General features: G+C 45.4%; 1 protein-coding gene and 2 long non-coding RNA genes across 6 annotated transcripts; 2 read left to right on the plus strand and 1 right to left on the minus strand.

The window, feature by feature from the left end:
- The first annotated feature begins 17,073 nt into the window (after positions 1-17,073).
- LOC309542772 lies at positions 17,074-65,163 on the plus strand. 2 transcript variants are annotated; one of them, XR_014224417.1, is made up of 4 exons: positions 17,074-17,742; positions 40,560-40,784; positions 48,716-49,315; positions 49,875-50,401. It is a non-coding gene; the product is annotated as an uncharacterized lncRNA (long non-coding RNA). The 2 variants fall into 2 exon arrangements; XR_014224416.1 differs by lacking the exons at positions 48,716-49,315; positions 49,875-50,401 and adding an exon at positions 63,470-65,163.
- A 2,404-nt stretch (positions 65,164-67,567) lies between these two features.
- KLF9 (KLF transcription factor 9) lies at positions 67,568-99,985 on the plus strand. Of its 3 annotated transcripts, XR_014224392.1 has the most exons (6): positions 67,568-67,693; positions 73,628-73,693; positions 75,143-76,692; positions 80,239-80,315; positions 80,407-83,192; positions 95,069-95,174. XR_014224392.1 is itself a non-coding variant. In XM_082241666.1 (2 exons), exons 1-2 carry the CDS (start codon positions 68,335-68,337, stop codon positions 95,296-95,298), a joined length of 753 nt encoding a protein of 250 aa, XP_082097792.1. In that variant the 5' UTR covers positions 67,902-68,334; the 3' UTR covers positions 95,299-99,985. The 3 variants fall into 3 exon arrangements, 2 of the variants coding, with proteins under 2 accessions (XP_082097792.1, XP_082097793.1); XM_082241666.1 differs by lacking the exons at positions 67,568-67,693; positions 73,628-73,693; positions 75,143-76,692; positions 80,239-80,315; positions 80,407-83,192 and adding an exon at positions 67,902-68,857 and having other exon boundaries at positions 95,069-99,985; XM_082241667.1 differs by lacking the exons at positions 67,568-67,693; positions 73,628-73,693; positions 75,143-76,692; ... (1 more) ...; positions 80,407-83,192; positions 95,069-95,174 and adding exons at positions 67,902-68,857; positions 70,663-71,632.
- Positions 98,356-102,271, minus strand: LOC309542788. Its single transcript, XR_014224434.1, has 2 exons — positions 102,159-102,271; positions 98,356-101,895 (listed from the first exon to the last, which is right to left on the minus strand). It is a non-coding gene; the product is annotated as an uncharacterized lncRNA (long non-coding RNA).
- Positions 102,272-108,198: the final 5,927 nt, after the last annotated feature.

Genomic DNA, 108,198 nt, shown 5'->3' on the forward strand with positions numbered 1-108,198 from the left:
GGATTGTTTCAGGAGGTGGCAGAGGGATGTTTCTAGAGTTGTTTGGCAGGGCAGGAAGCCTTGAGTAAAACTTAAGATATTGATGGATGCCAAAGAAGGAGGTGGACCTGCCCTGCCAGACCTTTAAATTTTGTTGTGAACCATCTGCTTTTTGCTGGTTGAGAGAATGGCTGCTTCTTGAAAGCACTGAAGTGTTGGACAATGGCAGGCGAAGTTGATGGACTATATGGAATTGGCGGAAATGACTGGCAAGATCCAAGACCAGGGAGAAGAGTCGGTGGAAGAAGATTGGAAAAAGTTTAAAGACTATTTATAGAAATATTGTAAAATTAAGGAATGTTAGAAAAATGTTGGAATGAAGTTATATGGCTTTAGTAGAAATGTTATAAGGAATTAAGTATAAATAGATTAATAGAAAATTAAAGGAAAAATAAGGCAAGAATGTGTTAAGATAATTATAGGATAGAAAACAGAGTAAGATGGAAAGTAATTGCTGAAATAATTAATAGAAGTGGAATACAAAAAGGGAGGTGTGAGGAAGTCGCCGGAAATAAGTGAATGAAATATAATATAATGAAAATGTTTGAGGTGTTTTTAAATTGTTTTTGTTTGTTTTTGCTTTGTTTTGTTAGTCCATGTAGCGTTTTTGTATTGTATTTGTATTGTGTTTTCTCTTTTCTTTTGTAGTGTTGTGTTGAAAAATGTTGAAAAAGTAATAAATATCATTAAAAAAATTTTTTTGGGGGGAAACGATATACAATGAATTGAAGAAAGTGTTCCATTTAACACTTGTTAAAAAACCCGAGGCATTTTTGTTGGGGATTGTAGGGAAAGACCTGCCAAAAAAATTGAAAAACATTTTTTTCCCTTCTCCAATCCAACTTTCCTTCTCCAATCCCGCTTGGATTGGAGAAGGAAAGTTGGATAGATCCCCCTATGCAGGTTTGGGACCTGGATTTGGGTCAAGGGGAGATTGGAGTTGTGGGGGCCTTTAGCTTTGGAGGGACTTTGAAACATGTTCTGAAATATTTTTTGGACTTTAGGAGACTTCTGGGTCAGTGCCATTGGTGAATGGCGGAGTTCGTCCGACCGGAGGAACTAGCTCCGTGAAAACTGGGTCTACCCGCCGCGGCGAAGGTGGGGACCCGCTAGAAATCCCAGGTGGAGGAAGCCTGGGAACATGGGGTTCGGCAGGGCACCAGAAGCGCCCCCCCCTACTCACCGGGAACCCTTTTGGGGCGCCGGATTGAAGCGGGGTGAGCGGCGCGGTGCTGCGAACTGATTGCTACTTTCACGGAGTGAAGCCGCACAGCCATTGCCGGAGAGCGCTGACTTTTTCCTGTGGACAATTAGATTTAAAACAAGTACCCATGAGTAGAAACGGAAAATTGGATCAAGAATTATCTTTATTTGGCATTGAAGTGGGAAGGTTCAAAACAGGAAGTCCGCCTTCCGCTTTTTGTATATAGACTAAAGCAAAAACTTCGTAAGCTAAAGCCTGGAAAGCTGTCAAAAAAGTCTAAATTTCCTTCATTCAGAACTACTGAAACCCCCTTGGAAGCAGGAGAAAAGGGGGGGGGATTTTGTTTCACCCCTGCAGGAGAGGGAGTGAGAAGAATGAGTTTCCACCGTCTCTAACCTGGGAACGGGGTGTCAGAGACAGAAATTGTAGGTTCATTGACCGTGAATGGAACATTTTGACAGATAAAGAAGAGAAACAAGCTGACTCCAATGTTGCCTTTTGCATCTTAAAGAAACAAAATATCCGGAAAATATCTGAAAAACAAAAGTAATTTTCCTTTGTTGGACTTGCCTTAAAAAAAATAATGGATACAAATAGAAATTGTCTCCTCTAGAGGGAGCTTGTTAAATTGTTGCAGCGGTATACTTGAGGACTCAACAGCTGTGAGATTAAGACCGTGGGAACAGTCTTTTCTGACCTTGCCTAAAAATGAGCTGGGAGGAAGATTGGGTGCTTGCCTTATGCAAGACAAGTGCCCTGTTGGAACAGATGCATGAGAAGATGGACTTGATGAATGAAAAAATGGATTTGACTGTTGTGGTTAATAACTGTGGACAAACAGGGAACATTGATACAGAAATTATTCAGGGACCAACTCATGAATCAGTACTGACTGGGCAAGAACAGAAGATAATGGAGGAGGATGCGGTTGCACCTCAAATAATACAAATGGAGAGACCCAAGGCCCTACAGGAGCATAAGCCGCTGTCATTGAAGATTGAAGTTGGAATGGGCCAGGGGGAATCTGGTGTTGAGGAGGTTCCTAACTTTGGAGAGACCTTGAAATATGTTTTTAAATATTTTTTGGATTTTATCGAGGACTGTGGGGAGTGGGACTTTGGGGAATGGGTGGATGGAGACAATTCTGGGTTGGAACCCCCCAGAGAACTACTCCTCAATGAGAAAGGAAAGGAATTAAGAAAGAGACCAACAAAAGACAAGGAAAAGGGCAAGTATAAACAACAACAAGAAGAAATGCAGAAGGGACATGGAAGAGACTTAAGGGCCTCGGACATAAGGCTTCCAGGTTGATGGACTAGATGGATTGGACAGTAAGGACTGACACGATCAGAGACCAGGAAGATGAGACGTTGGATGAAGATTGGAAGAAAATTTATAAAGGAAACTTTTTATTTAGGGAATTGGCTAAAAATTAATGAATATTAGGGGAAATGTTGGAATGAAACTATATGACTCTAGCAGAAATGATATCAGGAGTTATGTATATTTGAAAACTAAGATTTAAGCTTTAAGGTATTTTAGGGTAAGATAAGGTTAAAAAAATTAAGGCAATTTGAATAACAGAATATGGGGAAAGATGGTAAGGATTTGCTGAGCTAATTATTAAGTTAAACTGTCAAGATAAATTTTTTAACAAAAATTGAGAAAGATGGAAAGAATTTGCTGAAATAATTAATTAAACTAGAATACAAAAAGGGAGGTGTGAGGAGGTCAATGAAACAAGCAAATGGAAGTTATAGATATGTAATTTGGGATCTATGTTGTTTTCTTTTTTCTTTTGTTTTCCATTTTTCTTTTTATTTTTTGTTGTATTGTTGTTTCTTTTTTCTTTCTTTCTTTCTATGTATTACAGTATTGTTTTTAATTTTTCTTTTTTCTTTATAACTTTGAAACTACTAAGAAATATTATTTTTAAAAAAATGAAATATTTTTTGGACTTTAGTTCTGACTATGGAGAATGGGCTGACCTGTCAAGAAGGAATAAAGACATTGTTAGGTTGGAGTTTCCCCGAGATCTACTCCTCAGTGCCAAAGGAAGGAAATTAAGAACAAGATCAGCAGAAGACAAAGTAAAGCACATTGTCAGAGCTGCTCCCAGATCCTAGCTCACAGAGGATCACGCTAGCCAGCGATCATTAAGTAAAAGTCTTTATTGAGTTACAGTTTCCAATCTCAAGCTGCTGCGTGCAACTCTACGTCTTATGCGTTAGATCGGCGAAGCTCCGTCTGAGTCTCCGCCTCCTGTACACCAACTTAATATCCTAGCCCTGCTCCACCTTTTCCGCCTGACTGTTCTCCTCTGGGTCCCTCTGCCCCCCGGGGTCTCTTCCTTCCGGGATTCTTCTGACGCCGACCCCCCGGACCCTCCTGTCTCCTTGCGCCGGGCTTTAGGACCTGGCTCCCTTTCCGGGCTGCCTACTGCGTCTCTTTCCTGTGCATTTGAACTTGGCGCGCGCGCCCAACCTTCCACTTTCCGTCTGACCGTTTCTTCGCTCCCCGATGGAGGTGTGGCCACTCCTGACTCGTGCCCTCCCCCCTGTTGTGAGCCGCCAGCGCTTGATCCCTGGCGCCCTTCCTCTTCCCTGCTCTCTGGCGGTGACGCTGGTCCCGATTTCCAACTGGTCCCCTCTGGCTCTATCTTCCTGGGGTGTCCCCCTAGGCTCCCCCCTTGCCCTGGCCACTGGTGCTCCTTTCTGTGAATCTTCTGATTCACTGGAAAGACTCGGAGATCTCGGGTCGTCGTCATCACTCATCTTTTCTTCTGCCTCCTCCCCCTCGCTCTCTGTTTCCTCCCTTGCCCTTGCCTCTGCTCCTGAACCCCTGACACACATGTATAATAAATATGAAGAAGATCTGCAGAAGGGACATGGAAAAGAGTTAAGAGCCTCGGATAGAAGGTCACCAGGTTGATGGACCATATGGAATTGATAGAAAGGACTGAGAGAACCCGAGACCAGGGAGAAGAGACGGTGGAAGAAGATTGGAAAAAAGTTTTAAAAATTTATTTAGAGAAATATTGTAAAATTAATGAGTTTTAGAAAAATTGTTGGAATGAAATTATACGGCTTTAGTAGAAATGTTATAAGGAGTTAAGTAAATATAAGTTTTAGGATTTTAATGGTAAGATGAGGTTAAAATAAATTAAGACAATTAAATGACAGAAAACAGGGAAAGATGAAAAGGATTTGCTGAAATAATTAATAACTAGAATACAAAAAAGGGAGGTGTGAGGAGGTCGATGAAACAAGTTAATGAAAGATAAAGATATGGAAATATTGGATGTGTTTTTAATTGTTTTTGCTTTTGTTTTTGTTCTGATGTATTGTGTCTTTTGTTTTTTTCCTTTTTTCTATACGTACTGTAATGTATTGATTTGTATTGTTTATTTTTCCTTTTTCTTTTTTTTACGTTTTGTAATTTTTAAACTTTTAATAAATATTATTTTTAAAAAATAATAATTGAAAAACATTTTCATGTATGCTATGCGACAACAGCCGCGAGAGTTCTGGTAGCATAAGGATGGAAGACTGAAGAAACCCCAACTAAAGAATCATGGCAAGAAAAATTGATGGACTATGCAGAACTGGCAAAACTGACATATAAGCTACGGGACAAGGATAACTGTGACTTTAAAGATGAATGGGAACCCTTTACAAAGTATCTGAAGACGCAACAAAGCGAACTGGACTCCTTGGCAGGTTTTGAATAAACATTCACAATTTTTTTACTGATAATAATCAGTTAAACTGTTTGAGGATCTATACAACTTTGTAACATGCAGAAAACAGCATTATTAGAGAAACCAAAGACTGGAACTGAGGGAAGTCGGGGGGTGGGGGTGGGGTCTGTGGGGAGGAGGGGGAGAGAGGAAAAATGGGGGGGAATAATGATATGTTTTTGGATAATATGTCTTGTTATAACTTTGAATAAAAAAAATTTTAAAAAGGAAATACAACAAGTGAATACAAGTGACGCTGACACAACCCCCCCCACTAAGTAGAAGAATAGAAGTATTACCACCTGACCCCACTCCACTCACCATTCCCCTCCCCCTCTTCCTCGTCCCTTTTCTTCTTCCTCCTAATTGCTTAAACCAATTCATGAACCAAGAACTTATACACTGACCACTAATAATGAAACAAATTTTGTAGATATTTTTTCACATTTATTATGCTATTTTTGTAATATACAAATGACATGAGATAACTTGGTGGGCCACTAGGGGGCGCATTGGAAGATGGCTGACAATAACATCTCTCCGACCCACACGAGGTAATTTGGAGGCTATGATGGGGGTAATTAGCCTCCTTAACCTCCCCAGGATTGTGGGGGGGACGGCCCTTGCCTGCTGTGCCCTATACCACCCCCGAATTTGTGGGGTTGGGGGCACTAGGCACAAAGCCCTCCTGTGGGATTTCGGCACTCCTGAACGCCGTCCCTGATTCGCGCCACTAGATGCAGAACTTCAAAGGAAACAATTTGGATGAAAGGAAAGCACATATTTCAAGAAAGAAGGGGGAGTAAAGACTGCTAACAGAAGAGATCTCTGACAAAACAAGATAAGAATAAAACATGAGAAGATACGCCAAGACAAGGTACGGCAAATGACTGATGGGGGAGGGGAAAAAACTCTTCCTTCTTTCCCTATGTGATTAAACAAGAATCCCCTTCCCTCATGAGTCAGAAATGTTGTTTTAAGGACTTAAGCTGTGGATTTAAGGCTGTGTGGAGATAAACTTTCGACCCAAAGCACGTTTTAAGAAGAGCGTGGAATGTGTAAGAGCTTGGGAATGACGCAGTTAAAAATGCCGTCGCCATATTGGGAAGTTCTGTCGGAGGTCTTGAGTCTGGGAGGAGAAAGAGAGAAATAGAGCTGTTTATATATTGTGGTTGAACTCCTCAGTGGGACTTAAGAGCGACAGTTTTACGAGACTATGATGGAAAGAGTGATGTTATCTATGAAGGAGACGATATATGGAAACCATCTCGATTTGAGGATTGGAAGAACGGAAAATTCACACAGGACTATTATTACTATTGGTGTTTATCGGCTTAAGGAGACTATCAGAAGAGATCATAAAGAAAAAAGAGAAAATATATGAACAAGATGTGATGTGGAAACAGCAAGATAAGATGGGATAGAACTATGAACTTTGTTTGGACTGATTTGGTCTGATTTGGACATTAATGCAGTAGCAAGAAGATGATCAGAATCCCCCTTCGGATCTTGAAATATGGGTCCCCCCAACAAAATTTAAAATTCGGCTTTGCAATTCGGAATTTATGTGATATGATTTAATTTGATGTGATTGGCCAGTTAATAAAAATTATTTTTTTAAAAAAAAAAAAGAGATAACTTGGTTTACTTATTTGTATAACGTTATTCTTGTTAATAAAACCCAATATAAATAAATAAATAAATAAATAAGAAAAGGAAAAAAAAGGTAGGGTATGTCCAACATGACTACCTGACATTTATTGCATTAATTTGTCTAATCCCCTCAAATGTCATTTAGAAGCTGAGGCACTCAACTTCACAAACAATACATAGTTCATTTTATTGTGGTTAGTGCTTCTAGTGAGCTGCCAGTGGTAAAATGAGTAACGTAATGCAAAACAATTGTTTAACTGAGTTTGTACAATGGAATCTATTGTAATGCATCTGCATGATGAGTTTATTCCTTTTCTTTTCAGATTAGCTCTGAATTTCATTTCTATGTAATACAATTATTGTTTGTAACAGTCAGCACAAATTTTCTTGGGCTTCATGCTTCAAGAGCTGTCTGCTGTGGACTCCAGAAGATGAACTCAGTTATTCTTACTGAAAATTATCCTCTTGTCATAAATTTGAAATTTACTTTTTTCAAGACTGGAAGAATCCTACCAAGTTAAGTGACAAATGGCCAGGCCAGCAAACTCAAAGGTGCTTCTTTATCAGAAGTCCTTGCACAAGGCACATCAAGTCAATCCCATTCTGTTTATTTAATTCCAGCCACAGAATATAATGAGACTTGAGTACTTTACTTGGTGGAAACCATATATCCTGCCACCCTCAACATTCCCACACCGGCAGCTCCTGCAGCCCAGCTGGTGCCCAGTGCCTTGCTCTGCTTTCCTTTGGACCACCTCAGGGAGGCTGAGAGGGGGGTCTTGGCACCTGGGCAGCCCAGGAGCTCCAGGCTTGTGTCCCAGGAAGGCCGCTTCAGTGCTGCTAAGGGAGCAGTGTGACTTCACCCCCAGAGGGACACTCCATTGTCTCCCAAGAGAGGGGTCTTGCTGTCTGGGCAGCCCAGGAGCTCCAGACACGCGGCCCAGGAAGGCCACTTCAGGGCTGCTAAGGCAAGCAGATGCCCTCCCCAGAAAGGCTTGGCAGGCACATGCAATGAGATGGATACCTTTTTATTTCCTCCATTTTAATGCTTTCTAAGTTATTTGCACTTTTTTACTGTTGCAAGTTTTATTCTGATGCTGTTTAAAATGTTTTAAGGTTTTATGTCTGTGTTCTATTTTTATACTTCATGATTTTAGTTTTTATTTCAGCTTTGATCTCTGAATCTTCCAGATATGCTTTTGTTAATGGTTAGTGAAGAGATACTGTAAATGTGTTTAGGTTAGATCTGGTTCAAATTCCCTTGAAAAGCTCCTTTCTATATCCAGAGTCAATCTATAAATCTCACCACAGGGTGTCACTCTTTCCTCTGTGAAATTCAGCAGCAGACCTGTTTACCTGCTTGAGGTCCTCGCTCCCTCCCGTGTGCCGCCTCCTAGTTGGGCGTGGAGGAGACATCCTTCCCTGACAGTCAGAGACTCTGGTCTGGCAGCAGTAGGAATGCAGAGCCCTTTTCTCCAACCCTCCAGCCTCTTCACTGCCCAACTTCAGCAAGGCAGTAGTGGCCGGAAGGCTAGCGCTGGCCAGAGAGCTGGCAGTTCCAAGGGCGGGGGGGTTGGGGGGAGAATGCAAGTGCACAGAACTCTTGATGAAGCGGGAGGAGGTGCAGACAGTGGGTAAAAGATGTGCCTGGAGGCAGCCTCTGTCTTCTTCCAGCTGGGATCTTTCCTTCAACATCCCTCAGGCTGAGCCTCCCTCCTGCCTGGAACACCACAAGCGACAAGCTTATCAAGTAAGCCTCAGGTCCAGCTGCTTCAGCTGCGCTCTCAAGATAAACCCCTTTGTCCCAGTCAGGCTGCAATCTCCAGGCCTTGAAGAGAGGACAACATTTCCTCCACAGGATAGTCCCCCCCACACACACACACACCTCTCTCTCCTTATATGGTAATCCACTCGTGCCAATGAGACACCCAGCCCAAGGGGCAAAGAGCTAATTTACAAATTCTATTCCCCCTCCTTCTCCCGGGCTCAAGAGGTGCAGGTGGGATTCCAAAGCAGCCTCCCTGATGGCCCCAGAGCTGTGACAACAGCAGAAAACCAGTGGCCCTTCCCAGCGAGGGCTGTGGTTCCCTGGCAGAACATCTGCTAACATGCAGAAGGACTCCAGACAGAACTGGGATAGTCCTGCCTAAAACCCTGTGGAGTCCATGCAGATTAGTACTGTGCTAAATGGACTCGGCCAGTATGAGGCAGCTCTTTTCCCATGTGAAATTTTATTTTATTCCTCAAATTGCTAACATTTGCATCTTAGGCAAAAGACAAGCAAGGGTCCCACCAAATAGGTCACACCAAAGAAATGGTAAATGCAGGCAAGGAATACAAGAGATAAAGATGTGAACAGTCTTAAATGTCAGGGGAATTCCAGCACATTTATAAACTGCAGAGTCCGAATATTGCTTCTGCCACACCAGTTATTGTGGCTGATGTCGGACAGCTGGCAGAAGTGGGGGGGGGCAGGCAAGAGGGTGCTTGGGGTTTATTTTTGTCATGACCACATACCAAAATGTTCCTGCACGCCTCTATTATGGCACCCAACCCTCCTGCCTCCCCAGAGTTTGCCTCTGCTCCAGCAGTGAAAAATCTCTTGCTGCACCCAGAGGCGGATTTAGGGCAGCACGATCCGTTCTGCTGCACTGGGTGCCAAGCCCAGGAGCATTGCAACTGTGACATAGGGAACTGAGCAGAACAGAAGGCGAGGGGCGAGGCCCCAAATGTTGGCCTCACCCCGGGTACTGCTGAAATGTGAAAGACCCAAGTCCACCCCGATACGCTCCTCCTTAACTCCAGCAAAGGATACTGCACCCTGTGCCTTTAGTCCATGCCCTGGGAACTCATACAGAAATGAAAGCAAGCCCAAGGCTACGTAGATAACACCTCAGTGTCCATCTGTATATAGTAGATATAATCCATATATAATGTAGTGTCCTTTGATTCCCAGCATTTTTAAGGAGGAGTTTCACTAGGATGGCAGAACCAGGACAGTATCGATTCCTGGGCTTGCACATGCAACCTTTTGGAGACTGTAAGCATAAAATAGTACCGGGGCTGCATGTTCCTCAGAGCCCCTTCAAAAGAAATCTGGGGTTTGCAGTAGAACGAGCCTGTTCATACCCATATGAAAAAAGGCAGTAAGAGCCTACTTAGCATCATAGAATACAGAAATTGTCCATGGTTTTCTTTTGCAAAGGGAGTGGGGGGAAATGAGCCAGAACCAAACTTATGGTAAAGTATAATTTATTTCCCACATTTCCGCTCCCCCAGAGAACTCACACTTTAATGTGAAATTCAGTGGAGTTCTGCTACAGAATGTGCCTCAGCCACTGCAGGAAGCAGGTCTCCTGACCTGTAGAGCAGAACTTACACTTCACTTTCTAGTAGTTTGCAAGGAAATTAAATTCCCTAATCCAGTCCTACATCAATGAATAAACACACTCCAAACTAGGTGGGACAGGACTAGAGGGAAGAACTGTGAACAGATTTTCCAATTTAAAAATAAATAAATGATAAATGCAGGCACTACCATCATTCAGAACAGGGTTATGATACTGTTATGTACTGAGAACAATAGGATCCAAATTGCAGCAGTCTGATTAGTCCTAGAACAATAGGATTCAGAATGCAGCAGTCTGATTGGTCCTAGAACAATGCAGCAGTATGATTGGTTGGCAGGAACCACCCAATCCTGCTCCAGATTGAAGTGAATCCACAACCTGATTGGCTTACAGTAGAATTCCGGAATTAGCCAATCATGTGCAACCCATTGTGTAAATAATGTATATAAAGCAGATACTGTGAGGGGACATTCATTCATTCCTCCTCACCACTATGAGCTGAATAAAGAGCATGAAATCACTTTGCGACTCTGAGTATATTTCACTGGCGACGAAGGTGGGATCCCGCTGAGCTGACTGCCACACACAGCACCGCAGCACCGCCACCTGCCGCACCGCTGCCTCGCACCGTGTATCCAGGCTTCAGCTCCGGGACACCAGGAACTCAGAATGGCAGCCAACAGCAGCTTCTCGCCATTCAACCCAGCATCTGGAGACTGGGAAGCATACGCCTCCCGTTTCACCTTCCTCCTAGAAGCCAAAGGGGTCACCGACGAAGAAGACGCCAAGAAGAGGGCGATATTCTTCAGCGTCTGCGGAGAGGAGACGTTTGAAATCGCCCGGGCTCTCCTTGCGCCTGAAGATGTTGCTACTGTTCCATACAAAACAATAATGGAACAGCTGAAGGGGCACTTTTCGCCGCAGCCCTCAGTGGTGGCTCGTCGAAATGCCTTCTACGCAAAGCGACAAGCCCCTGGGGAAACCATAACTGGGTTTGTGACCTCTCTCCGCCAAGCCGCCCGGTTCTGCAACTTCTCAGAGCTGGAGAACATGCTTCGTGACCGCCTCGTCGGTGGCCTGAAGGATGAGAAGCTGCAACGACGCCTCTACACTAAGAAGGACCTAACGTTCCAGGTCGCTCTGGAGGAGGCCCTGGCAACGGAAGCTGCCGAGAGGTCGACGCAAGAGGCACGGCCGAGCCTGCCATCCCAACCGAGGGTCCACCACGAAGACCTCACTGACGACTCAGGATCCGACAGGGAGGAGGTGCACCGAGTACAGCAGCGCACTCAAGCAGCGCACAGACCACAGCTGCCTCAGCGAGAAGGAGGAAACTGCGCAAGCTGCGGGGAGAGTCACGAGAGGAGGACCTGCCGTTTCCGCAACGCAGAGTGCAGGCAGTGCAGAAAATCGGGACACATCGCCCGGGTGTGTCGGGCTCGGCCCACCCGACACCAGGCATCAGATGACCAACCCAAGAGCCCCAGGTCCCGGGGCCCAACGCACCAAGGCAACTCGACGGAGCTCACGGACTGCCAGGTATACCAGTTGCCCCACCCCAACGTAGAGAAAATTTATGTAGAGGTACAGATAGAGGGGGCCCCATGCCGCATGGAGCTTGACACGGGTTCAACTCTATCCATAATCTCGGCAAAGACCTTAAGGGGACTGTGTCCTACTGGGGGTCCCAAACTCAGGCCGGCCCCATTCACCCTACGGGACTTCCAGAAACGTAAGGTCCCCACAATGGGGGTGGGGACCTTCAGGGTGCAATACCGAGGGCGGACGCGGCAACTGGACTTGCTTGTGGTCAAGGGCCCCTACATTAGCTTACTGGGATTGGCATGGTTTGGACCACTGGGGCTAGCTGTCACCGGGGTGAACCACACTAGCTTACAAGTGGACGTGGACGCCATATGCAAGGAATTTCCAGGCGTTTTCGATGGGAAATTGGGACAGTATACGGGGCCCCCCATTGCGCTACAGCTTGACCCCGCAGTACGACCGGTCAGGCTCAAGGCCCGCCGGGTCCCGTTCGCCTTGAAACCCCGTATAGACGAGGAATTGGACCGACTCGTGGAGCAAGGAGTGCTGGAGCCGGTGCCTAATGCCCCCTGGGAAACTCCAATCGTTACACCCGTCAAGCCTAATGGTTCGGTCCGCATCTGCGCAGACTACAAATGTACCATAAACAAGGCCCTCACGGCCCACGCATACCCAGTGCCAGTGGTCAGCCATGTCCTTGCCACCCTGGCTGGGTCGAAAATTTTTGGCAAGCTGGACTTGGCCCAAGCATATCAACAGCTGCCAGTAGATGAGGCCACAGCAGAGGCACAGACGATTGTGACGCACAGAGGAGCGTTCAGGGTAAAGCGGCTGCAATTCGGGGTCAGCGTGGCACCAGGCATATTCCAGAATCTAATGGACTCTCTCCTTAAAGGGATTCCTGGTGTCACCCCCTTCTTCGATGATGTGTTGATTGCTGGGCCCACACCAGAGGAGTTTGAGGACCGCCTCCGCACTGTTCTACACCGTTTCCAGACGGCGGGTCTCAAGGTGAAGCGGGAAAAATGTCTACTAGGAGTGCCTCAGGTGGACTTTCTGGGATTTATGGTGGACGCAGAAGGGGTCCACCCGACTGGGGACAAGGTACGGGCTATTTGTGATGCCCCAGCGCCCAAGAGCAAGACTGAACTTCAGGCCTTCTTAGGACTATTGAACTTTTACCATTCCTTCCTTCCCCACAAGGCGGCGGTAGCGGAGCCCCTACACAGACTCCTAGACAAGCGGGCCCCTTGGGTGTGGGGCCAGCGCCAGGAGGCCGCATTCCAGGCAGTCAAGGACTTGCTTGTCTCAAACTCTGTCTTGGCACACTTCGACGAGAGGCTGCCGGTGGTGCTAGCATGCGACGCCTCACCCTATGGCATTGGCGCTGTCCTGGGGCACCAACTCCCGGATGGAAGAGAGGTGCCGGTGGCGTACTTTTCCCAGACACTCAACGCAACCGAGCGGAACTACTCGCAAATTGACAAGGAGGGTCTGGCAATCGTGAAGGGAGTAAAAAAATTCCATGATTTCTTGTACGGGCGGCCCTTCACCGTGGTGACTGACCACAAGCCGTTGCTTGGCTTGTTTGCCCCCGAAAAGCAGACCCCCCAAGTGCTGTCTCCTCGCGTCCTCAGGTGGTCAATTTTCCTTGCCAGCTACCAGTATGCACTGATTCACTGCCCTGGGAAGGTGATGGGCCATGCGGACGCCCTCAGCAGGCTACCACTACCAGAAACTGGCCCCGACCCAGCACCCGTGCAAGAGGTTATGAGCCTGGAGCTGCTTCCCGACCGCCCCATTCAGGCACAAGAAGTTGCACACCATTCCAAGAAGGATAGGGTCATCTCCCGGGTCCTGGACTGGGTGTGGAGGGGATGGCCCAGCAGCAGCCCCGGGCCAGAATTCGCCGGCTACACAACCCGCAAACATGAACTGTCGGCGCACAAGGGGTGCCTGTTATGGGGAAGCAGAGTCGTTGTTCCCCAGCCCCTCCGCAAAAGGGTCCTCACAGCCCTACATGAGACACACCCAGGGGTAGTAAGAATGAAGGCCCTTGCCAGGAGTATGTGTGGTGGCCAGGGATCGACGGAGAGATAGAGGCCTGGGTCAAACACTGCCAGGCCTGCCAAGAATCCCGCCCAGATCCCCCAAGGGCCCCAGTCCAGACCTGGGAGTCCGCCCGAGCACCATGGTCACGCCTGCATGTGGATTTCGCTGGCCCCTTTCAGGGGAAAACATTCTTCATAGTGGTGGACTCCTACACCAAATGGCTGGAAGTCGCACTGGTACCGTCCACTTCCACGTCCGCAGCCATCCGGGTACTACGCAGGCTGTTTGCAACCCACGGGCTCCCTGACACTCTCGTCTCAGACAACGGGACTGCATTTACGTCAGGAGAATTCCAAACCTTCACAGCACAGAACGCCATCCGCCACATCCGTTCGGCGCCATTCCACCCTGCCACCAATGGCCAAGCAGAACGCATGGTGCGGACCACCAAGGACACCCTTCGCCGCATGACACAAGGGGACTGGGAGTACCGCCTTGCCACATTCCTGCTAGCACAGCACAGCACCCCCAGCTCAACGACTGGCCGGAGCCCCGCTGAACTACTAATGGGTCGGCGCCTTGCAATCAGATTGGACCGCCTTCACCCCGATAGAGCTCAGGATGAGGTAGTGGTGGGGGAAGGCAGGAACCCCCGGACCTTCGAAGCCCAGGACCCAGTGTATGCAAAGAATTTTGGGGCAGGCCCAGCATGGGTACCCGCCACGGTCACCAGGGTCACTGGCCCAGTGTCGTACGAGGTGCTAACGGATGGGGGGCAATGCTGGCGCCGCCACTGCGACCAGATACGGCGACGATTCCCGGGAGAAACCCAGGAGGAGGACAGGTCAGAGGAGTCCCAAGGGAACAGCGGGGCAGTGAGGCCCATAGAGCAGGAGGGGCCAGCAGGAGAGGCAGAATCAGTAAATACAGAGAGGACCCGTGAGGCCGAAAGGACACCAGAACCAGAACCACGACTGAGCGAGCCTGTTGCGCCAGACCAAACAACCCCATCACAGCCAGCATCCTTGGAACACGAGCCAGAACCTGGAGCCCGGACCAGGGAACACCCTAGGCCGCAACGCACACGTAGGCCGCCGGCATACCTCGAGGACTATGAATGCGACCTCCCGGGCAGGACTGGAACTTAGAGGGGAGGGGTGTTATGTACTGAGAACAATAGGATCCAAATTGCAGCAGTCTGATTAGTCCTAGAACAATAGGATTCAGAATGCAGCAGTCTGATTGGTCCTAGAACAATGCAGCAGTATGATTGGTTGGCAGGAACCACCCAATCCTGCTCCAGATTGAAGTGAATCCACAACCTGATTGGCTTACAGTAGAATTCCGGAATTAGCCAATCATGTGCAACCCATTGTGTAAATAATGTATATAAAGCAGATACTGTGAGGGGACATTCATTCATTCCTCCTCACCACTATGAGCTGAATAAAGAGCATGAAATCACTTTGCGACTCTGAGTATATTTCAGATACCTTTTCCTATCACTCACAGTGCTGTTTTTTTACTTGAATTTCCCACTCCCTCAAAGCTGTTTACCCTCTGAAGCAAACTATGCAAGATCTATACAAGAAAGAGGGGGATTTTCCCTGCCAGACTTGAAGATATATTTTGAAGCTGAGGCTTTCTGCTGGATTAAGGAATGGATTCAACTAGATAATGCTGATTTGTTAGATTTGGAAGGATTTGACAATTTATTTGGTTGGCACACATATTTATGGTATGACAAGATAACGGCCCATAAAGGTTTTAAAAATCATGTAATTAGAAAATCTTTATATAATGTTTGGATAAGATATAAAGATCTCTTAGAAAGAAAAACACCCAGGTGGCTTTCACCAATGGAAGCAAAGGCCCAGAAAATTTAAATATGGAGAGTAAATGGTTGAAATATGCTGATTTATTGTTGGAAGATAACGAAGGATTTAAATTAAGATCATTTGACCAAATTAAAGATAAATTAGATGGTTGGTTACAACATTATCAAATTAATGAACTGTATAAGCTTGATAAGAAAAATGGTTTTGCAACAGAAAAATTCAAATTGGAAGCGGAGTTGTTAGATACCAATGTAAAAAATCTTTCTAAAATGTATAACTTATTGTTGGAATGGCATACAAAGAATGAACAAGTTAAATCTGTGATGACTGACTGGGCAAGAGATGTTGGACACAATATAATGTTGGAAGATTGGGAAAGGCTTTGGAAGAAAGGGGTTAAGTTTACTGCATGTACTGTACTAAAAGAAAATATCATGAAATTGATGTATAGATGGTATTTAACCCCAGTGAAACTAGCAAAGATGTACCATACTAATGATAACAAATGTTGGAAATGTAAAGAAAAATAAGGTACCTTTTACCATATGTGGTGGACATGTCCTAAGGAGAAAGACTTCTGGGGGGGGGGGAATTATAATGAATTGAAAAAAATGTTGAAAAATACATTTATTAAGCAACCAGAAGCCTTTCTCCTTGGAATAATAGGATTAGAACTGCCCGAAAAAGATGTTAGGCTGTTTTTGTATGCCACCACAGCGGCAAGACTTTTATTGCCCAAAAATTGGAAATCGCAAGAAATACCAACAATAGATGAATGGCAGATGAAGATGTTGGACTTTTTGGAGTTGGCAGACCTGAGTGGAAGAATCCGCGACCAGAAAGAAGAGGAGGCACAAGAAGATTAGAAGAAATTTAAAGAATATCTAGCTAAATATTGTAATATAAGATAATTAGAAGTCACTTGAAAGTAATAATGTGTTGTATAACATTAAGGATTATAATACTATTAAAAGAGAGGAGTAAATGGTAGGAGTCAATTTCAATAGAAATATGATTTTGGAGAACTGTTACAAGGTGATACAATGAAATTCAATTAAGGGGGACTCAAGGAAGTCAATTAACAATTTAAGGTAATTTGGATTTTGGAAGAAATCACTCTTTTTTGTTTTCCTTTTGTACTGTAATGTTTTTTCATTTGTTGTGTTTTATAATGTCTTGTTTTCTTATAAAATCGGAAAAGCAATAAAAAAATTTGAAGAAAAAAAGATCTATACAAGAACTGATTACTTCAGTGGGCAAATAGCAATATGGGTGGGGAGCATTCAGGTTATAATTAAACCCCCTCCCCTGGACCACCACCAGCACCCTGATCTGGGGGGGGGGGGGTTGCAGCTGCATGTTTTAAAAAGGAAGATCAAATTACAGGCCCAACTAGACAAAACAAAAGAGATCCCTGACTAGATCTCCCCTATGTGAATACTTCTATCTGCTGAGAAAGGGGGATTCATAGTTTGACCAGAGCTGGAGCAGGGATTACAGCAGATCCCACGGCTGCGCACCAGTTATGGTGAATCACCTCCTCTGTATACGTCTACACTTAAACACCATGGGTTATTTTATATATTTTTGTGTGAGAGAGGGTAAACTTGGAGACTCAGGCAGAGGTTGAGCAAACAAGAAAGTTTTATTTTACAGAACAAAGTTGGAAAAATGTTACGGAAATTACGGGGGGGGGACATCTTTAAAGTTGTTAAATGTTACAAATATTATGCATAAATGTATCCTTTTGTCTTGACAGCTCAGTGAAGTTACCTAGCTTTAACAATCATATAAAATCAACTCCTTTGCCAATTTCCTCCATTCTAAAGCTATTTTCCTCTTGAAAAAGGACTCCAGGAAGTTCCCAGAGGTGACAACTGCTGAGCTGCTTGTTGGCCAAGGAAAGCCTAATCCCATCACCAGATTTGCCAAGGGATCCAAACATACCTGGGTCTTGCCCTGCCATGTCTGCTTATGCTAATCTTGTACCAAGGACTTGTCTGGACATGTCTGCCAGGGTTAAACTAGTGTAACCCCTGTCTCTCCTCCCCTTTTGTGTCAGTGATGTAGCAATGGTGTAGCAATGATGCTGTACGAACTGTATTCTGGGATATGGTGGGAAAGTTTTAAAAGTCCTTGTCACCCCATCCTCGCCATGCCCCCGGGACACACATCACACCCCCAGGACACGTGTCACACCCCTGGGACGCACGCCAGCCACGCCCCCGCCTGCTCTCCACCCCCACTGCTCTTCGCCACTGCTCAGCTGGATGCCATATGAACCTAGGAGGAGATCAGCAGGCCAGGGAGGCTAGTTTGTGGGTGAGTTTTGGTTATGCCAAGAGCTAAAAGGATACAGAGGCACTGAACCTTCTCTGTGAGCTGAATCCCCAAGCTATGGTCTGCGGTGGGGCCTTCCCTCGAAACCTAATGGGGAATCAAGATGCGTTGGGGTGTTAATGCTTTGAGCTCTTACATCATATGCTCAGAATGTATGTCTGTATAAGTAAAACCATATATGTATCCCAAAGACACCACAGTCTCTGCTGACCTTAAGTCCAAGGCAGCTGAACTCTGGGTAAGCGTTGGAAATCCTGAAATCTCTCACCGCTCAGAAATTGGTGTGTGTGCAGCTATAGCTACAGATATAGTTGCAAATTGCAAGTTCTGAAAATGTTTTGCAGAACAGTTTTCTGTTCTTGCTTTGGGTAGAGACAGTTTTGCAATTAGTAGTTAACAGTTGTGTTTCTGAGAACTACTTTCTCAACTTTTTTGAGTTTCACAATTTTGCATCACAGTAGACAAATCTGGCCTAGATGGACTGATGGCATGATTCAGTACACAGTAGCTATTTACAATTTCCTCAAACTAAGCTTTGGGGAAGTTGGCTTGAGCTTTGGGTACCAGTGTGGGTGAAGCTCCACCTCTCCAGATGCTTTGTCTCTCGAGGAAAAAAGCCCCTGGGGGTGATTTTGAGGGGGACAAAATGACTGGAAAGGAAAGCGTCAAGCCATCTCTTCCCTATCCCCAAACTACCTTCACTCTGTCTGAAGCCATTCACAGCTGCCATGTGTAACATAAAAAGAGCCCACAGGAATGCAAAACATGTTGGGAAATAACTGGGGAATAACAATTAATCCTGAAGTCCCACTACAAAGGAAAAATGGTTGACTGCCTGAATTTTTTTTTAAAAAGTGTGCAGGGCTTGACTCGCTCATTAGCCAAAACAACCCCCAAGCAGAGTTTAAAACATATTTATGACATGTTTGCAAAGAATGAGAAATATGAATTGTGCCAGTATTAAGCATTTATAGTTCTCCCTTGCCTTTACTCCTCAGACTGAATAGACCACAACTTTAGTAAGTTTAAATGCTTTACTTACAATAATCACAGGTCTCACTCATCATTCAACACCACAGCAGCAGCAGCAACACAGGCAAGGTACAAAAGTTAGCCTCAAACACGCGGTCTGAGTCTGGAGCCCCAGCTCAGTTTAGCAGCTGGATAGCTCAGCTGGTTAGAGGTTGCAGGTTTGATTCCCGTAAGGGACAGCTGCATATTGCTGCCTTGCAGGGGGTTGGACTAGATGACCCTCAGGGTCCCTTCCAACTCTATGATTCTACATGGTTCAAAGGGGAGAGTGAGGAGCAGGAAACAACCCTTATTTCCTCCCTCCCCAAAGGTGAGAGGTCATGACCAGTCTGAGTCTGCTCTTACTGGCAATCATGCACAGCTATGATTGACTAGATGCACCTCCCACAGAACATGCAAGAAGCCCAATACATTTTGTGGCCTGAGGAAAAGCAGCAAATACCATAATTTTCGCTCCAAAACACGCACTTTTTTGCTCCTAGAAAGGAAGGGAAAATGCCTGTGGGTGTTACAGAGCGAATGCACTCATGGCTGCCTTCAGTCAAGCAAAGCGGGAGCCGCTTGCAGGGCTTCTGTCCCACTCTAGCTTTGCTTGCTTTACAGCCAGGAGGAGGGGGAGGAGCTGAGGAGGAGGGAGGGAAGGAGAGCCATGCCAGCAAAGTGGGCAGCAGCCGCTTACACGCGAGGAGGGACAGACGGGAGCCATAGCGAGCCGGAAAAAGCGCTGCGTAGCCAGCAACAGCTGCTGCAGCCTCAGCTAGCAAAGGTCCGTGCGCTCTCTAAATGGAGCAATGAGGCTGCAGAGGGACGGCAGGGCACAGGAGGGCTCTGAGCCACGAGCGCAGTGAAAACCAGTAAAAAAGTTTTTTAAAAGGCTGCTGGGGACAGGAGGGCATGGGATGAGGGAGAGGGGGAAATTACGATTCTCCCAGCATGTCAGCTGATCCGCTGAGCAGGACTTGGGTTGTAGGGGATTCGCCATTAGCTGCGTAAAGCAGCAAAGAGGGAGAGAAGGAGATGTTGGAAATCAAGCCTTTATCAGGAGAAACTGGCAACTCTCCCAGGCACCCGGCTTGGTCTCCTGTTCACCTCCCTGTCTGCTTTCCCAACAAGATCCAGGCAGAGGTCGCGATAGGCGATCCTTCTCAGCGCGAGAAGAACACACCCCTCTTTCCTGCCCCCCCAGGCAGGGGAAAGAGATAGATAGAAACCTATTTACATGCCTTTATTTCTGTCTTTGCAGCGTTACAGAAAACATGACTGCTCTCTTCAAACTCCAGCAGTCGAGAGAGAGCAAACACTTCCTGTCCAGCTCATATTACACTCTGAGCTAATTCCGGTGCCCTCTGCACTGTGAATTGACTGTCCCTCTGTTTCCCACGGAACAGTCCCAACATTCCCATTATGTTTTGTTTTCAAGCTACCAGCAGCTCACGGCTGCATTGCTTCAATATCGTAACATACTCCCCCATATGAAGCAATGTGTGCTGCGAGCAAAGCGTGATCCAGAGAAGAAAACAAACAGTTGTTATACATATAACACTCCCCTGTTGTTTCAGTTCCACCCTTGGAACTACCCACCACTGGTTTCCCCAGTGTACCTCTCTGGTTGTCTGACTTCCAAGGAATGAGTGCATCTGCATTACCTTGGCTAGGGAATGTAGTGTTACGCTTAGCAACTCCCTGTTGTGTCTTTGTCTCTGACTTCGACACAGCTTCAGCCTGTCTTGAGTTGCCAACAATAGTAACACATGCAACAGCTGAGTTAGCAAACTCTTTTGAATACCTCTTGGGTGGTACACCCTTTGTAACTCTCTCGGACCTGCATATGAGGTGCTGATCCTCTCTGCTCACTGGTTCAGTCTCAGGACTCTTTGGAGAACCAGTTCCAATAGTAAACAGTGGTTCATCCTTCACCTGTGAAGGTCTAGCCATTGTGTGAGATTTCCTCTCAATGACTGTGTCAACTGAGCTCTTTGAGCTATCACTGTCACTCTCAGTACCACTGTAATCAGTAAAATAATCATCATCATCTGAATTGTCTTCAGTGGGAAATGTGTGAACAATTACTCTCTCCTGTTCAGGAGCACTCTCTAGAAATTTCATGAGAATCACCTGACCAGATTCAGACAAAATTACTCTGTAGAGACCCTTTTCATAACCCACAAAAATGCCTCTAGCATTCTTTACTCCACCTGGAGCTTCAGTCTTCACATGAGACCCAAAAACCTTAAAATGGGCAACAGAAGGTTTTCTATGGAACAGCTTCTCAAAAGGAGAACTTCCCAAATCTTTTGAAACCTTTCTCATCTTTTGAAACCTTCACCAACACAGGAGCCAGATATATGGAGAAACGTGACTCAAAGAAGTAGGAGGCCCAGGGTTCACTCTGATTGCTTAGAAATACACAATCGCTTTGAGGTCCTCTCCCCTAGCATGGAAGACGAAGAGCAGACTCCATTTGAGGATCTCTCCCTCATTACAGTCGATCAGGTATATGAAGACGAGCAGCAAAGTCAGTCCTCAGGGAATGTGCAGGCGACCTTGGAACGGACAGCTCACGGAAGAACCCCGACCAAACCCAAGAGGAGGCGTGTAGTGGTGATAGGGGATTCCCTACTGAGGGGAACAGAAGCAGTGATCTGTGGGCCTGACAAGATGTCTCGGGAAGTGTGCTGTCTCCCCGGGGCTAAGATCCAAGATGTAACTGAACGACTGCAAGGAATCATAAAACCCACTGACAAATACCCCTTCCTCTTGGTTCATGTGGGAACCAATGACACTGCAAGCAATAGCCTCCAGAAGATCAAAAGAGACTACGAGGCTCTCGGCAGGAAATTGAAGCAACTAAATGCACAAATTGTCATCTCATCTGTCCTCCCAGTTGAACAACATGGCCCAGGGAGAGAGGGGAAAATAGTGGAAGTGAACAGCTGGCTTCGCAAATGGTGTAAACAGGAACGGTTTGGATTCTTAGATCACGGACAGCAGTTTCTTGAAGATGGACTTCTGGCAAGTGATGGGCTGCACCTCACAACGGTTGGGAGAAATGTTTTTGCCAAAAATCTCAGAAACCTCATCAGGAGGGCTTTAAACTGACTAATGTGGGGGAGGGAGACAGTGCTCCTGAAGATAGGAGTCTATCAATTAATGAAGATGATCATCCAAATGTCATAGACCAAATGGAGCAAACAGCACGCGGACCTAGTGGTGGGAGGAAAAAATCCTTAAATAAGAGACACGGGGGAATGATTAATGGACTTCAATGTCTGTACACTAATGCGCAAAGCATGGGAAATAAACAAGATGAGCTTGAGCTCTTGGTACAGCAAACTAAATATGACATAATAGGCATCACTGAAACCTGGTGGGATAAGTCCCACGATTGGAATGTAATAATGGGGGGATACAATCTATTTCAGAGAAACAGACCAGACAAGAAAGGAGGAGGAGTGGCGTTATATGTCAGGGATGTGTATACCTGTGAAGAGATCCAAGATTTAGATCCTCAAAGGCAAAGTGAGAGCATTTGGGTCAAAATTAAGGGAGAGAAGAATAACAGAGACCTCATTGTGGGAGTTTACTATAGATCCCCAAGCCAAACGGAGGACATAGATGATGCCTTCCTGGAACAGATGGCCAAGCATGCAAAAGGAAGGGAGATAGTAGTAATGGGGGACTTCAATTACCCGGATATTTGTTGGACGTCAAACTCAGCCAAGAGCATAAGGTCAAACAGATTCCTCACTGGCCTTGCAGGCAACTTCATTGTCCAGAAAGTGGGAGAAGCAACAAGAGGAACAGCCATTTTAGATCTGGTCCTAACCAATGTTGATGACCTGGTTAGTGGGGTTGAAGTGGAAGGATCATTAGGCGCGAGTGATCATGCTCTTCTGAAGTTTACTATACAGCGGAAAGGAGCAGCCAAGCATACTAGGACTCAATTTCTTGACTTTAAGAAAGCCGACTTCATAAAACTTAGGGAAGTGCTGGGTGAGATCCCATGGACAACAATACTAAAAGGAAAGGGAGTTCATGATGGCCGGGAGTTTGTTAAGAGGGAGATAGTAAAAGCACAACGTCAGGCAATACCAATGAGACGGAAACATGGAAGGTGCCTAAAGAAGCCAGGGTGGCTATCTAAAGCAGTGTTTCCCAACCACTGTTCCGTGGCACACTAGTGTGCCGCGAGATGTTGCCTGGTGTGCCGTGGGAAAAATTAAAAAAATCGAAAGATTTTTTTTTAAAGTCTAATTTTCGATTGGGCGCCGTCACTAGATGACCCCTGGGGTTCCCTCCCTCCCTCCCTCTCTGCGCCTCCCTCCTCCTCCTCCTCCTCCGGGGAGGCCCTTCCTGGCTCTCGGCCAAGGCTTGGCGGCTGCCACTCACTCACTCGCTCGCCCACCCGTCCCTCCATCCCTGCACCCGGCCTCTCCCCCTCCGTCCCCGGCGCGGGGGCTGCCGGGGTCCGTAGTCCCCTCGCCCTTGGGCTCCGCGCCCGAGCAGGGTGCGCGAACTACGTTTCCCAGCCCGGCCTGGCGGGCCGGGCGTTTTGTTTGAAGCGCTCTTCTCCCGGCCATGGAATGAACGCAGCGGCGGCCGGGCGGGCAGGGGCTCTTCCGCGCAGACCCCGCGCAGCCTGCCTGCGCCCCCGCGGAGATCGGGCGGCAGGATGGAGCCCGGGGATCCCCGCGGAGGCGGAGCGGCGGAGGCTGCCCCCCAGGTAGGGCTGTGTCGGGGGGGTTTATTTTTGCAATGCTGCATCCGCGCCGGAGGGGACGCATCGGACCGCAGGGAGACCCCTTGGCGGGCGTGCAAGGCAATGCATGCGTGCAGGCGTTGTATGGAGTGCAGTGCAATGCAATGGCAATGCGGCGCCCTGCATGCATGCATGCAACTTCCACCGGCGCTCCGGACTTGGCAGGTGAGGGGGGTCCCCAGTGGGCGGCAGAGAGAGCCGGGAGGGCGAAGGGGAGCCGGGGGGGAGCAGCGCTGCTCCCCGAGCCGAGCCCGGGGGAAACTTCGGCGTCATTGCGCCGGGTGTTGGAAGCGGAGGCTGGCGGGGGGCCCTCACCTGCAAAACCTGGTCGCCTCTCATATATTTCGTGCATTGCATTCATCGCCCGCTTTCTCCTCCAAGGAGATCCTGGGGGCGCGCGTGGTTCTCCCCGTGTTATCCTCGCAACAACAGCCCTGCGAGGTGGGTCAGGCGAGTGGCCCAAGGGAGCACCCAGGGATTGTCCTGGCCAGGTGGGGTGATTTGAACCCTGCTCTCTGCCCGGTCTTCGTCCTCATTTAGCCCCCACATGTGCATGACTGAGGTTTTCCCCCCTCGTCTTGGCTATGGTGTGAGTCTGTGCTGTTAATTAATGGGGTTCTGCCTTCGGAGAAGATGAGCCAGCCCTCAAGGAGGTGATTATGTAATTTGCTAGCAATTCATGTCCCTCCCGGCGTGACGCTGCGCGCTGACGTCACGGGGCTGTAATGGTGGTGTGCCTCGAGATTTTTTTCATGAAACAAGTGTGCCGTTGCCCAAAAAAGGTTGGGAAACACTGATCTAAAGAACTTTTAACTGAGTTAAGATTAAAAAAGGATGTGTACAAAAAATGGAAAAGGGGGGAAACCACCAAAGAGGAATTCAAACAAATAGTCAGCACGTGTAGACACAAAGTCAGAAAAGCTAAAGCACAGAATGAACTCAGGCTTGCTAGAGAGGTTAAAAGCAACAAAAAAGGCTTTTATGGGTATGTTCGTAGCAAAAGGAAGAACAAAGAAACAATGGGGTCACTCAGAGGAGAAGATGGTGAAATGCAAACAGGGGACACAGAAAGGGCTGAACTACTCAATGCCTTCTTTGCCTCAGTCTTCTCCGATAAAGAAAACAATGCCCGACCTGAAGAATTTGGAGCAAATGATTCAGCAAAGGAAACACAGCCCAGAATAACTAAGGAGATAGTACAAGAATATTTGGCTAGTTTAGATGTATTCAAGTCTCCAGGGCCAGATGAACTGCATCCAAGAGTATTAAAAGAACTGGCAGATGTGATCTCAGAACCACTGGCAGTCATCTTTGAGAATTCCTGGAGAACAGGCGAAGTCCCGGCAGACTGGAGGAGGGCAAATGTTGTCCCTATTTTCAAAAAGGGGAAAAGAGAGGACCCAAATAATTACCGCCCAGTCAGTCTGACATCAATAGCAGGGAAGATTCTGGAGCAGATCATTAAGCAAACAGTCTGTGAGCACCTAGAAAGGAATGCTGTGATCACCAATAGTCAGCATGGATTTCTGAAAAATAAGTCATGTCAGACTAACCTGATCTCGTTTTTTGACAGAATTACAAGCCTGGTAGATGAAGGGAACGCAGTGGATGTAGCCTACCTTGATTTCAGCAAGGCATTTGACAAGGTGCCCCATGATATTCTTGTAAAGAAGCTGGTAAAATGCGGTCTTGACTATGCTACCACTCAGTGGATTTGTAACTGGCTGACTGACCGAACCCAAAGGGTGCTCATCAATGGTTCCTCTTCATCCTGGAGAAGAGTGACTAGTGGGGTGCCACAGGGTTCTGTCTTGGGCCCGGTCTTATTCAACATCTTTATCAACGACTTGGATGATGGAGTCCAGGGCATCCTGATCAAATTTGCAGATGACACCAAACTGGGAGGGGTGGCTAACACCCCAGAGGACAGGATCACACTTCAAAACGACCTTGACAGATTAGAGAACTGGGCAAAAACAAACAAGATGAATTTTAACAGGGAGAAATGTAAAGTATTGCACTTGGGCAAAAAAAATGAGAGGCACAAATACAAGATGGGTGACACCTGGCTTGAGAGCAGTACATGTGAAAAGGATCTAGGAGTCTTGGTTGACCACAAACTTGACATGAGCCAACAGTGTGACGCGGCAGCTAAAAAAGCCAATGCAATTCTGGGCTGCATCAATAGGAGTATAGCATCTAGATCAAGGGAAGTAATAGTGCCACTGTATTCTGCTCTGGTCAGACCACACCTGGAGTACTGTGTCCAGTTCTGGGCACCACAATTCAAGAAGGACACTGACAAACTGGAACGTGTCCAGAGGAGGGCAACCAAAATGGTCAAAGGCCTGGAAACGATGCCTTATGAGGAACGGCTAAGGGAGCTGGGCATGTTTAGCCTGGAGAAGAGGAGGTTAAGGGGTGATATGATAGCCATGTTCAAATTTATAAAAGGATGTCACATAGAGGAGGGAGAAAGGTTGTTTTCTGCTGCTCCGGAGAAGCGGACACGGAGCAATGGATCCAAACTACAAGAAAGAAGATTCCACCTAAACATTAGGAAGAACTTCCTGACAGTAAGAGCTGTTCGACAGTGGAATTTGCTGCCAAGGAGTGTGGTGGAGTCTCCTACTTTGGAGGTCTTTAAGCAGAGGCTTGACAACCATATGTCAGGAGTGCTCTGATGGTGTTTCCTGCTTGGCAGGGGGTTGGACTCGATGGCCCTTGTGGTCTCTTCCAACTCTATGATTCTATGATTCTATGATTCTATGATTCATCCAACTGTAACAAAAACACATTAACGACTCCGCCCAATACTCATGTGGCAAATGTGAACTCAGCAATTGTGCCTTCATGCCATTTTGCAATTCTTTGCTCACTTGCACACAGATACTTCTGTTCCATGCTTCTGCAGAAACAGCAGTCTTGTGCCTTATCCCTTTCTTATCCAGGAAATCCTGAAAATCCTGTGAAAGAAAAACTGGCTTTTCATCTGTGAAAAGACAGTCAATGTTAGTATCATGAACATTATTAACCTTGTCACAAAACTCTTTAAACCTTTCTAAGGCTTCTTGTGGTTTCTGCAATATATATACCCACACATAATGAGAGAAATAATCCACACACACAAGATAATATCTTGCATTGCCTCTAGATGGTGCTAGAGGACCAATCACATCAGCATACACTCGCTGAAAAGCTTTGGTTACTTGCGTCGTCTTCTGGACATTTTTCTTCATACCTGCAAGAGAAATCATGTTAGATTCAGATGCATTACAAGTTATGCAATCACTTTGATCAAAAGTCAACAAATACAGTCCATCTTTCTCTCCAGCAGAAAGATACAGCTCTCCATCTTTGAAGATTTTGCAGCTTTCTCTATCATAGGACAAAGTCAGTCCTTTCTTTGTGATCTGCAAAACACTCAGCAGATTGAACTTTAAATCAGGAACCAAATACACATTGTTAATAGTCAAGTTCAGACTCTCAAGATACACAGTTCCAAACCCGGTCGCTTTCAGCTTCTGTCCATTGGCCTGTTTCACAGTGAAGCTTTGCTTCTTAAACGTTGAAAACAGATCTCTGTGCGACGTCATGTGTTGTGTGCATCCCGTGTCAAGAACAAAAGCGTTCTCCGTTGAAAATTCGGCTTTTGTTGACAGCAATGCTTTTGCAGGTTTCACCTGGGACTTGGTACGACTTTTGCCTGACGCCTCAGGCTTTGCAGAGCTCCCCTTAGCTCCTTTCTGTTGACATGGCTTCTTACAATTCCGCTGAAGATGCCCAGTCTGTCCACAATTGAAACAACCGACAACGTTCAAAGCAACAGCCTGTTCTTCACTAGCAATAGCAGTGGGGGTGTCAGAACTCCGAGTTTCTCTCCCCCTGTCTTTGACATCTATTGCAGCAAGGCGATCTTTCTCATTGAGAATCACGGCACAAATTCTCTCCGTCGTAAGATCTGCGGCAGGTAGAGAACCAAGCTGACTTGCAACCGTTTTATAAGTCCGATTAAGGCTGTTAATAATCATGAAGCAGAATATCTCTTCCTGTAGAGGGAAATTGCGTTCCACCATCTGCTGGCGTAAGAATTTCATCTCTGTCAGATGCACTTGTACATCTCCATCAGGTGCTAGCCTTAGATTGGTCAGCTTTTCAAAATGCAGCAACGCTGAAGAACCAGCATCTCTTTGATGTATTCTACGCAGCGTTTGCCAAATCTCACGCGTGTATTCCAAATCCTGAATATGCACGAGTTGATCATCTGAGATACACAGAATTATAGCCGTTCTGGCTCTCACATTCTGTGAATTCCAACCTGGCGTTGGTGCTGCAGGGATGAGGTTTTCAATCACCCCAAAAATCCTCTGATTCTGAAGCAGGGCTTTCATCTTTACAGACCATGAGGAATAATTGTCATTAGTCAGTGGAGGTGGGTAAGGTAAGCCTTCCCCCTTCTTGGCATCCATTTTGAATCCAAGCCTCAGCTCTCACTCTCGAGCCTGTAAAATTCCAAGAGTCTATCGTCTGTTTACTGCCTCACTTGGCAGCTAAACGCAGGCTGTTTTGAAAGTCCCTCCAAGAGCAGTGAGATAGCAGACAAAACAAACGCTGGAATTTCTACCAGTGCTTTTCCAGCCTCTTACAGTCCCAGCCCCTTTCTTTGTTGGCTAGTAACTTTCCACTTTACTGACGTTTCGTTGCTTAGCAACTGGCTTATCAAGACTCAGGAATGCGAAATATGTGGCTCTCTTTCAGTGCTGGTTTTTTATCCAAAAAGCAGCTTTTGTGAACCAGAGAAGAATCAATTTGCGTTCACTCTTTTAGCCCATAAAATCACCATACCTTGAGGGAATCTGTTGCTCAGCAAAAACACCTCCTCCAGTGCTCAGCCATCCTTGTAGCTTCCATCCGCCCGCTACCACATTCTTTCTTTATCTCCTTGCAGAGGATGAAGTACGATCCATCAACCTCTCTTGTTGCTTTCATGGATCAAAACCATCCTCTGCTACCAGATGTCGGAAATAAAGCCTTTATCAGGAGAAACTGGCAACTCTCCCAGGCACCCGGCTTGGTCTCCTGTTGACCTCCCTGTCTGCTTTCCCGGCAAGATCCAGGCAGAGGTCGCGATAGGTGATCCTTCTCAGCGTGAGAAGAACACACCCCTCTTTCCTGCCCCCCCCCGGGCAGGGGAAAAAGATAGACAGAAACGTATTTACATGCCTTTATTTCTGTCTTTGCAGCGTTACAGAAAACATGACTGCTCTCTTCAAACTCCAGCAGTCGAGAGAGAGCAAACACTTCCTGTCCAGCTCATATTACACTCTGAGCTAATTCCGGTGCCCTCTGCACTGTGAATTGACTGTCCCTCTGTTTCCCACGGAACAGTCCCAACATTCCCATTATGTTTTGTTTTCAAGCTACCAGCAGCTCGCGGCTGCATTGCTTCAATATCGTAACAGGAGCAAAGCGGGAGAGGAAAGGAGCTGTTTACACTGCTGTAAGTGGCTGCTGTCCGGTTGGCTCCTTTAAAGCAACAGTGCTCTTTCCCTCCCCCCTCCCCGCTCAGCTCGCCGAAAAGCTCCTTTTCCACACACCCCACGCAAGCTCCTTCTCCCCTTAAACCCCACTGAGAGCCAGTGTGGTGTAGTGGTTAAGAGCGGTAGTCACGTAATCTGGGTAACCGGGTTCGTGTCTCCGCTCCTCCACATGCAGCTGCTGGGTGACCTTGGGCCAGTCACACTTCTGTGAAGTCTCTCAGCCCCACTCACCTCACAGAGTGTTTGTTGTGGGGGAGGAAGGGAAAGGAGAATGTTAGCCGCTTTGAGACTCCTGAAGGGGAGTGAAAGGCGGGATATCAAATCCAAACTCTTCTTCTTCTTCTTCTCTTGCATCATTAGCAGCATCCTTCTCCACACACCCCACGCGTGTTCCTTCTCCCCTTAAACCCCTCTTCTGCATTATTAGCAGCATCCTTTTCCACACACCCCACGCGTGCTCCTTGTCCCTTGAATGCTTTTCCTTCCCTCCCCACTTAAAACGTGGTTACAAAGCACAGATCCATATGGATCCTCAGGATTTTTGCACTGGGTCACCCCAAGTTCACCATCAGATCACATAGCATGTCCCTGGCTACAGCGTGCACCAAAAAACACACATGCACCCACTGTTTCATGGGGCTGCAATGGCGCAAAAACGTGGTTACAAAGCATGGATCCACATGGATCCTCAGGATTTTTGCATTGGGCTACCCCAAACTCACCATCAGATCACGTCTGTGGCCACAGCATGAACCACAAAAATCATACATCCACTGTTTCATTTAGAATATTTTTTTCTTGTTTTCCTCCTCTAAAAACTATGTGCGTGTTATGGTCAGGTGCGTGTTATAGAGCGAAAAATACGGTACTCTGCTGTCTGCCATAAAGCTTGTGAAGTGGATGTGCCCCACCCAGTCAGCAGGCTGGGGCCGGGGACAGCTGGGTACACTCAGACAATGAAGTTGTCCCACCAGAGGCCCACCAGGGACCGGTTGCTTTTTTGTTTTAGTTTATAACTTTATTCTAAGAAGACTCCCATTGCAGACCTCAAGCAAGCTCTGCATGGGCTTGCCAGGGAGGTACTTCTGAGCAAAGTAATTTGACCAGCCTTGGGCACTAGCACGTACCTGAGGGTGTCATTTGCCCCTCCACACCAGACCGCAAGACATCTGGGCCCAGCCCTGACTGGACCAGGGGCAGGGAGACCCCTCACCGACAGCTGCAATCCCTGTCCCTTCCCTGCAGAGCTGTGTTTAAAAACAGGAGAGGGCAGAGAGATCAAATGCAAGCCCACATTTTAAAAGAAAGCAAAAAGCAGAGGGTCAACATTAGGAGCATGAACTATTAAAATTTCCATCATTCGCTAATCAGATACAACTTCTTTGCAATGATTCATTTTGGCAAGAGACAACACACATAATCAATTGTTAAAAGTTGTTCTGCGACATCAGCTTATTATCACCATAGCAACAATCAAACTACATGTGTATTTTTGATATGACTTAACTTGTAATTAAGGAAGGGCTCCTGCAAAGCACACAGCAACCCACTTCCTTCTTAACAACTTTATTGTAAAATAAAAATTCTGTAAGGTAAAAATTTTGTTAACTCAGTCTGTGCTTAAGAAGTTTGTCCTGGGCAGGACTCTGTAGTTGCACGGAGAGGTGGGAGGAGTAAAAGGAAATATATATATATATATGCTGAGGGGAATGTGACTGGGTGTTACAAGTACAGGTCACCTTAAGTGTCCGTTGGGTCCATTTCCTATGGATATAAAAGGCTGCATTTGAGAGGAGGCAGCAGAACACCACGGGGGGTCAGCAGGGGTACGACAGCCAGACCATTTCAAAGCCAGTACCATTGGAGTCATGTATGACATTCTGTGGCTGGGGGGCATCAGAATTATATTGCATTATTGGTAAAAGTTCAAGAAATTTGGTTGCACTGTCAAACATTGGTCAAATTAGCTGAAATCAGGGGGCAGAGTCCTTTCCTCAGTATTAGACAGCATGAAGTGTTTCATATATTAGCACCAACTTGAAAACGGTCAATTATCTGGTGGATTACGAAGATGTTTTTAAAACACAAATGTCAAAAATCTACTTTGATGGACTTGAGATATATTTCCCAATGAAAGAAACACAGAAATATATGCAGAAAAACAGCTTGTAAAAGTTGCCTGTTGGAAGCATCTGTGAACTCAACCAACTTTGAAAATTAAGCCATAAGAATCTCAACCAGCTACACATGGATACTCAGCAATTATATTATGAGGGAGCTGACAAGTTAAAACAAGTCACTGCTGCAAATGAAACTGGTATTGTTAAAGGGGTTAATCCTTTGCAGGAGTTTTATAAAAATTTGTACAGTTTAACTTTTCTACTGTGGGAACCAAAAACAAACCCCTGTGTTTCAATAAGAACCAATCACAACAATACAAACACACAACACGTAGGCTAAAAGTTAGTGGAGAATATATAATAGAATAATGATATCATTCAAATTATAGGAATAAGCCAATCAAAGTTCATATGTGCAATATAACAGAGTAGTAGAGTGGACCGTCAAGCCGTGTGTTCAAAACAGATGTCTAAGGACAGTCTCACAATAGTCTCTCAAAAGTTTCAACAGAAGACGTCTCAAAAGTTTCAAAAGCACAGTCATACCTCATGTTGCGTCCGCTTCAGGTTACGTGTTTTCGTGTTTTGTCCCACGGCAACCCAGAAGTACTGAAATGGGTTACTTCCAGGTTTCACCGCTCACGCATGCGCAGACATGGCACTTTGGCTTGCGTCGGTTCCGTGTTATGGACAGGCCTCCAGAACGGATCCTGTCCATAACATAAGGTTCCACTGTAAAGTCTCTCAATAGCCTTTCAAAAGTTTCAACGGAAGACGTCTCAAAAGCCTCAAAAGTACAGTGTCTCCGGAATGATACTACTGTTTTGCAATAGACTTCACCAGCTGGAAATAAGATACAAGGCATACAACTATTTTGTTATCATTCATTGGTTGTGTGCCTTGTATCTTATTTCCAGCTGATGAAGACTGCTCTCCACTGACTATTAGCTTACGTGTTGTGTTTCCTACTGTGGGAAAAAATGAACCAACTAAGGGCATTTTACTGATGGGATTTATATACAGTACCGCCTTTCTGCCAAGATGGTTTACAATTTAAGCACTTAAACAAATATATTATATTAAACGAAGACTGGCAGAGTCCTCTCATGCCAGCTGGCCTGGACACCCTTGCTCCTGCTTTCATCCATTAAAATATAGTTTATGTATCTGAGTAAATAGTGTTCATTGTTGTCATATTTACTGATTGTGAGTACATAGTATAAACAGCACTACTTTGAGTGTAATTCCTCAGATCCATTATCAGCATAGATCTACATTTCTCTGTGTGTAGCTTCTAAGAAGTATAGACTGGGGCTGGAAAGAATGTACCGTATTTTTCGCTCTATAGGACGCACCTTTTCCCCTTCAAAAATGAAGGGGAAATGTGTGTGCGTCCTATGGAGCGAAGACGCCATAGCCCCGCGACCCTCTCCCGGCTGGAGAGGTGACGCGTGGCTATGGCAGGAGCCTCTCCGCTGCGCCTTTCCGCTGCTCCCTGACCTTCCCCCCGCCAGCCCCAAAGAGCAGGTTGAAAGGAACCTGAAGCCCGGAGAGCGAGAGGGGTCAGTGCACACCAACCCCTCTCACTCTCCAGGCTTCCAAGGTAGCCGCCTGAACGCACCTTAAACGGCACCTTGTTTTAGAGCGGGAAAAAAGAGGGGGAAAGTTCTCCCCCTCTCTGTGCAGCGCCTCCTGCCGCTTCACTGAAGGGGCGCTGGGCAGAGAGGGGGAGAATTTTTTTCTTGTTCTCCCCCCTCTAAAACAAAGTGCGTCCTATTGTCCGGTGCGTCTTATGGTGCGAAAAATACGGTAGATTGCTTAGTTTGTTCAAGGGTGTGTGGCTTCTAATCTCAGGTAGATTTTGAGTTCAGATTGTCTGAATTTATTGTTCCTGTCATTTAGGCTGCTGTCCCTAAACAATCCCTGGAGAGTCAACTCCATTGAACACAATGAGATTTACTTCTGAGTAAACATTCAGCTAGATTGTGAAGATTTATTTGTGTGCTATCCAGATGTTCGGTGTGCTCTGAGAAATATGTTGAGTCTATTCAGACTCAAAGCCGCACACTGTACCCATCAAGCAGATGGAGAAGGGGCCAGTGCAGGTGTGAGAGATTCAGGCCGGAGGGTCCTGAGGGGCAGCTGGGGTGGCCTGTTGCAACAAAAATGACAACTGTGTGGCACCTTCAACACTAACAAGTGGATTATTACAGCATAAGCTTTCGTAAATTAAAATGCACTTTGACGCTTCATGAAGTGTTATCTGAAGTTGTCAGGCATACATCTACATGGGGCTGTAAGGGGGAGAGTGATGAGGAGTGACCACAGAAAAACATCCTGCCAAAGACTTATCTAATCCAGCCTTGTGGTCTCACAGTAGCCAACCAGATGCCTATGAGAAGTCACCAGGAGGACCTGAGTACAGCAGCACACTCCCAGAGAGTAACGCCAGATGGAAATGAAAAGCAAAAAATACAGAATTCGACAATTTCATAAATGCCCTGAAGCATTAAATGCCCATTAACAAAGCAGAGTGGGTGAAAATGCAAACATCTGGCATTGGTAAGTCAAAGAACATCCCAAGCAACACCATGTGTTTCTGAGACAACTTCCTGGGCCTGATCCAGTAAATCTTACTTAGGAATTAGTCAAGAGAAGCATCCTGTAGACAGATCATGGACATGTGCTAAATCCCTGATAACCTGCCAGTGCATAAACACCCTCACTGAGTGCATGTGTCAATAGATGCCAAGAAAGGAGAGAACAGAAAGGCCGAGATGTGACATAAACAAAAATAGACATATGGCAAGAGGTGGTTATGACAAGCATGTAGGTGTCATATAAAAAGTACCCATTCTGCAAGTCAAAAGACTTTGCCATAAGACTTAGTTATCTATTATTTTACAGCTCTTTAAAACACACACTTTATTTAAACACATTAAAAAAGCCCACATAGGTTGGTATCCAACTAATTCATTAAAGCAGCACAATGATTTTTTGCTTGTGCAAAAGAACTTCCCAGCACACTCCCTCTGTGTGCCCCACACCTTCGCCTAATATGCTCTGGAGGGTAGGGGTGAACCAGAGCAAGTTTTGGAGTGGCAAAGGTGTAAGAAAGGAGAGAAGGTCCATAGCACAAACAGAAATCCTTGTGCTAATGGAACAAGTTAGCTGGACACAGTCTATAATTTATTGAAGGCAGAATTTTTCCATGAAAACAACATAACATTTGTATAAGGATAAGGGAACTTAAAACCCAAAACAAAACAGCAATGTTTTTATGGCAGGAAATCACAACTAAATATAAAACTAAATCAGAGTTAGTGATCTATGGCTGAAAGGCAAAGTTCTTGACATTGTTGATCCAGTTAAAACGGTGTTTTCCTCTTCATGCATTAATTTCCTAAGAATTCTACCACACAACAAGTTTGTAATCATGAAAATACATGGTCCAAAAGCTAAGGTCCAGGTGCATGCAGAGTTGTGAACATTATAACATAACCTGTATATTTAAAAGGAAATGACAAATGACCGTTAAAATGAATAATTGAAAATTACAGAAATATGTATGTGTTCACCCACAAATAAGAATCCATGCCGGGGGAAAGTATTGATGCTAGAGCTTAAAGATGACACCACTTGCTAGTTTGCAATAGCTGAAGAGGAAACTCTTTGAGGACCTGGTTTGCACAAGCATGACGCAGCAGCTGAAAATAGAGGACAAGGGCCAAACTAGACATGACATGGCAGACCATGCACAGGATCTCCTACAGGTTTGTTTTTCTAAATGTTAGCAGCAGTCTTGGGGGAGGAGTGATTCAAGTCAGACTCATGTCCTAAAGATATTTTATCCTTTTCTTGAAATACATTATAAAACAGGGAAGCAAAAAAGAACAAAGAACTCCGGATCCTAAAAATATAGATTATTGTAGGCCCAACAATACATATTTTTAGCAATAATTCTCATAATAACAGTATAATTATGTGAATAACAGTATAATTATGTGAATAATTCTCATGTACAAGGAGATACATAGTTCTAGTTACAGGTAGATAGCCGTGTTGGTCTGTTGTCTTTGTCCATGGAGTTTTCTTGGCAGGGATACTGGAGTTGCTTGCCGGTGAGAAAGCTAGAAAGTTCCAGAAAGACATCTACTTCTGCTTCATTGACCATGCAAAAGCCATTGACTGTGTCGACTACAGCAAACTATGGCAAGTTCTTAAAGAAATGGGAGTGCCTGATCCCCTCATCTGTCTCCTGAGAAATCTCTATGTGGTACAAGAAGCTACAGTTAGAACTGGGTATGGAACAACTGATCGGTTCAAAATTGGGAAAGAAGTATGACAAGGCTGTATATTGTCTCCCTGCTTATTTAACTTATATGCAGAATTCATCTTGCGAAAGGCTGGGCTAGATGAATCCAAGGCCGGAATTAAGATTACTGGAAGAAATATCAACCACCTCAGATATGCAGACGACACAACCTTTATGGCAGAAAGTGAGGAGGAATTAAAGAACCTTTTAATGAGGGGGAAAGAGGAGAGGACAAAATATGGTCTGAAGCTCAACATCAAAAAAACGAAGATCATGGCCACTGGGCCCATCACCTCCTGGCAAATAGAAGGGGAAGAAGTGGAGGCAGTGAGAGTTTTACTTTCTTGGGCTCCATGATCACTGCAGATGGTGACAGCAGTCACAAAATTAAAAGATGCCTGCTTCTTGGGAGAAGAGCAATGACAAACTCAATGAGAAAAAGCAGAGACATCACCTTGCCAACAAAGGTCCGTATAGTTAAAGCCATGGTTTTCCCAGTAGTGATGTATGGAAGTGAGAGCTGGACCATAAAGAAGGCTGATCGCCAAAGAATTGATGCTTTTGAATTCTGGTGCTAGAGGAGACTCTTGAGAGTCCCATGGACTGCAAGAAGATCAAACCTATCCATTCTGAAGGAAATCAGCCCTGAGTGCTCACTGGAAGGACAGATCCTGAAGCCGAGGCTCCAATACTTTGGCCACCTCATGAGAAGAGAAAACTCCCTGGAAAAGACCCTGATGTTAGGAAAGATTGAGGGCACAAGGAGAAGGGGATGACAGAGGACGCGATGGTTGGACAGTGTTCTTGAAGCTACGAACATGAGTTTGACCAAACTGTGGGAGGCAGTGGAAGACAAGATTGCCTGGTGTGCTCTGGTTCACGAGGTCATGAAGAGTCGGACACGACTAAACAACTAAACAACAACAAGAAAGCCTGTTGGCCTGCCATAGTTGAAACAAAATAAAAAAATTCCTTCCAGTAGGACCTTAGAGACCAACTTAGTTATTGGTATGAGCTTTCGTCTGCATGCACACTTCTTCAGATACACTGAAACAGAAGTCACCAGACCCTCATATACAGTGAGAGGGTGGGGAGAGGTATTACTCAGAAGGGTGGTGATTGGCTGGTAGGTGTGGTTAAACTTGACTACTGTTAACGACTGCAATTGCTCTTACAGGAAAAAGCAAGGCGTGAGATAGCTAAAAATAGCTTTATCATGTATAATGAGATAAGAATCCAATGTCTCTATTCAGACAAGATCTCTCCATGGTTTTAAGTTTGGTAATGTGCTGATCCCCAGGGGGGGTACCGTGCGGTGTGTTCTGAGTCCGGTCCTGGGTCAAGCGTCTGGAGGCTGTCAGTTGAGGGCGAAGCGGGGTCCAAGGGAAGGGGCCGGGCGTGGTCAGGAACTCAGGGAGAGCAGGTCAGAGTGCTGGCAGGAACAGGTTTCCAACGATGTTGCTCCCGCAACCTGGGACTGGGCTGACTGGCCTTTATCTCCTCTGAGGCCTAGGGCGGTCCCGGCCCACAGGTGACTCACCTCTCCTTGCCTTAAGGCGAGCACTCCTCCTGAGAGTACTTAGTTCCCTCCGCCTCTCGGCCTTGAGCCTCTGCAGCTCAGGAGAGGCTGGAGGGTTACTGGACCCAGAGGCAACCTCACCTTCCTCTGACAGGGCTGGGAGAGGTGCACCTGCAGGCAATGGGTCCTCGATCACCTCTGGAGCCAGAGCGGATTCAGCTGGTGTCTGCTCCTGAGGATCCGGCACAGGTGAGGGCCCTTCGGGTTCAAGCCCCAGCCCCGGCTCAGCCGGCCCTGGATTCGGGGACTCCTGTGCAGGCTGGGAATCCTCAGGTTCAGCCTTTGAATCCGATTCCCAGACCATCACAGGTAATAAGTTGCAATTCAGCAACTTCTCTTTCCAATCTATTTCTGAAATTCTTTTGTAATAAGACAGCTACTTTGAGATCTTGTTTAGAATGTCCTGGGAGATTGAAGTGTTCTCCTACTGGTTTCACTGTCTTGTGATTCCTCATATCAGATTTATGTCCATTTATCCTTTGGCATAGGGTTTAGCCTCTTTGTCCAATATAGAGAGCTGAAGGGCACTGTTGGCATTTGATGGCATACACAATGGCAGCCGCTGACAACAATGTTAGAAGATGAGCAATTAAATAGTCCTGAGATGGTATGTTTGATTTGTTGCGGCCAGTAATGGTGTTGTCCTGGTGTATGTGGCAGCAAAGTTGGCAACTGGCTTCCAATATATATAGAATTCTACTTAGCATAGAATCAGCCTCTTCTTCGGGGCTGCAATTAGTGTGGGAGAATGATCTGGATCTATGGATGGGGAAATAAGTACAGGAAGCGATGTGGTCTAAACCCCCTCTTGAAACGATTTCTGTAAGAATACAGGAACGCATGCTGAAAACAGTGTTAAGATGACATTGGATTACACTCCGCTTATCGATGCGGTCGCTAGGGGCGCCTTGGAAGATGGCCGACAACACCATCTCTCCGGCTCACACGAGGTAATTAAGGGGCTGGTGATGGGAGTAAATCAGCCTCCCAGGGTCTCCCCAGGGGATGGGGAGACACAGCCTCGTCCACGGTTGCCAATAAATCACCCCTGAGTTCGAAAGAAGGAGAGGGTGGGGGCACTTGACGGAAAGCCCTTGAGTGAGATTCTGGATCTCCCGGACGCTGCTTCTGAGTGCGACCTAGTTGCATTGCTTAAGATAAAATAATTGGATGTAAAAAGTTTCGAGCGAAGGAAAGGGTGTTTTATCTGCTAATCAAATCTACCGCTGAGAAGTTAAGAGTGATGGGATGGATTGAACAGAAGACTACAGCAGAGAATCACAGCTATGTCGGTATGTTGAAACGGAACGGAAGGGGGGGGACTTCTTCTTTTTCAATACGTTTTACCTAACAACCCCTCCCCTAGAAGAACTGTCACAATGATTTATAGCAAGTGAGACTGAAAAATAAACTGTGTGGAAACAAAGATTAATTAAAGGCTTTGCTTTGTGGAAGATTTGGAAAGGAAACAAAAGGCTTTTTTGTTGACGCAGTCATAAATCGGGATCCGCCATTACGAGACAGACTTTGTTGCGAGATTTACAGTCAAAGGGGGAGGTGAGCCACTGTTCTGCTATCTTGTTTGGGTTATATGTCTATTTGGCAATATCCCCCCTGGAAAGACTGATTTATGGAGCAACTGGTCTGGGAAAATTAATGAGCAGACGCTTAGACTTTATTTCATCGGAACTGTCAAAATGGCGCCTGCCGCGCGAATAAGACTTTTGGATCAACGTGTAAGCCCACACAGAAACATATTGTTTGCTTCATCTCACTTGTAGAAACAACTCAGAGGTTATTAAGAAGAAAAATGATAACAACAAGAAGAGTGGAAGATGGGACTTGTGAAATATTAAAGCAGCAGAAATATGAGATGATTGGACCCTTTCTGAACTCGAAGCATGGGTACCCCCAACAAAAATTTAACATTCGGCAAAATATTTGGATTTTTATGATATGTATTGGTTTAATTTGGAGTCATTAATGTGATATGATTGGATTGTTAAATGGAAAACTAATAAAAATAATTTTTTTATAAAAAAAAAGGGATTACACTGCGCTTATCCAGAAATGGCAACGGTTGCTTTAATTTATGCTGTTGGGGTTGTAGTCACACTGGAACATTGCTTCATATGTGGTGGGATTGCTTCAGTTCAGAGATTCTGGACCCAAATTTTTGACACTATTTCCACCATCACCTCTCAGGTACTGTCTCCAGCCCCAGCCCTCGTGCTCCTGTCCTTGGAGCCTGGTACCAACTCACCCATCATGCGCAAATCTCTTGCGTTTATGCTACTTACTGCAGCCAGAATGCCAGTGGCTTCCCATTGGAAATCCAATTCACCACCTTCCTGAGAGGAGTGGCCTGCGAAAGTATGGGATATTGCACTACCAGAACACCTGGTGCACAAATGGAGAGTCCTTAATAGTTCATCAAAAATAGACTACTTTTATTTGACTTGGTATAAGTTTTTCTCTTGTGCTAACTAGTTTGCACAGCCCAATAAACCCCTTGCTCCATAGATAAATATGTTGAGAGGCTTTACCCAGAACTAATTTGACTCACCTTTTTCTTCTTGTATGTGATAAATGTACGTAGCACTGCATTCTCAGTTTTAACCTGGTTTTCCCCTCTCATTTTATTTTTCTGTTTTTATTTTTTACATTCATTATTCTTACTGCATTTCATATGCACATTTCAATAACCATTCTTTATGAAAAATGACCATAATAATAAAGTTTCTTATTCAAAATGAAAAACTCTTTAATATGTGATACTGAAGTATCCTTTTGGTCACAATATAATGCAAAATATGCCAGCTTTTGGAGGTGCATCTTTTGGACTCCAGTGCTCTGTGAAATTCTGATGCTTCCCTAGCAACTTGCTAGAGCAGCAAATGGATGATAACATTGCTCTTCTGCAATGCACACTGTTTTTTCACAATATGGATAAGCCAGCCAAAGAAATCGCCTGCACTGCAAACCACTTCTTAAAGTCATACATTGTTTTGATGAACCCAAAATAAGCAGGATGATGTTCTGAATCTCTGTATCCCAGTTTTGCTGTCACTGCACTCAATAGGGCTTAAGCAGAGGTTAGGCTCCCTGCTCTACCCGTTTACTCCTGAATGTGAGTTTAGTTTGAAATCCCAGCTTTGGAAGGGAAGCATGCAATCTAACAGGAGAAATGTAGGAAAGGAAAACAAATTTGCAATGCTCAGCTCTGCCTTGATACCAAAAAGAAACAATCCAAGAATCCTTATTCCATTTCTGTGAAGCAGCTAGGGTTACATTAACAGTTTGTCCTTTAAAAGCATGTTTGCTCAGATTTTTAAGTGTTTGTGTTTTCATATAAACAGGAAACAAAATCCTAAATAGCTCAAATGAAACCAAATCCTATGACTTTTTAAAATTAAAAACAAAACCAATCTCTCTCCTCTCTTTCCCCTATAAGTGTGTGGTTCCTGAGACAAAGTGGGCTGGATAAGTTCAACCTCAGTTCACAGAAGAGAACATTCTGTTCTCTGCACAACAGGCAGGACTGCTGTAAAACAAGATCAACAACATGAGCTCAGCAGCAGCAGAAGCCCCACAATAGAGACGGAGAATTAGTCAGAGGATTGCTCCATCTACATTGGAAACACACAGAGACAGGAGTGCGCATGGATGTGAGATCAAGGTCAGTGAATTAGCTGACTTTCTGCCCTAGGAGCTGTATTGTTGTTCTCCACTTGAAAGGGCTTCTCCCCTCCTCCCTCAATTTAATTATAGCTAAGGCAAGCCCAAGGAAACAATTCTCTGCCCAGTCACAATACGCTCACATGTGCTTTGTGCAGAAGGCAGTTCAAGTGCGTCAGTATTTTTTGTGTCACACGTCTCTGAATGCTGGATTTCACCAAGATTTTTCACTGTCCTATCTTAAACGCATTGATTTCAGTGGGATTGCACAAAATAATTCAACACAGAATTCACTGGGTTAGTGTTTTGGATTAAAATGGACAAGAATCTGTTTCCTTTACAAATGGAGATAAATATTCTACTGTCCCTTCCAATCCCTCATCTGTCCAATTAAACCTAGCTACCACATCTTAACCTTTATTATTCAGAATGGTCAGTGATTAACCGTTCACACACTTCCAAGACCTTGCCAAAGGTCAGAAGCAATATGAACCTTATTTTATGTCTTGCATCTTAAAATCCGTATTTGCAGATGCATTCAGATGCCATGCATGAGCTTATCCCACACTGATGTTGCACATTCAGCACAGCTTTGCAAAGCATTTGGAAGAATGGTCTCTCGAAGGTGGCGTGTACATAATCCATCCTATGTATTTATTCTTAAAAGGCCTAGGGCTGCTCCAAGACACTTTGCTGCTTGCAGCAAGGGGCAAGATAGAAAAAAACCCTCCCCAAATTCCACATACAGAAACTGAGTGCACTGACAGATGAATCTTACTTCAATGCTGTTGACACGACAGGGTCCTCCACTAGGGTCCTCCACTGCACCTGAGAGCAGCAGACTAGCATAGGCAGCATAGGATAGCCCAGGTGGCCCCTCTTGCCACTCCCTGCCACTCAGCATCCACCACCTGAAGCTGCCTCGCTCTGCCTGAATGGTAGGGCCGGCCTTGAACAGAGGCAGTTCTAAAAGCTGCTGCTTCTGTTACACAATACTGTAACTGCATCCCAGTCAGTTCCATATCGCAAGCAGAGAGCTAATCAAAGACCAGGGCTTGGGCTGGGAGAGGCGATTGGCTGCATAGGCACATCGTATCCTGTGACTGGCCTGGCCACAGTATAAAGTAGGTATTTTAGATGTTCAAAAACCACTGGTGTGTAATAATCATTTTTGAAAATTTACAGAACGCATTGACATTTCCTGCCAGGAATTCGTGAGGCAGCTCTTACAATGTGTTTCCTTTAAAAAATAAAATGGGAGTGTTGGAAGTTAGGTGAAACAAGGGAAGTTGTCATCCTCCCTTGTGACCTTTCCATGCAAATTGTAACAAATCACTACCCCAGCAGGCACCAGATTTAGCATGAAGCTCTGACAGCCTTCTTCCTCACAAACTAACCAATCTTTTCTGTCTTTGCATGCCTTGCAAATCTGGGTGCAAGGGCTATAGAAGGCAAACATTCCAAGCTATGAAGAGGAGTGAGGGAAGAAATCCTGTGTAACAAGAATTGGAAGCGGCATGTCTTTTTTTCCAAAACTGCAACTTGAGGATGTCACTGCGGCTGTTATCACGAAAGCTCAGAATCCTGTCAATCACAGTCAGGACCAATTTGGACAACAGTGCTCCCCACAAGGAGCCCTCAGAACACCTAACCCAGCAGGAGGTTAAGGAAAGGCTTACGCATTTTCTCTTCCTCTTATTCCAGGCTGCCTGTGCTTTCTAGCCTCACATCCCTCAACAATAGCAGGCACTGAACAAATAGAGTGCATGACAGCGACTACAGGAAATGGATCACAGAGATAGGTGCCATCAGTATAACAACAGCCCCAAATTCCAGGTTCCACCTGATCTTGTCCAGCAACATCATATATACAGAGATGATATGTAAGAGGTGGTGATCTGACCACTCCTGAAAAAACCAACCCTGGACCCAGAGCTTTGTGACTGCTACTGCCGGCTCGCAAATACCCCATTTCCAGGACATGGGATTGGAAGGGTTGTGGTGCAACAGCTGCAATGAAACTAGTTCTCTGGACCCCTTCCAACAGGAATTCAAGCCTGGTCATGGAAATGAATTGGCCTTGGTCACCCAGATAGATGGCCTTCGTAGAGAGGACAGGAAGAATAGGACCCTGCTATTCTTACTTGGTCTTTCAGAGGTTTTTGATACCATTGACCAAGGCAAAGGCACAGCATGGGAGGGGCGAAGGGGACCATTGCCCCAGGCACAGTTTTTCCCAGGGCACGTTTTGCTCCTCACACCACCCCTGCCAGCCCCGCGCTGCTTTGCTAGCGTGGGGCTGCCAGGGCATCAGGAGGATGCAATAGGCATGTGCCCTTCCCATCAGTCGGACTGGGCAGATTGGAAGGGTGCTTGCCTACCCTGCTGCACCCTCCTCACATTGCCCTCTGTGCCCCGCCCTGCCCCCAGCACAACTGGACAAGCCCACCTCAGACACTGGGAAGATGCGCTTCGCCAGTCGACTAGGGTACCCTCCCAAACCAACAGTGTAAGACGGATATTGGGGACACTGTTTTGCAGTGACTAAAGTCCTGTCTCCAGAGTTAGTTTCAAATAATAGTGTTGGGTGGTTATCTCTCGGCCCCCTGGCAGTTGTGCTGTGGGGTGCTCTTGGGTGGCATCCTGTCCCTGATGCTTTTGGAGAGAGAGGTTTGGAAGAGAGATTCTTTACTCTCTTATAGCAGAATTAAGCACAATGACAAGTGCTACCAAGCACATTAAAACTTGGTTAGATTTACATCTGCCCTCATCCACCTTTAAACAAACATTCTCCACAAAAATACTTAGGCTAGAATAAATCGCCAACACCTAGTATTGCAAATAAGTGAAGATTTTACTCATAGAGTTTCAGGAGTTACAGCAGACAAGTCTCCATCTGTTGGCAGTAAAACAAAGATAAAATGATTCCAAATGCTTCAAAAGAAAGGACTTGGTTTCCTTGCAAAAAAAGATCATGCAATCTTTGGGTTAGCAAAATCAGGCTATGAAAATCTATTTTTGGAGAGATCCAGTTCATTTGGCTTTTCCTGCAGATGAGAGTCTTGCTGCAGCTTGTTCTAGGAAGCAGAGAGAAAAGGAAAGGGGGTGGGAAGCAAAGGCTGCTGGGATCCTGTTAAGCTCCACCCGCAGGCAACTTGAGCTCTAGGTTGGATTGCTGCAATGTGCTTTGTGTGGGGCTGCCGTTTGAGGTTGACCTGGAAGCTGCAGCTAGGGCAAAGAGGGGGGCTCCATTGCTCACTGAAGCAGAATAGCAGCATCCTCTGACCCCACTGCTCCAAGATTTGTATTGGCTGTCAACTAGCTACTGGGCAAGGTCAAGGGGCTAGTTTTGGTATACAAAGCCCTATAGACGGTCAAACATGGCATTCTGCAGGAGAGGGCATCCTGCAGAGACCATCCTACTGAAAGGTCTGTTCTGCATGATGTCAGAATTGGGCTCTTTCCTTTGGAACGCCTTCCCTTTGCACAACAGACAAGCACCTTCTCTATTATTTTTTTAGCACCTGCTAAGGAAATTACTCTTTCAACAAGCCTTCTAAAATCTTAAGCCCAGTTGGTATCTGTCATGGATTTGCATGATTTTATACATGTGCTATTGTTGTTTTAAACTGTTTTTATATTTATAATTTTAATTGTTTGCATATATACAATTGTGTTAACTGTTTTTTTTATGTGTGCAACACTTTTATATATGTGCTTACATTGTAAATTGCTTCAGGATGGGAAGCAATTCATAAATGAAATGAAATTTGTAAATAATAGAGGAGATTAAGAAAAGAACTTGCAAAATATATCAAGATAGTTGACAAGCGCCATCCTTGAGTACATCCCATTGAGGAAATATCAGTGCTTAAAGAGAGGAAGAACCAAGTTCTACCATGTGGCTTTGACCTGGCAAAATGCAGTCAAACTTGTAACATACTCATTCCTGCGCTACTACCAATCCATCCACACACACCAAATTTGTGGGCGATACTTCTTGAAACTAAGCCCAGACTAGAAGGCTGTGTTTTACACATTAAATGTGCAGTCCTGACTCACCTGTTGCACAGAATTCATGTTCCTTTTCTCAGGGAGGTTCTTCCATTTTTTAGAGACTACACTTTTACAACACTTGAATGTGGCTTGAAATATGGATGCACAATAGTTCTGGACATCCCTTAGTTCTGGACATTCCTGATTCCTACCACATTGTAAGCTTTGTTAAAGTAATTTTAAACTAAGCTAAGCTTTTCCCATTCCTCCTGCCATTTTGCGAACATTTTGCTGTTGTAACATTCATTCTTATTTCTGTTAATTTTTTGAAGGCTGCATATTTCCCCTCGACAGCACTAGATCATACATCTTTCCTTGTTTTTTATTTTTTTAAGTGAGTAAGCTCTTCCCTGCAGCAAGTCTACTTCTCCTTTCCTACCCATTAGATGAAAATCGGAGGACAGCATCCTACTGGTGCTGGGTTGGAGTTACTGTTAATTCTCTAATCAAATCGCAGCTCAAGTGTCAAGAAAAATATACAAGCAATTCTGTCTGCAAGATCAGTACACACGGAAAATTGTTAAAGTAGGCAGATGACAACTTAGCTAGAAGGAGAAAGCAGCCAGAATTTGCTGGGTATTCACCACACAGAACAGTTCTGACAGATGACACTTCCCCATTGCAATGGCAACGAAGACATTCTTACATTACTGTCAGTGCTGAGGAAAAGCTTTTTAAGATCTCTCCTGCAATTGGTTGGCGTCAATGCAAATTGAGAGCCACCTGCCTGCTAGATGTCCACCTTTCCACTTCACTCCCCTTTGCTCTTCCCCTGCAGAGCCCTGGTGCAGTTAAGAATTGAAGCTCTAGGCTTCTTCACATGGCACAAACATTCTAGGGATGAAAAGGCCCATCCTGGCATCCAATAAAAGGTGGTGGGCATGTTTAAGGGTATGTGTCTGATATCAGACAGAGGGAGTCAGTGCTAGCAGGAGCTGATCAGGAAGAGGAAACAGTCATTCATGTGCTATGGGTTTTGGAGGGAGCATTTACTGAGCCCTTTCCTGGGTGCTATAGGAGGCACTGGTGGGAACAGCTCAGAATGCAGGCACCACTCCGGTGACTCCGGCATAGGTAAATGAGCCATTAAAATGTCTGTCCTTTGGCTCTACCCGTCATTTCACCCTGCCAGGTCAGAGTTTGTTCTGAGCATGGTCATTATCACTCTTTTGATTCATGCCATGCCTGTGTACCTTGGGCCTGGCATTAGTGTTTGGCATTTCTAGGTATCTGTCAATGTCCATCGCTGAGTAGAGTGAGAGGAGTTAGCCTGTTTCTGCTCCCCCACAGAAACCAGCCAGCTCTGCACAGCCCCCAAATGTCTGGAAGAGGCAGTGGGACATTGCTCTTGTTGAAAAATGGGAAATGGTCCCAGAGGCTCCTAAGATGAAGCAGAAACTACTGGGTTGGTCTCCCATTTCCTTTTTAGAGAAGCACCTAGCAACAGCAGAGGATGACACTTCATACCCTCCAACATTTCTCTGGTGAAAATAGGGACGTCCCATTCCATGACGACCATTTTACTGTATACCCTGGCCATCTGACTGTGTTTCCCTAGCCACTCTGGGCAGCTTCCAACATATAGAAAAACATAATAAAACATTAAACATTAAAAAAAATTCTTCCCTATACAGGATTGCCTTCAGACAGCTTGGGGGGTTGGATAACTCCAGACCCTCCAACATTTCTCCAATGAAAACAGGGACATCCAAAGGAAAAGGGGGACATTCTGGGATCAAATCAGAAACTGGGAGAGCTTCTATGAATCAGGGACATCTAAGGAAAATAGTGACACTTGGAAAGTCTGGCACTTTTGCACTCCTTTGGGCCCTTCCAGCATCCAACTCCATATTTCAAAGTGTTAATATCACAATAAGTTAAGCGGTAGCAAAACCAAAAGAAGTGCATGACATTTGTTTCCTCTTCTGACACTGGGTGCTGCTCTCATTGGGAAATAGGGGACTCCACCACCACCCCAGTGCTATTACAGGAACGATGGAGATGATCAGAGGGAGTGGAGCCTGAAAGAGTGAGCCTTTCACTTTGCTTCCTTCAGCCCCTTTGTCTAGGAAACTAGAGATTGCCTTGGGAAGCGTAGCTGGTGGCTGAGTGACAATGCAGCCTCCTTGCATTTTAATGGGGGATGAGCGAACATAGGTAGGACCCCCACTGTATACATTAGACTTCATTCTAGAAACTTTATATTATTGAAGTTGTTCACAGGGTTGCATCAAGTTTTTGCAGCTCATGTGATATAAATGCAAACCACTTTTGTCTGTTCATCACACTTTTCATGTGCAGCCACTGTATTTAAAAATGCCACCTCCTCTTTCCATTATTGACTGTCATCTGCTTCCACTGACTTGGCAAACCCACAGGAAGGCTTTGATCATGTTCAGATGGGGGAGGAGGGAAAGAACCGTATTCTGTTCACCCTTCTTCATGTGAATGGATTATCTTCTGTATGAATACTGTTGCCACATTAGTACCCAAATATTCATAATTAATTTCTGGAAGTATCCATGTTTTGATTTCTGCTTCAAAGGGATTCTTTCAAGGCAGTTTTCTTTGCTGCTTTTATCATACCCAAATGATCTGCAGCCTAAGTTCTAGAGATGCTCTTTTGAAATGAAGGGCTTTCCCCTAACATCAGTGCAGTAGGAGAAACACTGGGCACGATCCAGCCACGTTAAGCATTAAGCCCGACTAAACTCAGTGAGAGTGCACGGATCAGTGGCAGTTAGAATTGCTTACCTTTGAATGCACCGTCCCCATAATGAATATGTTCTTTTGTAAACCACCTTGGTTAGTCTCTCTCCCCACCATGCCCCAATATTTACTCAACCTCAGTCTTGGTTTCTGTGTTTCCTTTCATAGAATCATAGAGTTGGAATAGACCACAAGGGCCATCGAGTCCAACCCCCTGCCAAGCACCATCAGAGCACTCCTGACATATGGTTGTCAAGCCTCTGCTTAAAGACCTCCAAAGTAGGAGACTCCACCACACACCTTGGCAGCAAATTCCACTGTCGAACAGCTCTTACTGTCAGGAAGTTCTTCCTAATGTTTAGGTGGAATCTTCTTTCTTGTAGTTTGGATCCATTGCTCCATGTCCGCTTCTCTGGAGCAGCAGAAAACAACCTTTCTCCCTCCTCTATGTGACATCCTTTTATATATTTGAACATGGCTATCATATCACCCCTTAACCTCCTCTTCTCCAGGCTAAACATGCCCAGCTCCCTTAGCCGTTCCTCATAAGGCATCGTTTCCAGGCCTTTGACCATTTTGGTTGCCCTCCTCTGGACATGTTCCAGTTTGTCAGTGTCCTTCTTGAACTGTGGTGCCCAGAACTGGACACAGTACTCCAGGTGAGGTCTGACCAGAGCAGAATACAGTGGCACTATTACTTCCCTTGATCTAGATGCTATACTCCTATTGATGCAGCCCAGAACTGCATTGGCTTTTTTAGCTGCCGCGTCACACTGTTGGCTCATGTCAAGTTTGTGGTCAACCAAGACTCCTAGATCCTTTTCGCATGTAGTGCTCTCAAGCCAGGTGTCCCCCATCTTGTATTTGTGCCTCTCATTTTTTTTGCTGAAGTGCAATACATTACATTTCTCCCTGTTAAAGTTCATCTTGTTTGTTTTTGCCCAGTTCTCTAATCTGTCAAGGTCGTTTTGAAGTGTGATCCTGTCCTCTGGGGTGTTAGCCACCCCTCCCAGTTTGGTGTCATCTGCAAATTTGATCAGGATGCCCTTGAGTCCATCATCCAAGTCGTTGATAAAGATGTTGAATAAGACCGGGCCCAAGACAGAACCCTGTGGCACCCCACTAGTCACTCTTCTCCAGGATGAAGAGGAACCAACTCCTTTGTAGGTGTAAAGCTAAAGGAATTTGTCAGGGGGCTGCCAGCTTTCAGAACCAACACACATGGCAAAAACTGCACGTCTACAATAAATGAGAAGTGACTTCACAGAGACAATTTGATTTATACTACCCCCCCCACAAATTTCCCAGGTTCTTAAATTCTAGCAACACTAAAGCAATTTATTCTGCTTGCAAAGGATGATTTATTCCAAGTACTGTTGTGGCATTGCATAAAGCATTACACATATGCAGGGCTGGCCCAAGACATTTCGTTGCCTGAGGCAGAGCACCAAATGGCACCCAACAACCACCCACCCACCGATCAAGTCGTGGTGTAAAGGATCCAAGGCCAGCCAAGTTATTTTGGCACCTGGGACTGAACATCCCACAAGAACCTCTCCCCCTCCCTGGCAGAAGAACACAACAACAATAAATAAAATAACTCACAATTTTCTGCCTTTTCATAGCACCCAAAATCCACAGAAGTTGACTAGACCATGAAGGTTATGCCACAATAAATTTCTTAGTCGTTTTACAGTACTACTAGCTTCTTGTTCTGAAATCCAAATTGTGAACACAGGAACACAGTATTAATTTTAAAGGTTCACCGTATTTTTCGCCCTATAGGACGCACTTTTTCCCCTCCAAAAATGAAGGGGAAATGTGTGTGCATCCTATGGGGCGAATGCAGGCTTTCGCTGAAGCCTGGAGAGTGAGAGGGGTCGGTGCGCACTGACCTCTCTCGCTCTCCAGGCTTCAGGAAGCTATTCGCAAGCATTCGGAGCGCGGCGGGAGTGCCCGCCGGGCTCCAGAGGCTTGTGGATAGCAGCCTGCAGCCCAAAGCCCGGGGAGCGCAGCGCCAACTCCTGCTGCGCACCCTGGGCTTCAGACAGCTATCCGCAAGCCTTTTCTTAGAATCATAGAATCATAGAATCATAGAGTTGGAAGAGACCACAAGGGCCATCGAGTCCAACCCCCTGCCAAGCAGGAAACACCATCAGAGCACTCCTGACATATGGTTGTCAAGCCTCTGCTTAAAGACCTCCAAAGAAGGAGACTCCACCACACTCCTTGGCAGCAAATTCCACCGTCGAACAGCTCTTTATTCCCCCCCCTAAAATCTAGGTGCGCCCTATGGTCCGGTGCGCCCTATAGAGCAAAAAATAAGGTATTCTCATTTCACTTTTTAATATGTGTACTTTTTAATATGTGTTTCACACAGCCTCTTCTGACTCATGGAGCGGAAGAGCTATGTATAATCAGTGTACCGATGACATCTTGATCCAAAACTCTAAAGGAGCACTCCCACTGGCTTCATATGCACATTATAGGAACACAGGTGGTGCTGTGGTCTAAACCACTGAGCCTCTTGGGCTTGCGAATCAGAAGGTTGGCAGTTCGAATCCGTGCGACGGGGTGAGCTACCGCTACTCTGTCCCAGCTCTTGCCAACCTAGCAGTGCGAAAGCACGCCAGTGCAAGTAGATAAACAGGTGGGAAGGTAAATGGTCTTTCCATGCGCTCTGGCTTCCATCATGGTGTTCCATTGCGCCAGAAGCAGTTCTTCTGGCCACATGTCCTGGAAAGCTGTCTGTGGACAAAGGCCGGCTTCCTCGGCCTGAAAAGTGAGCTGAGCGCAGCAACCCCAGAGTCGCCTTGGACTGGACTTAAACATCCAGGGGTCCTATACCTTTTTACATATTTAACAGCACTGGGGAGAAAACAGGATGATGTGGAACCCCATAGCAAAAGTGCCAGGGGGCTGAGTAACACTCACCCAGCGCTACTCTCTGGACACGAGTCTGAAGATACAGATGGAACCACCGTGATTCAGTGCCACCACCAACTTTGCAAAGCAAGGGGTGTTGGTGACCAGTCTATAGTTATTACACTGGGGCTAGAGTGGGTTTTTTAGAAGTGGACGCACCACCACCTCTTTAAAGACAGTAGACTCCACTCCATCATGCAAGTATCTGCTTACCACACCTCTGACCCATTCAGTCACCCCACACCAGCTAGCTTTAATAAGCCAGAGTGAGCAGGTATGCTGTCCACATCATCAGGCTGCATTGACTGAAACTGATCCCACAACACGGAGCTCGGCATTGCATTGGACATCTCAGTTGGCCCTGTCACACTTGCAGCACCTCAACTGTCATCCAGTTACAGCTGGTCACCACGTGCTCCAGAGATCCACCTTGCTGGACAGGAACAACCAACCTCCAGACTACACGAAACAACTCTGCCAGACAGTTTCCCAAGGATGCCATAGGGGCAATGAAGGAGGATCTCTTTTCTTCCCTCACTGCTACATAGTAGGCCCATTTATGAGCTGGAACATGTGCTCAGTCAGCTCCTGAGAGAGATTTACACCACTTACACTCCAACCACTGCCCAATCTGTTTCATCAATCACAGCTCCTCATTATACCAAGGACCAAAATGAATTCCACAGCACCAGAGGGGGTGATCATGTCAATTGCCCTTGTACACAGTAGTGACATGGAAATCCAATCTACTAGTAACATTGCAGGACAGACTTATCCCACATGCTTTGTACCCATAGCTGCTGCAGGTACCTCACCTTTGCAGCCCATGGCTATGAACAGTTATGGACCTAAGTTACTTGATCTGTCAAAATGATTTTTTATTGAAAGGGGGTGATTCAATGAGCTAATATTAAAATATTGCTTCTTTTGCTAAATCAACAGTTGGCATTTTTCTGGTTCCATACCACAGCTTGTACTAAGTGAAGAAACAAAGTCATTGCCAGGAATATCAACTCACAGATGCAAATACAACTGTTGAAATATCCAAGCTCTGAAACTTGCCACTGCCTCTGCTCTGTTTCCAGCTACTGGCATAGGAGCAAGTGATTACTAGGGTGATGGATTATCCGAGAAGGTCTAAAGTTCACAGGACAATAGTTCTTTGCATTGGATGGACTTTTCCACATATATCCTGAATTTCAACAAGTAGCATTTTGGAATTAAAAGCCAGCAACAATGTGTTGCAGCAGTCATTGGATTAAACATAATTCATCAACAAAGCAGCTGGAACTGCAAGGTGCATAAGACAGTTGATGCCCTATACTCTTCTCACCCCCAGAGGCAGAATGTGGTGACTACTTCAGTTGACGAATGCTGGCAGTGGGGAGCAGGGGCAGCTATCTGGTTGTTCCTGCTGAGCCCCCTGGCTCTTTCCTTCTGTAGGAGGACCCACAGCTGTGTGCCCTAGCCTGTGCCTCCAGAGCTAGCCTCCTGCCCTCAGGCCTGGTGGAGTAAAGTTTAACAGCCACTCTTGGCAGCTTCTTGGGAGTGGTATAATTGGAGCAAACACAAATCTGTGGAAAAGCTATATTGCCATTTCTTGCACTTCAGCTTTAAAGAGAGAGTTTTTACAGGGAAAGGTGGGACATGGAACTGCAAAGCATGGTGTGTTTCCGAGCACAATTCAAAGGGTTGGTGCTGACCTTTAAAGCCCTCAACAGCCTCGGCTCTGTATACCTGAAGGAGCGTCTCCACCCCCATTGTTCTGCCCGGACACCGAGGTCCAGCGCCGAGGGCTTTCTGGTGGTTCCCTCCCTGTGAGAAGCAAAGCTGCAGGAAACCAGGCAGAGGATCTTCTCGGTAGTGGCGCCTGCCCTGTGGGACACACTCCCATCAGAAGTCAAGGAAATAAACAACCACCTGACTTTTAGAAGACATCTGAAGGCAGCCCTGTTTAGGGAAGTTTTTTTTAATTTATTGTTTTATCCTTTTTTACTATTCTTCTGGGAGCCGCACAAAGTGGCTGAGGAATAAATGTGCCAGATGCGCGGGGTATAAATAATCAAATTGTTGTTGTTGTTAGGATAAGTCTTAGATTCCGATCACAGATGGTACTCATCATCTTTGCCATGGGATATGCCAAGCAAAGGAAAACACGGAGCTGGAACAAGGAGTTGTGTGCCATATGCAGGCTCCCGAGAGGTCCAGGAGAGCCAAAAAGGTGCCCTCTCCCTCTCCCCAGCCCAAACCATCCACTAGGGCAAAAACCAATCCTGTTTCCATTCCATAACTGGATTAAAATGGATCTAAAATGATGACTTTTCTCCAAGACTGTCTGGAAGAGACTGCAAACCTTAAGGTGACCTTCCTCAGATGGTGAGAACAGTAAATTGAGTTCACTTCCTGACAATTATTTATGATATTTGCTACAGTTTATAAACAGTAAAAGTATCCTCATCGCAATACAACGTAGAAATGGAGCTGCATTTGTGAAGTGTTTGGGGGTAAGGTTGGTGGGGGGAGGGGAGTCAAATAAAAGGCATGCAATGCTGACCTAATTAAGACTGCTAGACTGCAATGAGGTTCCAGAATCCAAATAAGCAGACGAGAATAGATTAAGCTCTGCCATTTCACTGTTGACTGAGTAATAGACCACACATTTCATTTACAGGTGATTTGCACAAAAACAGGATTTTGTGCCAGCACTCAGTTAGAAGAGCTAATTAATAAAAATATTTTAAAAGGATAAGACGCACCAGAGTTGATAAGCCAGTAGTACCGTATAAAATCCAGATGTGTCATCTGCAGCTCTTTGTAAAGAGTAGATCTCCCTGGTAACTGTTGGTGTCACAGTTCATCTCTTGATTTCGCAGGCCTTTACATGAACTTTACAGGTAGGCCCTTTACATGAACTAGGAATAAACCAGGAAGTCTCTGATTAAACAGTGTTTCCCCTTTTGTCAAAATTGGGAATCTATGGTTAGCATAAACCAGGATCTTAAACCAACTGACAGCTGTGAAGGGAAGAGTGATCCTTCACATCTCATTGCTCAGTCAAGCTAGGTTCACCTGAAGTGGGCCGTATGGTCCTCTGCTCTTAAAACCTATCTAATGTGAAAGTGGGTGAGCTGAATAGGATACCAGCTCAGGGTGCAGTCCTAGACATCTGGGGTGGTAAACTTCAGCCCTAGGGCAAAAGGTGATCCTCAAGCCCTCATGACTCTTCCCCATGCCCAGCACCTTTCACGGACTCTGCTTGGCAGCTTCCTGGAGGGCTTTTGCCCCAGTGGAATGTCTCTTACTTGCTTGACTAGAGGCTGGTAAGAAGTGTGTGTGGATACATATTTTTTGCAGATGGAACGTCACCTACTAAAAACAGGTAAGAGTCACCTCAATTGCTCCTCCCACTTTGCCTTTGACCGCCCCCATTGCTGACATGCAGTTCTCCAGAAGGGAATGTGCCCCTCAGGCTTTAAAAGGTTCCCCACCAAGCAGGCATGCCGAGAATTGCACTGCAAGTGGTCTTGCACTCGCTTCCACCTTGCACCACAGTAGCAACCATGCAACTGCATTAAAGCATCTAAACTCTGCAAGATCCCAAGTAAGAGCCAGTGTGGTGTAGTGGTTAAGAGCGGTAGTCTCGTAATCTGGGGAACCGGGTTCGCGTCTCTGCTCCTCCACATGCAGCTGCTGGGTGACAGAGTGCTTGTTGTGGGGGAGGAAGGGAAAGGAGAATGTTAGCCGCTTTGAGACTCCTGAAGGGGAGTGAAAGGCGGGATATCAAATCCAAACTCTTCTAAGGCAAATATGAGGTGTGGCATGGGAGATGCAATGGCATTGTGTTCGTGATCATGTCTGAATAATGGTTTCTAGAGTTAGGATAGGATACTGTTGCTTACTGATTATCTTCCTTTTCACCATTGTATTCCTTCTTCCCTCAGCGGAGTTCAAGGTGCCATGTTGTTGTTTAGTCTTTTAGTCGTGTCCGACTCTTCGTGACCCCGTGGACCAGAGCACGCCAGGCACTTCTGTCCTCCACTACCTCCCGCAGTTTGGTCAAACTCATGCTGGGAGCTTTGAGAACACTGTCCCACCATCTCGTCCTCTGTCCCCTTCTCCTTGTGCCCTCCATCTTTCCCAACATCAGGGTCTTTTCCAGGGAGTCTTCTCTTCTCATGTGGTGGCCAAAGTCTTGGAGCCTCAGCTTCAGGATCTGTCCTTCCAGTGAGCACTCAGGGCTGATTTCCTTCAGAATGGAAAGGTTTGATCTTGCAGTCCATGGGACTCTCAAGAGTCTCCTCCAGCACCAGAATTCAAAAGCATCCATTCTTCGGCGATCAGCCTTCTTTATGGTCCAGCTCTCACTTCCATACATCACTACTGGTCAAGGTGCCATACACAGGGTTATTCCATTTCCTCCTCACAACCACCTGAATAAATTACAATAAGAAATAATGATGTACCCAAGATCATCCAATGAGCTTTTAGCACCACCTTGGCCACTGAGTCTTCTTTGTGCAACCACATGCTGCATATGGTTGTCTGCAGAGACATTCCAGTGAGGGAGCACTTGCTCATGCCTGAGAGCTCCACACAATCAGGACACCTGCCCAACCTCAGTCGCGTGGTGCTTCTACATGAGCAGGTGTCCATGTGCTGGAACTTCTCTGCAGACCACTATCCCATCCAGTCATTGCAGGAAGACCTGGTGGTGGGGCAAGGCTAAAAGTGCAGCCCTGCTCTGCTGTCAGTGCAAATATGCCCTGCACACTTGTTAACACATGAGACCCTTGAGATGTAGAAATGTGCAGCTGTAGAGCTTTTTAGCAATGACCCCCCTAGCTATAATCTCCTAAAGGGAGGCCTGTAGAAAACACAGAAATGCACTATTGACACTTAGTCAGAAGTTGGGCATATTGTTTGAGGAACTGTCATGTCAAACTTTGAAGAGGTAGAAGCAAATTTGGAGACCTATGAAACCAGTCAGGCTGTATAAGAAACTGGGCTGCAAACAGTCCTGTGTGAAGCTCATGCCTTCCCATTATCTCCATCCTGTAGTTCAAGCTTCAAATAGGTAAGAGGACCACTTTTCCCCATTACTCCATCTAAGTTACTCTGTGGATGTCCTTGTGGCTATTTTATAGGTTTGTCAAATCTATATGAGATGTGCATGTGCTAGCCTGTTCTCACAGATGGCACTACTGTATCTTCTCCTGGAGATGGGCTGAAAGGAGCAAATTCTGAAAATGTTGCATTATCTCCTCATTTAGGAGGAGAGCATTTAGGGACTGTAATTAAGGAGGTGTTGGAAGGTTTTTACATCACGTTTTTCAAGAAAGGTTTTGCAATATTGTTCTGTTTGGAGAAGTGCTATCCCTTTGGATCGTTCTCCCCGCCCCCCGCCCCCAAAACCGTCTGGCTGAGAAACAACACTCACTCCACCCCCCGCCCGCCTGTGTGCTCAGGCCGCCCGAATGGAGCGTATCAAGGGGGCGCCCCCATCCTTCCCTTCCCCGCCCCCCACGATTCCTCTGCCTCGGCCCAGATCTCAACTCCCGCCCGCCCTGGAGGAGGCAAACAACCCCAAGCCGCCTCCTCCTCCTCGGAGGCTCCGCAGCGCCGCCTGGAAGCGCGTCTCTTTGCAGGGCTCTGGGGCTGAGGGAGGAGGAGGAGGAATCTCCCTTCCAGGACCTCCCCCCCCCCCCGCCCAGCAAGCCCCCTGCCTTCCCCCGCCCGGCCTCGGAGCCCCCCTGCTCCCTCCCTCCCTCCCTCCCTCCTCGCGCGCGCGCGCGCGCGGCACTGCGGGGGCGCCTGCGCAGAGGGAGGGGCGGGGGCCTCGTGCGCGCGGCGGAGTCTGCGAGGCGAAGGGCGGGGCTGGCCAAGGAGGGAACAGAGGGTTATTCGAGGTGAAGCGGGGCGGAGACGCGCCGGGGGCGGGGCCGGGGAGGGAGGAGGGAGGGAAGACGAGGCGCCGAGAGAAGCGGGCGGGGGGCGTGTGCCCCGTTCCTCGCCGCTTGGCCGCGGGACCCGCACTGCTCTCTCTGGGTGGTTCGGGGGCTGCTTCTTCGGGGGGGGGGCTCGGCAAGGGGGTCGTGCCCGTGGAGCACGTGTCAGGTCACCTCCAGCGGGGGACCAACGTGGGGATCTGGTGACTGGAGCGAGGCAGCGTCTCTGATGCGGGGGGGGCGGGGGGAGGATGGAACAAAGTGTTCGAAAATCCAGCCCCAGGAAGCGCATCCCTCTGACTCACAGGGAAAAGCTGCAGGCAGGAGCAGCAGCAAAAACAGCCCCCATCCCGGCCAATGTGTCATTTGCGAACATGCGTGCTACGGGGGGGGGGGCGGCCTTTTTCTTAAGAGGAGGGCTCTGGTGCCCCCCAGCGTGTACTGCGAGGTCTAATCGTGCTATTTATAAATATGTACCAGCCCGGGTTTATTTATTTCTCTCTCTCTCTTAAGCCCGCGTGGGCGGCGTATCCTGAAGCCCCCTCCCCCCCCCGCAAGTAGGTGGCTGCGCGCGTGAGAAAGCGAGGGGGGAGCGGCCTCCTCTTCCTCGCAAGCAAACCCTCCGCTCTCCACGCATTCGCCCTCCCTGGGAGCTGTTATATGGGGGGGGGGGCGGAGAGGGTGTGGGAGGCACCTGATTGCAATACTTCATTTATGCCGAGCAAACGTGCCAGGCTGTCAGATCTTGCATTTGCCATCAAAAATAAAAAGTACAGGGAGCCCCGCGGGGGGTCGCAAAGAAGGTCTGCACCAGCTTCCCCGGGGCGAAAAAGGGGACGCGGTGATCCGGCGCTTCCTCCGACTGACATGCAGGCTGATGACGGCCGCGGCCAGAGGTCACGCAGCCCCCCCCCCCTTTGCTGCCCCCCCTCCACCCCACCCCTTCCTGCCTGCCTGCCTGCCTGCCTGCCTGTCTCTGAGGTGGAGGTGCTAATTTCAGTGCGGCTCACGTGGGTCCGGGCTCCCTGCGCTTCCTGCACGAGCCGGGGGCGGGCTTACCAGCCCCCAATCTAGGGCAGTTTGTTCAACTGCAGTAAAGGGAGCTCGATGTTCCAGCAGCGAAGGGATTTCTGAGAACTGGGACTGTGTCCTCAGATGAACTCTCCTCCTCCGCCTCCTCCCCCTCCCTTCTGCTGCCTGCAGAACAGCCTTAAAAGGGCGATGGCTGTACTTTTGCCTGAGCAGCGCGTGGCTTCGGTGCACGTACATCTGCAGCCTGCAGTGCAGTCGCTTGGTGAGGCCCCACCGCCACTCGCTCTGCATTAAAGAGGCGAAGGCTGCCGAACTTCGGCAAACAAAGTTGTGTGGAGGGGCTCGGGGACGCTTCGGGGACCTCAACAACTCCGTGTTGTAGGAAACGTGGTACACGTAGCCAGTTCCCTCTACTGTACGTGCAAGCAGCCGAATACTTGCTCCCATCCCTCGATGTGGAGAATTGTTCTTCCTGTCAGGCAGAGAGCACCGTTTCAGCCCTCCCACCCCTTCGCCGCCCCTCCCCGCCTCCGCTTGCTGCAGATTTCCTGTGCAGAGTACATTTCCTAAAATGTGTCATTAGCAGAAGCAGTTGTACTCGGGCAGCTCCGAAGAGCCTTGCACCCCTTCATAATGCCTCGCCTCACTCAAGACAGACAACAGGATCAATTCCCTCTTTGTCTCTTCATCTCACATTCTTCGGTTCTTGCCCACCCACCCAACGCCTTGGAATGTTCTTCCCATAATTATGTCCAAGGCCTCACCCACTTTTTATTCATATCCCTTCCTAGGACCTTCAGATAGGGGAAAGCTGCTAGATTCTTCATGTGTTTCCTGCATGTCCTCCTGTGCTAGTAAACACGTCAAAGTTGAATATGTCAAAGGGGTTTTTAGAATAAGCACCACTCAGTGGATAATACTGGTGACAAGGCCAAATGTAGGGGCAGGTGACCCCAGGAACCACCTGCTGTGTTGAGCAAGGGGTCTGCGGGGCCACCTGCTATCCTCTATCAAACAAAGTCAAGGCGCTGCCCTCCACATGTTGTTGGACCATAACTCGCATGATCCCTGACTATTGGGCATGCTGGCTGAAGCTGATGGGACCAGGAGTGCATCAACCTCTGGAGAGCACTATCCACTCAAAAGCAGAAACAAAGGGCTCAGGCCAGTCCTGGGGAATCTGTCCCTCCCCATCCCACCTGCAGGGCTCCAACTTCCATCAGCCACAGCTAGCATGGCCAAAGGTCAGGCAGGATGGGAGTTGGAGTCCAACAAAATCCGTAGGGCTAAAGGTTAATCACTTCAGGTACAAATAGTTTACATGGCATGATCCTAGCATGCAAATTTATTCCCTTAAATCATGTCTGCAATCACAGAACTCATTAAATGGGGGGTGTATGAGTAATTAAAATAAGGTATTTGAAATTAGAGGAGGGTGTACAAAGGATGGTTCTTGCCCAGGGTGCCATTGAGTGTTGGGCAAACACTGATAGCTGAATATGGCCAAACTCTCTGTCACTGGCCTTGGCCTTTGGCTTCACATTCCCAACTCTAAAAGGAGAATAATAGGCTCGTTCACGAGGATACTGTAAGATTGAGCTAATACTTCAATGTGAAATAGCACCTGAGACATAAACCTCACTATTTTACCTACCAAACACCAGGGCACCTTGTTTCACTTTATTTTGTTTTAGTTCTCTTTCAGCATCCCAGTACTAATACTATTCTATTTATTATATACTTACATTTATTTTTGGTTGTCAATTACATGTTTACCAATATGTGGACAGACAGCTGGGTGCCCTACCATGTGAGAAGAGGATGGCCTTGGACTTGTATGTGGGAGGGTAACACAAGAGTGCTCATGTAGTAGATCTTCACTCTCACCCCTGCTCAGGTGGGGAGGGGGGGCATTTTGTGGATGGCCTCAGGTGCCAAAATGTCTTGAGCCAGCCCTGCACTGTTACCTCAGGTCTTGTGTGTGGAAAGAATGCTGCTCTAAACCTAAAATTGTATTGGGGTTTTGTCTGTTACATTGCAATATCTCCTTTCACATATCAGTAGTGTAAGAAATGGAGCTCTGTACTGATAGCTGTGAATGATCACATCAGAAAATTCAGCTGCCCATATTAAATCCTCAGGCTCTCTCAGGCTGAATCCACATTAACTCATTTGCAACACAAATTGTAGCTACACTCAATATGCCAGCAAATATGGAAAAAATCAGCAGTGGCCAGAGGATTGGAGATGATCAGTCTACATCCCAATCCCCCAAAAAGGGCAGTGCCAACTACTGCACAATTGCGCTCATTTCACATGCTAGCAAGGTTATGCTCAGAATTCTACAAGGCAGGCTAAAGCAGTATGTGGACCGAGAACTCCCAGAAGTGCAAGCTGGATTTCAAAGGGGCAGAGGAACCAGAGACCAAATTGCAAACATGCGCTGGATTATGGAGAAAGCCAGAGAGTTCCAGAAAAACATTTACAGTCATACCTCTTGTTATGTCCGCTTCATGTTACGTTCTTTCAGGATATGTCCCACAGCGACCCAGAGGTACCGGAAAGGGTTACTTCCAGGTTTCGCCGCTCGTGCATGTGCAGACGAGCAAAATAATTTCACGCGCATGTGCAGAGGTGGCAAATCGTGACCTGCGCACGCACAGATGCAGGTTGCGTTCTGCTCATGTTGCGAACGGGGCTCCGGAACGAATCCCATTTGCAACCAGAGGTACCACTGTACTTCTGCTTCATTGACTATGCAAAAGCCTTTGACTGCATGGACCACAGCAAACTATGGCAAGTTCTTAAAGAAATGGGAGTGCCTGATCACCTCATCTGTCTCCTGAGAAATCTCTATGTGGGACAAGAAGCTACAGTTAGAACTGGATATGGAACAACTGATTGGTTCAAAATTGGGAAAGGAGTACGACAAGGCTGTATATTGTCTCCCTGCTTATTTAACTTATATGCAGAATTCATCATGCGAAAGGCTGGACTGGATGAATCCCAAGCTGGAATTAAGATCGCCGGAAGAAATATCAACAACCTCAGATATGCAGATGACACAACCTTGATGGAGGAATTAAAGAACCTCTTAATGAGGGTGAAAGAGGAGAGCGCAAAATATAGTCTGAAGCTCAACATCAAAAAAACGAAGATCATGGCCACTGGGCCCATCACCTCCTGGCAAATAGAAGGGGAAGAAATGGAGGCCGTGAGAGATTTTACTTTCTTTGGCTCCATGATCACGGCAGATGGTGACAGCAGTCACAAAATTAAAAAACGCCTGCTTCTTGGGAGAAAAGCGATGATAAACCTAGATAGCATCTCAAAAAGCCTTGTCGAAAAAGATCTATATACTGAAAGCTATGGTTTCCCCAGTAGTGATGTATGGAAGTGAGAGCTGGACCACAAAGAAGGCTGACCACCGGAAAATTGATGCTTTTGAATTGTGGTGCTGGAGGAGACTCTTGAGAGTCCCATGGACTGCAAGAAGATCAAACCTCTGCATTCTGAAGGAAATCAGCCCTGAGTGCTCACTGAAAGGAAAGATTCTGAAGCTGAGGCTCCAATACTTTGGCCACCTCATGAGAAGAGAAGACTCTCTGGAAAGAAAAGCTCTGATGTTGGGTAAGATTGAGGGCACAAGGAGAAGGGAATGACAGAAGACGAGATGGTTGGACAGTGTTATAGAAGCGACCAACATGAATTTGATGAAACTCCGGGAGGCACTGGAAGACAGGAGTGCCTGGCGTGCTCTGGTCCACAGGTTCACGAGGAGTTGGACATGACTAATCAACTAAACAACAAAGCACAAAAATATGCAATAGTTCTAGACTCCATGAGGACCACAAACAAAAAAACAAGCACTCAGTATCCATTGATTCTAGAATAACATGCCATGTGTACATCGCCTGATGGAGACCAGCTCTTTCCAAAGGCCACACAATCAGCCTAGAAACTCCCCATGTTGAGTTGATGAAGTGAAATATGGAAATATCCTTTAGTCAGAGTAGAAACTACCAGAGAAAGGTCCAAGTTTATTATGACAGCTTTTCTTTTAAAATTGTGCTCTTTCCTACAGGGTGTAACTTTGTTAGCTGGAACATGTTCTGTAATATATATTTTTAATGTGATTTTCTTAGCTGAAACTATGAGCTGTCTGTATTACTAAGGCACTTACTACATTGCTATTTAAACACCATTGGATGCATTCTGAACTCAGATTCCTCTGACCTATTTTGAATGCTCTGAAACCTAGACTACCTTCCATCACACTAAAGCCAATGGATCCTAGAAAGCAGTTGAAACAGAAAGCTGTCTTTTTTCTGATTAATAATAAATACAGTGCAAAGTATACATGCAGTTATAGCTAAATGATTTAAAGGTCAAGCAAGAAAAAAAACCCTAGGCCCGAAAGTAGCAAAGCTCTTGATACTCAGAATTTTTTAAACACTTTTCCTTGTCGCTGGCTAAATCTAGTCGTATCTGCCCACCAAGAACTTGATGCCTCTTCACCAATAAGCATCTTGAACTGTCACTGAAGGTTCAGACTGAAAGACCTTGCACACACTCAGAACACCATAGAAGCCCCTTGTGATAATGGGTTTTTTACATATTCTTTAGCATTGCTGAAATATCAGTGTTAAAACTGTGTAAAATTTCAGAACATAAATATATCAGATTATTAAAATTTCACCATCCACTATGAAAGGAAATTTCTGTCCAACATCAATTTTATCCAATATTCAAAAGCCTTTTGTCAGAAAATAAAAACACATTTTAGATATTCTGCATTTATTTTATGATTCAGCCCTTGTTGAATAAGTAATGAAAGCAAAATCAACCAGGAGAACCATATACAATAACAGTTCATTTAATTTTTCAAACTTTTCAGTCTGAATAGATAAGGATCATGCCACTTCTGAAAAGTTCTCAGGATTCAGTTTAGTACATCCTACATAGCCATTATAAGGTGTCATAAAGGGTGCAATCCAATGCCATTTACCTAGAAGTTAGTCCCACTGAATTCAATGGGAGTTACTTCTGAGTAGCCATGCATAGACTTGCACTGTAATACTTTGATATACAATATTTAATATTTATACATTAGTTTCAGTTCCAAACTGTTGGATATATTATGTCTTAATCTCCTAAATAAGACAATACTCTCACAGTCACTCTCCTTTGGAACTTATCTTGAAAGTGGGCTTAACAGTCTTGAGCAATAGGGCAAGCAACACTTATCCTAGATAATTTTACATTAACCAATTCTCCATTGGATGATATTCAATTATGGCATTCTGCTTGCACAACAGGACTTCCCCTTTCTCTCCTTCCCTCTTTAGTCCCCCCTCCAGGTCATATGCTCTGGAGAGTTGGGGGGGACACTAAAGAGCTGATGGGGGGCAGAGGGGGAGGAGGAGGAGAGGACCTGCTACGTACGCTGGTGCAACATTGGATCTCACCCACATATTCTTTAGTTCATTCTTTAATTTTATGTCATTTGGATTTTTCTAATTCTTGACATGTTAGTTTATCCATGTCTCATTTCAGCCCTTCTGTTTTTTAAAATAATTGGCTCAACTTATGCTCTCTGTTTAGAAATATATATTTACTTCTTTGTTACTCTTTTGCTATTGAATAATGAATTCTTTTCCTATTCAACTTAGGAGTCTGTAACTAACTTTTATTTACATTTTTCTTTACTTTTACTTCCTCCTCCTCCTCCTGATGCCTAGCATACTTGCCACTGAGAACTGGTTGAATGGATTTCTTTCAGCACTGAAGAAATCCTGTAAACCTTTTTATTTTATATATACCCAATTACATTCCCTTATATCTTTTATCTTTGATTGTCTTCCCTTATATCTTTCTTCTTTCCTTCTTCTTCCTCTTCATTTTATGTGGCCAATGAGATCTGGACAGAGTTTCTTTGTAACTAGTATTTATTGTTTGTTTGTTTGTTTGTTTGTTTGTTTGCTTGCTTGCTTGCTTGCTTGGTTTCCTGAAACTACAGATTCTTGAAGCCTATAGAAGAGCGTACAGGGATGGAAAAGTCAGAAGGTTTTGTTCCTAGCACCACAGATGCAAGAATTGAAAAGTCCAGGAGTTTCTTCTATCCTTTGCGCATGGTAAAGGAAGCAGGAAGAAAATGAATGTTTGCGTTACATCACACTGCCTTCTTATCTCTCTGAACCCCAACATATTTTGCTGAAAGACTAAGAAGAAGTCAAACTGTCAGAGAGGCACTGTGAGATGGGCCTGTGAATTCATGGGGAAAGTCCACTGTATTTCAGGCTCCACTACCCCATCTGTAAAGGTTGCTGGGAAGATACATAAAACAGGAAATGCATCTGTACTAACCTCAGGTGTAGATTGCTCTGTACATCTAAATGAATGAAGGGGGAAGCTGTTAACTCTCCCTTGGTTCACATTTATCTGGAACTTGCTTATATTCTATAAGAATAAAGAATGTTCTTTTCCCTTCCCTCCCATTTACTCTCACAGTGTCCCTGCCTTTATTCAAGAATGGCACTCTGACCTGAATGCTGATCTGTTTGTCACTCCTTTACCCTAAGGTCACTATAGTCCTCCTTTTTGTCCCTCCACTAGAGGCAGCTTATGGTTTGTTTTCTTCATTCTGGTCAGGGACGCAAGCAGCCATCTCAAAGTCCTTTCATGACTTGAACTTCATCTCAAGCAAAAGCTGTTGGTGGTGCTCAGTGTCTACACAAGAGACTTTGCCACAACGGGAGCACCTGTCCATTAGTTAACTGATTAGCTAATAAGCACCTGTGGCAGCAAAGCCAGACCAGCATCTGGAGATGCAGTCCCTCAGAATTCCACCAGAGGGCTGGAGCCTCTCTCTGATTTGCTCCCAAGACAGCCAGTCAGAGGGAGGCGGAGCCAGCACTTTCGGAGGGAAAATAAAAGAAGCCATTTCGGAGGGACAGACTTAGCTAGGGCTTGATTTAGATGAGACATAGGGCTCAGGTTGAGAGATAGGGATCAGGAGAGGTTTGTCTGAGGGAGAACTGGCTGTGTTTTGAGTGGAACATCCATTCTGAGGAGAACATCTAAAGCCAGAGAAAATAGCCTCTCAGCTTAGATAGGAAGATCCAGTTGAGGGTCTTGGGAAAGTAAAAAAGGATTTAAACTGGAGGGTTGAGTCTGAGGCAGGAGAGGAAGAAACTGTGGGAAGGCACTCTTATTCTTGGGTCTCCTTCCAGTCTGGAGGCCAGAGATCTTCTGGGAAAAGACGACCCTCAAACCAATAACAAGGGCTGTGGGGACCCCCTGGGTCTGTTATACTAACTGGAATCCCTCAAGAGTGAGATTGTTAAGAGAGGGGGGAACCGAGGAAAAGTGGCCCTCCCTCGTGAAGCAAATTGCTAATCTGTGAAGGAAGCTGTGCAGCATCAAAAGTATTTAACGAACACCTCTCATAACTAAGTAAAGGAAGAAGAAACTGAGTTAAGCATTTTACCACCTATTCTGGAAACCTGAGCATCTACCCGAAGTGTAACAACTGATTTTTAGCAACTGAAGTTTAAGAAAAGATGTGCACATACTACTGTGTTTAAGCCTGTGACATCCTTGTATTTAGTTTAAGTGATAAGTTATCTTTTACTGGAAAGAACGAATTGCCTGGCCCAACTTTGTTTCACAAACTTCTCTCTGTAAATAAAAGTCTTCTTGTTTGTTTGTTCAGCTTCTGCCTAAGACTCTGAATGACTAAGGTAAATTGTAGAAATGTATGTAATTGGTGTACCGTGAGGTAGGTTCACTATATTTAATTGGGGGCAGTCAGCGGAGTGAATCCGCTCATTGGGCTAGAAAATCTACCTGCTTCACTAGCCAGTTTGGAAATGTTACTAGGACTTGACAATGGTTATTATAATGAACAACTGGATGCATTACATAATCAAATTACTCATTTTAAAATGTTTTGACATGATTGTCTGGAACTCTGGGAACTTTAGTTCCATAATAGAGCTAAGGATCTCTGTCTAGGAATTGTCAATACAACAAGACAAAATTTAACAGCGATAAATGCAAAGGTTTGCATTTAGGTACAAAGAATCAATGGTACAAAAAAAAAGAAAAGAAAAGAAAAGATGGGGGAGACCTGGCTTGGCAGCAGTACTAGCGAAAAAAATGTAAGTGTCTTAGAAGATCAGAGGCTGAACAAGAGCCAGCAGTGTGATGTGATGCTACAGTAACAGAAACATAGTGCCCAAATCATGGGGTTGTAATAGGATCTGCGCAGTTCAGACCATGTCTAAAGTACTCTGTCTAGTTCTGGACACCACATTAAGAAGGACATTAAGAAATGGAGTGCGAACAAAGAGGATAATCAGGTTGGTGAGGGATTTTGGAAACCAAGTCCTTTAAAGAAGGATTGAAAGAGCTGTATATGTTTAGCCTGGAAAAGAGAATATTAAGAGGCGACATGGTAGTAGTTTTCAAATATCTGAAGGACCTTTATGGAGTAGATGGATCAGACATGTTCTCTCTTGCTCCAGCAGGCAGGACTAGAACCAATGAGTGAAAGTTAAAAGGAAGCAGATTTTAGTTAAGCATAAGAGAAACCTCTAAGGGCCACAGCTGTTTGACAGGAGAACAGACTGCCTCAGGAGGTGGTAGGTTCTTATCTCACTGGAGATGTTTAAGAAGAGGCTAAAAGGCCACATGTCACTGATTCTGCTCCTGCATTGCCAATTCTGCACTGAGTAGAACTTGGACTAGATGACTTTTTAAGCCAATTCTGATTCCATCATATATCCCTTGTTGCTGTTGACAGTTTTATAAATGGATTCCAGGAGGAAATGTGGCCACCTCAATTCATCCCATCTTTAGATGAATGACTTTAGGCCATTTGTTACCAGAAATCCCACAACTTAATTTGATCAACATTTTCATCCACTACGTTCAAGTTACTTTTGCAACTTTGGGCACATGCTACTTATCTGTACCTAGAAGACTTGTCCATTCAAAAAAAAAAGGACTTCTTGTTGCTGTGTATGACACACACATTTTATCACCACCATTATTTCACAACCCTTTATGCACATCCAATGACACAAGAATGCACCTAGGTGGGTTCCCTGAATGGTAAACTTGCAGAAGCTAAGCAGGTCTGGATGTGATCATCACCTTAATGGGAGACTGCCTACAAACCACATGCAAGATACCTAGAGTTCCATGATGGAAGAAAGGGAAGAAAATCAATAATAAAGCATGGGGAAGGTCTTAAAATGGTTCTCATGGCACATATATCAGTGGTGCTACATTGTTTCATTCATGAATGCCATCGCCTTGGAGGCAGAGCCTTCACCTTGGGAAGATTTTATGGATGTCCTCACAGAAGATGTTATTGGCTTTGGCAGGATATTCCTGTGCAATTGTGTGGCCTACTCCCACAGTTCCGTTAGGTATCTTGCCCAGGCAATGACTGTGGGTAGACCTATGTAAAGAAGAAATATTAATTGTCCACTAGGCATGAATTGGTTCTTTCCCTACCTGTTGCATCATTTTCGAAGTGGTTTTGTGCAGTGACGTCATGAAGGCAGGGAGCGCCTATTTCCACAAGGATGCCCTGAGCAAATACCTTGGGAGTAAGGTAGACTTTGTTTTTAACCAGAGACTTGAAGGCCTGCCACGTAATCTAATACAGTACAATACTCATTCCACACACCATCTGTGGGAACGCCAGGAACAGGCTTTTGCTCGTGCTTACATAATCCCCCCCCCCACTCCCCGCCAAAGCTACTCTCCGAAGTTTGCCTTTTGCTCCCACCTCTCTAGTTTACAAGTGAGAACTGCTCGGCTTGTATTTTGGATTGGCGGAGCCACGGCGAGTGACATCAACCCCATCACTTTCGATTGGCCCGCTGGTTGCTGGGACTGGAAGGACTTCGGGCGGGCCAGTTAACCCCATCTCTGCCGAAGGTGCAAACTTCGGCGCTCTTGCGCAGGGCGCGGGGCAGGGCGGGGGAGAGCTGCCCCGGGAGGGAAACGGGGCGCCGCGGGGAGGGGGGGCGAGCCGGGGGGAGGGAGAGCCCCGCCCCGCCCCCCACGCCGGCGCGGGCGAGAGCGGCGCGCGTCGCCCTTTTAAGCGGGGTGTGCGCGCCTCCGGAGCAGCACGCGGCTTGGCGAGCGGAGGCCGGGATTGGCCGCGGCGCGGGCTGGCGGTCCCGCCTCCCCCGCCAAAAGGCCTTCTGAGTGGCAGCGCGAGAAGGTAAACAGAGTGGGCTCGCTCTGGCGGCCGCCCGGGAGCTGCGGGCGGGGCGGGCGGAGGCGCTGCTGCTGCTGCTGCCAGAGCGGGATGGGCTTGGGCGAAGCGGGCGCCGAGCGAGACGCGGCCGGAGCAGCGCGGAGCGGCGGACAGCGCGGGCTGCGGCTGAGGGTCCCGCCGGGCGCCGCCTGACCGGAGGGAGGGAGGAGGAGGCGCGAGAGCGAGCGAGAGAGCGAGCGGGGAAACACCCCTCGGTGCTACTTGAATTACTTGAAATCGCCACTTGTGACACTGTTCTGGCCAGGAGGAGCAGCCGCCGCCGCCGCCGCCAGGATCGCAGCCCAGCCCGCGCGCTCTCCCGGAGTTGGCCGGCGTCGGCGGGCGCGAGGGCGGCCAGGTCAAAAGGTGGGGCTGGCGGCGCTTCTCCCCCTTTCTCCGGGGGGCGGCGGTCGCGGATGGTCGTGGTTATGTAAACGTCGAGGCGCGGAAGTGGATCCTTCGGCGTGAGCGCCTCCCCCCGCGATCCGCAGCCTGAAGGCAGCGCCCGGAGATCGCAGCCCCCCCCAGGCCCCCCCCCGCCTCGCTCGCCCTCGCCCCTCCGCCTCTCCCCCCCGCGGGAAGCGTGGCCCATCGGCGCCCGCAGGATGTCCGCGGTGGCGTACATGGACTTCGTGGCTGCCCAGTGCCTGGTGTCCATCTCCAACCGCTCGGCGGCCCAGCCCGACGTGACCCGGGACGCGGAGCTGCTGAAGATGCCCGAGGAAGAGGAGGACGAGGCCGCCGCCGCCGCCACCAAGGAGATGAGCGACCCCCGGGACGCCTGGAAGGATTATTGCACTTTGGTGACCATTGCCAAAAGCTTGTTGGACCTGAACAAGTACCGGCCCCTGCCCACCCCCTCCGTCTGCAGCGACAGCGTGGAGAGCCCCGACGAGGACGCGGGCTCCGACAGCGACGTGACCACCGAGTCCGGCTCCAGCCCCTCGCACAGCCCCGCCGGGGGGCAGGAGGCGGGCGGCGGGTCCCACCCGCTCTCGCTGCTGCGCGGCGCGGCGCCCGCCAAGGGGAAGCTGGCCGCCGAAAAGAGACACAAGTGCCCCTACGGCGGGTGTGGCAAGGTCTACGGCAAGTCCTCCCACCTGAAAGCCCACTACCGAGTGCACACAGGTGAGGGGGGGGTCGGGGGAGGGGTCGGGGCTGAAGCTGTTTACAGAAACGCCGCCGTTACATAAAGGCGAGCAGGGCTCTCTTCTCGCCGCCGCTGCTGCTGCTGCTGCTTTGCCTTTAAAAAAAAGATGTCGGTTGTCCTCGTTTGAACCCTCTTAAAGATGCGGCGGTGATTTTCGCTCTCCGGGGCTTCCCGGCCCGTTTCCGCCTTCGCGGCGCTCGAGAGAGCAGCCTGGCTTCGCTTGGGTACAGGGTGTCGATGCAAACGGCACGTCGAGGCGGTGGGGGGGGGGGTGGGAGGGAGAGCAAGGGGTGTTTTCACGGGCTTGTCAGGCTCCGGAGCCTCGGGTTTCCCCCTCCCCTCTCGCCTAGGTGTGCTTACACTGAGAAGCTCAGGCCAGCAGAGGAGCTGTTTAGTCCAAAAATGCTTCTTTGAGGATGGGAGGAACGCGAGGGCTGGGAGAGGGAGACCGAGAGGCATGCACTGCCAGAGCTTCTAAGGGATGCATCTGATTTCATGATGACTCTTTGCTTCTGGCCAGGGCATCGGCCAGGGGTCTGCCTGCAGATCTTGTATTGTGTCGCCTAGAATTATATTTCAGTGAAGTAAAATAGAGAATGGCAAGCTAACTTCATTCCTCCTCAGCTGTTTCCTCAAATAGCATATTTTCTAGAGCTGCATTTGCTTGGGTCTCCATGGCACATCTTGATTCCATAGAACTCACTGGGCGTGGCCTGGTTTTGGCAGTTGTTGTGGATTGATGATGTCCTTTCTGAACTCTTGTGAAAAGACGCATGGGTGATCCTGATGTTCACTGCATTTTCATGTATGATTGACTGGGCAGAGAAAGGGATAAGAGTGTGAAGTCTCTGTCTTTGGAAACTTTTCTATCTATCTTTTGAAATGACTTTCAGTTTCCATTTAATCCTCAATAATACAGTAGCCATCTTCATTTGAGAGATTTGAATGAAGACATGTTGCTTGACTGCCTGATGTCTTAGGTATTAGAATCGGCGGTTGAGTGTGTCTTCAGTAACGTGTTACTTCTAGGGGAATGCTTACTGTTTTATTCCCAGTTTAGAACCCAACCCACTGTAAGGGTCACACCCTCAGCTACTGAACACAGCTGGTTTTTCATTGCAGTATTCAATGTGCATCACCAAAAGAAAAATGAATTGCTTCACAGGTGCATGTTTAAGTAAAGCTTTTGTGGAAGACCAAGTGATTGGTGAATGTCACTTTTTCCAGCAAAGGACATGTTATCCATTTGTGTGCGCACATGTGTTGGCAGCTTCTAATAATGGTATGATAGCACACAGGGCTATGTATTTCTGTGGTATAGCAGTGGCAGAACATGGCTCTTTCATAGTTATGTGGTTATACATTTGGACTCAAGTCCTAAGAAAATGGGTGTCTATATTTTTCGTCTTAGACATGGGTGTACCCTACATTCAACTGGTACTTGCCTTGGCAGTGTCTATAGACTGGGAGAGAGGGGAAGTAAATGCTGAATTCACAACCCTAATTATCCATAAAACAGGATATTTTGTGCCCTGAGTTGGATGATATAGCAGTTTTGCAGCATGTTAACCTAGTAATATAAAAAGGTGTCTGTTTTAGCAATTAAATTCTAATTCTAAATTCTAAAAGCTGTGTTTTTAGATTTTAAGGTTTGGCTGAGAGCACTGCATGATGCATACAATCTGCATGGCTGTTTAAAAGTGGAAGCTGGCCTGATAAGGGGAGAGACTGAGTGAGGCAAGAGAGAAACTCATGTTGCTCAATATTAGCATTTTTCTTGTAGATTATTTTCCCACCACAACTTCCCCCCTTAAAAGCCAACTGGAAGAGGAAGAGATCTTTGTTTTAGGAACTGACACAAGACCAGTAGTGCTGCAAACATCTGTGTACTAAAGCATCTTTCTCCTGGAGGGAGTGGCAGAATGTGGATTCTGGCTGAACTCCCCGCTGAAGTGTCTTTCTGGCCTAGTTCTGTCTACTGTGGGAGGGAGTCCCAGTGCCGCTTTCCTGCTGACAGAACTGGCATCGTATGCAGTTCAGAACGGAAGATGAACAGGAAAAGGAGGGTCGTGTGTCACTCATCAGTGATTCCTGTGGTTAAAACACAGAACATAGGAAAGAAAAGAGTAAGAGCAACACCAGCCACTTTCCTTAGTAGAGCAGGAGTTCCAGCTAATTTGTGAATGTACAGAAGTCCATCACCTGAGGGTGTCCCACTAGCTTTTGGTGCCCATGCTGAACCAGTAACATCAGAGTTGGACTGGATTGGATTTGTGTGCTTTTGGCAATTAAAATGTTTCAGTTATCATATTATTTTGCAAAGTATGGATTTAATAGATTTGGTTTGAAATGTGTACTGGATTGAAATTCTCCCCAATCCCTACTTGCCATTGGTTTATATTCTACCGATAATGACATCTGCTCAATGGTCTGCAAGTTAGGAATGCAAATTACTTGCGTTATTAATTGACCTGCTAGGTGTGTACATAGATGCACTTATGTACATACATTTATGTACATACACTTATGTACATACATTATGTACATACATACATTCAAACTTATGTTCTACTTCCCACCAAGGATTCTGTTCTCTGCCTTTTACTAGCTGGAAAAGTGTTCTGGGTGAGAAATAATAAACTCTATGCTCTGTTTTGCTCTTTGAAATTCATTTGTATCACTGAGTTATTTACAGCTAGTAATAGCTTGTAGTGGTTAAATATCCCCACCCCATAAAAGTTATTCCTTTTGCAAGTAAAGTCTGTGTCCTTAGCAAACAAGACACTTGGACTCTACATTTGAGTGTAAAGCTTGCTTGCCTGATTAAAACCCCGCGAGGTCCATGGCATATACTGTGTGTTCCGTAGCTATATGGTGGCATTTCCTCAATGGTACCTGCCTGCCCCCACTCCATGGGCTGGCTCCCATTGGACATTGGGGATCTCTTTTTTAAAAAAGCACATTTCTGCTTTTATTACGTACAACTTTTAATGTATACTTAAATAGGCCGTTTTCTTCATTGGAACTTGCTTTCTGGGCCACCGAGTCCAATTTCCCACGCAGCCTTTCACAGCCACTGTGTAAAGAAGGCGCAGGTAAACCCTTGGCTGCTCCATTGTCTTACATTTTTAATGCATGCTCTCACATTTTATTCTGAAGAACGGTGTCAGAATCCTGCTCAATCGCCCTTTCAAGTAAAATGTTTTTTCAGTGAGTTTTATTCATTATACAGTGTAAAACTACAAGTGTCATAGCAGTCTGTGCCATAGCTTATGAGGGCAGCTGTACTGAGCAACTTACCAGAGCACAGGGTATACTATTCTAGTTGAAGGGGCTTCCTCAAATTTAGGGTGTATCTGCTCCATGTCCAAGTGGGAGGGGGGCCTGGAGGCACTTGCATGGTCCTTGTGGACACTGTGGACATTTTGCACCTGGCTTTCAACCACCTGGGATCAAGGAAAGATTCCAGGGTGCCAGGATGGCAACTGACATCTCCACCACCTGGCAGCAAGTGGCTGGGAATCATTGGATCTGGACTGTTCTCTCACATTAATACTCCACCCTGTAGAATTCTATCAGTTATATTTTATCTGCACATTCAGAATGAATTTCTGGAGGCAAAATGCTTTTTCTGTGCAGTCTGAACAGGAGCAGTTGCCATTAAGAAAAAATATCGGAATAGGCCAATATATATATGTGGAATGTGACTTTTCCTCTTTGAGTTCTCAAAGCTCTTAACTGAGCTCAGTCTGTCATCTGAACTGGCCAGATATTTAACTGAGAATCAATCACAGTCAGCCCATCATTTGAAGAATAAGACTTGAGAGCCATATTGCCCCCAAATGGAAACTAGGCATTCTGTTTGGGGACTGTAACCTTGGTTTAAGGAGCCTTTAGGAGTTTCTAACCCTGCTGTGGGGGATCTGCATCAGTGTAACCCTAACCATGCTGAAAATCTCTCTGAAAGTTGTGGAAGGTCATAGTGTGTGAGTTAAGATGAAAGAGTTTTTAAAAAAGCCTTTATGGGTCTGTAAACCATGATAATCACAGCTGTCTCCCAAACAGGCTCTTTCTCCCTTCTGGGGTCAGAAGTACATCTTGCTTTGAGGGCTGCATGTGACATAACAAAGGAACAAACAAAGCCCCAAATCGCAAAGTTAGCAATGGATATGAACTTCAAAGCAAGACTCCATGGTAAAACTGTGGAGTAACAAGTAATTGAGAAGTTCAATACGTGTCATTTGGATCTCAATATAGACAATGGTTCCCTATCCTTCTACTGGTATTTAAGCTTATACAACTACCTTGGCAATTCCTTAATTCATTTAAATTATAATTGAATTATTACTGGTGGTACTCTTTGATGTCATTGCCACTCAATCCCCAGTGCAGCTCTCACCAGCCTCAGGCAGCCTGGCTCTGCTCAGGGATCTTGCAGTCCAGCAGCATCTGGAAAGCCTCACAGCTGCCTCTCTGGATGTTGATTATATGTGTGCCATTTGAGGTCTCCATGTAAGTTTCTCGTTTCTAGCATACACACTAAAAACAAGCAAACATTGGTATCTTTTTAATAGAGCTTTGGGTCTAAATCCATGATGGTAATTAAATTCAAAGTGCTGCAGTTATCATGGATAAGATGGAAGTTACATGTGGTTTCAACATCTATCCTGTGTTTGAGAGAAAGTTCTCACAATAAGTTGTGTCTTCCACATCAGAAGTCCCAACCTTCCCCTATTATTCACTCACAGGGAGAAATGCAGTGTGTGAATGGATGGATCGAGGATATGCTCTTGTGAACACAATGCCTACTTGAGGTGACTGGCGCGACAGTAAGGATTTCTCTTTGCAAGAATCCTTTTATTTTTAAAACTCTTATGCTAGTGAAAATACTGTGTGAATAGTGAAATGCATTATATTTGACTCTAATACTATATTGATAATGCCTGATTAAATGGCAAGATCAGTTTCTATTACTCACAAACTTTGTTTTCTAATGTTCATTTCTTCTTCATCTCAAGTATAAAACACACATATTGTATCCTAAGGGGGATAAAATGCATATTGAAGAGGAAAGCAGTGAGCAATAAGAGTCAGAGTTACTCATAAGCTTCATTCTTTCACACCAAAATTGGTAACTATAATTGCCACAAATGGACATTCTGAAAATGCCAGCATTAATGATTTATTGCTCCATGTTGTCCCTTTGCAAAAAAAGAGCATGTTCTGTATTTGTTTGTGCTTTCTAGAAAATGAAGTACATTACTTTTCCGTAGCACTGTATAATATTCACATTATTTGTTTATTTATATCTATATAGATAATATATACACACACAAACACCCCTCTCTATATTTTAACTTTCAAAAACACCAAATTTAAAAACACCAAAAGAAACTCAATGCAGCTAACAAATCAAAGCATTACACAACTTTTAAAGCATATCTTGCAGTTCCTGTTCCTTGACACAGTCCTGAAACCAAACTATTAACATCATGAACTAACCACAATAATAATTTCTAAAATAGCCATCAAATTAAAGCAGTGTTAACTGTAAGCATCTAAAAGCTTATACACACACACACACACACACACACACACACACACACAGAAACAAAAGGCACACCTCCCACCTCCCCTTCCCTCCACCCCCCAGTTGTACAGCTTTCATACCAATCTCGACATACGACTAAATACCTGGTGACTCCCCTTCCACCCTTTTCCTGGTTTCTCCTCCCCCCCATTGCGTATTCAAAATTTTTAATCTTCGAATATCTTCTTTTATTAAATTCTATTAACTCCTATTCTGCTGGATTTACTCACGACCTGCTAGGTGGTATTTACTTGTTTATACTGGTTCTTAAAATATTCAATAAACATCTTCCAATCATCCTTATATTCTTTATCATCTTTTTCTCTTACCCTGTTCGTTATGCTTGCCAATTCAGCATATTCAAACATTTTAAACTGCCACTCTTCCTTGGTGGGTACTGTATTTGTTCCCACCTTTGTACCAATAAGATTCTAGCAGCAGTGGTGGCATATAATAATATTTTTTTTGTTTTGATTTTTAGGGACTTCTGTTGTTACCATTACCAAAAGGAATGCCTCGGGCTTTGGGGGGAATTTTTTTTGAATATCTTTTTTAATGTATTGTAAATTACTTCCCAGAATTCCCTGATTACTTTACAGGACCACCACATGTGGGGAAAGGGTCCCTCTACTTCATTGCATTTACCTTTTTCTTTTTTCAACATTTTCACTAGTTTGGCAGGTGTTAAATAGTATGTTCTTGCTGGCTGACTAAAACAATAAGGGACCTGACATATCTCAGTTGGCAAAGTGTTCCACAGACTGGGCATTGGAAAAAGCCCTGCCACCGGTTAACATCAGTCGTATTTCATGGGGTCAAGGGATCTGGAGATGATGACCAGAACATATGGAAGAAGGCAAGTATTTGCTGAACTGAACTGCCATCCCAAGATTGCAATGGCTTTGGAAATCAAGTTAAGATTCTAATATCTGGACCTTCCATTTTCCAATTGCTTGCAAAGAACCCATTCCCTAATATTTCAAAATATTTGACTCATATAATATGTAGACTGGCTCCTATAATATGTAAACTGTTAATGCCTAGGAATGTTTGGGCTCAGCCAATGTCACCCTGCCCTTTCTGAGCCAGAACAGCAATCTGCAGCATATTTATTGCATCTTGCAAAGTCAGTGGGTTATGGTTCTCTTTCTTAACCATACAAAAAGGAAAGAAAAATGGTTACAGCTTTCTCAATTCTGTAAATTAGTAAAAACAAAGAAAGAAGCAAGTTTGAAGCTTTTGAAAACAGCAAGCATATTAAGTATATCAATTTTCTAAAAAATGGAAACATCTTGCCATCTGAAATTTGTGGTTTTTAATACAGGAGACTCCTGATTCCTTGTATAGATTACAAAATGCAGCTGTGCAGCAACAGAAATGTCTCACAGGGACAGGTAGATACCTAACCCAAATGCTGTATCCACGCTTGAGTAATCCAGAGACCTTGTCCTCCATTCTTGCTGCTTGGCTGTCCTGCACTGTTCAAATTACCTTTGTTTCTTCCAAGTAAGAAAAACAATTTTGCTAAAATTGAGATATCGGTGCTAAAGTCTATGAAGCTACTGTTTTGTACCTCAGTGGCTTCTCTGGTCTAATCACTCTCCTTTGTGGGCCATGTTTTCCTAGCAAGCAGATACCATGCCTCTAGAAATGCACATACTGTGGATCTAAATGCATTTTCTTCTCACCAGCATCAGTATCTTTGTGGCTTCCTAACAAGCTGACTATTTATCACATATATGAAGGGAAATGATGCTTTGCAGATCTGCTGCCAGCTGGCCATGAAGTATCCAGATGCTTGTAAACCTCAGGATTCAGTGAGAGTGGAATTCTTAATCTTGAGTCTTTGGAACTGGGTGTTCAGACTCTGTTGCCCAGCCAGGAATCATTTCCTTGGGATAATCCATGCCAGAAGAAGAATGAAGGAGTAGCATGGCCAGGGCCAAACATTGGGGAATAACAGCAGCATTCTGGAACAAGGAAGAAATCCTGATCTAGACACATTCCTATACTGCTCACCCATCCATTGAGACTTCAGTCATTTCTGGGCAATTTGGATACATCTCTGGCTAAGATTGACAAGAACTGCATAGCCTAGTGCTGATGCAAGCTGGTGGGCGGGTGCTTGGACAGCGCAAGAGCTCAGAAGACCCTAAGCACTCTCGGAAGAAAGCAGGAATGCCACACATTCCAGAGGCCTTGGGAGACAAAGAGGAATGCAAGGTATTTCAGAGTGTTTTCTTTGTATTGTTTGTGGTAAGTGGATTTTTGAGTTTGGGGATTGTGGGGACATTCATTAATTCTTCCTATACCCCTTTTATTTATGGGGTGAATGCAACCTTTCTAAGAGCCCCGTTTTTCCTTTCTTAGTTTTCACTTTATCTGTTTAAAAGCTGCCTCAGGCTGACGCGCAACAGTAAATGGAAGCACAATAAATCATCTGCAGGATCAGGTGTTCTGTTGCAACTGTGGGCATCCAGAGGCCCCTGAGGAGCCCACCCTAAGGTTGCAAAGGACACCCACCCACTGCTGTTTGCCGAAGCACTGAGGTTCCATTTAGCTATCACAGACAATAGCTGTAGCATGTTATATGCTGAGTTCTATAAGTTGGTTGTGTTGCATGAAATACTTCTTTTCTTTCCTTTCCTGCCCTGAACCTATTGCCAATCAGTGATACATCATGGTAAGCCATAGTAAATAGTTACCTTGAATGCACAGATTGCTCCCACTTCACTACTCCTTGCTAGTGAGTGGGAGCAACAAACAGTGATACAGGATTTAGTTTGATATTCCAACTGGGGGTTGTGATTTTTTTTTGCTCCAAACAAGCCACTTTGCAAAGTCAAGGTGTGTCGTTGACTTACCAATTGTGGTTTGTATGAGCAAAACAAACCACAATCCATGGTGCATCTGTAATGTTAAATCAAGGGTTGTGGTTTGTTGCTGCCCATTGGCAGGGAGCAGCAATTTGCACATTCACAGTAAATCATTAATTTTGGGGTGAGCCTGTGTTTCCAGTATTATGAAAGGGAGAGAAAGTTCTCTGTATCTTCTTCAAACTAGTCACTTTTTAAAAATTGTCTACCATGCATGCTCCAATTCATCTTTTTTTATAAAAGAGCTCCAAATGCTTTAGCCCTTTTTGTGGTGCAAATTAGAAATGTAACCTGTATCCCAAATGTGATTGCACCTTAGATATCTGTAAAAGCTTTATGATGCATGTTTTGTTTTGTTTTCATTTCCTTTTCACTCCGTATCCTAATGACTCGTAACATTAAGGCTGCAGCTGGGGACAAGGCTATAGAGAAGCATACACTTGCCTTCCTTCACCCCTCCCAAGTGGCAGGCACCCTCCTTATCCCTGAAACTGCTCTTTAAATCCCCCCAAGTCCCAAAAGGGGTATATATGTGTGAGGGGTGCACATTTCAAAGGGAAATGCGCCCCCCACCTCTCTCTTTTGAGCTTGAAAGAAGCTCTTGGGTCCTAAGGGGCATGGGTGTAGCCAGGGTATTTGTTGGAGGGGCAGGCCTTTTATTAGGGGCGCAGAACCTCAGTTTGTTATGTATTTTTATTGAATTTTATTTATTTAGGGGGCAGCTGCCCCCATGCCCCCCCGGCTATGCCCATGGCCCTGGGCCACCTCTGAAGAGGGAACTCCACGAAGGAGGGAGGAGAAGAGCATGTTCAGAATGTGGGCATGTACTCTCTATGGATCTGACCAGTGAGCCAGTGTTGGGATTCAGATTAGGGTCTCTGGATTTGGGTGTGGATTTGGGAATTAGGTGGGCATTGGCTTGTTCCCTATGCTGTCAAACCTATGTGGCTACGCAGTGTCACCGGCTATCATTCCTATCAATTAAGATGGGCTGGGGAGCGGCTTCCCCAATTTCATTTGAGAGAGCTGGTAGTGGGAGCCAGGCCTTTTCAGAAGCTCCTACACTTCCGTAGAATTTCTTCTCCAGTGATAGCTGCAGATGCCCAACCCTCTTTTAGTTCAGAAAGTTATTAGCATTCTGGGGGAATATTTTAATTCTTAATTTTACTGCTGGTTAAATATTATATGCTAAAGGAGACTCTTGAGAGTCCCATGGACTGCAAGAAGATCAAACTGATTCATTCTGAAGGAAATCAGCCCTGAGTGCTCACTGGAAGGACAGATCCTGAAGCTGAGGCTCCAGTACTTTGGCCACCTCATGAGAAGAGAAGACTCCCTGGAAAAGCCCCTGATGCTGGGAAAGATGGAGGGCACAAGGAGAAGGGGATGACAGAGGACGAGATGGTTGGATAGTGTTCTTGAAGCTACCAGTGTGAGTTTGACCAAACTGCGGGAGGCAGTGGAAGACAGAAGTGCCTGGCGTGCTCTGGTCTATGGGGTCACAAAGAGGCGGACATGACTAAATGACTAAAAAACAACAACAACAACAACAACAAATATTATAACCACCCAAACACAATTTTTAAAATGTAGTTGGCACTCTTTCTCAGGTAGTTGAAGACCAGCAGGAAAGACTTGAGCCAAAGCAAGGCCACTGAGAAACAAGTGGGAGATGCCAGCATTCTCTAGTGAACCTCACAGTATTCACAAGGCAATACCTTTTTTTAAAACACAAAAGGGACCAGCCTTCCTCCCTACCTCCTCCCCCCCCTTAAAAAAGAGAGCCCAATGAGGACTTAGTCGCCTCCAGGAGCCATAAAATATTGAGTGTCAGTCTGAAAAGAGAAAGGGACTAAGAGAGGGAAAGGGACTGAGCCGGCCGGCTGGAGCCCCATCGAGGGCAAGGCTGGTTGCTGGCAGCCTGAGAAGCGCAGCTCCCCCTTAAAGGGAGAGGAAGCAGGGCAGCATTTTGTTTCAGGTTTCATGTGGGGGATCTAGCTATCAGTGTTTGATTGTAACTTCTATATTTACCTCTTGGACTTTTTTGTAAGTAAAACGGCCTATTTGGCAGCATACTAAGTTTAAAGCACTACTTTATGCGCAGTGCACTTTTTAAATGGCCAAGGTATGGAAGCAAGGAGTATCGGCTGCCAGGAGGATTTGGTTTTAACCCCCTTTTCTGGCCTTATCTCTGTGCCCTTAGAGTACACTACTGTAATAAAATGAATGTTGCGTAGTATACTCCTACCACGCGGACGCATCACAGCATTTGCCAGACCAGCCATTTGTGTGCAGGGATTCTGTGTCTGGACTTCACTTTAATTTACAGGCCTCCCTCCAGCTGATCTACTGAAACTGTTGCCAAGTAGGCAGATTCAAGGCCAGCCAGCCAACTGCAGGATAGTAAAGTACATACAAGACAAACAACTGACCTTCTTGGGCAGTAATTTACCTCAGGCCACTGGCATAACCTCTGGCATAACGTTTTAGGAACAGCAGTGTTCCATCGCTGTACTGTACTCAAGTTTGTGAGTACAGTATGGCTAATTCTTGCTCTGCCCCTAGAGAACATTATACTCCAGAGTCTGGATGTGTTTTGTTTCCATCCATAGAAGTAGAGCTCTGTAGCTCTGTTTTTTATTTTCTTCCAGAGCAGGGCTAAGACAACATGGAGCTTTCCAGGTGTCGCTGAGCTCCAGTACCCAGCATCTCTGACCATCGGCCATGTTGCTTGGGTCTGGCAAGAGCTGGAGTCCAAGACCATCTGGAGAGCCACACGTTTCCCCATCTGTGCTCTATCTTGAGCTCTTGGTCAACAGTGTTTCCTGGCAAAATTCAGGACCATTGTTAACTTGCTCCCTGTCTTCCGCTCCCCATTTCTGTTTCCACATAGGACCCATTTTCCCTCTGCAGAAGCTGAACTCTCAGAGCAACTGACACCTTGCTTACCAAGCTGATATGTGCAAGAAGGTGAATGCAAGTTGTTTTATTTTATTGGATTTTCTGCTACTCTGTGGGCACTATTAATAATCCTGTTAACTGCCTCCATTTCTCATCCTAGAAACCACTGTTATACCAAAAACGGTTTGGAAGGGAAGCCAAATACCTGGGCACTTGTCACAATGAGAAGCAAAGGTTGGCTGTGATGGCCAAATACCTGAGCAGTAAAATTCAGTAGAATGAAATAGAAAACTCTGCTCTTAAATCTTCAGAGAATATGGCAGGAACAGTTTGGCAGACTTCTACATTCATGAAGGCATCTAGATAAGCTTTCTTGTATAAGCTAGAGGAAAGCAATGTGTTGCCAGAATCTATCCAACATTGTATCTAAAAGAGGTGTCAGCAGCAGGAGTTTCACAGGACTCTAATGAAAACAGATGCACTTTTACCTCTTGACACTGGTGTGGATGTAGGATTCACCACCTCCCTAGAAATTCAGGCAGGTACAGAATGGTCACTGGCCTGCTGCATCCTGTCTGTTTGTGCTTTCTCATGGCTTTCCTTTCTTCTCAAGGAGCAAAGAGTGAACTTCCCAGGAAGTAAATATGGTAGCACCTGCTTTTTGCACCTGACCCATGTAATCGTATTTTTCTAAATAATTTTTTTTTGGTACTGGTCATCTCTGTGAATCTGTTACAGATACTGCTCTACTACATCATATCTCAAAACTCATATTGCTAATACATTTGTCTTTTGAAATTATCCTTCTGCCACTTGACATGAAAACCACCATTGTTAAATATATAAATGGTCACTAACACCAGGCAGCCGCCCTCCCACCCTGGTTTCTGACCTCAGCAATGTTATTCTCTCCACCTACCATTTCCGTAGAATGAAGATGTCCTTATTAATAATGGCTTATTTCATATTTGCAGAAATATTTCTGTATACTGCATTTCCACATGGCACTACTAGAGTATCTAGGCATATTTTTTTGGAACTTCAAAGTCTGTCGTAATAGTTGTTTTCACAGATTTGCAGAGACATATGAGACTGCCAGTTACTAATAGCGTGGTACCTTGGTTTTCGACCGTCTTTGAAGTCTAACGTTTTGGTTTTCAAACACCCAAAACCTGGAAGTAACTGCTTTGGTTTTTGAACGCTTTTCAGAAGTCAAGCGTGCCATGTGGCTTCTGTATTGAGTTTCCTGGAAGTAAATGCTTTGGTTTCCGAACGTTTTGGAAGACAAACAGTCTTCCAGAACAGATTACGTTCGAAAACCAAGGCGCCACTCTACTTGGTATTTAACCACTACCAGTCCCTCAATACTAACCCCATGTAGCACAATGAATACAGTTCTTTCCATGGGATTTGTATAAACCCATTCTTTTTGTATATATATCCTTTGTACTGTGAGCTGAGGTCAGGCTTTTCCATTATGGTTTCCCTGCCCTCAGTAATCTGTTGCTCTGATGGGACTCTGAAGTCTTTAGGTGGTGAGAAAAAGGCTTATTTTGTGAAGAAAAGGGAGGAGAAATCCAAAGGGCAGGGAAAGGAAGGCAATGTGTTTCCTTTGGCATTAGGGAATAGTGCTCCTCGGAGGCATGATGTTTTCATGCCGTGTGCACTTAGCCCACCATGAGTCCAGTGAACTTGCAGGTGCCTGGAATGCCCTGCTGTTTTGGGAAAAATCAGTGCCTAGCAGTGTCCATCCACTAACTCAGTCTGTTCTGTAGGGAAGGGATGGGGAAAGCTGTGGCCATCCAGATGTTTGACTCCAAGCATGGCCAGCCTGCCCAATGGTCAGGGATGAAGAGAGTTATTGTCCAATAACATTCCTGTGTGGGAAATACAACCACTTCCCGCTGTACAGTGGTACCTCGGGTTACATACGCTTCAGGTTACAGACTCCGCTAATCCAGAAATAGTACCTCGGGTTAAGAACTTTGCTTCAGGATGAGAACAGAAATCGTGCTCCAGTGGCGCAGCAGCAGCAGGAGGCCCAAACTAAAGTGGTGCTTCAGGTTAAGAACAGTTTCAGGTTAAGAACAGACCTCCGGAACGAATTAAGTACTTAACTTGAGGTACCACTGTACTCTGCTTATCTTTTTTAACTACCATCCCCCAGTTGCTAGCAGGTCAATGAGGACTTAGGAAGAGAAGGGTAGTTTGTTTGCTTTGTGTTTCAGAGAATCCTGCTAGTCATAAAGAAGAGTACAGAAAATCCCCACAGCTCACATCCATTTTCCGTTAGCTGCTGTCTACGAAAGCAGCTGTGAAGATCCATTTTATAAGCACCACAACAGAGGCGGAACTTGGATCATAGTATTTTCCTGGCGGTGGAGTTTGGTTAATACCTGTGGGTTATTTAGAGTCTTTCTGTTGCCCATGTACATCCCTACAGAGCGAATGCCAATGCCCTGAGCCCTTGACGATTTCCAGCCCATTGCTCACCCTGGTTCTCTCCACTGCCCCCCACCCAAGGTGTGTGTTATTTCACCTATCTGCATAAGCAGGAGTCAGGGTAAATCTGACACAGACGTCTTTCATTACGAGAAAAGTCTGTCATTCTTTCTTTAAAATAATATTGTGCTTCATTCTTGGATTCAGTTCGTCAGGGACATAATATTACTCTTCCCTCGAGCACAGCATAATGCGGGCTTACTTATTCTAGCAGAGGGCTTGTCGCATTCTGTCTAGCAAAATTTAGTCTTGGAGTTGTCCATAGAAAGTCGAGTGCCCAGAATTCAAAGGACATCTGCCTAAGGGCATTGTGTGCCCAGTCCTTGTTGTTTTCCTTTGAAAGTGACCAGAAACCACGTGCTGCCTTCTGTTCATTCAGTAGAACTCCCTCCCAGATGAGATTAGACAGGGACCTTCCTTCTGGACTTTGCGCATATGACTAAGGTAGTGTTGGTTTTATGATATTTTCTGTTGTTTTATTGTTCCGTTTTCTGTGGAATGTTTTTATGTATACTGTTAAGAAATGTGGTATATAAATGTCTTAAATAAATTGAAATTAAAATAAGTGGTATTTGGGAGGCATTTTGATTATTGACTCTCAGGGAAGAAGAGCTTAAAATACACTGATGGCTATTCACCCCCCCCCCCAATGCAGCAGTTAGTGGAAAGTGGCTGCGATCCTGCACCTACTGAGCTGGAAGTTATCCAGACTTGACTCAGTGGACTTACTTCTGAGTAGGCACGTATAGAGAGGATTGTGCTGTCATTTTGTAGGCGGTTGGAGTGCTTTGTAAGTGCTGTTAAGATCACCTAAATGGTCCTAGTGGTGACAAATGAAATGCTCAGAATCTGGTTTCTGAACATGTTGTGCTGAAACAGGGTATTGGATCTCCATTGCAGCTTGTCTGAGTGGCCTGTGAATGCTCTCTCAGTAATACAAATGGCGTTCCAGATCCGTGCAAGCTGTCACTATTTTTTGCTTCATCTGTTTGACTCCCAGGTTGGGCCCAAGTGTGGATACGGCTCCACAATATGCCTCTCAATACTTTGCCTTGGTTAGGTCAGCAGAAGAGAGGACTTGGATAGAGAAATGTTCTGAGGTATCCCCAGGCGACCACTTTATGATGCTGTTTGAGAACACTTAAAAACAACAACATGCTTCTGCCTATAATAGTTGTCTGGCCACATAATGAGATGCCTTAGTTTTCTCCTTGATTTGTTAGCTGCTTCTGAAGCTACCAGTTCATCTTTTATAATCTTCTTCTTCTTCTTCGGCGATCACTCATAGCTGAGTAAGATTAAGATTGTCTTCCATAAACACGGTTTTAACAGTGAATCCGTAAGTGACTGTGGAGGCCAATTCTGGACCCACATGTCTTTCCACAGTGGGGACACTGGTTTCCGGGCGGGAATTGATCACGGTGTGGATTTGCCAAGCGTGCCTTTCTCTTAGCATGTTTCTCCCTTAAGTCCTGAGTTCGAGTGTCTTCAAAGCCCATGACACCTTTGGTCAAGGCTGTTCTCCAACTGGAGCACTTGCAGGCCAGTGTTTCCCAGTGTTCTCATCTTTTATAATACTACCATTATGAAATAATGGGAGGAATTCAACATCACATGCAGGTGATTGTTCTGTCTAGGCAAGCGTTTTAACTTTCCAAATGGAGCAACCCCTCCTCTTTCCCTGCACTGTTCTGGGGGTGCTCTGCCCCCCAGTCCAATTGCAGGGAAAGGAGGGGGGAAGCCCCATTGCACAGGTAAGTGGGGTCCCTTGCACAGGGCTCCTGCTGATGGGACTCATGTGTTGAATCCCGCCCAATGATTAGACAATCAGTCTCCTATTTCTAAGCCCTCAGAGATGCCTCATGGGGAATGAAGTTTAGATCCTTCCATATCTATTAATGTTGTGTTTTTTTGTCTTTTACCAGGTCTCCTAGCCTGCCAGTACAGATTTGCATGGGCACGCCTAACTATATTTCTCTTTAGCATGGATCAATATTAGTGAGTTTGCACCAGTGAGTCAGCACCATTGCTGCAACTGAGATATTTATTTCTAAATTAATAAAAGCTGAAGGGTGATAGCATGCCCATTGAGCAGCAAAAGCTGCTTTGTGGCCACTCCAGAAGCACAGGGGGTGGTGAGAAGGGTTAATGTGGTGTAGTGGTTAAGAGCGGTAGTCACGTAATCTGGGTAACCGGGTTCGCGTCTCCGCTCCTCCACATGCAGCTGCTGGGTGACCTTGGGCCAGTCACACTTCTGTGAAGTCTCTCAGCCCCACTCACCTCACAGAGTGTTTGTTGTGGGGGAGGAAGGGAAAGGAGATTGTTAGCCGCTTTGAGACTCCTGAAGGGGAGTGAAAGGCGGGATATCAAATCCAAACTCTTCTTCTTCTTCTAATGAAGCATTCCCAGGCAGGCGCTCCCACATTCTTAACTACTGTTGTGGAGATAGATAGAATCATAGAATCATAGAATCATAGAGTTGGAAGAGACCACAAGGGCCATCGAGTCCAACCCCCTGCCAAGCAGGAAACACCATCAGAGCACTCCTGACATATGGTTGTCAAGCCTCTGCTTAAAGACCTCCAAAGTAGGAGACTCCACCACACTCCTTGGCAGCAAATTCCACTGTCAAACAGCTCTTACTGTCAGGAAGTTCTTCCTAATGTTTAGGTGGAATCTTCTTTCTTGTAGTTTGGATCCATTGCTCCGTGTCCGCTTCTCTGGAGCAGCAGAAAACAACCTTTCTCCCTCCTCTATGTGACATCCTTTTATATATTTGAACATGGCTATCATATCACCCCTTAACCTCCTCTTCTCCAGGCTAAACATGCCCAGCTCCCTTAGCCGTTCCTCATAAGGCATCGTTTCCAGGCCTTTGACTGGACACGTTCCAGTTTGTCAGTGTCCTTCTTGAATTGTGGTGCCCAGAACTGGACACAGTACTCCAGGTGTGGTCTGACCAGAGCAGAATACAGTGGCACTATTACTTCCCTTGATCTAGATGCTATACTCCTATTGATGCAGCCCAGAATTGCATTGGCTTTTTTAGCTGCCGCGTCACACTGTTGGCTCATGTCAAGTTTGTGGTCAACCAAGACTCCTAGATCCTTTTCACATGTACTGCTCTCAAGCCAGGTGTCACCCATCTTGTATTTGTGCCTCTCATTTTTTTTGCCCAAGTGCAATACTTTACATTTCTCCCTGTTAAAATTCATCTTGTTTGTTTTTTGCCCAGTTCTCTAATCTGTCAAGGTCGTTTTGAAGTGTGATCCTGTCCTCTGGGGTGTTAGCCACCCCTCCCAGTTTGGTGTCATCTGTAAATTTGATCAGGATGCCCTTGAGTCCATCATCCAAGTCGTTGATAAAGATGTTGAATAAGACTGGGCCCAAGACAGAACCCTGTGGCACCCCACTAGTCACTCTTCTCCAGGATGAAGAGGAACCATTGATGAGCACCCTTTGGGTTCGGTCAGTCAGCCAGTTACCAATCCACTGAGTGGTAGCATAGTCAAGACCGCATTTTACCAGCTTCTTTACAAGAATATCATGGGGCACCATGTCAAATGCCTTGCTGAAATCAAGGTAGGCTATATCCACTGCATTCCCTTCATCTACCAGGCTTGTAATTCTGTCAAAAAACGAGATCAGGTTAGTCTGACATGACTTATTTTTCAGAAATCCATGCTGACTATTGGTGATCACAGCATTCCTTTCTAGGTGCTCACAGACTGTTTGCTTAATGATCTGCTCCAGAATCTTCCCTGGTATTGATGTCAGACTGACTGGGCGGTAATTATTTGGGTCCTCTCTTTTCCCCTTTTTGAAAATAGGGACAACATTTGCCCTCCTCCAGTCTGCCGGGACTTCGCCTGTTCTCCAGGAATTCTCAAAGATGACTGCCAGTGGTTCTGAGATCACATCTGCCAGTTCTTTTAATACTCTTGGATGCAGTTCATCTGGCCCTGGAGACTTGAATACATCTAAACTAGCTAAATATTCTTGTACTATCTCCTTAGTTATTCTGGGCTGTGTTTCCTTTGCTGAATCATTTGCTCCAAATTCTTCAGGTCGGGCATTGTTTTCTTTATCGGAGAAGACTGAGGCAAAGAAGGCATTGAGGAGTTCAGCCCTTTCTGTGTCCCCTGTTTGCATTTCACCATCTTCTCCTCTGAGTGACCCCATTGTTTCTTTGTTCTTCCTTTTGCTACGAACATACCCATAAAAGCCTTTTTTGTTGCTTTTAACCTCTCTAGCAAGCCTGAGTTCATTCTGTGCTTTAGCTTTTCTGACTTTGTGTCTACACGTGCTGGCTATTTGTTTGAATTCCTCTTTGGTGGTTTCCCCCCTTTTCCATTTTTTGTACACATCCTTTTTTAATCTTTATTCAGTTAAAAGTTCTTTAGATAGCCACCCTGGCTTCTTTAGGCACCTTCCATGTTTCCGTCTCATTGGTATTGCCTGACGTTGTGCTTTTAGTATCTCCCTCTTAACAAACTCCCAGCCATCATGATCTCCCTTTCCTTTTAGTATTGCTGTCCATGGGATCTCACCCAGCACTTCCCTAAGTTTTATGAAGTCGGCTTTCTTAAAGTCAAGAAATTGAGTCCTAGTATGCTTGGCTGCTCCTTTCCGCTGTATAGTAAACTTCAGAAGAGCATGATCACTCGCGCCTAATGATCCTTCCACATCTACCCCACTAACCAGGTCATCGACATTGGTTAGGACCAGATCTAAAATGGCTGTTCCTCTTATTGCTTCTCCCACTTTCTGGACAATGAAGTTGTCTGCAAGGCCAGTGAGGAATCTGTTTGACCTTATGCTCTTGGCTGAGTTTGACGTCCAACAAATATCCGGGTAATTGAAGTCCCCCATTACTACTATCTCCCTTCCTTTTGCATGCTTGGCCATCTGTTCCAGGAAGGCATCATCTATGTCCTCTGTTTGGCTTGGGGATCTATAGTAAACTCCCACAATGAGGTCTCTGTTATTCTTCTCTCCCTTAATTTTGACCCAAATGCTCTCACTTTGCCTTTGAGGATCTAAATCTTGGATCTCTTCACAGGTATACACATTCCTGACATATAACGCCACTCCTCCTCCTTTCTTGTCTGGTCTGTTTCTCTGAAATAGATTGTATCCCCCCATTATTACATTCCAATCGTGGGACTTATCCCACCAGGTTTCAGTGATGCCTATTATGTCATATTTAGTTTGCTGTACCAAGAGCTCAAGCTCATCTTGTTTATTTCCCATGCTTTGCGCATTAGTGTACAGACATTGAAGTCCATTAATCATTCATTAATCAGATGGCAGAGACTAAAGAGGAAAAGTGGCCTAAAGTGAACAATGAGGTGAAGTCTGAAAGATCCAGCTTTGCTTTGGGGAAATATTACTTTCAAAGTGTTATTTCCAATGTGTAATGCAATCTAGAGCCAGATTAGAGAAAAATTGGGAAACTAACAGACAGAGAAAAACAGGAAAAGTGAGATGCAGTGGTTGGGTAAGGAAAGTAAAAATAGGGTGATGATTCAAGTTTTAGGCTTTCTAGGTGTAACAGGTGGGGGGTACATCACAAAGGGGGCAAAAGCACACAGAATCCTTCTCCGATGTTATTTTGCTCACACTTTGTAGAAATGAATCTGTCTCCAGGCAGTGGTGAGGGGCCAGCAATGCAGCCCTTGCACCAAAGTATGACTTGGTTTTGAATTCTCTGAACCCTACGAAATTGGTTCAGAAATAGAAAGGCACTGGCTGGTACCTCTCTCCACAGAGGGTTCCTGTGTAGTCCCGAAAGAAAACAATAAATGTGGCTTGGAAGCTGGGAAATGAGGGGAGAGAGAAGGTAAGGGGAGTCTAGCTAAAGCCTAGGTCACAGAAGGAAGGAGCCTGCTCCTGAGGGTCATCCTGGGGCAGAAGCGTCTCTGTAGCCCTTGCAAAGCAGCAGGAAGGCTGAAATGTGGAGAAGCTTCGAACAGCTTGTGCGCAAGGACTGGACCAGAGCGGTGGGTAGCAACTTCAAGAAGGCGGTGGGCTGCCTTGTGCCCCCGTTTATGTGGAGAAAGCCAGACCTGACTGCCTCCCCCTGATTGTATGTTTGGGTAGGGGGGCTTTTTTCACAAAGGCTCCAGGCTTGTACCTAAGTGATATTTCACATCCATAGATACCAGTGGCGTGTTCCTGGGACATCCTGAGTTCATTAACTGCCATGCCACAGGGTGAAAGCCCAGCCATAAAGGTGTGTTTTCTTAATCCATTTTAGCAAGATACCATGGTTTTTACTGAAAAGGCATGAAGGCTTCCTGTAATGTAAAAATGAATACTCCAGACCAAATTAACCCTTGCTGAAAGGGGATGGACATGGACTTCTCAGAACACACTTAATTTAATTTGGATGAGAGTATTTACTCTCAGTGGGAGATACCCACAATTCAGCCAGTTATTTGTTGCATTAGATGTGGCACTGGATTGAATTGGGGGAATGTGCAGCTTCCTGCTTGTGACCATCATGTGCTGGGATCCTTGCTGACTCATCCAAGAGGGGTGTTCTGTGTCCACCACAATGATGCTCATCACTCAGGGCAAAGCCTGGTGACGCAGGGAGTCTGGGGTTGGGATCCACAATTCCCGCTGAACCAAGCTTCTCAGTAACAGTGCCTCTCATTTTGCTTCTTCGGCTTATCACCTCTCTGAGCACATGGGCTCGAAGCTGCTATTGTCATCCTTCAGCTTTAAAACCATTTTCACTCATAAATACAATATATTTAGGGGGGTTTCATGTTGGAGCTCAATGAAACATCCACCAATCCCCATTGCATTTCTCCTGGGACTCGATAGGACTTTCAGAGTTGGATAACAACCTGCCCTTTGCTGTTATTGTTAAGAATCTGTCTGCTACTTCATTTATACCTAGTGATGCTTTTTCTCTCACACAATCTGCTTATGTTGGCATGACTGGCAAGTCTGGGATTTCAGTTAGGCTACAGCATGATGTCTGAGGCAGCTCCTGGATTCCTAATAGTCACAGTTTGCATTTTGTGGTTTGGTTTTGCTTTGCTTTTGGAAAACAAGTTTCTAGCCCATGGGGTTCTAGAGTTGTATTTGAGAATATGCCGTCGTCTGAATTCAGTGATCCTTTGTGGATACAAGGACACCGTGATGCACACACCCAGCTTGACAGGGAAGAAGGTGTGGCTCTGTGCACAAACCCCTTTACATGTGCAGATCTCCTCATGCCGTTGAATTTAACTGGAAAGTCCACATGTGCTGAAGCTCCGAGTGTACATTGCTGTGCCGACGCAGCTCTGAAACGGCACAGGTAACTGTAAACAACTCTTTTGCCCTCTGCAAGTTTTCTCTGCCCTTAAAAATCAACAACTTCTTGCCTAACTTCTACATGTGTTCATTTGTTCAGAAAAATAAGCAAACGTGCATATGTACGTAGTCTGATTTGCATAACTTATATACTGAGAGCAGAATATGAAGTTTCCTGATACAAATCAGTATCTTGCTTTGCCACAGAATCTGGACAGTTCAGGCCTGAGTAGGAGCAGTCTCTTTGTACAGGTTCAGCTTGCTGCTCACAGAGAGGCTAAAATGTTATTTTGAGATCTTGTTAAATGTTGAGTTTGGAAGGATTGGAAGCAGCGAGTGGATATGGATATCTGGCAGGTTATATCATCACAGATTCATAATGTTAATGTTAGTGTCTCTGAGAACAGTCTGTAGGAGTAAAAGCTATTCCTAATGGTTGTTTGCTTCCCGTAAATGGTTTGGGTAGCATTTGTCATTAGTTATGTGCTTTGACACCCTCAATCACATCTGTCCTTGTTGATGTGTCAAAGGTGATTGGTGGGGAGGGGGAGGGGGCAGTTCAATTTACTTAATCAAATCCTCCAGGGCAATAGATAGAGCAGATTTATTTTTCTCTATTTAGTTGGGATATGGAATCCTTTTTAGTCTCATTCCTCACAGCTACGGTTGACTTTATTAAGATGCCAAGTGAGGAACAGTCAACCAGCTCATAAATACAGAAATAATTAATCACATCTACATCTTACACGCAGCTGGTGCACATGAAAGAGATGCTGGGAAGAAAATCAGCACAGGTTTGTAGAGATGATTCATAGAAAACTAAGCTCTCCTTGTTCGCAATCTTCGGCTGGCACTGCATGGCATCCATCCAAGTGGAATGTTCGGAAGACCTTACAGTAAATGATATTCTGACCAACATTCCATTCCACTTCTGTGTTTAACAACAAAACCCATTCATTTTTGGCAGTGATTGAGGAAAATATCTCACTGTTTGGGTGAGAGTCAATAGAGCATGGAAGGATTTAGAAGTTTGACTTTCTTGGTAGCTGCCACATATGTGAGGGTCAACTAACTATCGCAGTGTCCTAAGCACAGTTTTGAGGGCCATCTTTCTGAGATACATCTATAATCCCCCCTTTAGCACATTTAACTTAGAATTCCTGTGCATATTTGCTCCAAAGGAAGTCTCAGTGGGGAGGTGTGTGCAGAGCACTTCAGTCTGAGAACTACAATAGATGTTCCCTTCCATCAGCCACATCTCAGTGCCCAGCTATGCACACTTAAGTTCCATAGAAATCGCAGGGGCAGACATTGTCCATAACTCTGCGCTGAATAATTGCTGTATTGTTTTAAAGGGACGGCTTTATTATATATTTTAATGAAGAATTTTTATTATTTTAATATAAGTGTAGCTGGTTTTTATACTTTGTGAACCACTTGGGCACCTATTTTGGCATTAAGTGGTATATACTTTAATTAATTAATAGGCCTGTCTGTTTGGATCAAGTTTCATGTACTACACTGGAGTACAGTGTTGGAGCATTCTATCAGCTATATTATTTGGCTAGTTTCACATCTTTGAATCTGAGAAGTGCATCTTACAATATTCTTAATATGTACAGAATTTTGAAATGTTGAAGATGCTCCTGTATGGGATGTGAGAAATTGAGTCATGGTGATAACAATGCTACTGAAATCTATGACTGTTAGTTTATTGCATGGGTGTTCTGACATTATGGTTATTATTTTGTCCACACTAGGTGAGCTGCTTTTTTAGGTCTCCTGTTCTCAAGCTTTTAGCTTAATATTTTTTCCAGGGCTGGATATATAGACCCAAAGGTTCCTGGGACAGGAAAAACTTTGCATCCAATCCTGGATTGTCCTCCTGTATATAATTAATTGTTACTATTTTTTATACAGTATACCACTTACATGCCAGAATGACTTCTAAGTGCTTTACAACTATAAAATCAATCATAAGATCCACACATAATTAAAACACACTTTTAAGGATTCCAGCAAGGCATTAAAACATCCTTAATTAAAATGTACAACAACCCAGGCAAGTGAAAAAGTACGACAATTGAAACAGTGAAAGCACAGTTGAAACAATGAGATGAGAAGTTTAGTTCTTGGGAATGATTGCTGGAGCAGGTCTGTTTTCAGGAGCCACCAGAATGGTCACCCTAATGATTGAGGGCATCCCACAACATGGGGGCCACCAGTGGAAAAGCCCATCTTGGCATTACCACAAGCTGAGAAGCCTCAGTGTGAGCCAGTGTGGTGTAGTGGTTAAAAGTGGTGGACTCGTAATCTGGGGAACCGGGTTCATGTCTCCGCTCTTCCACATGCAGCTGCTGGGTGACCTTGGGCTAGTCACACTTCTTTGAGGTCTCTCAGCCCCACTCACCTCACAGAGTGTTTGTTGTGGGGGAGGAAGGGAAAGGAGGTTGTGAGCCGCTTTGAGACTCCTTCGGGGAGTGATAAAGCGGGATATCAAATCCAAACTCCTCTTCTTCTTCAGGCAGCAGCAAAACTAACTGGCTTCCATTAACTGAATGCAGTGCTCTTACTGGGCAGTGGAGGGGAAGAGGGAGTTTCATGTAACTGGGCCAGAGTTATTTAGGGCTTTGCATGTCAGCAGCAGAACCTTAAAACTGCCCCAGTTGCGTGGCATGTGCCTGATCAGAAGTGTCACTCGTCACTTGGGCTGCAAGAGAAGCCCCACCTAGTGTCCACTGCAGGAGTCCAGAGGTGAGGTTCCCAACACGTGTCCCAGCGGCCAGAAAAGGGTGCAGCTGATGCACAAGACAAAGGGCACAAAGGGCTTCACCACAGAGGCTGCCTGGGCCTCCATGGGCAAATATGGTCCCAAGAGCTCCCTGAAGCAGGATACCTGTCATTTCAGGGGGAGTGCAACATCTCCCAGAAAAGGCAGACTCCTCGATTCTCAGGCTTCTGAACCACTTACGCAAAGTGTCTCTGTCTAAGCAGAATCCAGCTCCAGTCTGCTGACCTTCATCCTCTCCATCGCTGCATCCAGCCATTGGTTCAGCTTATGCCTATTGGATTTAATAGAAAAACTGTGTGTCATCAGCATACCAATGTCACTGTGCCCCAAACCTCCTGAAGGGATCTCCCAGAGGCTTCATTGGCTAAATAGTGTGGGGGATGGAGTTATGCTTTGCAGCACCCTGCTCCCCAGCTGCTCAAATGTAGACATGTAGTTCCCCAGGGCTATTCTCTGGAACCAGCCATGCTGGTAGGAGCAAAACTACAGTAGCACAGTGGCTCCAACTCCGAAGCAATGGAGGTGGCAATGGCACCCAAAGTCCCCGAGAGACCCAACAGCAGCAGTCGGATTGCCCTCTCCTTGAAGGAGGAGCAGGGCATGAACCCTGAGGGGAAGGAATCCAGAGAATGTGCTTCCTCCAAAGTGCCTGAAGCGGAGCTGCCACTGCACCCCTGAGCCCCTTACCTTGCCCCCAAAGGAGATGTCAGAGTCCTCAGGGTCCAGCAAGGGCTTTTGCAGGAGCAAGCATAGAGGACAAGCCCACCTCGTGGCAATCCATAATGTGGATGGATTGCTCTTCTTGGAGGAGTTATCATGGACTCAGTTTGTTCATGTTTTCTTTGAAGACCTAACAGTGTCCGCATTTGGAGTGTCCGACCAAAGTTGACTCATACTTGCCTTTATTTTTAATATATATTTGCAGGGCGTGGGAGCGAGGGAAGGAAGCAAATGCCTCCAGACTCAACCAAAACACAAACTGAAAAACATTAATAAGGAAGGATAAGTTGTTTGCTTATTATTTTAAAAATTGCAAGGTGTTTCTTTGTTTCTCATACGTGGTTTCCAAACTGAAATTGCTGTGAAGGATGACAAAGAGTTGGAGTACCATTTTTAGGCATGGCTTGCTGGCTTCCTGTCTCTTAAAGTAATTAGGTCACAGTAAGATCCTTGGTCATCATGCCCTACTGACATAGAGCTGCCAAGAATTTGCAGGTTAAGACAGCATTCCTAAGCTCCTGGGGAAGGCCGGCTGCCCTGGAATTTCCTTCCTGTCAGCAGAGGCAGAAGTCTGCTCCACTGCCACCAGTGCTCTGGCAGCATGGGAGGTGAAAAGGGGCATGTTGAGGGTGCGTTGAGGAAGCTCTGGAGCTAGTCGTAAAGCCCTTCTGTTCTCCCTACCACCACCACCACCCCATGGTCATAAAACTACACCAACCCTGAGCCTGGCAGAGCTTAGGATGTGATGGGTCCTCCACTGTGGGATCTCCCACCGACCTGTATAGGACAGCGTTGCCCAATTGTAGTATGAGATAATCACTTTGGGTATCTCTTAGTACTGTGTTGGAAATGAAATGCTATGGATCTGAGTGTGGATGAGAGAAGCTGTGGCCCTGGGGTAGAGGTCATATTTTTAATATCTGATACAAGCAGCTGCTCAGCAGCTTAAGATATTGAGAGAGTGGGATACATCTTTTCGCATGACAATTTGGAACTCCGTGCCAGAATAGGGCTCTCTGGCTTCTTGGCCGGGCAAAGCAGCTGTTCCATGTCTCTCAGTAGTATTTTAACTGGAGGTGCCATTGTTGGGGTTTATTGCAGTTCAGGCTTTTGATTCCTGCTACACTTTTTGCAGTGATAGTGCAATAATTTGTGAGATACCGAACTTATTTTGTTCACAGCACCTACTTACCTTAATGGAACATCCTCAAAGTATTACTTGTGCTGAAATACTTAACTATATCGGATGACCTTCTAAGCCAGGTGTGGGGGAACCTTTGACCCTGCAGGTGTTACTGAACTACAGCTCCCAGCATCCTTGGCCGTTGGCCATGCTTGCTGGGGCGAATGGGAGTTGTAGCTGAGCAACATCTTGGGCAAGAGCCAAAGGTTCCCTGCACTTCTTCTAAGGAATCAAATGCTAGGATTTAAACAACCAGCCTTAGTTATCATAATTTGCTTCCTTTAACTGCTTTGTTTCTTCTTTCCCTTCCCACAGGTGAGCGACCGTTCCCTTGCACATGGCCCGATTGCCTTAAAAAGTTCTCCCGCTCTGATGAGTTGACGCGACACTACCGAACCCACACTGGGGAGAAGCAGTTCCGATGCCCACTCTGTGAGAAGCGGTTCATGAGGAGCGACCACCTGACAAAGCATGCGCGTCGCCACACTGAGTTCCACCCCAGCATGATCAAGCGATCTAAAAAGGCCAGCGCTGCCTCCTTTTGAATAACAGACTACTGTGGGGGTGGGGGGTGGGGAGACAACCATTGTCGAGAAAGGCATAACTGATCAGCACAAATACGTCCGCCAGTGTACAGAAATATTCCCCTACTTGCATTTTAAAGCACATGTAGCCGGAAGATTAACATTTTCATCCTTTCCACCCTGCTATGCTACCAACAACAGTCTTAAATCAGTCACTGCTGGGTGGGTGTTGGGGAGGGGGGATCAGCAGAAATAATGCAACTTTTCTTTTTGTAGTTTAAATAATTGACACTGGTGTATATATGTCTGACTGGTGGTTTGACCTGTGACACCACAGTAGTGATTCCAAGCTCTTTGTGATTGCTGTGTCATGGGCATGTTTTGTTGACTAATGTAATGCTGCTTGTATTTAAATGAAAACAAAAACGACAAAAAAAGTTTAGTACAACCACTTTCCAGCTCACTTAAGTATTTCTCAAGTAAAGGAAACAGAACAGAAACCCAACTCCATAGCACATGTTTTAGAAGAAGATTCACTTCTCTCTGTGTGTGTCTCTCTCAATGGTCCATCCTGTTCAAGACTGTTAAGAAAAAAACCATTACATCTGTTGCTCTTATTAGCTGATTGATGTACAAACAAGGAGGTGAAATTTATACTGAAGAAGAACTGTTCTGTATATCCAGTTTTTTTAAAAAAAATGAGCTACACTTTTGATTATATGTTGCTCTTTTTTTGAGTGAAATCATGCATACAAACCAATGACTAAGCAAAAAGGAAAACAAGATATAAGCTTGTATCATGTGTTTCTGTGGCTCTGCTCTTCATTTGCCATTTGGGTATATTTGTGAAAAAGTCATGGTAGAGAATGTGGGAGAGGTATGAGACCAACAGCAGTGCCCCCACTTCTAGCTGACTTTCATCTGAAAACGATGTACCGTACTGTACTCTATAAATACCACTAACAGTGCTTTATTCTGCTGCGTTTCATTGGAATGGATGCATAAGCAGCAGCTACCATCCGTATAAGCTACCACTTTTGTAAAGGTTTTTTCCTTATGTCTCTCTCTCTCTGAAAGGTGCATTCTCTTCATCCAGTTGCCAGATTCCTGTCAGCCAGTGGGAACTGTGTGCATTTCTGGAGGGAACAAAACTTTCTCCCTCTCCTTACACAACATTCTCTATGCTAACAGAGACAAGACAATGAAGACTTGCTGGGTTTTTTAAAACCACTTTCCAAGAGACTTCTACCTTTTCATAAATTGCAGCTCTTGTACAGAATGAGAAGAAAACAAACAAACAAACAACAACAACGAGGTAATTGAACCTACCACACAGGGGGTATGTCAAAATATTTCTTAGGACATGAACTCTGCCACTATGTACCTTGTGATCTTACCCTGTGTGTTAGGCTTGATGCATTGAATGATAATGGCAATACTTTGTCCGTTAATGCTAAGGCTTGCTCTTTGAAAACAGGAGTGGAAGCGTCCTTGGAAGAACCCCTTGCATCTAGCCAAGCCGCCATCTTCGTCAATGTTAAAGCATGAACTTTCCCTCCCCCATCTCTTGTAATGGTGGAGAATTATGTTTACAGACTTTCCCCGCTACCCAGAAACATTCTACTGGTTCTATGTTCTTTACTCCTCCTTCGCAAGGAGAGAGAGGTGCAACTGTCCTATCTAGGGCCAGATTCATCCCTGACATAATCACCCTGCAGCCAGTGGAATTATACTGGGATCAATTTGCCCCATCTTTGTAAAGAATCTGTACATACAACTCTTGTAAAGTACACCTGCAATGGCAGAATCTTCTTGTTTCACCTGATAAAAAGCTAGCTTCCTAGAAAAAAATAAAAATAAACATCTCAGAGAGTAGAGTATTCTACAATCGTCCGTGGCTTCCAGCACTTAGAACTCAGTATGCATCTAGCATTTTTAACCTGTGTGGTTCATTATTAAAAAAAACAACAACCTCTTGTCTATGCGAAGAGAATGGCTTCTAAGTAAAGGTGTTAGGGGCACTTGAACAATCTATGGGATTTCAAAAGCAAAAAGGGATGAGTTTTCTTCAGTGAAGACATGTCAGGAAACCAAGCACACTTTCTACCTCCGTTTCAGCTTTTTGAAACGTTTTATTTTACGATAAACCAAAATTAATTTCTGGTGTCCAAAATAAATCATAGGGATGTTTGTTCTTCCTTATAAAAACAGGTAGCCTGGCTATTTCTATCGCTCTAGTGTAAAAAGTATTCTGCTTTTCCAGTACTGTTAATGCTGCCTTGTTTGATGGGGGTGAGGACCGTGCGCTAGGCCAGCCACTCACAACACGGGATTATTCCAGCCAACCTCCCCTTCCATCCAAGACCAGTTCTCAAGACCCTCTGCTCTCAGTTAGTCCTACTCCTTCAACAGTCACTAGAACTGTAGACTGTTGCTCTGAGGGAGGACAAATGCAGTATTAGCGAAATAGAGCCTGGATGCTGAATGCTGTTATTTCACCTTGACTGTAAAGCCACAGGCACATGAACATCCCCTCCTTGACAAATGATCAAGTCGCTTAGACACATGAGAAACTGTCGTGTGGCTGCCCAGTGATTAGGGCACTTGCCTCTTTTTCTGACGGGTGTGGGCTCATTTCCTTGATCTCACACTACATAGCCCACCAGGAAGATTATAGTCTGGACCCTTGAGTTGGCAAGTCTATGGTGGCTGAGCATTGGCCTGCATTCAGCTAAGTAGTCCTGCCAGCAGAAGTCCACCCAAGGACTTCCCTGCTCCCCTCTGCTCCCCCTGTGGGCCCCTGCATTGGTTCAGGGGAGCCCCCCGAGAAGCTGGCAGGCAGGTGCAAGAGGCAGATAGGCGTGTGCAGATGGAGCTTAGCTCTGTGCTGAATTCCTCCCAGTGTGCTCACCACATTGCTCCTATGTGTAGGTGACAGAAATGGCATTGCCTTAACCACATCAGCCAAGCAGGTTCTAATGATGCGTCTGCTGTGCCCTAAAATGTAGTTTTGCACAGCTTTTAGGCATAATGTTTTAAAACAAAACCAACATGTGAATTATGTTCTTTCTTTAAAAAAAAAAAAACATTCTTGGGTGCTAAGCCTACCATGGAATGTATAATCTTAAATTTAGGTTTGTTCTCTTAATAGATCTTCCATCTATATTTTTAAAAATTGTGAAGCCCTTCATTGTCACTGCAGTGATGTATGCATGACCACGCTGCTTATTGGTGGCAGCTGTCAGTGTGGCCACCAGTTTGTGGTGGGTTGGTTGTCTGACTTGCAGGTGAAGGGTTTTGTCACCACAGCATCTGCACTTAAGTGTGTTGAACAGCAACAAGCAACATTTCAGTTTTTGCTAACAGACAACCCAGTCACCACAAAGAGCCATCGTGGCTGCACTGAGGGGGAGCAGTTGCCACCCCCACATCAAGCAGGGCCATAATTTGTACCAGTCCTTGGACCACAGATGGACGTGGGAATGCTTCCTGTGTTACTTTGAGCAGATATGGGTGTGCATGAGAAGGTCTTAAAAGGGTGGGTCCACATGTTTTAGAGTTGAGGATTCTGCTTCTTTGCCATGATTCAAGAGAAAAAGTTAATTTGCAAGGATTTCTCTTTAACCCCCCTACCACTTTCCTTCCTCCCCAAGCCACATGGGGGAAACTAGGGTGTGGTGGCTTAGAGAGGAAATCAGTGGGCAGGATTAGGGACATGCTGTCCTGTTTCTTCCTTGCAAATTATTCCTTCTCCCACTTGCTGCAGAGAAGCAGTAATAAGAGTTTCTGGCCCTGTGATTGCTGACAAACGTATGTAGACCCAAATATGCATGAGAATGGTTTGTGAGAAAGGTAATTGAAGCTGCTCATGCCCCAGAAAAGGCCTATACATGGGATCATGAGTCTACTCTCGGAAGCAGAGGCCTGTTTCTTCAGCTGTGGTTCTCAACACACTTGAAAGCGAGTTTCACTGAAATCCACGGGACTTGATTCCAATTCAATATGCTTTGTATTGGGGTGCAAGTCTTGCTTCTTAGGAGTCTTCCAAAAGTAACCTCAGAAGCTACCCAAAGTTTATTAACCACTAACAAAATTAAATGAAAAATAGGAAAAGTTTGTCTCGGTGTAAAAGCAAGCAGTAAATTTCATGGTCAAACTTGACAATGCAGTAAAATCAGTTATTATTGGTTCTTAACAAAAGGGAGTTTAGGAAGAGACTTTTGCAGGTGTTGAGAAGAACAAAAGATCAAGTTTTCTGGGAACATCATTTGCCACGTTACTCTGGAAATTCTTAGGAGTGCTGACGTGAAGATGGCTCCTCTCCTCACTTCAGAAAGACCATTCTAGAGAAGCCATGGCTTTAAAACTATAGCTATACAACATCCTTTGTGAACAATTTTGATGACTTATATACAGGTCTCTTTTCTGTTTGCTGATGGACTTAGCCCAGTATGCACCAAACCGGACATACTCTTCAAATGCTGTTTTACTACAGATTAACAATCTGTAACACTGTAAAATACCAACCTTTACAAGTTTAATCCATTTTATTTTTGTACAGTATTCGTATCCTTTCTAAGTTATTTTCCTGTCCTGTTTTTGTAAATCACATGAAATTGTAAAAAAGAAAAAAGTAGTCCTAGGTGTTTTTTGTACATATGTATATATAAATTGTCCAATAATAAAAAATAAAATAAATAAAAACAAACCTGTTACTTGGAATGATTTGCATCCATGAATGACTGCACAGAATTTAGTGTCAGCTTTATGCCCGAGTGGGGATTTGAACCCTGATCTCCCTGTAGCGGTTAGTCCAGTACCAACCAGTACACCACACTGCCTCTCAACTGAACCGCCTAGGCAAAAATTTAACCTGCCCCCTGAAGCCCAACAGTAGCAAGGGTGCCATGGAAGTCTTTGTGGGGAGGCCATGTCACAAACTGGGCCCCACAACTGACAAGGAAGGCCTTTTCTCCAGCTGCTGACCCACCTCTCCTCTGAAGGCTCCAAGTCATGGAGGACTTTAAAGGTACAGCCAAGATGGCCCCCCTCCCCCCAGCCCCAGCCAGCATCACTAGTGGTCAGGAAGGTCCAAAACACCTGAAGGGAACCACCTTGGCCGGCCCTCAGGCTTTGAATTGTGCTTGGAAACCTGCAAGGCACCTGGCTGACCATGTAAGCATCACAAAAAATGGACATAGATTTGCATATGCGGATTGATATGTATAGATGCGAATTTAGATATTATTGCTACAATTTAAATAGAAACACATTGTGTTACCAGGGTGTGTCATTTTAGGGGTGAAACTTAAATTTTGCAAATTTCTTCAGTGAAGGGTCTTAAAAATGTTTTTGGGTGTGAGGAATTCAAATCTATTATTTTTGTGATTGGACAACATTTATTTTGGTAAGTCTATGTCTGATGAAGAAGCACATAAACTGCTTTAGGAAAACAAAAGAATTTAATTTTGCCTTAAGAAAATGTCAGCTAATGCTAAATACCACTACACAATATTAATGCTATATAAAATAAAATATGCAATTTTGCACATATTTTACTTAACCAGCAAAACTAATTTATATTAATTTAACTAAAATATCTTTTGAGTTCCCAAGTCATGTTGCAACTATTTACCACCCCTTGCTTTTGGAATTTCAAAGTTGAAAAATTCTGCACAATGTCTCATGCTAAGAGGGGAGGTGGTCTGGTGAGCCTGGCACCTGCTCTGTCTGTTTCCCCCTATATTTCGTTGATGGGCACCTTCAAGGCCACGGCTGCCCTTTGGACTGCACCAGACACTCCTTCAAACTGTCCTCTGACAGCGCTTCAAAGAGAGGGTTGTCCTTCTTAAGCAGGATTAATGGCTCTGCAAAAACTAGGAAAGTTGTTTCAGGAGAGATGGTTATGAGATATTTTCCTGACTAGTTGCAGTCAATAACCAAGCAGCCACATTTTGCACCAGCAGAAGATTCTGGTTCTTAACAGTCTTCAAATGAAGGCTGCAGGGAACACCTTGAAATTATGGCCATGTCTATTTTGCTAGGCCATGGACAACTGGCCAGGCTGCCTTTGCGCAGGAGAGGCTGCAGCTGGTCCATCAGTCTCAGCTGCTGGATTGTCCTACAACTCAAGCTGCAAATACCATCCTTTCAGAAAAGACAACCCCATCTAGATGCTATTACCACTTTGAAGCTGAATGGGTTGAAAGAGGCAATCACCACTGATTTGTGCAGGTTGAAATGGTCTTTGTCTGTTTCTTGCCATTTGGTCTAACAAAACGGGTGATTATATACAAAGATGAGCCCTTTACTCTGTCTGGATTAATGGGTTTTTATTTTGGCAGGATGGTGAGCAATATTGCAAATCAGCAGTCGTTGTTTGTATATAGCAAGGCTGAGTACGCACCAAACATTTAAAGCACATCCTATCCTTTTAAAGGGTGCTGGGAATTGTAGTGCTGTGAGGGGTAAACTACACTTCCCAGGATTCTTTGGAGGGAAAATTTGCCTTAAACATATAGTGTGTGCATCATTCACAACTACTTCAGTCTCGCAAAAACACCCAACGGCAAAATTTAAGCCCATTCATCAGGCAACCTGGGTGAGAACTATATCTAACTAAGAAGATTCCACCTAAACATTCGGAAGAACTTTCTGACAGTAAGAGCTGTTCGCCAGTGGAATTTGCTGCCAAGGAGTGTGGTGGAGTCTCCTTCTTGGAGGTCTTTAAGCAGAGGCTTGACAACCATATGTCAGGAGTGCTCTGATGGTGTTTCCTGCTTGGCAGGGGGTTGGACTCGATGGCCCTTGTGGTCTCTTCCAACTCTATGATTCTATGATTCTATGATTCTAAGTACTTAATCTATGATTCTATGATCTACAAAATTTGTATGTGGTTATATTGAAATGAAATGGAAATGAAAGGTTCACTTCTAATTTGACGTAAAGAGATTAGATGACCAAATACAAATGAATGCAAGCTTTTGAAGAGAAGATGCAAACTTGAGCATCAGGTTGTTGGCTAGACAATTCCTTAAACTGACTTCCAATCAACAAAGTTCAGTTTATCTGCTTAATGATGCATATATTTTTTACTAACTGTTACTAGTGTGGTGGAGTCTCCTTCTTTGGAGGTCTTTAAGCAGACAACCATATGTCAGGAGTGCTCTGATGGTGTTTCCTGCTTGGCAGGGGGTTGGACTCAATGGCCCTTGTGGTCTCTTCCAACTCTATGATTCTATGAAAAAACTTCCCTTAGGAATAATTTTTCATTGACTTAATTTTTCACTCCTGGGTCAAGTTAGGGTTCTTGTTTTCTCTTAATCAAATTATGCTCAGTACTAACACAAGAAGAAGAGAATCAGATATAAACTGCTGTGACAAGAACTTGAGGGGTGGGGAACCCATCGCCCTTCAGGTGTCAGAGGACTACAGCTCCCCTAACCATTGGACCTGCTGGTTGAAGCCGATGGGAGTTGGGAGTTCAACAGGATCAGGAGGAGCAGAGGTTTCCTGCCCCCATTTTATAGCAGAGTTTCTGGCTTCCTATCCATGGAAGTTACTGGTTGATAGAGGCTGTGAAGAACATGTTGCTTCACTACTGAGGTAACTCCACATGGAATTCAACTTTTGTGCTCTACTTCTCAAATTGAGTTATTACATGTAGTAGTCATGATGAAAGGCATGCAGCCAACCTGGTGCAGGAATAAATGGCTGAAAGCAGGCAAAACGAATCCTCCTTCATGCGGCATATTCTGTAGCTGAACTATGCAATTTGCTCCCACAAGGCGTACTGATAACCATGGACTTGAATGGCGTTAAAAGAGGATGGTTGTTTTCCATTCTCTGTCATCCAGCCTGCATCTCAATACCAGTTGCTGGGATTCACAAGGACAGAGATTTGCTCTCCCGCAGGCATCTGATTGGCCACGGTGAGAGCAGGAGGCTGGACCAGGGGAGCAGTGGCCTCACCCAGCAGGCTCTTGCGTCCCAAGGATTCTAACGCGTTTAACACCTTGGACGAATAGATTTACCGCTCAATCTTACACAAGTATGTTTAGAAATAAGTCCCATTGAATTCAATTGAGCATTTTGACATAATAAAAAGGTATAAAGTACCCATCAACTGTATGACGTTTATGAAATGCAGGCAACCAATAGGTCTACAATGCTTAAAGAAAAGCCGCCTACCTACTGCACCTCTTCTATTTCATGACCTTTAAGCTCTTGGGCACCCTTGTGAATGTATGTGTCATACGCATCAGTCAACTGCAGATAACACTTCACATATTTGACAAGCTGGTCTCTAAAAGTAGGTCTATGAAAGTAAATTCGACAGTAAGTACGTTTGCCTTTAATATGCCAGAAGACTCTTGGGGCACTTCTGGCTAGAGACAAATATTTCATTCTGAAAAACACATATTTAATTCATTATTAAACCATTTTTCCATGTGTGTTTGCAACCATTTGGCTATGTTTGTTTGTTTGTTTGAAAGGTCTGGTTTGCTTGAAGTTTAAAATACAACTTTTGGTCCAAATCGGAGCCATTTTATTTAGGGAATGGTTCATACATCATGTTAATTATCTAATTATTACAGCATTAACTGGTGATTTGCAAGTGTGAATCACAGATCAAGCAAGTGTGAACAAGCATCACAGATCAGGCAGAGTATTTTTCCAGCCCCGGCCCCCATCACCACCTTAGATGCCATGGAGTTAACTTGCATGTTCAGCTGCAAGTACTGTAATCAGGGAGGAGGAATCAAGTTATGAACACAGAATGCGTAAACCAACCTTAAAGATTGGCAGATAACGGTGACCTTTATATATATTTTAAGATTAGATATTTGAAAGCATTGAGCACGTGTTTAATTTGTAATGAATTGAAAGTTTGAAATAACTGAAACTGAAGAAGCATTTGAAGGTCAGCTTCTCCAAAATGACAAAGGCTTAAACCTAGAAGGTGCTTTTGCTGGCAGGTAAGTGTCTAAGATCCACAGCTGCTCAACTGTGGCAAAGGTATATCTAGTGGCACAGAAGATCATTGCTAATGTTGCCCCTTCAAAAGCACCTTGTTGACCCATCAGAAAGAACAAGATGCTTTCCATAGCTTCTGAAGAAGCGCTCATCATCACAGCCCACCCTGCTCAGCGCCTCCATCTGTCCTGGGTTGTGTTGTGTTTCCAACCGTCTTGCCTGATCTCGGACATCAAGGAGGACCATCAGGGAACATGGAGCTGTAGCTGGACACTTCCCCACGTTTACCTAGATGAAACAGGTTTATGCACTGAATGTTTACATCACTGGAAATAAGGAAGATACCTTAGCAGGTGACCTAGCAGGATATTTTTGGATTTATTTTTGTCTGCCTGTGTCAGGGGAAGTCACAATGCAAACCACCACCACCCCCTCGGCAGAGTTGTTAGGCACAGAGGAAATGTTTGCTTTTGCAGGCATGCTGCTGAAGGAAGAGAGACCACAAGATACAACTAATGAATAAAGGTGGGCACCGTGGGAGCGTCTGTTAATTTATTTGCTACTATAATGCCAGCACAGGGACACAGGTGACGCTGTGGGTTAAACCACAGAGCCTAGGGCTTGCCGATCAGAAGGTCGGCGGTTCAAATCCCTGCGACGGGGTGAGCTCCCCTTGCTCGGTCCCTGCTCCTGCAACCGAGCAGTTCAAAAGCACGTCAAAGTGCAAGCAGATAAGTAGGTACCGCTCTAGCGGGAAGGTAAACGGCGTTTCTGTGCGCTGCTCTGGTTCGCCAGAAGCGGCTTAGTCATGCTGGCCACATGACCCGGAAGCTGTATGCCAGCGAGATGAGCGCTGCAACCCCAGTCGGCCACAACTGGGCCTAATGGTCAGGGGTCCCTTTACCTTTACCTATAATGCCAGCATCCTCAAAAGCACAGTGCTAAAATAAGCTGTACTTTAGTTAACTGTAAGTTACTGGCAAAACTTGAACATTCCTCATTGCCTTATACCTGCCGCATTGCCTAAATGTCTGTGATAAAATAACCATTTGCATATTTTGTATAAGGTTTCACCAGAATTGCTTATTTAAAGTAACGAAAAGCTGTTCTGCTCCCTCCCTTTCCTTTCCCAGTGTTCCTTGGCAGACCTCAATGTTTGTTTGTTTAAGAATTTGTTGCTGTGCCTTCTCTCTTTAGAAAGCAGGAGGCTTACCCATACAGACAGTCGTGGAACCTAACAATAAATATAATCCTTGCAATAAATGCAGAAGGAGCAAGCATCTGGACTCGTAGCAGCTAGAAAATCAACAGCAACCACCATTCACAACAACTTGAGGTCAGCAGTCTATCTACCTCACCGTTGTCATCTTCAGACTGATCTGGTGCATGCTTACTCAGAAGTAAGTTCCACAGCAGTCAGTCGGGAGTGCTCTTATGCAACCCTGCATAGGGTTACAACCTAACTCTCTCCTCCAAAAACACCTCCTTCTGTAAAAAAGCAAGAATCTTCTAAGGACAAAGTAGAATTTCACTTGGAAATAAGTTACAGAGCTTTGGGATAGCCCTCAAAATGGCCTTTTATGAGATTTAACTTGGTTCACTGAATAATCCCTAAGTAGGGTCTCTCCCCATGATTTTAAAATATAGAAGAGGGAAGGGCAGGGTGATGGGAAGGCTCCAAAGAGGCCAATGTGTCTTATCTTGAATTGGGCTGAGAAGCCAGTACAATTGCCACAGAACCTAGTCCCCTGAGGTGAGCGGCAATATTAGCTGAAATTACAGTGGTACCTTGGTTTTCAAACTTAATTCATTCTGAAGTCTGTTCTAAAACCAAAGTGTTTTAAAACCAAGGCGCGCTTTCCCATAGAAAGTAACACAAAATGGATTAATCTGTTCCAGACTTTTAAAAATGACCCCTAAAACAGCAATTTAACATGAATTCTACTATGTAATGAGACCATTGATCCATAAAATGAAAACAAGAAACCAGGCTGCAATCTACTACCCAGTATCAAAACTAGCAGTGATCTACCCATTGCCATTTGAGGGTCAGGCGGGAGGGGGGAGTTTAAGTGGGTGGAGGGACGAGGAGCGCGCATGGAGAAGGAGGTGGCTAACTGGATGCAGGAGAGGGGAGTTTAAGTGGGAGGGAAGGAAAGGGAGGCAAAAGTTCTCTTCCCCTGCCCAAGCCAGCCCCCCCCCTCTTTTTCTCCCCTGCATGTTTTCCAGCATCTGCCCACACTCCCCATTCACCTGGGCTTCTGTCTCCTCTTTGGGCAACATTACAAAGCGGCAGCCCCAGGCTGTGCCCCCAGCCGCTCAGACGGGTGGCTTGTAGCCTGCGTGCAGTGCAAGCTTGTGAATGCAGCGCCTGCGCTGGCTCGCCTGGATCTCGCTTGGAGTCGGGCTTGGGATGGGGGAGGGAAGGCGAGGGGGGGGGGAGGTCAACCTGCCCAGCATAGTTCCCCCACCACACCCTCCCCCCCAAACACCGTCTCTCTGCGCACTGGGGAAAAGTCGCCAACTTCCAAGTCTCCCTACTTTGGAGTCACTTACATTCCGAGGAGCCGCCCAACTCCACTTTGTACTGAGGAAAGAGGAAAGGGAAGGGAAGGAAGTGCGGCAGCCACTACTGGGGCCGTGGCGCACGCTCAAAATGGAAGTGTGCACTCAAACTGGAGCATGTTCGGCTTCCAAAAAAAGTTCCAAAACCGGAACACTCATTTCTGGGTTTGAAGTATTTGGGTTCCAAGTAGTTCAAGAACTAAGCTGTTCAAAAACCAAGGTACCACTGTAAAACAAACTCTTTCCAAACGTGGAACCCTTCATCCATATCACTATTCTGCATGCTACACAGCTTACCAAGGGACTTCTGGGCTGTGGGGTAACAGTGTGGCTCAAAAGTATTTTGAGAAGGGACACAAGCATCCCACTCAAATATAAAGTGGAAGATGTATTCCCCCTTCTCAAGCACTTCTCATCACCTGCATGGTGAAACAGCCACACAGTTCATTACTGTGTATTAGAGTGGCCTCTGGTGGTGCATGTGATGATCTGGAGCTTGTTTTTTCTGTAAGGCATACCATTTGGTTAGGATTTTGGTCTCAGCAGTAGCTTTTCCCCAAAGACGAGCTCTGTAGTTGCATGATGAAAGAACACTGTTGAAAAGCTCTGTTGCAAAGGTACACACTGTGCTTTGCAACGACTCATACTGTATACATACTACTAACAAGTGTTTTTGAGGCTTCCAAGTTAAGGGAAGTGATGAAAGCAACAGCTAATGTTGCCCATCGTACCAATGTGGACAGAGGAATTCTCAAAATCAGGACAGTGGAGAAAAGCATGGCCTTCCATGGTTTTTGCCATGGAAATCAAAGTACTTTGAAGAGCTACACCTGCAGCATCAGGAGGGGGGAAAGAACAACCTTCCCCTTTCCTATCAACACAGTAATCTTTTTAGTTTTGTAAGTTTTATAAGTTTGCCGAGCTGCAGAAAAACATAGTTAGCAAAGTAAGGCACATTGGCAGTCTCTATGTAAACGAAACATTGGGCATCCCTGTGGTTCCAGCATCTCTGTTTTTAAGTAGAGGGGGTATAAATAATAATTTAAACATTTATTATTATTATTATTATTATTATTATTATTATTATTATTATTATTATTATTTAATTGTACACCACCCATCTGGCCTGGCCTCCTCAGTCACTCTGGGCAGCCTCCAACAGGATATTAAAAATAGGATAAAACAGCAAACATTAAAAACTTCCCTAAACAGGGCTGCCATCAGATGTCTTCTGAAAGTCAGGTACAGTACTTGTTTATTTCCTTGACATCTGATGGGAGGGCGTTCCACAGGGCGGGCACCACCACCAAGAAGGCCCTCTGCCTGGTTCCCTGTAACCTCACTTCTTTCAGCGAGGGAACCGCCAGAAGGCCCTCAAAG

Source organism: Podarcis vaucheri, assembly GCF_965113315.1.
Source record: "Podarcis vaucheri genome assembly, chromosome: 11".
Taxonomy (NCBI): domain Eukaryota; kingdom Metazoa; phylum Chordata; class Lepidosauria; order Squamata; family Lacertidae; genus Podarcis; species Podarcis vaucheri.

Excerpts from the sequence above, each read along its gene's own strand:
- KLF9 (XM_082241666.1), top strand. The coding sequence starts at position 68,335 with ATGTCCGCGGTGGCGTACATGGACTTCGTGGCTGCCCAGTGCCTGGTG. Across the intron at positions 68,858-95,068 it reads CCACTACCGAGTGCACACAG|GTGAGCGACCGTTCCCTTGC; the intron begins GTGAGGGGGGGG and ends CCCTTCCCACAG.